Below are 144179 nucleotides of genomic sequence, written 5' to 3'. Positions count from 1 at the left end.
AGTAACTACATGAAATAAATGCAAACTTTTTTATTTTATTTTATTTATTTATTTATTTATTTTGTAAAAGCTCCCACAAATTAACAGAACATGTTATTTTATAAAAAAAAATTTTACAAGGCAGATCACTGAAGAGACGCCATCTGTTTGTTTATATAAAAAATGGGTCGACTTTCAGTAGAAAAAAAAAAATTGTGAGTTCAGCTTCTTCTATTATAAGGGTTCACCCATCAGTTTGACTGGAAAGATTAGTTACAGCTCTCAAATGACACCAAACTTTTGAATGTAGTTTTTGAAATATGAAAGTTATGAAGAATATGATGAAGTGCATTTTGGAACCACTGGTGGTTCCAAAATGCGGTGGTTCCAATACGAAGGCTCCATAGTTACACTGGCTCCATAGTTACACTGTATTTCCAAAAGTATTCACTCACCCATCCAAATCATTTAATTCCGGTGTTCCAGTCACTTCCATGGCCACAGGTGTATAAAGCCGAGCCCCTAGGCCTGCAGACTGCTTCTACAGACATTAATGAAAGAATGGGTCACTCTCAGGAGCTCAGTGAATTCCAGCGTGGTGCCGTGATCGGACGCCACCTGTGCAGCAAGTCCAGTCGTGAAATTTCCTCACCACTAAATATTCTACAGTCCACTGTCAGTGGGATTATAACACAGTGGAAGAGATTGGGAACGACAGCAACTCAGCCATGAAGTGGTCGGCCACGTAAAATGACAGAGCGGTCAGCGGTCACCGACTTTCTGCAGAGTCAATCACTACAGACCTCCAAACTTCATGTGACCTTCAGATCAGCTCAAGAACAGCGTAGAGAGCTTCATGGAATGGGTTTCCATGGCCGAGCAGCTGCATCCAAGCCTTACATCACCAAGCCCAGTGCAAAGTGTGGAATGCAGTGGAGTAAAGAGCCGCCACTGGACTCTAGAGCAGTGGAGACGTGTTCTCTGGAGTGACCAATCACGCTTCTCCGTCTGGAAATCCAATGGATGAGTCTGGGTTTGGTGTTGCCAGGAGACGGTACTTGTCTGACTGCATTGTGCCGAGTGTAAAGTTTGGTGGAGGGGGGATCATGGTGTGGGGTTGTTTTTCAGGAGTTGGGCTCGGCCCCTTAGTTCCAGTGAAAGGAACTCTTAAAGCTTCAGCACCAAGAGATTTTGGACAATTTCACGCTCCCAACTTTGTGGGAACAGTTTGGGGACGGCCCCTTCCTGTTCCAACATGACTGAGCACCAGTGCACAAAGCAGGTCCATAAAGACACGGATGAGCCAGTTTGGTGTGGAAGAACTTGACTGGCCTGCACAGAGTCCTGACCTCAACACCATAGAACACCTTTGGGATGAATTAGAGCGGAGACTGTGAGCCAGGCCTTCTCGTCCAACATCAGCGTCTGACCTCACAAATGCGCTTCTGGAACGGTCAACAATTCCCATAAACACTCCTAACCCTTGTGGAAAGCCCAGAAGAGCTGAAGCTGTTTATAGCTGCAAAGGGTGGGCCAACATCATATTAAACCCTATGGATTAAGAATGGGATCTCACTCAATTTCATATGCGTGTGAAGCCAGGCGAGCGACTACTTTTGGCAGTATAGTGTATGTTTTGCTACAAGCAGTTGTGCAATAGTTCTGACAAGATTTTTGAAGAAATCAGTTTTGATTCATTCAGTGTTTTCTCTGATATCTGGTCCAGCGTTTTCTGTTGGCCAGATGCTGATTCTGGGAATCTGTTGCGGGGTCTACAGGCTATTTCTTGTCTTTCTTTCACTGTAGAACGTCAAACACCCGTTGTGCACATTTCAGGTTTTCTTGACTCAAAAATAAGTTAAATGCATTTGAGATGTTAGCTTGAGTTCCTGTGACTGGTGGTTTGCTGTAGTCAAGTCTTGTATGCCATTTCTGTCAGTTTGTAGCGTGTGTTTGTCGCAATGGTGTGAACGTACTTGAACATAGGCAAACACGAAATAACTACTCCAGAGCTGTGCATCTCCTCTGATCTGGGCCCCGTGGGCTTCTCTTCCTTTTGTGTTGAATTAAGATGAAGATTATGCATTGTGCTGTCTAACCGTGACATTCTCTGACAAATTAGTGGCAAAACTGCAGGACAGCTCTCGCTCCAGGGGCTCGACTGTGAATGCACACCCAATCGATAGTCCCTATCGCTTACTGACGGCGCAAATGCCAGCCTCTCCTTTGAGGAAAGGTATGGGGTGGGGTGGCGTGTGGGATGAGGGTATTGAGGGAGGAAAATGAGTAAATGTCATCTGTTACACTTCCTAGATCTGTTTATTATTCAGTGTCATTTGGGTAGTGCTGTTTTTCCTGGGTTGGGTGTTTTTTCAGGCTCCGTTGTGTTGTGGAGATTTGACATTCTAGGAGTGAAATCTTTGAGAACACCTTTGAGGATAGAAGTTCTTCTACCACTACAAAGGAAACGTACAGATCATTAAAGAAAAATGCCTTTGTCTTCTCTGGATCGCAAAGGCTTTTCATCACTTGCAGAATTCATATGCGGCAGTTGAGGGCAGAGAGCTTCGGGATGTGCTGTTAGGATGTGTTGTCCTATTATTTTCCTGAAACATGCGCGCTTTCTTAAAGCGCTTAATGATTTTTCATGGCTGGTACCCCTTTTTTGAAGGCAGCCAGGGCTCCCAGAAGCCACTGTTGATATTTGCTGCTGCTGTGCAGACATGGGTTATATGATCACTGAGTGGAATGGTCTTTATAATAGGAACGTTAATGAGGATGCCCTTGCAGTGACTTGAGGAGCGGCTGTGTCAATGTGAGCCACTTAAAAGTCAAGGAAGGCACTAAAATATTCACCGTTCAGCTTTAAAGAAGAATAAAGATGACGCATGCGCGGACGCACAAGGACACACAGCGACGGCATTCAGCTTCTGTACACCTTACACTGAATAGCCTTGAAGCTGTTTCAGTCAGCACAAAGAGAACGGCAGCTGCTGAAGTTTAGTCACTAAAGTCAGCCAAAGGGAATGTGTCTATTGAAGAGACGAGCTGGATAGATTGGATTCCAAACCAGTGTCACGGTCAGTGTTGTGGTAAATGCCAGGTCTGCCCAGAAACCACTCAGTTACTCTCAAATGTTCAAAGACTCTGCAGTTGAAGTATCACCCAATTGATGGATTCCATGAAGGACATATAACATAGGCCTTTATGATGGTACAAAATAAGAAATGCAGAGGGAAACATTTGGAAAGACCCTGAATATCTGTGTTTAATAGTGTTGTGAGCTTCAAGGTTTTGCTATTTGGCACGATACCTTTTGTCGTGTTTTCATTTGTGCCTCCCAGTTTGTGCAGGGGGGAGGAAATAGAGGCGAATCAGGTCTTTTGGGACAGTGAAGCTCAAAGACTCGCAGTTTATTTGTGTTGGCAGTTTGAGTGCTGCTTTGGCAAAGCATTAGCTTGAGCCCGAGCTCTGGCAAATGACATCGTGAAGTTCAGCAACAACTTAAATATTGCTAATGTGTCCCTCTCTCTCCCTTTTATCACTGCTTCTCTCTCACTCATGTGGCAGACATTGACGAGTGTTCAGATGGCTTTGTGGAGTGTGACAGTAGAGCCACCTGTGTGAACCTCCCAGGCTGGTATCACTGTGAATGCCGCGATGGCTACCATGACAATGGGATGTTTTCAGCCAACGGGGAGTCGTGTGAAGGTAAGAGGAGCTGTGTGTGTGTGTGTGTGTGTGTGTGTGTGTGTGTGTGTGTGTGTGTGTATATATGAACTAGAAGAAAATCATTTCTTAGTGTTTGCCCCCTGAGCTGATCAAGGTGATCATGAACAGTGACAAAAACCTGTGATTAGTAGATCAGATCCACCTGAGAGTCGTCAGAACACAATTTACAATAGAAGAGAAAAGACTAAAAAAAACCTTTTTGTAGGCTTCAGAATTGTCGGTGTCACATTAGTGAATTCACTTCAATGTGAATAGTGACCTAGAAACAGTACAGAATCATGAATATTACTTGTTTCTTTCACTTGTCATAACTTTGCTTTGTTTTATGATTGAAAGAAAATCCCAGTTTCTCGATGCAGATTTAGACTTCTGAACTGTACTGTACATCCAGATGATCCAAAACTGGTCAGTAATTTGTTACTGGCGACTAAGAGCTGCACGTTTTCAGTGTGAATTTCTGAGCGTTCCTGCCAGCGCCAGATAATCAGAAAGTTAGAGAGACTACTCAGGGGTTTTTAATACAAAGACTTCATTCTCACAATAATCCCAAGACCTTACACTTCGTCTGAGGTTCATATGGGCAGAAAAGGACCAGAAAGCACATTTCAAGCCCACAAAGGTGTGTGTATATGTGTATATATATATATATATATATATATATATATATATATATATATATATATATGGGGCAGTCATGGGCTGGAGGTTAGGGATCCAGCCTCGTGACCTTAGACCCATTGTGGGACTAATAAGGGTCACTTAATTATATATATATATATATATATATATATATATATATATATATATATATATGTATGTATGTGTGTGTGTGTGTGTGTGTGTGTGTGTGTGTGTGTGTGTGTGTGTATGTATATATAATAGCACCCATAAACAAATAATGTAAATCTAATGTGAGTATAACTAATTATAAAACTATTTAATGTAATTATTTATTACATCATTAATACCAACAGTATTAACTCATTTCAGTGTATGTGTGTTTTTAAAGGTTAGTTTTTTCCTCTTGGGTAACTGTCTGTCATTCTTCAGAGAATCTCTCTCAACCAGCTCTCAACATTAGATATAAAGAGTGTCGGACACATGTTTATCTGTTGTTTCACAGATATTGACGAGTGTGAGACAGGGAGGCACAACTGTGCTAACGACACAGTGTGTTTTAACATGGACGGCGGTTATGACTGCCGGTGCCCTCATGGGAAGAACTGCACTGGAGACTGTGTTCACGAAGGGAAGGTGAAGCACAACAGGCAGATTTGGGTGCTAGATGACGATAGGTGCTCCGTCTGCTCTTGCCAGGTGAGTACCCACTTGTGGTGTGGTGAATACACCTTAACCATAATATTATTTCAGCTGTTGTAACTTATCAAAACATACTTACGGTCCAACTGAACAACAGCCAACTAGATACTAATCCAAATGTAGACAGACGTCATCTCCAAATGCTGCTCCTGGAAAAGCACCGTCCAGCACACCTGACTCAAAATTTCATTAACGTTGTAAAAGATATTGCTTAACAAAACTTTAATTATTGGGTTGAATTAATTAGTCAGAAAACATTCTGTCTTGGTAATGAAGTGCCTGTAGGAAAGAGGTGTTTGTCCCAAACCCAAGCCACAACTTGTGAAAGTAATAATTTCTTTTGTATATTTTATATATTTTTTTAAATATATTATTTTAAAAAATTATATATTTTTTAAGTTGGTTAAGGTTTAAGACTATAAGTTTAAATTTTGACTAAACATGTCTGCTGAAACACAGTTTTAATACACAGCTGGAAACGTATTTTAGCCACACCTCTGCATGCCTATCCCTCATGGCCACATGATGAACAGTTAGATCTCACTGTTTTGAAATTAATATGTTCAAAAGTCTGAAAATCTGGGTGTAATTTTAAGAATCGGCACTACTGAGAAACATTTTCTGCAGTTAAATAAACTTTTGTTGTGTTTTAATGAAAAATCTTAATTTATGTGTACACCTGTGTCACGATTGGCCTCTCCCAGTCTTCATCTGTTTACATGTTCATGTGCTTCTTTGTTTGGTTTCCCGGTTCTGCCCCCTTGTTTCTTGTCTCCGCCCTTGATCGTTCCCACCTGTTTTCCACCTGTGTCTTGTGAACCCTCTTTGTCCACGTTTGTATTTGAGCCCTGTGTTTTCCCTAGTCGAGTTCTGGTCTTTGTTTGATTTGTATGTACTGTTTGATATGTTTGAAGTGTATGTATTGTTTGATATATTCTCGTACGGCGTTTTTCTTGTGGTCTTTGTTCTTCCCTGTGGTGTTTTGGTTTTTTTGTCCTAATTCTGAGTTAATAATAATAATAATAATAATAATACAGTTCAATTTATATAGTGCCTTTCACAAACCCAAGGACGCTTTACATCATCATCAAAAAAATTTTTTTAAAAATTGACACTACAGAGAGGGAAAAAGGAAGGCTTTTATCAGGGATTTGAAGGAAGACAGAGAAGAGCAATTACGAAGAGTGGAAGGTAGAGAATTCCAGAGTTTGGGAGCAGCAGCACTGAAAGATCTGCCACCCATAGTAGAAAGTGTAGTTGAGGGAACTGTGAGGAGTCCAGCATTAGAAGATCGGAGAGTACGAGACGGACAATATAAAGAAACGAGATCAGAAAGGAATGTCGGAGCCAGACCATGTAAAGCTTTGAAGGTAAGAAGAAGGATTTTGTACTTGATTCTAGAACCAATAGGAAGCCAATGCGGCTGCCGAAGAACAGGAGTGATATGAGCCGAGCGCTCGGTGGAGGTCAGAACCCTGGCTGCTGAGTATTGGATGTAATGAAGACGGTTGATTAGTTTAACTGGAAGGCCATAGAGAAGTGAGTTACAGTAGTCGATGCGAGAGAAGATGAAGGCATTGATCAACATTTTAGCATCAGTGTCACTCAGCGCAGGGCGTAAGCCTGCAATGTTACGCAGATGATAATATGCAGTTTTGGTGACGAGCTTAACGTGAGACTCGAAAGTAAGAGATGAGTCAAGGAGACAGCAGCCGAGGTTCTTAACAAATTGGGCGGGCTTAATATCGACACCATCAATGTTACGAGTTGTTTCCAGTCTGTGTTTAGTTGAGTTATGTCTGTCCCTCCTGCTGTCTGTGTTGGCTCCATGACCCTGGACTCTGTTGACCCCAACTTTGGACTTGCCCTTAATAAATCTCGCTTGTCTTTGCACATGCGTCCGCCTCCTCATCACTCCACACCGTTACAACCTGCTCAAACCTGTGTGTGTTAATTATATTTACTAGTGTTTTTGAGTGAAGATCAACATTAATCCCTGCTGAAACATTTTTGATGGTGTTATGATTGCATTGTTTTTGTGTGTGGATGATGACAGTGGTGTAAATAAAGTGCAGTGAGGTAAAAAAAATGAATTGGACTTTGATCCGACTTCAAATAGTCAATACTGATACTTTAAAATATCAAAGTGAATGTGGACATCCCTGATAATGATCGCACTCGTTCATTCCCTCTCTTTAGACTGGTCTGGTGATGTGTAGGCGCATGGTGTGCGACTGCGAGAACCCGACGGTGGATGTTTCGTGTTGTCCAGAGTGTGACCCTCGCCTCACCTCTCAGTGTCTGCACCAGAATGGCCTTCTAACATACAACAATGGTGACACCTGGGTGGAGAATTGTCAGCAGTGCCAGTGCATGGTGAGTCCTTTATGCTACAGCAAAGCTACGTGATTCTAATTATAGACATAAGCAGTGTTTGTAATATTCACTCAACACTGCTTTTTAAAGAATACTGTCAGACACTTTTCTGAATGTGTTCAATAACATATTCCATTAGAGTACATAAAAAAGTAACTTATTCGGAATACATTAAGAATTGATATGGATATTCACATGGGAAGAACTGCTGTTGTAATTTTATATTTCATTCACACTGTTCCTCATTATTACTTCTTTTCTACATGTAATTTGTTTTATTATTATGTTTCATAAAAAAATCACCTATTTAAATGAAGTTACAACATTAATTTGGCTTCCACTTAGCAGAGCTCAGTAACACTGAGGCCAATAACTGATCACCACATTAATTTGTCAGTCTACTCAGGCTTTAACATAAATTTCAGTGTTTGTAAAGAAGCAATATTGAGCTCTTGTTTTACATGCTGTGTGCTACTTTAAAAATACATATATTTAAAAATTAAAGTCAAACTAAATGTTAGGAAGGCTCATGAGATGTAGGCTTTCATGTATTACACAGCCTAAAAAACTGCCAGAGTAAACCTTTCTGTATAATGCCACCCTGTAGATATACACTCACTGGCCACTTTATTAGGTGCTAGTAAAAGGCTGGACCCCCTTTTTCCTTCAGACCTGCCTTAATTCTTCGTGGCAGACTTTCAACAAGGTTTTGGAAACGTTCCTCAGAGATGTTGGTTGGTTATTTGAGTTCCTGCTGCCTTTCTATCATCTGGAACCAGTCTGCCCATTCTCCTCTGACCTCTCACATCAACAAGGCTTTTTCGTCCACACAACTGACCGCTCACTGGATATTTCCTCTTTTCTGGACCGTTCGCTGTAAACCCTAGAGATGGTTGTGCGTGAAAACCCCAGTAGATCAGCAGTTGACAAGTTAACAAGCAATTGAACAGGTGTGAAAGAATGTACCTAATAAAGTGGCCAGTGAGTGTAGTAATGTCAACTCGTATTGTTTTGCAGCTTCTGTCCTTTCCAGGAGTCTTTCCTTCAGTTTTTCATAGAACTGAAAACATTTCACACTTGTAGTCTGTCTTAGAAGTCAATTGCATTTTCTACTTCTCATGTTCCATGTAATCCCAAGCCCATTACGCAGTGTTGAGGTCTCGGCTCTGTGGTGGTCAGTCTGTTGTTCTGGGAACACCAATAGTAGTCTGTGTTTGGGGTTGTTATCTTGCTGTAGAATGAATTTATCCCAGTCAGATGTTTTCCAGAGGGAGTTGCATGATGTATTAAAATTTGAGCTTATCAGCATTCATGGTGCCTTCAGTCAAAAACGAATCACCAAATCACTAACAGTGGGGTATCTCAGAATACAAATAGGAGGCTCATCTGTAATAATTAAGACTAATTTAAAAATATGTGTGAACAAAGTCAAAGGAGAGCAAGACTAAGTCTCCGGTGATACATTAGCTTTGGTCTAAGTACTTTTTTCCTGCCCACAGTTAACCAGATATTCATTAATTAATTCTTGTAGAAACTTGAATATCAGAATTAACCATAATGCACATCCTTACTGTAGATAGTACCTAATAAAGTGGCCAGTGTATAATGAATTATGCATATCTGTGCATTAGATGATGTTCCGGTGTTGATTACAGGTGCACCAGGCGGAGGTTCATATAATAGTAATTAGTATAGCGTACCCTTTCTTACGAAATCCTGACCCAAGACCCAGAAATTCCTGGAGGCTAAGGTTTGTGTAGAGGCCGTAGACGCTCTTATTTTCTCAGATTTCCATGGCGAAGCTACTCGCATGCATATTTAGTGCTGCAGTCAAGATTTGGCAACAAATCCAACATGTTTTAGCGTTTCATTTCAAATCTGTGCAGAAAAGGTGAAAATTGATGTGATTTGAGGAGGTTCCTGTAAAAAGCTCTGGAAATGGTGGCATTTGTTATAAAACGTGTGAGGAAGGGCATGGCTGCTGGAGAGAGAGAGTGTTCCACAGATCACAGGCTCAGATCTCCTGCAGATTGGGACCTCTCCAGCTCAGCCACCACCTCCTCCAGGGATTCGGGGTTTTTTTTTTTTTTTTTTTTTTTGCCGTTATCCAGGAACCTTTTCCATTTTTGAGCGGAATTGAATCATAAAGTTCAGCTTATACAAGGCCACTAAATCTCAGCTGTTATATTTGGGAACAGATACAGGTTCTACTCGTGCTCCTGCATTCTTATCTCGCACCACACGTGCTGAGGTTTCAGACCTGTGGGGGCATTACTGACACCCGCTGTCCTCTCAGCAGGGCTCTGACTAGTATCAAAATTTCTTGGCCAATATGAGATCAATTATTTCAGAGCCAAAACATCCATGCAGTCTCATCCCATTTTGGTGAAATTTGTCATTTTGAATGGTGGCATGCAGACTTGAAGAGTTGTTCGTTTTTTGAATCAAATGTTTGGTGGTGGGGGCCCGGGGGTGGGCTGGTGGTGGTGTGGGCCCGCAGTGGGGGCCTGGGGGTGGGCTGGGGGCAGGGGGCGTGGTTGTGAAGAGAATCCTTGCTCTCCACAGCCCAGGAGCAGTTTCTAGACTTCATTCACCACACATTTCGTATGTTTTACTGTTAATAAATATTCCGTATTTAAGCTTAAAGTTCATTGAACTTCTAATGGTAAGTTAACACAACAGTTATCTGTTTTACATTCTGTTAACTTAGAATTTGAAGTTTAACAAACTGAATATTTTATAGCAACCTCTGCGTTTAACCCATCCGTGCAGTGAAACATCCACATACATGCACACTAGTGAACACACACTAGGGGGCAGTGAGCACACTTGCCCGGAGCAGTGGGCAGCCCTATCCACGGCGCCCGGGGAGCAGTTGGGGGTTAGGTGTCTTGCTCAAGGACACCTCAGTCATGGACTGTCAGCTGAGGCGATCGAACCGGCGACCTTCCGGTCACAGGGCTGCTTCCCTGACCTCCAGCCCACGAGATGTCCTTACACATGTTATGTTCACACTGACCAATAGACAGCAGTACAGTATTTGGACATGACTTGTGTTTTCATAATATTTCCAAAATAATACCACAGCAATTACTCCTGTATTTTAGGCTCACAGTGCACCAGAGCATCATATTAAAATCACTAAACTTCTCTCCCAGTAACGGTGCTGCGGGACCCCGCTACAGGGGGCAAAGTCCTCATCGGTTTCATTGAGTTTTCATGTCTGTAAAAGCTCAGAAAACCAAAAAAGTCAGAAACAATGGAAATCGTTACAATACGAAAGTCACAAGCTGTTATTTGTGAGGCCCTGTTGTCAGTTCACGCTTACAGCCTGCTTTAGAGGACAGCATTTTAATCTTGCACATAAACTGTGTGGCATTAGCTTTCATTTGTACCAAACCTGGAACCGCACTCATGAGCATAAGTCACACAGATTTGATTTTGCCATGTTCATTCCTGGAGACGCAGGACTCGCAGCTGCCTAATGCAGCCCGTCTCGTGCAATTTTTATTTGCCTGCAGGCACTTTTTCATCAGACAAGCTTTGATTTTGCTTTCTTCCTATCTCGTTCTCTTTCTCATGCTGCGTGATCATCCCTCTCTTCATTACTTTTTTCTCCATCTCCACAACTCTGTTTTTCATTATATTACTTTATCATTCCCTCGCAAGCAGAATAAACATGGAACACAGAACTTGAAAGACTAGTGGCGGCGGCAGGGCGAGTGACAGAGAGACAAAGAGGAAACGGGGGGAGAGGTGCAGGGAGATGTCCACGGCCTACAGTGTCATGAATAAGAGCTTGTAATGAGCGCGGAATAAAAGAATAAATAGACCGTCTCAGAACCAGCAGGAACTAGAAAGAGAAAGAGAGAGAGAGAGAAAGAGAGAGAGAAAGTGAGAGAGAGAGAGAGTGATAGAGAAAAAGAGAGAAAGACGGAGAGAAAGAGAGAGAGAGAGAGAGAGAGAGAGAAAGAGAGAGAGAAAGTGAGAGAGAGAGAGAAAGAGTGAGAGAAAGTGAGAGAGAGAGAGAGTGATAGAGAAAAAGAGAGAAAGACGGAGAGAAAGAGAGAGAGAGAGAGAGAGAGAGAAAGAGAGAGAGAAAGTGAGAGAGAGAGAGAAAGTGAGAGAGAGAGAGAAAGAGTGATAGAGAGAGAGAGTGAGTGAGTGAGTGAGTGAGAGTGAGTGAGTGAGAGTGAGTGAGAGAGAGTGAGAGAGAGAGAGAGTGAGTGAGAGAGAGAGAGAAAGAGAGAGAGAGAGAAAGAGAGAGAGAGAGAAAGTGAGAGAGAGAGAGAAAGTGAGATAGAGAGAAAGAGGGAGAGAGAGTGAGTGAGTGAGAGAGAGGGAGAGAGAGGGAGAGAGAGGGAGAGTGAGAGAGTGAGTGAGAGAGAGAGAGAGTGAAAAAGAGAGAGAGAGAGAGAGAGAGAGTGAAAAAGAGTGAAAAAGAGTGAGAGAGAGTGAGAGAGAGGGAGAGAGAGTGAAAAAGAGAGAGAGAGAGAGAGAGAGAAAGAGAGAGAGAGAAAGTGAGAGAGAGAAAGAGTGATAGAGAAAAAGAGAGAAAGAGGGAGAGAGAGAGAGTGGGTGAGAGTGGGTGAGAGAGTGTGAGAGAGTGAGATCTCTTCCCTTGCATACATGTTAGATGTAGAGTGCGTGAGTAATTGAGGACTTGGTTTATTAAGTGAAATGGTGATGTTCTGTTTTACCAGGCTGGTAAAGTTTGACTCTTTTGCTTTTATTTGGGTTCATTTGCTGTTCAACAGGTAGTTTTGGCGGCACAATCTAATTGGTTGAGAAGCGTTGTAGCCATGCTGTTATCACAAACAGCTGGCTGCAGTGATGTGTTACCACATCACACAACATGAATACATTAGATAAACTCTTTACGATAATATTTGACCTACAGTCCATTTGGTCAGTGTCTGAGTATGACAACATCACATTTCGACCCTGTTGTTGCCTCTCAGCAAGCTTTCGGTTGGTAGTTGTGAGGGCGGATCAAGAGACAGGAGAGGGAGACTGGTCACTAGTTGAAATACTATATTGCCAAAACTATTCGCTCATCTGCCTTCACAGCATATGAACATGACGTCCCATTCTTAATCCATAGGCTTTAATATGCGCTTTGCAGCTATAACAGCTTCAGCTCTTCTGGGAAGGCTTTCCACAAGGGTTAGGAGTGTGTTTATGGGAATTTCTGACCGTTCTTCCAGAAACACATTTTTGAGGTCAGACAGTGATGTTGGACGAGAAGGCCTGGCTCACAGTCTCCGCTCTAATTCATCCCAAAGGTGTTCTATGCGGTTGAGGTCAGGACTCTGTGCAGGCCAGTCAAGTTCTTCCACACCAAACTGGCTCATCCACGTCTTTATGGACCTGCTTTGTGCACTGGTGTGCAGTCATGTTGGAACAGGAAGGGGCCGTCCCCAAACTGTTCCCACAAAGTTGGGAGCGTGAAATTGTCCAAAATCTCTTGGTGCTGAAGCTTTAAGAGCTCCTTTCACTGGAACTAAGGGGCCGAGCCCAACTCCTGAAAAACAACCCCACACCATGATCCCCCCTCCACCAAACTTTACACTCGGCACAATGCAGTCAGACACGTACCGTCTCCTGGCAACCGCCAAACCCAGACTCCTCTATCGGATTTCCAGATGGAGAAGCGTGATTGGTCACTCCAGAGAACACGTCTCCACTGCTCTAGAGTCCAGTGGTGGCTCTTTACTCCACTGCATTCCACGCTTTGCATTGCGCTTGGTGATGTAAGGCTTGGATGCAGCTGCTCAGCCATGGAAACCCATTCCATGAAGCTCTCTACGCTGTTCTTGAGCTGATCTGAAGGCCACATGAAGTTTGGAGGTCTGTAGTGATTGACTCTGCAGAAAGTCGGTGACCTCTGCGCACTATACCCCTCAGCATCCGCTGACCCCGCTCTGTCATTTTACATGGCCGATCACTTCGTGGCTGAGTTGCTGTCGTTCCCAATCGCTTCCACTTTGTTATAATCCCACTGACAGTGGACTGTGGAATGTTTAGTAGTGAGGAAATTTCACGACTGGACTTGCTGCACAGGTGGCGTCCGATCACGGCACCACGCTGGAATTCACTGAGCTCCTGAGAGCGACCCATTCTTTCACTAATGTCTGTAGAAGCAGTCTGCAGGCCGAGGGGCTCGGCTTCATACACCTGTGGCCATGGAAGTGACTGGAACACCTGAATTTAGTGATTTGGATGGGGGAGTGAAAACCTTTGGAAATACAGTATGAATGGTAAAGCTTGTAATGCTCAACATGTTTGTTGAGAAACCCCCACCCTTCAGGGAACATTAGGGGTGGCTCATCTGGAGGTTCAGCCTCCTTTTATTAAAGTTCCTCCTCGCGTCCTTTAACCTGCAGTGACTAAACGGTTTCCCTTGGCTATTTTGTGGCAACACATGCTTTCTAATGTGCTCCTTTGTGTGCTGATGTATTTTCCCTGATGCTGTTGTCTGCTAGAACCAGTGATCTAACGTCAAAGTAAGGATATTTCTCAATATCACCGGTAGATAGGCATGCCAGAGACGTCCTGCAGTGTGCGCTAACAACGTGTTACTCTAATGAGAGTTAAACCCTGAAGTAGAAAAGAGAAAGCCAGCCTGATGCTTCCCATTTCACCCCACAAAACCAGACATACAGAATGTACAGAATGGTCCATGTCTTCGTCCTTGACAGTCCCATTCCATGTTTGCAAAGGGGAATGCCGAGAGCAGAAATAATGAGATTTTGCTGGGAAGCATGTAATGAGATTTGTACGAGCTGTGTGTCCCGAGAGTACCATAACACATTAGCTGGAATTAGTACACCACCGGTCCCACGTGGGGAAAATGTGTACCTCAATGAAAGGGCTATAAATTAAAGAGACAGGCATCAGATTTGAAACCAACAGATTTTATCTGATACAGAGGCCTCATATTGAATCTGTCTGACCACCACAACACATAACTGGCTTACAGTCCCAGTGCTGTGTAATATTTGCCATTCGGCATTCTGTCCCAGAGGCTCAGAGACTCAATAAATTGACGTTTTGCCCTTTGCCCTGTTGCCGTATTGCTCACAGAACCTGAAGAACTTATGAAAAAAAGTATCTCATAATATAAACTTAATAATACATACCTATGTGTATGAATGTGTCCCATGTGTGTTATAAATATGAAGCTACTTCTGTTCATTATTTGTAAACATAAACCATTGAGGACAGAATAATGCTGCTGATCCTTATAGCTAGCCCCTTGTGGTAATGCTAGCTATCCAGTGCTTGGGGCAGCAATATACAAATATAGCCCATGGGGAAGTTAGCCAAATCATAAACATACACTCACCGGCCACATTATTAGGTACACCTTGCTAGTAAAAGGCTGGACGCGCTTTTTCCTTCAGAACTGTCTTAATTCGTGTCAGACTTTCAACAAGGTGTTGGAAACGTTCCTCAGAGATTCTGGTTGGTTATTTGAGTTCCTGCTGCCTTTCTATCATCTGGAACCAGTCTGCCCATTCTCCTCTGACCTCTCACATCAACAAGGCATGTTCGTCCACACAACTGGCCGCTCACTGGATATTTCCTCTTTTTCGGACCGTTCTCTGTGAACCCTAGAGATGGTTGTGTGTGAAAATCCCAGCAGATCAGCAGTTTCTGAAATACTCAGTCCAGCCCGTCTGGCTCCAACAACCACGCCACGTTCAAAGTCCCTTAAATCCCCTTTCTTCTCCGTTCTGATGCTCAGTCTGCACTTCAGCAAGTCGTCTTGACCACCTCTACACGCCTAAATGCAGTGAGCTGCGGCCGTGTGATTGGCTGATCAGCTATTTGTGTTAACAAGCAACTGTACCTAATAAAGTGGCTGGTGAGTGTATAGTCCAAAATGAGCTTTTCAGAGGTTTTAGCTGGACACACAATCTGCTCCAAGAAGCCAAAAATATGGTTATGCTCCAAAATAAGAAGCTGACCCGTCACTGACCAGTTACTGTTTCTGTGTAATGGGATGACTTTAACTATTAATTGCAGGGATAAGTAATCTCTCAGTTCTCATTACTTTTATGTTACAAATACATTTTAAATATCCAGTCTCACATCATTTTAAATTCCTCTCACCGTCTAATGAGTTAAGTCCAGTATGAAAAAGTGAAAACACTGCTGGGTGGAGAAAAATGGCTACTTAAGTGACCTTTTCTCTGAATCCAGTGTTCGATACCATCTGTTCAAAGTTCAATTAAATAGCAAATAATGCCCCCCAGATTCACCTCCGTATAACTTATGGTGTCCAGCAAAAAAATAAATAAATAAATAAACAGGGCAGAGTTGCTCGTGTCCTGGAGGACTTCATCTCCCGCGTTACCCTATTATATGTGTAACTACGTATATATAACAAAATGTTTGATTTTTTTATATATCGTGGGGTCCAAAGTCTGAGACCACATTAAAAACCTTGTTTTTTTTTTACCTGTAAATAAAGAACAAAGTTTTAGAATTTTGGCAATTTTAAAACAAATGCAATTAAAATAAGTAAAATTATTGACCCAGAAGTACAAAAAAATAATAATTAGTATAAAATTACAGTATTTACAGCTGTTCAAAAGCAAAAGTTTTTTAAAAGACTCATTCATATGTGCTCTAATTGCACCCACAGCCGTCTGAGGACCCTCTGTTTTGAGTAGACGAACAGGCCTAGTCCGTCTAGGTAGCTTCTGGTACCAAATGCTTGAGCACTGAGATCTATTATGAGAACTATTACGGTATTTTTCATGGCAGCACGGTAGTAATGTGCATCAATCACACCATGAACTGAACATCGCATTACAGCACTTACTGAACTTGTACCAATTGTTACGACTGCAAAAGTGGCCGTTACCAATGCTTTACAAATAACAGCGAATTACTGCAAAATCAAACATTTGACAATAAGCTGGACTCGTTTCTCCTCATCTGCTGCGTTTAAGGAATTCAGTACATCACTGCGGTGTAAAAGAGGCGAAGAAGAGGGTGCAGGCAGGATGGAGTGGGTGGAGACGGGTGTCAGGGGTGATGTGTGACAGAAGGATAGCAGCAAGAGTGAAAGGGAAGGTCTACAAGACAGCAGTGCGTCCTGCTATGATTTGGATCTGGTTTGGAGACTGTGGCTCTGTCTAAAAGACAGGAGGCTGAGCTGGAGGTGGCGGAGATGAAGATGCTGAGATTTTCGTTGGGAGTGACAAGGATGGACAAGATTAGAAATGAGCAGATCAGAGGGACAGTGAAGGTGGAGCAGTTTGGAGATAAAGCCAGAGAGGCCAGGTTGAGATGGTTTGGACATGTGTTGAGGAGGAATAGTGGATATATTGGGCAAAGAATGTTGGAGATGGAGCTGCCGGGCAGAAGGAGAAGAGGTAGACCTCATAGAAGGTTTATGGATGTAGTGAAGGTGGACATGGAGATGGTTGGTGTTAAAGTAGAGGAGGCAGTGGATAGGGCAAGATGGAGGCAGATGATCTGCTGTGGTGACCCCTAAAGGGAGCAGCCGAAAGAAGAAGAAGAAGAAGACTGCGGTGTAAATTTATGTAAACTGTTTTGCGCTTGAATACCATTTTTCAACGGTGTCTCTCTGTCTCTGTCAGCGTGGCGAGGTGGACTGCTGGCCGGTGCCATGCGCGGCTGTGCTGGACTGTGAGTTCCTGGTGGTTCCTGAGGGTGAGTGCTGCCCCCACTGCGTTTCTGACCCATGCCAGGCTGACACAGTGCGCAACGACATCACCAAAACCTGCGTGGATGAGTACGGCATCACACGCTTCAGCGGCTCCGCCTGGACCAAACACGGCACCGAGTGCTCGCTCTGCCAGTGCAAGGTAACACGCCAAAGTTCAGATGCCTCGGTAAATGACATGTTTTTTTAAGTGAAAATAAATCACAGAACCTCTACAGAGAACACACTACTGCACATTAAAATGCACAATTACTGTTTATTTAAAAAATATATATTAGAAAATACTTAAACATCACTTGTGCACTAAAATGCAGTGTGCTCTCTGTAGAGGATATGTAGCTTATTTTCACTTAGAAAATCAACGACACATGTTGACAGGGGTGATAAAGCGTTTGTGTAGCTATCGTCCGGTACTAGATTTAGCAGAAAAATCTTTTATATTCAGATTCGAATATGTTTACGCACGGGGGATCTTATTGTCCCAGATGAATACTTTGAGCTGTGATGGGGAAAGGCAAATACTTTCAGAGAAGAAGAACATTACAAGTGTAGGTCTAGAGCAGTGTTGGTGTAATATAATCACACACAACCTCATCTGATTGGGCCTTTTTTGTTATTAATTTATTTAATCTGTTTTATCTAATTCCAAGTTTTGAATGTAGTGGTCTTGGCAGTAATTCCCCAAGGTAAAATATCACTCCAGTAAAAGTAGAAGTTCCTCCCTTTAGACCTCCACTTGAGTAAAAGTACTAAAGTATTTGCCTTCAAATGTACTTAAGTATAAAGTAAAAGTACTAAAAGAGTAATTCTGGCTCTGATGTCCTGTTATCATTTTTATAACCAGACTGGCTTCATGAACTCATTTCAGGTGAAAGTCCTCCAGCGTCTCTCTTGGTAAACCAGTCTTTTAATAGAACGTCATTAATTAGTGACGCTGACGTCTATTAAAATGATCAGAAGCACAAAACACTGAAGGTAAACAGTTTCCATCAGGGAGAACCGAGTGGCTCTGAAATCACTTTTTACACACAAGCAAAGTTTCAGTTTCAGATTTATTTACAACTTAGTTCCAAGTTTAAGTTGAATAAAAACTGGCTTTAAACTCAGGATCACAGATGAGCTCCTTTACTATGTTGATCTGTAGGCGTCTGTTCATAAACATAAACCAGCCCAAACTCATTTACTATAAAATGAAATGGTGTTTGTAGAAATTCAGAAAAAAGCCGCGTCAGTCTCGACTGCATATGTGGACATATTTCTATATTGAGCTCTATTTACACAAAGTTAGGTTAGTTCATCATTTATGTTGAACAGACTCTCCCAAAGTTTTACGCTGCTGCGCTGACGTTGAACCGCGTGCTGCACTGGGTCGGTATGACCAACAGGTCAAAACCAGCTCTAAACAAAGTGACCGCTGGGCCCTGATTGGTGCTCTGGCTCTGCGCTTCTTTCGTTTTGACATGTGACGTTTTTATACACACAGAAACCAAAAGGAACGACAGATTTCTCAAAATGTAGGAGGAAAAGTCGGATATTAGACTCTGAAATGTAGTGGAGTGAAAGGAAAAAGTCGCCCAGTAATGGAAATAATTAAGTAAAGTAGAGATACACAAAAAACTACTTAGTTACTGTCCACCACATTTACTTAGTTACTGTCCACCACTGTTCAGCAACATTGTTTTCATGATCGTGAGCATGAAAACTACATGACTTCACATAGTTTTCAGTTTGTATCACCGTCATACAGTGAGAGAAACAGTGGCTGCATGTTCCAGCCAGTGAGTGTAAACCGACTGGCCAGTTCATTACGAGGATCAGAGTTTTTAAACACCTCAGTATCACTGCATGACTGAGAATAGTCCACCAACCAAAAATATCCAGACAACAGCGTCCTGTGACCACTGATGATGGACTAGAGGATGACCAACGCAATGTGCAGCATTAAATAACAGGGTGAAAAGCAAAGTATGCAGACAAGCAGATGGACTGCAGTGTGTAATTGTAAAACTACCAGTCCACCTCCACTGTGGTAAGTGGAGCTGATAAATGGACACGTTTATACAAGGAAGTGTATTTAATGGCAGGGCCAGTAGGTGTGTGTCATACATATCAGATATACAGTCAGTGGTTCAAGTCCTCTGCGAGGAGCGCAGTCTTCTGTTCTCAATCCAGGAAAATTTATAAAATATGGTTTTGACCTCCGTCTGGAACAGCAGCTATGCGGCCTCCAGCAGATGAAGCTTTGTGCACAGAGAAAAGCTGAATTGAAGCAGCGAAGGCCACAGTTATGACGTTGCTTTAAAATGGAGCAGAGGTCTCCAGAGTCAGAAGAAAAAAAGAATTCCTCCGCCTATTGAGACACAAGCTGAATGGTTAGCCAAGGACACCAGCATCAAAAAGGAATCAGCAGAGAGGCTGAGCTGTGCAGGCTTTCTCACAATCGCGCACACATGCACAGAAAAACAGATACAGAAATGTTGCGTAGGTCAAGAGAGTGTGTTGGCTAAGATAAGGGTCAGATTTCTATACTAACACTTTTCTTTTTCGTCTCTCTCCCCCTTTTCTTTCTCTTTCGCTCTTTCTGTCTCTCTACAGAATGGTCATGTCTGTTGCTCTGTGGATCCTCTGTGCCTCTAGTGCCATCCAAAAGGCGACTGTCTCTCTTACGGCCCTTTTTTCTCTCTCTCTCTCTCTCTCTCTCTCTCTCTCTCTCTCTCTCTCTCTCTCTCTCTCTCTCTCTCTCTCCCTCTCTCTCTCCCTCTCTCTCTCTCTCTCTTCTTGCACTTTCACTGTTCTCGGGTCTCTCTCTCTCTCTCTGCCTTTCTATCTCCTCTTATCTTGGTGTACAGTCTCATTTTCCATCAAAATATATATTTTTTAATTTACTTTAATTTTTTTTTTTTTTTTACTTACTGATGTATCATAACGGAACACATGACACAGCTGTTGCTCAGCAGTGGATTGCATATATCAGACTTCTCAGTCTACGTAGGCAGACCTAGGAACAGCTTTTGCTTGTGATACTCTAACAAATCTAATAACTCGGACTAAAAGAAAGTTTCTCAGCACTTTTACTCTGAGGTTCTTGATGCATGTGTGTCCCAGGCAGGAAGGCTTAATAGGAAATTCCACTGATTTTTCTGATTTTTAACATTTTTACATTGTCAAATGGTTGAGATTTAGAGTAGTTTGGTGTGAAATGGTTTATTATAGACATTAACAGTCAGATTTGTTTACTGTGGTGGTGAAAGGAACCAGGAGTCACAATCTCTAAGACAAATATAGCCGTTTTATTGACTGTCCAAAACTACCAGTGAAGCTACATGTGGCTTCTGAGGTTTTTTTTTTATTTGTATGTAATATTAATGGTGGTAAAATAGTGGTAAGTTTGAAAAGATAAGTTTTCTTCTTTGTATTCATAACCATTACATGTAGCAACTTTCTTTTAAAGGCATTAAATACTTCAGATGTCTGGTTCCTATCACCACCACTGGGAACTATTCTGACTCTGTATGTTTCTCTAGAACAGAGCATTTCACAGGAAACTTCTCTGAATGACTTTGGATTTAATTATGAAGAAATTTAGAGAAATCAGTGGAATTCTGGTGAGTCCCATGCGGTCAGTCCCACTGTAAATGAACCACATACATACCTCCATGGGCATGATTGTATCCAGTGTTGACTATTTTGCAGTATTGCAGATCGTTCTGTTCCAGAGAAAAGAAAGACCTTTGGTGTTTGGCTAGTTTACATGTTTGAGTTTTCACGTCTTTTCAGAAATCTGTTTATACTTTGATGTTTTATGCTGTACATTTTTTTTTTTTTGTTGAATTGATGTTTAATTTATTCAGTGGCTTGGTGTCGTGTGATGGTGAAATAAAGATTTCCATTAAAATTCGAATTCTGGTTGCTTTTGTTGTTGGCCAGAGATGCTATTCTGTGCTTTCAAAATAACAGCTTTTAATTCAGGTTGATTATTCAGATCTTTGAAGATGTACTGTGCTGGTACTTCTTTTATTTTTCAGCATTTTCTGCCAGTGTTAGTCACTGCCAGTTCTCACTCACTGGGGGCCTCAGTTACAGCTCTGTATCTTCCAACCTGGCAGAGTGACGGCTAACACGTGCTTCCTCCTTGACGTGTGTAGGCAGTCGTTGCATCTTCCAGAGCCTCCGCTCACGCATCAACGTAGGACAGCTGAACCCGCACTAACTGCTCAGTTCTGTATATGTAATCCAACAGATGCCCAACATGGTCTGCCCTTATTTGTGCCACTCTGACAGAGAGAGAGAGAGAACCAAGCCGTCCTACAGTGAAAAAAAATAAAATGCATTAGATTTACTTGGATTCAAATGTGTGCCCCATTTTCAAATTCAATTCAATTCAATTCAATTCAATTCAATTCAAGTTTATTACTACAGCGCTTTTTACAACAATCTTGTCACAAAGCAGCTTTACAGAAGTTTGAAAACACACAGTTACAACATATAATCCCCCAGTGAGGAAGTCAGAGGTGACAGTGGCAAGGAAAATCTCCCTCGGTCTGGAGGAAGAAACCTTGGGAGGAATCAAGACTCACAAGGGGAGAGCCGTCCTCCTCTGGTCAGACAGTGTTTACAGTTTAATAAGCTGAATACCAAATAAAAGCTAAGAGGATCTCTGTTTGAAGACTGGATGGTAAAGCTTTAGAAACTGCACTGGTAGAGGCAGCCTCTGACTGAGGCAGCCTCTGACTGAGGCAGCCTCTGACTGAGGCAGCCTCTGACTGAGTCTTTATGAACAGTGGGAGTGAGCTGAAACAGTCCCATCCTTTCTCAATGCTGGTACATCTGGAAGGCACAGTGATGTAATTGAGGGTGTTGCAGCACAAATGAGCAGGAGAGTGGGTTGGTGATGGTGAGGAGGAGGCCCTGATGGTCAGTCTTCAGCAGGGTGGGAGGGCAGTCATTATCTCAGGAAAAGTAAAGAGACAAAATGAGTTCTACTCAGGAGTTTGACTGTAAGTATGACTGATTTCCCCCAGAGTGTGGCTGGTGACTCCAGCAGATCTAGCTATAACAGCATAAACTAAAGGGAGAGAACCAGAAGGGAACATAGACATGAGAGAACCGTCAACAAACCTGTGTGATCGCGTGAAGTGGTGGGTCAACAGCACCAACATCTCAGTTTACCCTACTATACACATATATTACATCAACACGGTTGCTGCTCAAAGTAAGTAAATTGAAAGGCAAAATTGTGTCCATGTACGTTACTGTCCTGAAGTCAGAGAACCAACATTTATTTATTCAATTTCCAGTCGTGGTGGTCACCAAATACAAGTTATTTATTTTTCAACCTCAGGAAGAACAGCAGGAAACATGATGCCTTCAATCAAAAACAAATCACCAACTGTAGACACTGATGTACCAAACTTGCACTGATCCTCCGTCATGCTTGACTGAATGTTGATGGTTGGAAGAGTCTTCTCTAACTTCTAAAAGATCTCAATTTCAGACTCGTCAGTTCATAAACCTTTACTCCACGTCTCAGATGTTCAGTTTTGATGTTTGAGTGCATCTTCCTTTTGTCTGTTTCCTTTTCTCAGCAGCACCCTCTTCACAGCTACACATCCTTTGATGTCTCACTTGTGGGCTCCTGGCTCTGGGTGGCTGTGACATCACTGGGGCTCAAAACACTTCCATTGGCTCATCGTGACCATTTGTGCTTTCTCAGATGTCCTTTTCCCGTTAAAAATAAGCTTTTAGTTTTCAATCCACATATTTAAACAACATGCGCCAATTTACTGTTGCTCTCATATTAACACCCTCTCGTATCAAGTGGGGCGCCAGCTGCTGGTCCTTAATTTGTATTATCATTTCATAACAGATGGGCAAAAACGACTTGGACTAAAATCTTGGTAAACATGAACGTGAATTAAAATGTAAAGTTATTTCCTACCTTTTATTGTGTCCAGTGCTGTGCATGTATTAATGCAGAATGATGATTAGTAACATAAATAAAGTAATGAGACATAATAAACAAGAGAGAGGATCTATTGCTATAACCGCTATAATTGCTAACACATTGCTATGGTCAATCCACATTCCCAGCTCTGTTTTCTGCTGTCTTTCATGCCCTCAAGTTCTCTGCAGCGGTGTCTCTGAGCCAAACTCTCCACCAGCCTGCTGTCTGTCGCAATCTTAAAGCTCCTCTGTACACACATCCAGGTTCCCTCTGTGGTGCTACCATGCACCACTTCACAATAGCCCTGTTGTTGGTCACTTCATTTACTTAGTAAATCGCTTCTGAACAGTTTTATGAGTGCTAAATGATTGTCGCTGGCCTTGACTGTCCAGTAGATTGAGCCTATTTCTCACACCTGTGTGCTCTTTACCTTCTGTTTCTATCTAAGCACATTACTCCACAGTACTAGCCTAGAGTCAGAGCAAACCAGGTTTCAGATGACTGACCGTGGAGGCCTGACCTCACAAACAGACATACACAGTTTCTTTCTGTGTGCGTTCATTTTTAGGCCTTAAAATTCTTTTTAAATACAGTAGTTGTGTGTAGTCACTGTAGTAATACAACTTTGTATCTCAGAAATGGTGAATTTGTAGAAAAAGCAAAGAAAAAAGCGGATGTAATAAGAATCTGTAGGATTGTGCGGCATTTCTATTGGCCCATTCATGGTGAAATATTCACACAGCGTAACAACCAGCTGGTGTTTTCAGATTGTGTAAAAAAAAATAATAAAAAAAGGGAAAAAAATGAAGTTATTAGAAGTAACACAATTATTGACACCCCCACATTTAGTACGTTTTTGTACAACCTTCTTTTGCCAACATAACAGCAGGGAGTCTTCTATAATAATTGATGAGATTGGAGAAATCTGAAACATGAAATCTGAGACACAATCTCTGCAGATCCTCCAGGGTTCTAGCTCCTTTTATTTTAGCTTTTTGGCAAAGACAGCTTGGTTCACAGGGGTCTCTGAGGAGAACCAGCCACAACACATCACAGGTTCCTCACCATTTTTGGTGCTTTACTGTAAAAAGCCCACCTTAAAAGTGTTTTTCTCATTTGACCATAGAACCTGCTTCCAGTAAGAGGTCTAAACAGCGTCTAGCAAACTTAAGACTTTTACTTTTGTGGTTATTTAAAAGAAAAGACTTTCATCTGGTACACCCGCCAAATAGTTTGTTGGCATGGAGATGCTGTTTGATTGTATTTTGGAGACCCAAAAAAGCTGTTATCTTCCAAAAGTCTCCAACCATGAACCATGGAGAACTGTTTGCATCTGTTATCATCAACCTCCTTGTGCGTGAGGGTGAAATCCTCTTCCAGGCTGGTTCACTACAGCTCTGGTTGTTTTAAACTTCTTAGTTATTGCCCTAACAGTGTGATATGGGCATTTTCAGGTGAATAGTTTTTATAGCCATCTTAGAAATGAGCAGATCAGAGGGACAGTGAAGGTGGAGCAGTTTGGAGATGAAGCCAGAGAGGCCAGGTTGAGATGGTTTGGACATGTGTTGAGGAGGAATAGTGGATATATTGGGCAAAGAATGTTGGAGATGGAGCTGCCGGGTAGAAGGAGAAGAGGTAGACCTCAGAGAAGGTTTATGGATGTAGTGAAGGTGGACATGGAGATGGTTGGTGTAAAAGTAGAGGAGGCAGTGGATAGGGCAAGATGGAGGCAGATGATCCGCTGTGGCGACCCCTAAAGGGAGCAGCCGAAAGAAGAAGAAGAGTTTGTATAGCCATCACCTGATTTATGACGGTCAAGACACATCTCTCTTAATTTTTGTTTCCTCTGTTCTTTTCCATGTTTATGAATGATTAAGGCTGTTTGGCCTTTGTGTCACCTCATATTTATACCCCAGTGAAAAAGGAAGCCATACATGGCCACATAAGAGTTACGCAGAAATAGTAGTAGAAATAGAAATGTGCTTCCGTTACATTTTGCTCAGAAGAATTTCTGTGGTTGCCAAATGGTTTGCTCGTTTCTTGTGTGATGATTTTTGTAAACATTGATTTGCATTGCTTGGATTCATGTGATTTCCCCTTAGATGCCCTAATTTACTCTATTTGTAGTTGTATTTATAAAGCCGTGTTTCCACTGCCTGGTACCGGCTCGACTCAATTTGACTTTACTTGTCTTCTTTGGTTTTCCGGTCAAATTTGGTACCTGGAACTGGTTTCCATTTTTTCTTTTTTGTGTCACGTCCACTGTGGCTCCAAATGAGCTGACGAGCTACTGATTGGTTGGAAGGAATAATGCAAAATGAATATGCTTATATTAGCTGCTAGGTTGAATTATCTTGTCATCAGAACTCTGATGTAGTATTTCTTAAACTCTCCTGTTCGTTTCAGAGCTCTTTTGTCTTACTGCCTTTCCTGAGCACTATTGGTCTTCATCTTATGGCAGTTTTATCCGGCATCGCTATGACGACCATCTACATTGAGGGGGCTGCATCTGAAGTGGAAAACAAAGTAGCTGGTACCAGAAGAGAGTTGCATCAAGTCTAGCCATACTATGCAGTGGGAAAGCAGCTTAAATGATGACTCAAATAAGCTCTGAACTTCCATACGCTGTTTCAGTCAAAATGACCAATCACGCTTTACACTATGCAGTGAATAGACGGCCAGGCTTGTCTGAAACTTATTTAAAGTGAAATTCTTTATTGCATCAGCGTTTGCTGTAGCCGAGGGCTCATTATTTCTCTCCCTTTGTCCTTCCCGGGCTGAGTAAATATCCTTTAATCATTTTGCCCTTTTCAACACGGTATGGAGTCTTGCTGAAGTGGTGAATCAGGTTCCTGCCAAACCCTGGCACTTAGTCCTTCCCCCAGTGACGCTAGAGCTCTTGGCACCGTATCTGTCTGCTCGTCTAGGCCAGGCACATGAAACAGGCCTGGCGCCTGTCCAAGACTTCACCGGAAAGTGAATCCTGGGCGAAAGTGGCCTATTTCAAACGATGGTGAAAGAGGGGGGGGGGGTTGGGGAAGTGGAGTGGAGAGGGGAGGAGATAAAAGGAGAGGAGAAGAGATGAGAGCGGGAAGTGACAGAGGTCCATGTGGAGTGGGCAGCCTGCTGACTCCTAAACACCCATGGAACAGGGAGTGCCACTCTTCAGCACTAAGGAGAGCTCCTCTTACTGACTCCCCTACATCACTGCATTTTAGAGGAAGCGTAGTAAGAAAAGTCTAGACATTATGAGCATCTATGCTGTAGATAACAAACTATATATATATGTGTGTGTGTATATATATACTATATATACTATATATATATATAGTATAGTATAGTGTATGTATGTATGTATGTATATGGAACAATGATGGGGGAAAAAACTGAAGGTTTTTATGTGTTTGGGTGACAGATGAATCAATCTCACTCCAAAAAGATAAACTGTATTTATCACATTAGAAAGATTTCAGTCTGGTTGGGGAATACTCTGTTATTGTGGCCCAGCAGGAGTTGCTATGTGCATTATTTAGAACTTTAGCTTGTGCAATAGCAGTAAAAAAAACAAAAAAACACCTTTTCAGGCACCTAAGGACATGCAGAGCCAGTCCTGTGACCACATTTATTGTTTAGCCTAGAATGAACTCATCAAACAGCAGCAGTAAAGACAGCACATTTATAATAGCAAAGTAGCAAAAGAAACAACAGACCCTAGAATTAAAATAACACTGTGGCAGTGCAGGATGTTTGCTACAAACATCAAATTGTCAATACATCACCAGCTAAACATGTTTGTGCCATTGATGACACCTCAGGTGTTTTAGGGTAGTAATTATAGCAGTTCATGCTCTCATACTTAACCTGTAAATGCTTTACTTTTTTTTATTATTATTATCTTTATTTTGTTGTAAATAGTCTAGAGATTTAGCTTTAATTTTTATTATTTATAATGTTGATAATGTTTATACTGCTTCCCGTTTCTATTACTGAGTGTCTTACTCCTGTTACTCTGCTGCTGCTGTAATACTGTGAATTTCCCTGCTGTGGGACTAATAAAGGTTTATCTTATCTTATCTTATCTTATCTTATCTTATCTGATCTGATCTTATCTTATCTGATCTTACATTTAAGTATTTTGAGAAATAAGGTACTAGAAGCCTCATGTTTCATTCAGTTGGTTGTTCATCATAAATTCCACGCATTCATCTGCATTAATCACAGCTAAACGTGGAGTAACAGAGAAACCCGTGTACGCCTTTACTGTTCATAAGGCTACATGACACCTACATAACCTTGTCATGACGACTGACTAACTGACTGCTTATTCCAATAGGCATTATTTGTCATAAAAGTAGTTTAGCTAACTTTGATCAAAATCGGCAAATGTTACCTTTATACTGAAAGATACCTGCTGGAATAATTTATAAACATTTATGTGGGATTCTATCAGTTGTCATTCTTATGTAGGTGTCTTGTAGCCTTATGAAGTGTCGTAAAGTGTTACCGAACGTTGTTAACCGTCTTTGTAAAACGACTTAACCTCAGTTACATTTGGTAGCATTTATAAATCTGAAACTAGCTTGGGGGTAAACACCACCTAGCCCTGGCATCCTCCCTCCATGCCTCTTATGTTAACCACATTTTGTTTTTTAGAATAGAATAGAATAGAATTCAACTTTATTGTCATTGCGTATGTCGCAGGTACAAAGCAACGAAATGCAGTTTGCATCCATCCAGAAGTGCTTAGCATCAATATAAATATATATCTTACAATGTACAGTAAGTATAGTATATACAGGTTAAAAAAAATATGAGGGGGTATGAACATGAACATGAATTTATTAATTAATTATCATTAAAACACCATTAATAGCTATCAACAAATAATTAGTTTGTCAGAATATGAATATTTAAAATGGTATGTAAATTACAATTTATATGATGAATTGATACACTGATGTGTGTATATATATATATATATATATATATATATATATATATATATATATATATATATATATATATATATATATATATATATCGCTGCTGTCAGAAGAGAACCCAGTAAACTCTCCAGTAAACTCTCCAGTAAAAAAACAGTAAAATCTCCAAAATGGTAACTTTACAGAAGAAGGAAAAAACATACTTCACTTTCAATGGAAGTCAATGGGATCAGAATTTTTCCCATGTCATTTTGGGTCATTTCTTTTAGGCCATTCGTCATAAAATTTACCAACAATGTAAAGAGTAACAGACACTTTCAGATTATGTCAAAAACTGAAAAATGCCCAAAATGGAGATACAAGGTTTTCTTCCGACAGCAACTATATGTGTGTGTGTGTGTGTGTGTGTGTGTGTGTGTGTGTGTGTGTGTGTGTGTATATATATATCCATCCATCCATCCATCCATTAGCTTCCGCTTCTCCGGGGTTCGGGTCGCGGGGGCAGCATCCTAAGCAGTGAGGCCCAGACCTCCCTTTCCCCAGCCACTTCCACTAGCTCTCCAAGGGGGATTCCGAGGCGCTCCCAGGCCAGCTGGGCGATATAGTCACGCCAGCGTGTCCTGGGTCTTCCCCGGGGTCTCCTCCCAGGTGGACTTGCCTGTGACACCTCCCGAGGGAGGCGTCCAGGAGGCATCCTAATCAGATGCCCGAACCACCTCAGCTGACTCCTCTCGATGTGAAGAAGCAGCGGCTCTACTCCGAGTCCCTCCCAGATGACCGAACTTCTCACCCTATCTCTAAGGGAGAGCCCAGACACCCTGCGGAGGAAACTCATTTCGGGCGCTTGTATTCGCGATCTTATTCTTTCGGTCATTACCCAAAGCTCATGACCATAGGTGAGGGTGGGAACGTAGATCGACCGGTAAATCGAGAGCCTTGCCTTATGGCTCAGCTCTTTCTTTACCACAACAGACCGGTAAAGAGCCCGCATCACTGCTGACCCAGCACCAATCCGCCTGTCAATCTCCCGCTCCCTTGTACCATCACTCGTGAACAAGACCCCGAGATACTTGAACTCCTCCACTTGAGGCAAGAGCCTATCCCCGACCCAGAGAGGGCTCTCCACCCTTTTCCGCCTGAGAACCATGGTCTCGGATTTGGAGGTACTGATTCTCATCCCAGCCGCTTCACACTCGGCTGCAAACCGATCCAGCGAAAGCTGAAGTTCGCGGCCTGATGTCCCCAATAGGACCACATCATCTGCAAACAGCAGCGATGTGACCCTGAGGTCACCAAACCGGACACCCTCCATCCCCTGACTGCGCCTAGAAATTCTATCCATAAAAATTATGAATAGAATCGGTGACAAAGGGCAGCCCTGACGGAGTCCAACTCTCACTGGGAACGAGTCCGACTTACTGCCGGCTATGCGAACCAAACTCCAGCTTTGTTTGTACAGGGCCTGAATGGCTCGTAGCAAAGAGCCATGTACCCCGTACTCCCGAAGCACCTCCCACAGAATACTCCGGGGAACACAGTCGAATGCCTTCTCCAGATCCACAAAGCACATGTGGACTGGTTGGGCAAACTCCCATGAACCCTCCAGAATCCTGGAGAGGGTGAAAAGTTGGTCCAGTGTTCCACGACCAGGACGGAACCCGCACTGCTCCTCCTGGATCCGAAGTTCAACTATAAGCCGGACTCTCTTCTCCAGTACCCCTGCATAGACCTTGCCAGGGAGGCTGAGGAGTGTGATTCCCCTGTAGTTGGAACACACCCTCCGGTCCCCTTTTTTAAAAAGAGGCACCACCACCCCAGTCTGCCAATCCAGTGGCACCGCCCCCGATGTCCACGCAATGTTGAAAAGGCGTGTCAGCCAAGACAGCCCCACAACATCCAGAGCCTTGAGGAACTCAGGGCGGATCTCATCCACCCCTGGAGCCTTGCCACCAAGGAGCTTCTTAACTACCTTAGCGACTTCGGCCTCAGTAATGGACAAGCCTATTCCCATGTCCCCAGACTCTGCCTCCTCACTGGAGAACGTGTCGGTGGGATTGAGAAGGTCCTCAAAGTATTCCTTCCACTGCCCAATGACGTCTTCAGTCGAAGTCAGCAGCACACCATCTCCACTATATACAGTGCTAGTGGCACACTGCTTTCCCCTTCTGAGTCGCCTGACGGTTTGCCAGAATCTTTTCGGAGCCGACTTAAAGTCACTTTCCAAGGCCTCACCAAACTCCTCCCATACACGGGTTTTTGCCTTGGCGACGACTGAAGCCGCAGATCGCTTTGCCTGTCGATACCTGCCAGCTGCCTCTGGTGTCCCACAGGCCAACCATACCCGGTAGGACTCCTTCTTCAGCTTGACGGCATCTCTCACCTGGGGTGTCCACCACCGGGTTCGAGGATTACCGCCCCGACAGGCACCAACTACCTTACGGCCACAGCTACAGTCAGCCGCTTCAGCAATGGAGGAACGGAACATGGCCCATTCTGAGTCTATGTCCCCCACCTCCCCCGATATCTGGTCAAAGTTCTGACGGAGGTGTGAGTTGAAGATCAATCTGACAGGTTCTTCTGCCAGACGTTCCCAGCAAACCCTCACTATACGTTTGGGCTTGCCTGGTCTGACCGGCATCTTCCCCCACCACCTGAACCAACTCACCACCAGGTGGTGATCAGTTGACAGCTCAGCTCCTCTCTTTACCCGAGTGTCCAAAACACATGACCGCAAGTCCGATGACACGACTACAAAGTCAATCAATGAACTGCGGCCTAGGGTGTCCTGGTGCCATGTGCACTTATGGACATCCTTGTGTTCAAACATGGTGTTCGTGATGGACAAACTGTGGTTTGCACAGAAGTCCAAAAACTGAACACCACTCGGGTTCAGATCAGAGAGGCCATTCCTCCCAATCACACCCCTCCAGGTCTCACTGTCATTGCCCACGTGAGCGTTAAAGTCCCCCAGTAGGACAATAGAGTCTCCAGGAGGAGCACTTTCAAGCACCCTTTCCAAGGACTCTAAGAAGGCTGGGTACTCTGAACTGCTGTTCGGTGCATAAGCACAGACAGCAGTCAGGACCCGTTACCCAACCCGAAGGCGTAGGGAAGCTACCCTCTTGTCCACCGGAGAAAACCCCAACATACAGGCACCGAGTCGAGGGGCTATTAGAAAGCCCACACCTGCCCGTTGCCTCTCACCATGGGCAACTCCAGAAAAGAATAAAGTCCAGCCCCTCTCAAGGAGATTGGACCCAGAGCCCAAGCTGTGTGTTGAGGTGAGCCCGACTATATCTAGCCGGTATCTCTCAACCTCGCGCACCAACTCAGGCTCCTTCCCCGCCAGTGAGGTAACGTTCCAAGTTCCAAAAGCCAGTTTCAGCAACCGAGGATCAGAACGCCAAGGCCCACGCCTTCGGACACTGCCCGATCCACAAAGCACCGAACCCCTACTACTGCCCCTCCCATTGGTGGTGGGTCGATGGGAGGGGGGACTCATGTAACTCCTTCGGGCTGGGCCCGGCCGGGCACCATGAGTAAATGCCCGGCCACCAGACGCTCGCTGGCGAGCCCCTCCCCCAGGCCTGGCTCCAGGGTGGGGCCCCGGTAACCCTGATCCAGGCAGGGTACACAAATCCTGTTCTTGTCTTCTCATAGGGGTTATTATGGATCACACTTTGTCTGACATGTCACCTAGGACCAGTTTGCCATGGGAGACCCTACCAGGAGCTTTTGCTCCAGACAATATAGCTCCTAGGATCATTCAAGCACGCAAACCCCTCCACCACGATAAGGTGGTGATCCATGGAGAGGTATATATATATATATATATATACATATACATATATATTGGTTTTATAGTTTTCTCGCTGAAACCTAGCAGTGACTGTCTGTAAGTAGCAGTACGATCAGGGTATTCATTACTGGTAGATCATGCAGTTCACTTTCCTCTTGAGAAGAAGAAGAGAGCTGCAGAGAGAGCCATGCTTCAAAAAGCAGGCGGGTGAGAGCGACTGGGAGATGCCTGTAGCACCAAACATCACTGCAGTACTTCTCCAAACCACATGCATTCAGAAAATACATATAGAGCTCTTCTGTCAGCAGGTCCATTACATGTGTCTGTCTTCTACCTTCATTTTGGCTGGTGTAGGAGGGATAAGCTTGATGTGCTTAGTGTTCAGGGCTTCCAAAGCAATTGTTGTCATACATGTGAAAAGTACGGCCCAATCGATATATTGTTTTGCTGATAAAATCAGCCGATATTAAGCTTCCACAGTGAAATTGATGTCAAACAGTGTATTTTGTAATGAATGCGCTGTTCTAAAGAGGAGATTTCATGGCTTTGTGATTTTAGAACTTCTCGTCCACTTTACAGCAGTGCAAGCTGAACTGGTAAGTTCTGGTAAATAAGACCAAGATGGTCTTGGTCCAAATCCAAGCTTTAGGATGAAGATAACATGATATACGTCCAAAAAAAAAAAACTTGAACCGATGAAAAAACGACAAACCATCTAACAGAAACCAACCAAAGAACAAAGAATTCTGCAGAGCTGCACCCTCAGCTCTACAATGTTTACATTATTTTAGACTGCTGTTTGCTGCTGAAATGATAATCATATAAACCAGTAAAGGTGCTGTGTAACGTACTTTAAAGTAAAGTATTTTTCAATCCTTCATAGTTCAGTCAGTGAGTTGTAAAGAAGGTCATTCAGGGTTTGATGTGGTTCGTTTGTAGAGAAACTTACAGACTCAGATTTCTTTAACCAGGACTCACGATGTCTAACACAAATATAGGCATTCTATTTACTATCCCAAACCGGCACTGAATCTGCCCTCTTCAGAGCTTTTATATGCAATGTGGATAAGTGGTAAAGTAGCGGTGGAAGAATATGTTTTTGGGGGGATTATTTTCACCATGAATGGCTTAAAAAACATGTTTGATGCCAAAATTTTCCTCAAAAGTATCATATCAGAATGTGTATTTGTACCACCACCACTATGAGCAAGAATGGAGCATTTTACATCAAACCACTCCGAGTGGCTTTGTTTACACCTTATTTATTTACACTCACCGGCCACTTTATTAGGTACTAATTATGAATGAATGAACTTTATTGTCATTGCACATTGCACAACGAAACTGAAGTACAAAAATAAATAAATAAAAGAGAAAAAAAAAGATAAAATAACTTAAATACTATACAAATTTACACTCAGCAAAATGTAAACAAAAAAGATTATTGCATAAGACCCATCAAACTTGAATTTTTTTCCAGTTATAAATTGCACTGGCCCATTAAAATGAACTGTTGTCACGGTTGGCCCCTCCCAGTCCTGTCCATGTGCTGGTGTTTTGGTTTTGTAACTCCGCCCCTGATTGTATTCACCTGTCCCTCATTGTTCCGTGTATTTAAGCCCTGTGTTTGCCCCTTGCGTTTGCCAGTCTTTGTATCTTTGTATCTGGTCTTTGTTTGATGTGGATTCTGGTTCTTTGTCATGTCTGTCCCCCAATCTGTATGTATCGGCTCATTGACCCTGGACTGTTTTGACCACGACCCTGGATTTGCCCCTAATAAATCTCGCTTATCTCAGCGTGTGCGTCCGCCTCCTCGCTCCCCCTTACAACTGTTAATTGCACAGTATGACATTGCACCATAACCCAATCAGTCACATGCTTGTATTAATCAGATCAGTCACATGCTTGTGTTTAACAGAGCTATGGCTGGCCCGGTTGTAAAAACTGTCTTTTAGTCTGTTTGTCCTTGTTTTCGTTTGTCTGCAACGTTTGCCAGATGGCATCAGTTCAAACATTCAGCACCCTGGGTGTGTGATGTCTTTTTAAATTATGCTAATTACTTTTATAAAGCAATTATCTGCCAAAATCATTGTGTATTTGTAGTTTTTGACAAGTAAAATATAAAAAAATTCAAAACAAATCTTGCTTTCAGAACCGAAAAACGTATTAGACCTGAAAATGTGCGTTAGTGTTACAGCTCTGGAGCATATGGACAAAGCTGTCCTAAAGCTGGTGTTGTCGGTCACACGGGTTCAGTTATTAGATATAAATGACCGCAGTATTTGTTTCTGTCAGCAATACTAAAGTGTCCAAACTGTTTAAGTAATTCTTGTTTCGTGTGAATCTGTTTCATGCGTGAGTGGCAGTGGGCTTGACTAGCTGCAGTGGTACCTCGTTGAGTTTGATCTGCCTCAGTTCCTCCTCAGCAGCGGTCAGTGGGAGCGGAGCAGCCAGGGAGGTCAGGTACCTTTTATACCCGTTTAGAGAAATGTCATCCTGGGCAATAAAAAGGTCTGTTAGCAGGTCCCTAATAGTTGATCAAATATTAGCACTCAAATTTAGCAGTAATACTGGTATCGCTATATACATGCGATCAATATGCAATATATTGCACATACACTCACCGGCCACTTTATTAGGTACAATTCAGTTGCTTGTTAACACAAATAGCTAATCAGCCAATCACACGGCCGCAGCTCACTGCATTTAGGCATGTAGAGGTGGTCAAGACGACTTGCTGAAGTGCAGACCGAGCATCAGAACGGGGAAGAAAGGGGATTTAAGGGGCTTTGAACGTGGCGTGGTTGTTGGTGCCAGACGGGCTGGTCTGAGTATTTCAGAAACTGCTGATCTGCTGGGATTTTCACACACAACCATCTCTAGGGTTTACAGAGAACGGTCCGAAAAAGAGGAAACATCCAGTGAGCGGTCAGTTGTGTGGACGAAAATGCCTTGTTGATGTGAGAGGTCAGAGGAGAATGGGCAGACTGGTTCTAGATGATAGAAAGACAACAGGAACTCAAATAACCAACCAGAATCTCTGAGGAACGTTTCCAACACCTTGTTGAAAGTCTGCCATGAAGAATTAAGGCAGGTCTGAAGGAAAAAGGGGGACCAACCTTTTACTAGCAAGGTGTACCTAATAAAGTGGCTGGTGAGTGTGTGTTGTGAGTATTTTTGATAAATCAGTGTAATTCCCAGTTGTTAACAGTGACAAAATGTTACTGTCATTCAGGCCCTGTAGCAAAGTACCATCAGATTTATTTGTAAACTAAATCTGCTACAGATCAAGGGGGGATTTCATTCTCAGCAGGATTTCTCCATTAGCCTGATAACTTAGGCCAAAAAAGTAAGCCTGTCTAATGTTAGAAGAGCTAAGAAATGTTTCTATGGGATAATCCTCAGCTTTTGGCTTAAGTTATCCAGTCTACTGAGAAATCCTACTTTATGAAATCCCACCCAGGCACTTAACTGTTGTGTACTGATAGCCTTCGTCTCAGGCGGCCTTTAGGTAAGGGGTCGTTTTACAGAGTGTAACTGCGTGTAATAAGGTGAGAGGAGTGTCGAGCTTTCACTTGAATTTCACACAGGCAGTGCTTCACATCATGTAATTCTTTCTGAAAAAGAAAATGTTCATTTGCTGGTAATGAGGATGATGGTCTCACCAGCACGGCAGCTGCTTTACTGTACGAGAGAGGCGAAGGTTTGCTGTGATCTGAAAGAAGAAAAGGAATCATGTCCGCTTTGATCTCAACTGAATGAAGGAAGTCACTTTGTGAAATCTCTCTCTCTCTCTCTCTCTCTCTCTCTCTCTCTCTCTCTCTCTCTCTACCCATTAACACCCCTCCTCCCACCCCCTCTCTCTCTCTAGGCTTCCCCTGTTCTTGCCTTTTCGTCCAACTTCAAAGGTATTTGAGTCGCAGTGATAGTGAAGACTGCAGGACTGAGCTTTGGTCTTTCTTCAGGAAGACTGTTCCCCTGTTATAAACTTGTATCTCTCACCTCTCTCACCTCTCTTCCCCCCCATGTAAGATAGCGTACAAAAAAAGGGAAATCAATATCTTGTTTCACAGCACAGCCACAGACAAAGACAGATTTCCCCTTCATGCCATTTGCTTCATTCAGTTGTTCCACGGACTCCGTGCCTTAACCTGTTTAGATTGCAGGGTCGTGTTGATGCCAGACCACTGAATTCACTGCGTAAAGGGTCCAGTGGAGACACTAGGCTAGATGAAGGGAACTGTGCAGGAAGGATGTAGATGTTGTGACTAAATAGAGTCATTGTCTGCGGGTGTTTCCTATCAGGAGAATGTCCTTTATCCTTATTTCGAATGACCTTGTCAGAAACGACAGGACTAATAAGATTTGACTGAAGGATGTTTGGTATTTAAAGTAGTCTTTTGGTAAATGAGGGACAGCAGGCTTATTTTGAGTTTATTTTGTGAATTGCTTGAAAGACCCACATCTTGTTTTTTTTTTATATATAGCTTCAGTGTGATTGGGCAGAGCTAAACTGATAGAGGCTGTAAATGGGATCACATAGTCTATACAGGAACTAACATGCGAAAACAGCCTGTTTAGTGGACAGTTTTCAGCTTAGTTTATATACAAGTTAATTGTGGAGTGAATGGTATGTTTTGACATTTTTGACAGTGTTTACTAGGGATGTAGTACTCTAGACTCTTGAGACTGACTGACTCAGTCTCGGGGTAAAGTGAGCTCGAAAATGATCTCTGAGACCAGACAAATGCCTGAGGTAACTGGAAGATAAACTCTTCTGTCATTATTGAATGTCAAAACAACCTTCAGTCAGAAGAAAACAGTCCTTTCTCTACACGTTTAAATAAATCTGTTCACTAGAGATTTATTTACATTTACAGCGTTTAGCAGACGCTCTCATCCAGAGCGACTTACAAGAAGAGCTTTGTCTGTCTAGAGAAAGTATCTTTGCTAGTTACCAGTAGGTCAGAGAGAAAGAAGGTCCTGAGCTCAGATACTGCTAGAAAAAGTCAGTGTAGATACTGAGAGAAAAGGAGCTGAGTTGAACACAGAACTCTGTGCAATACAATACAGTAAACTACAACACAGTGCAGTACAATAAATTATAATATTCAAGTGCAGCACAATATATTGCAATCAATACTTAATTCAATGCCCATTTAAGTGCTGTGTAAAGAGACGGTCTTTAGTCTGCGTTTGAAGACAGTGAGAGACTCTGCTGTTCGGACAGCCAGTGGGAGTTCATTCCACCACCTGGGCTCCAGTACAGAGAACATTCTCCACGCTGGTCTTCCACGCGCCTTGAAGGATGGCGGGTCAAGCCGAGCCGTACTCGAAGCTCGAAGGGCTCGTGGTCCAGTTCGAGATTTCACCATTGACATCAAGTCAGTAGGGGCTGGTCCATTTCTGGCTTTGTAGGCCAGCATTAGGGTTTAAATCTGATGCAGCTACAGGAAGCCAGTGAAGGGAGTGCAGCAGTGGGGTGACGTGGCTGAACTTGGGCAGATTGAAGACGAGCCGTGCTGCCGCATTCTGGATGAGCTGCAGAGGCTTGATGGCCTGCATAGGAAGACCAGCCAAGAGCGAGTTGCAGTAGTCAAGCCTTGAGATGACAAGAGACTGCACTAGCTCTTGGGCAGTCTCTCGAGTGAGGAAGGGTCAGATCCTACGGATGTTGTACGAGAGAAACCTGCATGAACGAGTCAGGTTCACAATGTGAGAACGATAACTGGCCATCCAGACTCACACCAAGACTTCTTGCCTCTACAGACGGACCAATCCGAGAGTTTTCAATTGAGATGGTAAGATCATGATGAGGACCTGTGGTTACAGGGATGAATATCAGCTCAGTCTTGCTAGGACTGATAAAGAGAAAAGAGAAGAGGGCCCAGCACCGAGCCCTGTGCCTGTATGGAGAGGATGTGAACCCTCTCCATGTTACCTGATAAGAGCGGTCATCCAGATAGGACTTGAACCACTTCCACGTGATTCCGTGATTCCATAACCAGTGATTCCAAGGTTGGTGAGGATGTCCAGAAGGATCGTAAGGTTGACTGTGATCCTTTCCATGATCGCCTAACTGAGTATTATTTATTTGTTGATGTTCATTGGGTCCACAATTCAAACATCTTCTGAGGGCAGTTCAGAATATTATTATTACTATGTTTTGTTTAATAATAACAACAAATATATACTGTTTGGTTCGTATTCAGTTGACTGTAGGTGGTGATTCTGAGTAAGTTTAAGACAAGAATGGACAGAGAATAACCTGACTATCACCTGCTTCCAACACGTACAATGCAAAGTTATTTTTAGGAAAGTTCATGTATAATGAATGATAATGAATTGACAATGAACTGTAAATTAATTTCAGTTTGTTTTTCCTATTTTTAATTTTATATTCTGAAAGTGTTAATCAGGTGTTGGTCTTGTCTCAACCTTGGCTTTTCCTGGTCTTTGTCTTATCTCAGACTTGACTACTACAAAGTCTTGGTCTTGGTCTTAACCATTGAGTTACTCGGACTCAATGTGTGCAGGTCTTAATATTGACTCAGACTTGCTTCTAGTGGTCTTGTCCTTTTCTACTATCCTGTCAAACTGAATGATTGGAAGCAGACATACATATTGCCTTTGAGCAGAGAAGCTGTTCTTTAAATTGTGTTAATATTTTAAGATGAATAAACCAATAGAGATGCTTCAGAATCACTTGGTACAAGAAACACTAACATATTTTCACTCACTGGCCACTTTATTAGAAACACTAACATATTTTCACTCACTGGCCACTTTATTAGAAACACTAACAATATTTTTACTCACTGGCCACTTTATTAGAAACACTAACACGATACTTTCACTCACTGGCCACTTTATTAGAAACACTAACAATATTTTTACTCACTGGCCACTTTATTAGAAACACTAACATGATATTTTTACTCGCTGGCCACTTTATTAGAAACACTAGCATAATATTTTTACTCACTGGCCACTTTATTAGAAACACTAACATGATATTTTTACTCGCTGGCCACTTTATTAGAAACACTAACATGATATTTTCACTCATTGGCCACTTTATTAGAAACACTAGCATATTTTCACTCGCTGGCCACTTTATTAGAAACACTAACATGATATTTTTACTCGCTGGCCACTTTATTAGAAACACTAACATGATATTTTCAGTCACTGGCCACTTTATTAGAAACACTAACATGATATTTTCACTCATTGGCCACTTTATTAGAAACACTAACAATATTTTTACTCACTGGCCACTTTATTAGAAACACTAACATGATATTTTTACTCGCTGGCCACTTTATTAGAAACACTAACATGATATTTTCAGTCACTGGCCACTTTATTAGAAACACTAACATGATATTTTCACTCATTGGCCACTTTATTAGAAACACTAACAATATTTTTACTCACTGGCCACTTTATTAGAAACACTAACATGATATTTTTACTCGCTGGCCACTTTATTAGAAACACTAGCATAATATTTTTACTCACTGGCCACTTTATTAGAAACACTAACATGATATTTTTACTCGCTGGCCACTTTATTAGAAACACTAACATGATATTTTTACTCGCTGGCCACTTTATTAGAAACACTAACATGATATTTTCAGTCACTGGCCACTTTATTAGAAACACTAACATGATATTTTTACTCGCTGGCCACTTTATTAGAAACACTAACATGATATTTTCAGTCACTGGCCACTTTATTAGAAACACTAACATGATATTTTCACTCATTGGCCACTTTATTAGAAACACTAACAATATTTTTACTCGCTGGCCACTTTATTAGAAACACTAACATGATATTTTTACTCGCTGGCCACTTTATTAGAAACACTAACATGATATTTTCACTCATTGGCCACTTTATTAGAAACACTAACAATATTTTTACTCGCTGGCCACTTTATTAGAAACACTAACATGATATTTTTACTCGCTGGCCACTTTATTAGAAACACTAACATGATATTTTCAGTCACTGGCCACTTTATTAGAAACACTAACATGATACTGATGAGGCTCAAAGCTCATTTGTTCATCTCTCTCTCTCTCTCTCTCTCTCTCTCTCTCTCTCTCTCTCTCCGCCCTCCCCTTCTCTGTCTCCCTCTCTCTCTCTGTCTTTAATCTCATGGGAGGGAATCAGCGATGAATATAAGAGTCCTTCTATTCTCCTGTTTCTGTAGATTAAATCAGCTCAAGTCGTGCACTGAAGCAGACCACCACCACCCCCCCACCCCACCACACACACACACACACACACACACACGCTCTGAGTCTCTGAATGAGCTTGTGCGGTAGAAGCTTATCAATCATTACAACACAGTAATTGCAAAGGCCAAGCACTGAGAGAGCCTGTGGGAATGTAGAGCTGCACAAGATGGTTAGGATAAAGGCTTTGCTTTCACAGCACAGCAGAATAAACTAAACGTGAGGGGCTCACACTGATGATTGGATGATTATACCAGCCTCGCATTAACTTGCACTGGGCTTCAAAAAGGCACGGGCCATGGCTGACGCCACTGAAGGGCTGTGCTTTATTCAGCAAAATCATGCGATTTTGCACTTCACTGTTTCTGCCTGCAGGCTCTAGATGTCCATGGGCTTGATCTGATGAGTGATAGCAGCATTCATACATTCTCAACAGAAGGGTAGGACTTCAAAGGCTGGATGCGAGACACAAGAGGCAGAACACGCATGTCCTTTCTTGGAGGTCGTTCTCAGCTGTGGTTCATCGATATAGGTCAGCCTTGAAATATTGGCAAGACTGGCATTTCGAAAGGTTATAGGGTGCAAAAGATAAACTTCAGACTGTATGTGCACATTCACTCAGTACACATCCTTCATTTAATTTCCCAGTCAAAACAGACAAGTTATTCATTTTTCATAAACATATTTAACAGAAAATTGTGCAGAAGCCTCAACAACTGAATATTATTTTTTTACAGTAGTTAGTATGTACAACCTTTTTCCTGTATCCGTGCTTTTTCGTGTGGTTCATTTTTCAATTTTCCAAAGAAATCTTCAGAGATATTTTCCATACCTCTGAATTTCAGTCTTAAAAGTTGATTGCGTTTTTCTCCTTCCCACAATCCAAATAACCCCGAACACATTAATCCCAAACACAGTGATGTTGACGTCTGGACACTGAGGTGGTCAGTCCATTCTTCAGCAGCTTCTTTATTTGATTTGCCTTTTTGTCTTTTAGCTCCTTTTCTCAGTAAAGGCTTCTTGTCAGCTGCACATCCTCTCAGACTCATAGTGTTGAGTTGTCGTCTCACAGTGGAAGGATGGACAGAAACACCTGTAGATTTTTTTCACATCTGAAGCAAAAGTGGAGCTTGATTTTCTCTCAAAGATGAAAGCTTTAAGCGCTGTTTACCAGAGGGGGACAGGTTTGGTGGTCTGTTGTTAAGAGTCCCCTTTTTTCTTCATTTATTTTCCTTTTACTTTTTCCTTGCAAGTGGGTTACCGCATATCGTCTTCTCAGTAATCAGTCATTGTGTTTGCTTAATAACTTAACTGTATTTAATGGCCATCCATCCATTTTCTAAGCCGCTTCTCCGTCAGGGTCGCAGGGGATGCTGGAGCCTACCCCAGCGGTCATCGGGCGGAAGGCAGGATACACCCTGGACAGGTCGCCAGTCCATCGCAGGGCAGACAGACAGACACTCACACCCAGGGGCAATGTAGCACGTCCAATTGGCCTGACTGCATGTCTTTGGACTGTGGAAACCGGAGAACCCGGAGGAAACCCACGCAGACACGGGGAGAACATGCAAACTCCACACAGAGAGGACCCCAGTCACCCAGCCGGGGAATCGAACCCTGGCCCTCCTTGCTGTGAGCCAATAGCGCTACCCACCACGCCACCGTGCCCGTCTGTATTTAATGGCCATTTTTAAAACTGAAAAAATTAAATGAAGGGTGGTCTCTGACTTTTGCACAGCACCGTGTAAGAGATTATGTTCTTCAAAGGATATAAGTGTGTCCAATCTCAATGGTTATTACTGACATACTGTAGCACCTACTGAGCTCCAGTCTTTTACTATTGTAAGCCTATGATCAGCTTCTGAGGCTTCACGAATAGAACACTGAAGAGAGCATTAGCCTTCTATTTCTTTCTCTCTCGTTTTTGGCCATCGTGATGTTCATTCCTCGGCTGTGTGATACGGCTTTCAAAGAAGCAACACTTCAGCTGAGCAGTTTGCAGTGGAGCAGCATGGAAGCCTTCACTGGCGACAGCGTAAATATATAAATGAGCAGCGAGAAGCTCCATCGTCATGTCGTCAGGGGGGAAAATGAGGGCTTTGATTGGTTTGTCCAAATGAAAATGTTTGTCATTTTAGGGAGGACGTCGTGACAGGACATTAATGTTATGCAGGAAGCGCTCAGCTGAAGGTGAATAGGAGCACAGAGGAAGAGAGGAGGGAGAGGCAGGTATAATAGCTCAACTTGCCCTTCTTAAGCTGAAGGCTAATTGGTATTAGGTGTCAGTGAAGTGAATTTAGAGCTGGGGGGATGCAGTGTACTCAGAACAGAACTTTTAATTACAAAGAAAACTATACTTCGGAATATTCAGTGCATTCCTGGGGCCCTAAGAGCCCGGTTTGGGCAACCTTACCTGCCATGTCTCTGCAGTTGAAGTCTATAGTCAGACTATAAACGTAGCAGAGTCAAGGCCTAGTTATACATCTGCATCTGTGTATCTGCGAACACGAGCATTGTGCGCAGATCTTTGCATAAGAGTCTGCTGGTGTGCTTTCACCTAATAGGAGCGTGTGCACAAGGGGCCATGTCCAAACCGGAACAGGCAGGAAAAGAACCGAAAAGTTCTGTATTTTTCCTCTCTCTCTTTAATACTCCAGTTCATATAAATGAATGTAACGGATCTTCTTCCAGCCAATCCTTGAGCTGCTCCATTTGATTTTGTGCTACACTATATTGCCAAAGGATTCAGTCACCCCTTCAAATCATTGAATTCAGGTGTTCCAATCACTTCCATGGCCACAGGTGTGTTATAGAACTGGCCCTGTGACCTGAAGGTCACTGGTTCGATCCCCAGTGCCGACAGTCCATGACTGAGGTGTTCTTCAGCAAGACACCTAACCCCCAATTGCTCTCCGGGCAAGTGTGCTCACTGCCCCCTGGTGTGTGTGTGTGTGTGTATGTGGTGTTTCACTTCACGGATGGGTTAAATGCAGAGGTGGAATTTCCCCGTTTGTGGGATTAAAAAAGTATCACTTAACTCATCAAATCACCAAAATGTTTATTAAAAGGCCTTTCTGGATAAAAACATCTTAAAGCTAGTTACAAAAGAGGTCAGTGCTGGTGGAACCCTCAGCCAATCAGGAAAGGCGAGGGGCAAGATGATTGGAAGATGGTTAGCATTAGGCCTGAGATTGCAACTAGAATTACAGGGTATAAGAAGTTCTTTGAGATAATGTGTGTCTCTGTGAACAGACTGAAAAGTTAGGAGGAGAATTTTATAGTTAATTCTGTAATAATAATAATAATAATAATAACTTACTACACAAATGCAAATACAAATCCTTTATGATGTTAATGTGCGCAGAGGGCTCATATAAATGTGGTAGTCATGTGTCCACATACTTTTGGCCAAATAGTGTCCTGTTTCTTCTGCTTTTAAGCCCAGCATTTTCTGCTGATATCGACCTGATACTGACTCTGAGTTTGGAGGCAGCGGCAGCTCTACTCCAGAATTTTCTCCAAGTTCTGTCTGCACTCACTGTCACGTGAGCACATGCACTTGCATTGAGACAGATTTTTTTCCCACAGTGGAGCGCTGGAGCTTAAGGAAGAGAGTAGTTCAGTCCTGCATATATGGATTTATTCTCTCAGGAGAGAGTCAGAACCTGTCACTCCTTTTTTCTAGAAAAAAAAAAAAGATTAATCATTACTGTCATTTTTATCAGTAGATGCTGTTCATCTACAGGCATCAATCAGTGTCAAGGCAGTCAGACAACGAGACTGCATTGAAGCGTATTTCAGAGCAGCAGTCCTCCAGCAGCACCTGATTGAAGATGGTGGAGAATCTTTAACTAAGACTTTTTAGTAAGTAAGCACCAAATCCAGCAGTGCGCTTTAACTTCACTGGCCGGTGGTATGCACTCCCAGCATGCAGCTGAAAAATCTGGTGCTCAATGAGATATTCCTCAAGCTTTGAGTCTTCTACTCTTCAGGTGTCTTTGTTGTTTGCTGCTTCTGTTTCCTCTTACTTATTCTCTAGAGATGGCACTGATCTGATCGCAGGGATTGGTATCAGGCCAATATCAGCAGAAACTGCTGAATTGAATATCAAAGGATGAAAAGGATGAATCTGGCCCAATACTGTAACAAATCTGGCTGAGATAGGCCGCCTATACCCGGTGTGATGTGATGCTGTGTGTTTGAGTAGCATGATAACATGATAGCTTACTTTTAGATGCTCATTTTAAAGCTTAATGTTTAAAAAAGCAAAATTAGATCAGTGTCAGTTGAGAATGTACTGATTATATATACACACACATTTTCTAAGCCGCTTCTCCCTCAGGGTCACGGGGGGATGCTGGAGCCTATCCCAGCAGTCTTCGGGCAGAAGGCAGGATACACCCTGGACAGGTCACCAGTCCATCACAGGGCAGACAGACACAATCAGAGACACTTACACCCAGGGGCAATGTAGCATGTCCAGTTGGCTTGACTGGGAGGAAACCGGAGGAACCCCACCGAGACATGGGGAGAACATGCCAATTCCACACAGAGAGGACTGTGGCGACAGCGCTACCCACTGCACTGCCGATTTTATATATTTTTATATATATATATATATATATATGCTGCTTGGGCTAAATGAACACATGAAGCAGACTTGCCCATTTCCAGTACTTTCTGTCATTCAAAGTCACAATATAAAACACATTATTTGCTCATCATTGGGCCAAATTGGCAAATTTTATATTCATAAATGAAAAATCAGTAGCCTGACCTTTAGTCCAGTTTCCAGTCCTAGATTTTGTAACAACTCATAGTTAACTGAAGTGCATATGTAGTCGGCCTCCTAGGGTGAATCTCATATCGTTAATCATTCCTCCTCATTTCCTTTCCTCCTCTCTTCTCCTCTTAGCTCCTCCCGCTGGCGAAACGAGGAAAGCATGCGAAGAGGAGAGGCGAGGACAAAGGAATCCATGCCAAACGTGTGCCATGCCTCTTTTCTTCCCTGATACTGGATCTGCTCATAATAAACACTTACATCCTATTATATGACCACTTTTCACATCTGCTTTATTAAAATTCAAATATATCTACGATTGATTGTTATCTCATCTTACCACCACATAATTTGCTTAATGAAATGTAGCTCACAGAGCAGCACTGAAGAACTCAGTCCACATTCACTCACATGTTTGCTGAGTAAATTATCCAATTTAATAATTGGATCCAATTATCCAATTATCCACAGTAAGATATGCTAATTATTAAATGCTGTATCATTGAACTGTCATAGCCAGCGATGGACGAAGTTCACAAAACATGTACCTGAGTTAAAGTCGAGACCCCCAAGGTAAAATATTCCTCCAGTAAAAGTAGAAGTTCCTCCCTTTAGACCTCCACTTGAGTAAAAGTACTAAAGTATTTCCCTTCAAATGTACTTAAGTATAAAGTAAAAGTACTAAAAGAGTAATTCTGGCTCTGATGTCCTGTTATCATTTTTATAACCAGACTGGCTTCATGAACTCATTTCAGGTGAAAGTCCTCCAGCGTCTCTCTTGGTAAACCAGTCTTTTAATAGAACGTCATTAATTAGTGACGCTGACGTCTATTAAAATGATCATAAGCACAAAACACTGAAGGTAAACAGTTTCCATCAGGGAGAACCGAGTGGCTCTGAAATCACTTTTTACACACAAGCAAAGTTTCAGTTTCAGATTTATTTACAACTTAGTTCCAAGTTTAAGTTGAATAAAAACTGGCTTTAAACTCAGGATCACAGATGAGCTCCTTTACTATGTTGATCTGTAGGCGTCTGTTCATAAACATAAACCAGCCCAAACTCATTTACTATAAAATGAAATGGTGTTTGTAGAAATTCAGAAAAAAGCCGCGTCAGTCTCGACTGCATATGTGGACATATTTCTATATTGAGCTCTATTTACACAAAGTTAGGTTAGTTCATCATTTATGTTGAACAGACTCTCCCAAAGTTTTACGCTGCTGCGCTGACGTTGAACCGCGTGCTGCACTGGGTCGGTATGACCACCAGGTCAAAACCAGCTCTAAACAAAGTGACCGCTGGGCCCTGATTGGTGCTCTGGCTTTGCGCTTCTTTCGTTTTGACATGTGACGTTTTTATACACACAGAAACCAAAAGGAACGACAGATTTCTCAAAATGTAGGAGGAAAAAGTCGGATATTAGACTCTGAAATGTAGTGGAGTGAAAAATGGAAATACATCAGTAAAGTATAGATGCATAAAAAAAACTACTTAAGTACAGTAACAAATTACATTTACTTATTTACTGTCCATCACTGCAAATAACTAATTGGCAACTACCCTCATGGCAGATTTTCATCAATAAGTGTAATTTATTCTTTATCAATAATGGTTGGCTGTCTCAATTTCCATTACTAGGATGGCCAGAAGGCTGTGCTTCATGCCAAAATGGCATTGACCACCTCTGGCCACTCCTTGGCAACACCTCTTCAGAGGGGAGAGCAATCGAGGAGACATAAATTAGATGTGAGATCCACCCTTAGTGTCATATGTATGAAGTATTAATTATAATTAATAACTTCAAAATCCAGGCAGTGTGGTGGCGTGGTGGGTAGCGCTGTCGGCTCACAGCGAGGAGGGCCTGGGTTTGATTCCCTAGCAGGGTGACTGGGGTCCTCTCTGTGTGGAGTTGGCATGTTCTCCCCGTCTGTGTGGGGTTCCTCCGGTTTCCTCCCACAGTCCAAAGACGTGCAGTCAGGCCAATTGGACGTGCTACATAGCCCCTGGGTGTGACTGTCTGTGTCTGTCTGTCTGCCCTGCGATGGACTGGCGACCTGTCCAGGGTGTATCCTGCCTTCCGCCCGATGACCGCTGGGGTAGGCTCCAGCATCCCCATGCGACCCTGACGGAGAAGCGGCTTAGAAAATGGATGGAACTTCAAAATCCAGGACTGGAAAGTGGATTCAAGGCTCAGATTTGAAGGTCTGTTTCTGATCCTGCACCCTTGTTTCAATATTAGTACCGGTATTGGAAAAGAAAACGTGATATTTTTCTCTCTGTACTTTCTTTTTAACTTTGAACGTAAGGCTGATGCATCACTTAATCTCCCTGGCTGGCAACATGCACATGGAGGTGCCGTTTGAAGGAGAAGCGAGCCATCAGTCCTGTCTTTCAGTTGCACAATATTGAAATGTGCATTTTAATAAAGGTTTGGACCAAAGACAAAGTGCCGAGTATTTGTCTCCCCTGGAGACTAAGTAGACGGGGCAGGAGGGCTCTCACAAAGCAGCCTGTTTTGAATAATTTGTGCGCAAAGTCAGCTTGTAATGTCAGCAGGATGCGGAACTCTGACTTGCCCTTACACACACACCCCACGCTGCTCTCTGTCTCTCTCTCTCGCTCTCTGTCTCTCTCTCTCTCTCTCTCTCTCTCTCTCTCTCTCTCTGTCACTGTCTCTCGCTCTCGATCTCTGCGCACTCTGAATACTAATGCTGGTGTAACACTGAGCTGTCAGGCCTTTCTCTCTGCAGCAGCATGTCAGATAGCTGGAAGATTGCAGTGTAAGGCACCTTGACAGATGGCTGCCCTCTCTGTCTGCTGCTCCAGGAAGAAAAGGGGGCTTTAAATGGACCCTGTCAGAGTGCTTTCAGACCCAATACACCCCAAGCCCATCATTATCCCCAACTCTACACCCACATACTACTCTCCCCCATTCTCTCTCGCTCTTTACTCTCTCACACACACTGCGTTATCTCACTCTTTCTTCACTCTTTGTTTCTCTCTTCTCTCCTCTGTCTGTCTCTCGCTCCCACATTTGGCATCTGTCTTTGCCCTTTCTGCGAACTTACTCCTCTTACTTACTCTCTTTTTTTTAATTCCTCTCTCTCTCTCTCTCTCTGCCTCTGTTTGCTCCCACTCACTCTCTCTGTACTCTCTTCTCTCTTCCAATTTTTGCTCTTTTCTTTCTCTTTCTGTTCTCTTCATCTCTCTTGTTCTCTAACTTGATCGTGTCTCTCCTTTCTCTCTCTGAGTTGCTCCTCTCTCCCTCTTTCTCTCTCTCACACTATCTCTGAATTGCTCCCCTCTCTCTCTCTCTCTCTCTCTCTCTCTCTCTCTCTCTCTCTCTCTCTCCTGATGCTGCTGTTATCCTTGCCTTTGTGTTTGTAGAGTGGAGCTGAACAGCGTCAGTCTGAGATCATAGATCATGCTTTATTTACAGCGCTGCCTCTCTGCCTCGTCCTCCATTAGATCTCTCTTCAGGGGGATGATGATCCTGGACTTTGTGAAAAAGCCGAGCGAGCTGATCCTGGTGTACACACACACACTGCTATTTACTTACTTATTTATATTTAATTCATGACTGGCTGCCCAAACAATAGGCGCAGTTGGGAAGTGGGGGGAAAACAGTCGATGTTTTTGTTTTCATAAAAAATTAACGAAGCGTTTTACAGGTACAAGGTCAATAGCAGTGTATATTAGACCCGGGGCCATTTTCCTGCTGCTGGAAGCTCCAACACAACAGCTTTTTAAGGCAATACGGAAATACGTGGGCTTACCACTGCTCCAGCCTTATTAGCGTGATGTTTTGCAAAGCTCGCTGGTGAGTTGTTTAACTTGCAGAGTGCACTGTCATGAAGCCAGAAAGTGGATTTAGCTCTAATACTGTAGGCATAGTATTGACTTATTCATTTCAAAACGTATTCTTCACCAACTACCATGATTTTTTTTTCAGTAACTAGTATGAAACTAATATGTGTGTAGTTTTGAACGTGATGAACTGAAGTGTTTGGACTTTCAGTGTTGAAAGAGTTAAATGTTCAAGTGGTATCTCACATGGACACATCTTCTATAAGCGGTCTCATTCGCTTTCCTAGTCTAACACTACTTAGCACTGCTTTCCTAGTCTAACACTACTTTGTACTGCTTTCCTAGTCTAACACTACTTTGTACTGCTTTTCCTAGTCTAACGCTACTTTGTACTGCTTTTCCTAGTCTAACACTACTTTGTACTGCTTTCCTAGTCTAACACTACTTTGTACTGCTTTCCTAGTCTAACACTACTTTGTACTGCTTTTCCTAGTCTAACGCTACTTTGTACTGCTTTTCCTAGTCTAACACTACTTTGTACTGCTTTCCTAGTCTAACACTACTTTGTACTGCTTTCCTAGTCTAACACTACTTTGTACTCCTTTTCCTAGTCTAACACTGCTTTGTACTGTTTTTCTAGTCTAACACTACTTTGTACTGCTTTCCTAGTCTAACACTACTTTGTCCTGCTTTTCTAGTCTAACACTACTTTGTCCTGCTTTCCTAGTCTAACATTACTTTGTCCTGCTTTTCCTAGTCTAACACTACTTTGTACTGCTTTCCTAGTCTAACACTACTTTGTACTGCTTTCCTAGTCTAACACTACTTAGCACTGCTTTCCTAGTCTAACACTACTTTGTACTGCTTTCCTAGTCTAACACTACTTTGTACTGCTTTTCTAGTCTAACACTGCTTTGTACTGCTTTCCTAGTCTAACTCTACTTTGTACTGCTTTCCTAGTCTAACACTACTTTGTCCTGCTTTCCTAGTCTAACACTACTTTGTACTGCTTTCCTAGTCTAACACTACTTTGTCCTGCTTTCCTAGTCTAACACTGCTTTGTACTGCTTTCCTAGTCTAACTCTACTTTGTACTGCTTTCCTAGTCTAACACTACTTTGTACTGCTTTTCTAGTCTAACACTGCTTTGTACTGTTTTCCTAGTCTAACTCTACTTTGTACTGCTTTCCTAGTCTAACACTACTTTGTACTGCTTTTCTAGTCTAACACTGCTTTGTACTGCTTTTCTAGTCTAACACTACTTTGTACTGCTTTTCTAGTCTAACACTACTTTGTACTGCTTTCCTAGTCTAACACTACTTTGTACTGCTTTCCTAGTCTAACACTACTTTGTCCTGCTTTCCTAGTCTAACACTGCTTTGTACTGCTTTCATAGTGTAACACTGCTTTGTACTGCTTTCCTAGTCTAACACTACTTTGTACTGCTTTCCTAGTCTAACTCTACTTTGTACTGCTTTCCTAGTCTAACACTACTTTGTCCTGCTTTCCTAGTCTAACACTACTTTGTACTGCTTTCCTAGTCTAACACTACTTTGTACTGCTTTCCTAGTCTAACACTACTTTGTCCTGCTTTCCTAGTCTAACACTACTTTGTCCTGCTTTCCTAGTCTAACACTACTTTGTCCTGCTTTCCTAGTCTAACACTACTTTGTACTGCTTTCCTAGTCTAACACTACTTTGTACTGCTTTCCTAGTCTAACTCTACTTTGTACTGCTTTCCTAGTCTAACACTACTTTGTCCTGCTTTTCTAGTCTAACACTACTTTGTACTGTTTTCCTAGTCTAACGCTACTTTGTACTGCTTTCCTAGTCTAACACTACTTTGTACTGCTTTTCCTAGTCTAACTCTACTTTGTACTGCTTTCCTAGTCTAACGCTACTTTGTACTGCTTTCATAGTCTAACACTACTTTGTACTGTTTTCCTAGTCTAACGCTACTTTGTACTGCTTTCCTAGTCTAACGCTACTTTGTACTGCTTTCATAGTCTAACACTACTTTGTACTGTTTTCCTAGTCTAACACTACTTTGTACTGCTTTCATAGTCTAACACTACTTTGTACTGTTTTCCTAGTCTAACACTACTTTGTACTGCTTTTCTAGTCTAACGCTACTTTGTACTGCTTTCCTAGTCTAACACTGCTTTGTACTGCTTTCCTAGTCTAACACTACTTTGTACTGTTTCTTTCTATGGGTGAAAACATTCAGGCACAGGAAGATGAGAGGGATGTGGACAAAAATCTACTCAGTTTGACTTTTTTGGTTTAGCATGAGAGCATAACTGTCCCTTTACAGTGCCCTGCATAGGTTATGAAACCATGGCTTCTACATCCAAACAGTGCACCTAATATTATACAAGATGAGTAGCTATGACTGAACATAATTGCTTTTTATTTAGAAATTGAATGCACTGTTTATGTCTAGAGACCAATAATGACCTTAATAGTGTGCACTACATAGAGACTAGGAAGCCATAAGAATGCTGCCTTAGACAAAGCAAAACTGCTCAGGTTGATATTTTCACCTTAATCTATGTGTTTTCACTTGTTTTAAGCAGGTAGGATGGCTTGCCAACCAAGATCAATTAAATCCACATATAGCTATTGCTAAAGAATGTGGCTGTTTTGTCACGGCTCAACTACAATTTTAAACAGCCAAAAACACTAAAATGTATGTGGTGTAGACCAGGGAGTGCCCACAGTGCATATTTATACATGGCACTCCACATAAAACTGTAGGTAGGATATTTTGATGGCCTAAGTCATCATTTCAAGAAACGCTATCAGCATTAAAATGTATAGGTAGCTTCAACCTCCTTATCAGAAAACATTTCCAGCATTAAAAGAATAATTAGGATACTTAGAGAGCTTAAATGATCTTATCAGAGGTTAAATAGTAATATTAACCCCTTATATGGCCAGCGGCTGAAGTTTTAATACACTCTTCTATAACCTATAAATAGCTGAGCCAGTTTGTACGGAGGTTCCTGTAGTTACTGAATAATATTCATGTAATAAGTATGTAATAAGCCTAAGAGTTTACAGAGTTAAGCAGAGTCTGTACTGGATTTACATTAAAACAAAATAAAACATTGGAATGTTAAGCTAATATGCTATAGTAATGATATGCACATGCTCAGTAGGACCACTCGACGGGCAGAACAGTGCCTGTAAAAGTAATGTTCTCAATGCATGCATGACAGTGGTGCACATGTATGTTGAAAACCTGGCAGAGAATGCAGATCTGGTATTCACCCCCCCCCACCCCTCCCCCCGATGTACAAGGAGCATCTGATACCTATAGTGTTCTGGTTGGTGTAGTGTAGTGGGTCTATAGTGGTTGGTATAGTGTAGTGTAGTGGGTATCTAGTGGTTGGTATAGTGGTGTTGGTATAGTGTATAGACTGGGGTTCAACCCCCCACCAGGGCATCACACTACACTATACCCATAAGAGTCCTTGGGCAAGACTCCTAACACCACCTTTGCCTACCTGTGTAAAACGATCAAATTGTAAGTCGTTCTGAATAAGAGCGTCAGCAAAACGCCATAGATGTGTTCTGAGCTGGCCACAGCTATTGGGATTCGGTGAGTTGCATCCTCATTGGCTGATTTTATCATATATGTAAATAGAATCTGTTCTGATTGTGACTGCAGTGGTGCGGACGTCCTGGACGCAAGCCGATGTGGAGTCTTACTGAACACACAGGTATCTACAAAACCAAAGACAGTAGTACACAGAAACACCCCAACTGAGATGCCATGGGAAAAAAAAAACAGAAGAATGAAAAGACTCAGTGTTGCAACAAAACTTTGCAAAAGTGCAAATGAAAAGTTTCAGGCTAAATACAGATATAAATACATTTAGCCACTTTCCAGGTAAAAAATCCTCCACTGCCCCCGCAGCCTTTAGATTCAGCTCCCCAGTACCTTGGACAGCGAGCATTTGATCAAATCCAGGGTGAAAAAAAAAGTGAAACGCAGCTGCTACCATTCTGAATACAATCAGATTGCCTGCAAGTATTGAACGTAAACATGAGTGAGAGTTATCACCCTGTCATTTTAGCAATGCACAATCATTGTCATGTAACCTGCCATCTTCAATCCACCCTCCATAGCTGCGCTGGAAGCATTATGTAATCTAGATATCACTGCAGATTTCAGACTGACAGTGGGTTGTCTATTAAAGCTCAGTGCTTCTCTCAGTCTACCCATTGCTCTATAGAGTTATTCTGCACAGGGCTACATTTCAACCCACAGTTCAAGCCAAGGCACACGCCAATCCAGTCCCCATGGCATTCAGCGTAAATGAGCCGTATAACTGGCCTTGCATGCCGTATCACCCTGTTCACTGCATCTCAGTCAAGAAAAGACGGTGTTACAATTACAAACCTCTAACAAGCTAATCCACTTGCTCACTTTCATTTGAATTATTCCGAGCTTCAGCAAAGGCCACAAAGCTCCTGATGGTGAAGCTCATTTAGGTGCATTGCAGCCCTGAGGTCATGTTTACAGTTACCTGGATTATGAAGGTTTCCTTTGCCACTATGTGACATAGTAAGGCTAATATGAGAGATAAAACCTCAGGTGTTTTCGCTTCTTGAAAGGGGCCTGTAAAAGTATTCTTCTATCTCCTATTACTATTACTCCATACTTGTCACGGCAAATGCTTTTAGATCTTTAAACAAGAAGCAATATTACACAAAGGGAACCTCATGAAATAGGAAACACTTACTAAATGGTTGAAATGTTTTATGACTTTTGGTGGCAATAGCTGCATCCAACATTTCCCGTCAATGGACATCAGCCCTTCATATTGTTGAGAAGGAATTTGATTCATCTTTCAGGTGTATTTTCCAGCATGAACTGCTCGTCTGAGGCCCTCCCACAACGTCTGTATTGGGTTGCAGTATGTGCAGCAAAGTCTTTTATTTCATTAAAGCCAGAAAACATCACTTCCATGATATGGGCTGAGTCAGTAAGCTCAATCGTCAATATGGGCTCAATTATCTGCAGCTTCCTCCTTGAAGGCATCAATAAGCACACGAGAAGGAAAAATCAAGAAAGTTTGGCCAGAAAGTAGACATTTCCTAGTGAGAGGCAGTTGCTATGGTTGAGTGTGATGATGGCTGCTGTCAGAGTCACTTTCAGTCTGTGTGTGTGTGTGTGTGTGTGTGTGTGTGTGTGTGTGTGTGTGTGTGTGTGTGTGTGTGTGTGTGTGTGTGGGACTGAGAAATTCACCCCTACTCACTTCCATCCCGCCATCCTGGACACCAGACTGCATTAACCCGAGCCAGAACTGTTACATAACGTAAACGCTTATACAAACAGGCTGTGTTCTCTCCACAGCTCCCACACTGACCAGGTCAAAGCCATTCCATTACCTCACTATCTGTGCTAAAAGCATACTGCCCTCAGTCTTTAGTCCTTTCGCAATGAAACAGAGTACCATGAAAAAGCATTTGCCCCCTCCTGATTTTCACTATTTTTGCATATTTGTCACATTAAGTGGTTTCAGATCTTAATACACAGTGTAATGTAAGACTGGGAGAATGTGAGCAATCACAAAACATAGTTTTCAAATGTATTTTTTCATCTAAGTTTTCATTTATTGAAGGAATAAAGATTTGCAGCACTTATATAACCCCTCACTATGGGACTGCCACCTTTGGCAGCAACAGCTACAAACAAATGCTTCCTTTAACTGGAGATCAGCCTTTCACATCACTGTGGAGCAATTTTCATCCCAGTGTTTTTGGCAGAATTGCTTTATGGGAGGGCTTAAACTGCCCCTTGAAGGTCCTGCCACAGCATCTCAATGAGGTTCAAGTCAGGATTTTAGGCTGGCCACTGCAAAATGTTGAATTTCTTTCTTTTACACCATTCAGAGTAGAGGTCTGACTGTTTTTACAGTCTCATTTCACCCTCTCCCAAAAGATTTCCTGCCGCGCCCGCCCTCTCCCACAGAAAATCGGAATCATTTGTCCTGCTCCCATGGAAAATCGGAATCAGTTGTCCCCCGCAACCGAAACGCTTTGGCCCACTCCCACCCAGTTCCATCAAGGCAAACTGATATCCAATATCTGACACAGTCTGTTCACATATACTTTATCCTCTGCTGTCGTCAGGCTCACTGTGAAGTAACTGCACCAAATGTAATTTATTCCCAGTAAATACAAAGTACAAGTAAAACTACAGAACGGCTATTTTTGGTGTTTTGCTGGGCTCGGCAGTTGTGGCTGTTGTTGTTGACCGCAGGCTCTGCCGTGTCTGGAAACTTCAAGAAGTCGCGTGTTGTTCATGTGATCAGTTGCTTCACAAGGCTTTAGAACGACCGTTCAATTGAAGTGTTTTACACGTAGCATTTTCTATTGTATATACATATATGATTTAGCGATTGCGGGATTTCTCTTCATGCGTGCTTTTACCCACGTCTGTCTGCGTTGGGCTGGTTGTGTCCCATGACACAAGAGACTGGTAGGTCCCACAGGAATCCATGGTAGTGCAGACCTTTAATTCAGAGGTGGACTTATTCTTGTGCTTTGAATCATTATCTTACTGCATAACCCAGTTGCCTTTGAGCTTCAGATCACTGACCAGTGACCAGATCTCCTTCAGGATTTTCTGGTAGAGAGCAGAATTCACAATTCTGTCAATTATGGCAAGTTGCCCAGGCCTTGAAGCAGCAAAGGATCCTCTCATAATGACACTATCACCACCGTGTTTGACTGTTGGTGTGATGTTCCTTTTGCGTAATGCTGTGTTAGATTTAGGCGGCATGGTGGCACGGTGGGTAGCCTCACAGCGAGGTGGGCCTGGGTTCGATTCCCCGGCCGGGTAACCGGGGTCATCTCTGTGTGGAGTTTGCATGTTCTGACCGTGTCTGCATTTCCGCCCATGGACCAAAGACATGCAGTCAGGCCACTGTGTGTCTGTCTGCCCTGCGATGGACTGGCGACCTGTCCAGGGTGTATCCTGCCTTCCACCTGATGACGCTGGGATGGGCTCCAGCAACCCCCCACGACCCTGAGGGAGAAGCGGCTTAGAAAATGGATGGATGTGTGATTTACGTCAGACGTAGAGGATCCCTGTCTTCCAAAATGTGCCACCTCTGAATCCTTAGTCCACAGAGCATCATTTCAATACGCTTGGAGGTCATCAGTGTTTTTTGGCAAATGTGACATGAGCCTTTATGCTCCTCTTGGTCAGCAGCTGTTTTCACCTTGATCTGAAATGAGCAAGGGCTGCAGTTCTTTAGATTTTTGTTTGGGTTCTCTTGTGATCTTTCTGGATGAGTTGTCAGTGTGCTCTAGGAGGACTTTTGGTAGGCCAGCCACTTTTGGGGAGATTCACTGCTGTTCCATATGTTCTCCATTGTCACGGTTGGCTCCTCCCAGTCCTGTCCATGTGCTCGTGTTTTGGTTTTGTAACTCTGCCCCTGATTGTATTCACCTGTCCCTCATTGTTACGTGTATTTAAGCCCTGTGTTTGCCCTTTGCGTTTGCCAGTCTTTGTACCTTTGTATCGTGTCTTTGTACCTGGTCTTCGTTTGTGTTGATTCTTGAGATGTCTTACCCTAAGTCTGTACGTGTCGGCTCACTGACCCTGGAATGTTCTGACTACGACCCTGGATTTGCCCCTAATAAATCTCGCTTATCTCAGCGTGTGCGTCCGCCTCCTCGCTCCCCGTTACAGAAAGACTGGCCACCACAGGACGCAGCAGGTAAGCGAGACTCCGGCATGTGGTTGTTCCGTTGGGACGAAACTCCGGCTGTTTTAAAGCAGCCCGAGTTCGCTGTGTCCCAACGCCACCAAGCCGGAGACAGCAAATCCCCTGGCGCTGAGGGAACACGAGCGTCTCGTCGGTCCCGCAAGAAAGCGGAGGACCTTCCCGCCTTGTGTCTGGGCGACGAGAGCTCAGGTAAGCGCCTTGGGTCTGCCCGTCTTGAGCGCCACTGCAGGGAGGAGCGACCTGCAGTGCAAGACGGTGTCAGACGGCAGGAGCATTCAGATGACCCGTTTTTGGTACTCGGCTCGTTCGCAAGCGTCACTGCGAGCTGCCAATCGCTCGAGTGAGCATTGGGAACGGCCGAGTGGGTCCAGTATCTGTGTGTTCCTCCAGGTTGGAGCAGAGGTCCCCAGCCCGAAGGCTTGATCCCGTGGCCGCACCCCGCGGCACTTCTGATCCCGTGGCCGCACCCCGCGGCACTTCTGATCCCGTGGCCGCACCCCGCGGCACTTCTGATCCCGTGGCCGCACCCCGCGGCACGCCTGCGCCTCCGGACCCGCCGCCAGTCGCCGCGCCTCCGGACCCGCCGCCAGTCGCCGCGCCTCCGGACCCGCCTGCCTCCGTGGACGTCGTAGCAGGCCCGCCTGCCTCCGTGGACGTCGTAGCAGGCCCGCCTGCCTCCGTGGACGTCGTAGCAGGCCCGCCTGCCTCCGTGGACGTTACATCCCCTTTGTTCCCACCCATCCCGCCCTCGTCTGTGTCTGTTCCCCCTGGGAATCCCGTTTCTGTCCCTGTTCCCCGTGGTCCTTCTGTGCCTTCTGTGTCTGTTTCCGTTCCTTTGTTTCTGCCTTGTTCTGTACCTGGTTTTGTCCTTTTCCCTGCTGTTGTGTCTGTCTCAGTTCCCTTTCCCGTTGTGGTTCCCGTTCCTGTGTCTCCTTTTGTTTCTGTTCCTGTTTCTGTTTCCGTGCCCGTTTTCGTTCCTGTGTCTGTCCTGGTGCCTGTTCCCCTGTCTTTTGCGTGGTCTGTTGTTCGTTCTTGTTTTCCTCGTCCTGTGTCTCCGGTCGTCTCTCGTTTGGCGTCGTTTTGTGTTGTGCCTCCTCGTCCTCCCTCCGTTTTTTGTCCTCGTTCTGTTTCGTCTGTTCCTGTGCCTTGTGGTTCTGTTCCTGTGCCTTGTGGTTCTGTTCCTGTGCCTTGTGGTTCCGTCCCTGTGCCTTGTGGTTCCGTCCCTGTGCCTTTTGGTTCCGTCCCTGTGCCTTGTGGTTCCGTTCCTGCCTCTGTGCCCGTTCCTGCCTCTGCTCTGGCTTCGGTGTCTGTGCCTGTTTAGTTTAGTTTAGTTTTGTCTTTCTCTGGGTTTCGCTTTTTTGTTGGGTTGGTTTGTTTTTGTTCTGTGTGGCACGCCCAGTGTGCGTGCCTTTGGGGGGGGGTTCTGTCACGGTTGGCTCCTCCCAGTCCTGTCCATGTGCTCGTGTTTTGGTTTTGTAACTCTGCCCCTGATTGTTATCACCTGTCCCTCATTGTTCCGTGTATTTAAGCCCTGTGTTTGCCCTTTGCGTTTGCCAGTCTTTGTACCTTTGTATCGTGTCTTTGTACCTGGTCTTCGTTTGTGTTGATTCTTGAGATGTCTTACCCTAAGTCTGTACGTGTCGGCTCACTGACCCTGGAATGTTCTGACTACGACCCTGGATTTGCCCCTAATAAATCTCGCTTATCTCAGCGTGTGCGTCCGCCTCCTCGCTCCCCGTTACATCCATTTGGAGATAATGGCCCTCATTGTGTTTTCCTGGAGTCCCCTTAGACTGATATATCTCAGTAACTCTCTTTCTCATCTTTTTTGGAATTTCTTTTGTTTGTTGTGTGCTTGTTTAGACCTCTTAGCCTACTGATGTTTAGATTCAACAGGACTGGCATGAATCAAGCCTAGGTGTGTCAGTTTAATTGATCCCAGTTGTTTAGTTATCAACTAAATTTAGTTAATAATGTGTAACTAAAGGAACAGTTACTTTTTCACGGAGCCTGTTGATGCCGGATGCCTTCAGTAAATGCACTGATCGTTAAATGACTATTTTGTGTTTGAACTGGTTGTAATTGTCATATCAAAATTGATTTGAAATCTGAAACAATTGTGATAAATATGCAAAATATGGGATACATATGTTTTCACAGACCTGTACCTCTGTGTTGCTGAAATATGCATTACACTCACTGGCCGCTTTATTAGAAACACTTGCTGGCAACGTAGTGGCCAGCTTATGGGGTCCACCTTTCTTATTGGTCACATTATAGATATCCAATTACAGACTGTAGCCCATCTGTTGTCTTGCTTAATCTATCAGCCCCCATCTTGTTCCATTCATCATTGGTCCGTTTCTGGCCTCAGGAGAACTGTCGACCAGATATTATTTGGCTGGTGGATCGTTCTCGGCGCAGCAGTGACTTTCACATGGCAGTTTAACGGTTGTGTGGTGCTGGTGCAAGTGGATCAGACAGCTGGAGTTTTTACACACATCAGTATCATTGCTGGGTTGAGAGTGGTCCACCACCAAAAATATCCAGCCAAGAGCAGCTCTGTGGTCAGAAACTGGGTCAGAAGGATGGATTCAATACTTTTGCACTGGCTATATTTTACATTCTTTCACTATGTTCCATGTAACAAATAAACAGTGGCTGTGCATTAAAATGTGCAGACATCTGTTTTCAACAGTAGACTGTCAGCAAGGTAGACGTGGGTGTTTCTAATAATGTGACTGATAAGTTTATTGAAGTTTAGGCAACCAAGCTGAATTTAGAAGAAGTGTTTCAGCCCTGAAACTGAAGATGTTGAGCTTGACGGAGATTCCCACAAACAGACACACAAATATGTAGCACACAATGAAAAAATACATAATCATATAAATACAGAAATAAAACACATTTATATCATCAGGAGTTCACAAGTTCGATGCCTGGTGATGCTACAGGCATTTGAGAGAGCGCAACTGGCCTCGCTCTCGCTCCATAACTCAGCGCGATGGCGGCACGGTGGCGTGGTGGGTAGCGCTGTCGCCTCACAGCAAGGAGGGCCTGGGTTCGATTCCCCGGCCGGATGAACAGGGTCCTCTCTGTGTGGAGTTTGCATGTTCTCCCCGTGTCTGCATGTGTTTCCTCCGGGTTCTCCGGTTTCCTCCCACAGTCCAATTGTGTAGGCCAATTGTGTAAAATGATCAAATTGTAAGTCGCTCTGGATAAGAGCGTCAGCCAAATGCCGGTAATGTAAAAAAAATGTAATGTGTGACACATCAGACTTGGAAACCGAAGAAGGATCCATGTGCAGGTTTAATAGTTAAAGGGGCAAGTCAAAACTTGTGGTCAAAAGGCATAAAAAACAGGTCAAAAACAGTAAGTCCATCCAAAACACGGGGGCAAAAGGCAAAGGCAAAAATCCAAAAGTCCAGGCGGAGAATCAGAAGCACAATACAGGTCGTTATTCCAAAAACGCTCAGATTGCAGACGCAAGGGAGCTGGCAATACTTCGCACTGTTTGGCTGGAAGAGAGGAGTATTTAAGCTGTGGCTGATTACAGAAATTAGGCACAGGTGGTTTGTTGGGAACAAGGCTACTCCGGGGAGTGAGACCTCTGATGGCCATACAACGAATCGCTGACAACTGGGGGGATTCCTCCGAGCACCTTCAATGACGTTGCACTAGCAGCAGTTCAAAAAGATGCGGACGGCTGGATTCACAGGTCTTGGAGGAGAGCTGGGCTAGTCCTCAAGCTGGTGGTCTCGTGTGATTTGGGAGAAGTCCTAACTAGTGCATGGAATTGGAAGCAACTAAATTGGGGATAAAATTGGGTGGAAAATAATAAATAAATAAATAAAATATATTTAAACACAAAAAATAATAATAACGGTAATTGTAATATTAGAAATAAAAACTCTCTGGATAAAACATTAGAGACACAGTAGAAGTGCAGTCTTTCATGCAGTCTTTACGAATGGTCACCTTCACTGCCTCTCACTCAGCCAATACATGATTCATCAGATTTCATTTAAAAATTCAACACAAGTATTCACCTCTTTCTTCCCCCCTACTGAGGAGGAGCGATGCGGGTTACCTGCTCTATGTCAAGAGATGAAGGAAGTATCCCAGGAGTGAGAGAGTGTGTGTGTGCATGTGTGTGTGTGTGTGTGTGTGTGAGAGAGCGAGAGAGAGAGAGAGAGAGAGAGAGAGAGAGAGAGCGCATGACCTTATCTTTATTTATGCTTGCATTGTAGATTCACACAAATGCAGTGAAGGTTGAAAACCTGGATCAGCTTTTTCTGCTCTGTGAAGCGCTTGTGAGAGAGTTTCAAAGCATTTCAAAGCAAGAAGTTCAGTAATACAAAATAGATGCAAATGCAGCTTCCCTGTTACTCAGTGTGCACGCCATTTCAACTTCCATCACATCTGACAACTGTGACAGGTGACTAAGTGACTGAACCGACACACAAAGTCTTCTGGGCCTTTTTCTCCATGTCATGTTATTTGTGCCAGGGAGCAGCAGCTGACTGCAGCCCACACACACAAATTACACCTTCCACTGTGCCAGTGCAATGTGTTCCTATACAGATCAAGCACTGCTCTCCCTTTCTCCCTCCTCTTTCACCCTCTTCTTCCTCTCCCTCTCTTGCCATTAGTCATGCTCTCTGCTCTCTCTCTGTCCTTTTTACCTGCTGACACGCACACGAACTGAGGAAGAGCGAATGGCCTGTGAAGAGGAGGTGGAAGGAGAGCTGGAGGAAAGGAGGGAATAAATCACAGATACCTCATTAAAACCTGCGAAGGGCTTGATAATTAGCGGATAAGCTGAGAGAGGTCTGTTTGAGCAGAGATGTGGCTGCAGGATTAAGAACAGCTGCCTTAAAGGAGAATCGCTTTGACTTTAATTGGTCACTAATTCGGAAAATATGGGTCAGTTATGTTCAGTTCGTAGAGTTCGGATTCGCACTCTACATGCACACATTCACTGCCCTCTATCACTTTGGATGTCCAAAGAGGTCCGGCCTACTTTATACAGTCATTTGCAAAAGTTTGAACACCCCATTCACCGCTGCTTAAATGTGGAACTGTTCCATAAATTTTACTGCACAATTTGTATTTCTGTGTTGTTCTGTGTTTTGTGGTAACTTACTTATAAAAGTCACTTTGTTTATTTAATCTCCAGTCAAAAAAAAAGAATAAAGTTATTTATTGTTCAGGAGATATTTCTGAGGATGATATTTCTGATCCAATGTAAGGTGATGCATAAAAGTCAAAGAAAAAAAGTGAAAGAGTTCATAAAATTATTAAAAGCTGCTGAGAAAATGTGACTCTTGACAACCGTACAAGCCCACCACACCTGTCTCCAGCAGATAAACGGTCCTTAAAGCTTTCCTCCTTCAGAGAGAGGAGATCATCAAGCTCCACTCTTACTTCAGATCTGAAAACATCCACAGGTGTTTCTGTCCGTCCTTCCACTGTGAGAACAACGACTCAACACTATGAGTCTGAAAGGACGTGTAGCTGTCAAGAAGCTGTTGCTGAGAAAAGCAGATAAAGAATTTTTGCAAATCAAGAAAGAAGCTGCTGGTGTTCTCAGAGCAAATGGACTGAGCACCCCAGAATCCAGAACTCAGCGTCAATAAATGTGTTTTAGATTAATTGGACCCAACAATTAAATGCAACCAAATTCTCAGACTGAATTTTGGAAGTGTAGATCTGAAGGCAAGTCTCCTGAGTAGAAGCTGTAATAGAAGCAGAGTGGACACGTTTAGTTTTATATTTTGGTACTGAGGCTTTTTCCTGACACTGAATATGAATAATTTGTATTTAATGGCTGTTTTGAATTTAAGGGTTGTCTCTGAGTTTTGCACAGTACTGAGAACATTTGTAGACTGGAGCCCATGCTCCAGTGCTCTTTCTCACAATGTTCTCTAGTCAAGTGAAGTTTATTAGTACAGCGCTTTTTACAACAATGTTGTCACAAAGCAGCTTTACAGAAGTTTGAAAACACACAGTTACAACATATAATCCCCCAGTGAGGAAGGCAGAGGCGACAGTGGCAAGGAAAATCTCCCTCGGTCTGGAGGAAGAAACCTTGGGAGGAACCAAGACTCACAAGGGGAGAGCCGTCCTCCTCTGGTCAGACAGTGTTTACAGTTTAATGAGCTGAATACCAAATAAAAGCTAAGAGGATCTCTGTTAGAAGACTGGATGGTAAAGCTTTAGAAACTGCACTGGTAGAGGCGGCCTCTGACTGAGGCGGTCTCTGACTGAGGCGGACTCTGACTGAGGCGGTCTCTGACTGAGGCGGTCTCTGACTGAGGCGGACTCTGACTGAGGCGGTCTCTGACTGAGGCGGACTCTGACTGAGGCGGACTCTGACTGAGGCCATCTCTGACTGAGGCCATCTCTGACTGAGTCTTTATGAACAGTGGGAGTGAGCTGAAACAGTCCCATCCTTTCTCAGTGCTGGTACATCTGGATGGCACAGTGATGTAATTGAGGGTGTTGCAGCACAAATGAACAGGAGAGTGGGTTGGTGATGGTGAGGAGGAGACCCTGATGGTCAGTCTTCAGTGGGGTGGGAGGGCAGTCATTATCTCAGGAAGAGTAAAGAGACTAAATTAATTCTACTCAGGAGTGTGACTGTAATACCCTATCCTTTCTTTATCATTGGCCAGTTTCTTATGGCAAGACTGCGGTTGTCCCGATATTATTCGGGTGGTGGACCATTCTCAGCACAGCAGTGACACTGGAATAGTGGTGTGTGGTGCTGGTACGAGTTACTGGGGTTTTTAGACACATCGATGTCAATGATAAGTTGAGGGTGGGCCACCACACAAAAGCATCCAGCCGAGAGGGGCTCTGTGGTCAGAAACTGACCACTGATGAAGGAGTAGAGGATGACTAACGCTAACTGTGGATCAACAGATGAACAACAGGGTCTAACTATACACTTACAATGTGGCGCTACAAGGGAGGGTTCTGTAATAAAGTGGCCGGTGATGAAGTGTATAAGATGTTGAAGTTGAATGGGTTTCTATGAGGAATAGAGGCTTTACTGATTAGGGCACAAGCACATATCACTGTTGTCGGAAGAAAACCTTGTATCTCCATTTTTGATGCTTTTCAGTTTTTGACATAATTTGAAAATACCTGTTACCCTTTACATTGTGTGGAAATTTCATAGAGAAAGGACCAAAAGAAAGCATCCAAAATGACTTGGAAAAAATCCTGGTTCCATTGACTTACATTAAAAGTAAAGTAAGTTTTTTTCCATCCATTTTCTAAGCCGCTTCTCCGTCAGGGTCACGGGGGGTGCTGGAGCCTATCCCAGCAGTCTTTGGGCGGAAGGCAGGATACACCCTGGACAGGTCACCAGTCTCTCAGTATCTCAGGGCAGACAAACAGACACACACTCATACCTAGGGGCAATTTAGCATGTCCAGTTGGCCTGACTGCATGTCTTTGGACTGTGGGAGGAAACCGGAGAACCCGGAGGAAACCCACGCAGACACGGGGAGAACATGCAAACTCCACACAGAGAGGACCCTGGTCACCGGGCGGGGAATCGAACCCAGGCCCTCCTCACTGTGAGGCGACAGCGCTGCCCACCTTGCCGCCAAGTTTTTTTCCTTCTCCTTTATAGATACCAGGTTTTCTTCCGACAACAGCGATATGCGAAGTACACAAGTGTTAATGGCCTAAAGTGGATTTCCCCTCCAACCTGAACTGCCTCACTAGCCCACTGAAGACCATCTGCTGCAACAGCAGAAAATAAGTGGGAAACTCCTACTTTATTTTCCAAATGCTGTCACTTCCCACGGTGTCCTACAGTTTTTAAAGCTCCCCACTAGGAGGTTTAAAAATGACGAAAGGGGCAATAAACATTTCGAAATGCACAATAATTAGATAAGCCCAGTGTGAAGTTCATGGGAGTCGAAAGGGAAAACGTGTCAGCCGTGACCCGCTCCCTCAGCCAGGACCAGCGCTGCAAACTCTTGCTCTTTTATTCATGCAGCTGAAACTTTAATGAGCCCACTGTGGTTGATGGGAGAGCTCGGTCTACGCCCTCACCTGCTCTTCCTCGATAAAAGGACAGAGGCACATAAAGAAGGTCAGAGACATCCTCTCTGAGTGTTTCTTTGTTTTTTTTTCCCTCCACAGTCCTTCAAGCCTTTGTCTTTGATCTATAATCTCTCTAATTCTCCTGCCTGTTAGATCTCTCTGAACTGCTCGGTACATATTGAAGTTGGAAGGATCCAGTTCATTTGCTTTTGTAGTAAGATGTTTTCACATCTGACAGGTTTTGAGTGCAGGTAGGAGTCAAAGCTGTCTGGACATGATCATATAGTCCTGGGATGCTTTCTGGATCATTTGCTTCATTTGCAATCTACATCTGCGCTTCATCCGTGTCAGTGCTATAACAAGCCGCATAACTACAATCTTATTGGCCCCAGTGCAAAAATAAGTTAATGATGTAACGTGGAGCGAGGGGGCGGACGTATGCGCTGAGATAAGCAACTTTTATTAAGGGCAAAGTGTACAAAGTACGAATACGAAGGGCAAATAAAAAGGGCTTATAAAACACAGGGATAACGAGGGACAGGGGAAAACAATCGGGGCGGAGTCCCTGGGGCTTATAAAACACAGGGATAATGAGGGACAGGTGGAAAACAATCAGGGGCGGAGTCCCTGGGGCTTATAAAACACAGGGATAATGAGGGACAGGCTGAAAATTCGGGGGCGGAGTCACGAAACAAGGGGCCAGACTAGGAAACCAAAACCAAAAAGAAAAAGCACATGGAGTAGTGGGAAGAGCCAACCATGACAAATGAGGCCTCCCCATATATTTACAGTTAATAGAAACTGACAGTTAAGTTGCTTTTTTACTCGCTGTTGTTATGACACAAATAAGCCGATGCTCACAAGGCATTGAACCAGTGTACATGTATCAGTAACATAGATGTTTACATTAGACTACAAATTTAAGATATTAAAGTTGTAAGTAAAGAATATATGATGTTGCAGTTAGTGAAGTTAAACCGGTTACAATGAATGAGACGCATTATGAAAAAGACTGAGACAAAAAGACAACAGGACTGTCTGTGTATTAGTAATGGAAGATGGAACTGGTGAGGTATGTTAAGGAACTGGACAGTAGGCAGTGGCGTAGATTTCATTTCAATTTTGGGGAGACACATTGCTAATTATAATTAGCACTTAGGATATGCCATCCATCCATCCATCCATCCATCATCTTCCGCTTCTCCGGGGTTCGGGTCACGGGGGCAGCATCCTAAGCAATGAGGCCCAGACCTCCCTTTCCCCAGCCAATTCCACTAGCTCTCCAAGGGGGATTCCGAGGCGCTCCCAGGCCAGCTGGGCGATATAGTCACGCCAGCGTGTCCTGGGTCTTCCCCGGGGTCTCCTCCCGGGTGGACTTGCCTGTGACACCTCCCAAGGGAGGCATCCAGGAGGCATCCTAACCAGATGCCCGAACCACCTCAGCTGGCTCCTCTCGACGTGAAGAAGCAGCGGCTCTACTCCGAGTCCCTCCCAGATGACCGAACTTCTCACCCTATCTCTAAGGGAGAGTCCAGACACCCTGCGGAGGAAACTCATTTCGGCCGGTTGTATTCGTGATCTCGTTCTTTCGGTCATTACCCAAAGCTCATGACCATAGGTGAGGGTGGGAACGTAGATCGACCAGTAAATCGAGAGCCTTGCCTTATGGCTCAGCTCTTTCTTTACCACAACAGACGGGTAAAGAGCCCGCATCACTGCTGACCCAGCACCAATCCGCCTGTCAATCTCCCGGTCCCTTGTACCATCACTCGTGAACAAGACCCCGAGAAACAAAAGACCCACGAGAACAAAACTCCTCCACTTGAGGCAAGAGCTCATCCCCGACCCAGAGAGGGCTCTCCGTCTTCACTTAGGATATGTTACATTAGAAATGCACAGTTTATCAGTTGAATACGCTGAAGTTGGTCGACCTGGGACAACACATTACCCGACCGATTCTCTGTGTGTTAAAAAACCTCCTTACTCTAGAATGAGATTCAGCTGGACATTGGTACCAAACAGGCACTGGATTGCAAAACTGGACACGTTACTCTTGAAAAGTTCTTGAAGCGTTCTTTAGTAAAAACAATGGTTCTAAATAGAACCATGAACACTCAAACACCATTAGCAGAACCTTAAAGGGTTCTTTGCATGATGAAATGGTTGTTCAGACTGATGGAGAATGTGTTGTATGTGGTAAGGTATATTGAACTATGTGTGTGTGGGTGTGTGTGTGAATGTGTGTGTGTGTGTGTGTGTGTGTGTGTGTGTGTATATATATACACACAAACACAGAATATTCTTCATCACTCTGAAGAAGCATTTGATCATACAAAAGAGGTGTTCATGTTAAACATATGTAGGTGTCACTCAGACTCAGAAGTACATCTTATAGTAGACGTATTTTTCTTGGTTTAACGAAGTAAATAAATGTACTAGGCCTACTAAACTAACAAAATAGGCTACAGTGGCCAAGTGTTTTTAATCCAGGGACCTACAGCTTGGCACTACATAACAAGCTGGCAGTGTCTCATATCATCACAGGTAACTGTATACCTCACTTTTAAACATGTTCAAAAGTCCTGAACATTAGAAAAGTGGAGCAGACTCAGTCTGCCGTAGCGAAGGACCATAAAAGCTGTGGGCTACATGTCCCATGAGTCGATTTACAGAAAGATCCTCTGTATAATTTATAGTTGTTAAGACAAAATGATGTAAATTTAGTTATTTTTAGTTAAAACAATCATAGCACACTGTTAAAAAGTTGTACGGAGAGTGAATTCCTTGGGGAGTGTACGGTTGTGTCAATGTCCATATGAGGGGCCTGATAAAGATTTTACGGGACCCGGTTGCCTCTGGTGGCACGGTGCATTTGTTTCCTCTGCCCTCTCCCAGTAGTTAAGCCACAGGCTAGGTACTCAGTTAGCCAATACATGCATGGTTTCCTTCAGTTTTGTACTGCAGCTATGAGGCTAACAGGTTTCTGAACATTTTGGGGGTCTAAGTGACATCCTAGTTGAGAGGTCCCACACCACACCCACCCCAATCATATTCTTTTAGAACAGGAATTAATACTTTTAACATAAATACAAAAATAGGCCCCTCTGGTTGCTTGGGGGGCCATAAGTAACTACTTACTGCTAACAAGAGACTAATATATCTAACAAGTCATAGAAGCTTATGGTCAGTTAACGCTGTGCAAGTTGGCATTGTGTTAATGAATGTAGACGTCTAGACTGCTGCTGCTACTGTTTACAGCTCTGTGACTCTCTTTTGTTGTAAACTGTTAGGCAAACCATTAGTATTAACTAATGATACACTTTTAATATGAGTAGAGTACTAACTGATTGGGCCTGATGGGCACTCTGCACAACTACAGTGAACATCTGGTCACATCAAACACCTGGAGAGGGCTCCCTCATAGAGGCCATCTGACTCACATACTGTATGTCCAAATATTCTTATGTGGTGCTACCAAAAAGTCTAAACTCTTGACTTCATACTTGTAATTCAAGGTCAGGAGTTTATGCTGTGTGGCAAAAAAAAAGTGGATTTTTTAATTTTATTTTATTTGTATATACAGTGCTAATTTTTCAGTTTACATAAACATTAAATATCCCTTCATTTTCTTTCCAGTAATTGTCAATTCTGATACGTGACCTCAGCAACGCACCAGTGATCATATGTGCGTATAATTCACTTAGAGTCAAATAATCTCTTCCAATGAACCCCTGCAGGGCTGGATTATCATATTAATGTAATAAGAGCAATTCGGAGAGGCCATTCACTGCCGTTTTGGTGTACCACCAAAATCAGCCTATGATTAAATCAGCTCCTGCGTTTGGACGGGTCATTGATCAACCCCTGCGGGCTGAGAAACGGGCACTTGTCTAAAGGACAAATCACACACACCCAGAATAAGGTCACGTCTGCCCGTGAGAGGCGTTGATGTTCAGAGAGCAGGACTGATTTAGTGACGGCGATGGCGTTTATTCATTTCCAGAATTGCAAATACTGCAGTACATGGGATAATACCCAATGGTCTGCAATAAGTCTGAAATGGCAGTTGACCAGGCCTCTCTACTCCAATTCCCATCCAGATGTTTGGAGAGTGGATTATAGATAGACTCTGGCTAAACCGCTCTATAGCCCCTGCTTAGTATGGACTGCCAAGCCTCTCCACAGAGCTCTTATTCAGGAATATAAAACTGTCACGGGTGGCAGTCACTTTCATTTATTAACCATCCTCCACTCCCCTTCGTCTCGCGTTGAGGACAGGCTCAATATCTCTATCAGGAAGTCTCCCCATATGCCTGTAGGCCAGCGTGTAGAACCTCCATTAACTCGGTGTAGGGTTACGTTCCCAACCCTCTAATCGTTTCTCAGCGGCTTCCCTCGGCCTTCTCCTTGCGGGATGGAGTGGGTCCGTTCCGATGAGGCCGTGCATCACTCAGTAAGGCAGAACCCCTGGGGTCTTCATTAGGGCTACATTTCCTGACAGTGTGTGAAAAGCCTGGGCTGGAATACACAATGTGCCCCCTGCACAGAGCAGGAATAGACTGGCCTGATTATACCGAGCCTGAGAAATTACATGGAATGGACTGTAGAGTCCTAGTTAGAGGCAGAATTGTGTAGATGTTCTCTGTGAAAACAGAATTGGAAATGGATTAAATGAACCACAGGTGCCTCTTAAACAGCCCACATTTGATAGTCTTTCAAATGAAAGGGCTAAATTACTTTAACGGAGCTTGTTTCCAGGACTCACATTAAGCCAAGCGCTAACATAAATCCACACTCCAGAATAAGGTCTTATACACTCTAAAAAAAAATAAATGGTCTAAAATGGTCCTCGGCTTTATTATACAGTTCTTGGGAAAGCCTGTAGTGTCTTTCTGCAGGCCCCCTAGTGGCCATTCTGCTCCCAGAATGAAAATCAGTTCGTGTATTTATTTTTTCTTTCCTTGGAACTAATCATACCAACTAGGACACTGTTGACTGTTGGGAGGGGTGAGAATGTGGCGTTTAAACACAATCCTTTATAAAAGTCCTTTATAGATGTTTACTTGCTTGTTCACCTATGAACACAAAATCGATCAAATTCCAGTTTTGTAAATCAAACACATTTCTATCATACAAATATAACCCAGAACTGTTATTGAAACCTCCAAGAAAAGCACATTTTAAGGCTATTGTGGTAAAAGTGTTCGTTGCTACTGAACCTTAACATTATGTGACGGTTATTTAAACTTTAAAAAAGGTTCTTTAAATTCACACTTCATATAAAAATACAGGTTGTATCACTAATCATATCATTTTTTGGTTGGTTGGTGTGGTGGATAACACCTCTGCCTTCTACGCTGTAGACTGGGGTTCAATCCCCCACCTGGGCAAACACCCTACACTATACCAATAAGAGTCCTTGGGCAAGACTCCTAACACCACCTTCGCCTCCCTGTGTAAAAATGATCAAATTGTAAGTCGCTCTGGATAAGAGTGTCAGCCAAATGCCATAAATGTAAAAGCCAGGCTCCAAAAAAAGCCTTTATTTTTCCGAATGTAGGTTTTGAAAACCATTGTAATGCATCTTCACCATGCATGTTGAAAAAAAGGACGGGGGATGAATGAGGAGGAGAGGAATTGAATGATGTGGGTCAGAGGGTGTCATGCTCCATAACCGGCTGCAATCCTGCTAAATGCTCAATAGGCATTTGTAATAGCTCTTACAGCTATCTTATCAGCTATACATACATCATCTCCCAACACCACTGAACATACATCCCTCAGCACCTCTGTCTCTCTCTCTCTCTCTCTCTCACTCTCTCACTCACACACCCAGCGAGCTGAAGCAGTAGGTGATGAATGGGCTGTGTGTAAATGGGCTGATGTTAATTAAATCTGCGTGAGGGATTAGAGCATGATTTATCCTGAATGCTGAAGTATGAATAGGAGCCGTACAGTGCAGCAGGCTCCGTCACCATCAGGGTAGAAAAAGTTGAGCAATATTTAATATTTCACTCTATAAATAGTAGAAATAGATATATAGTAGTCTACTGAGGCTTCTGAGGTGAGGAAATGCGGACTTGAACTAAAAACAGCCCGAGAAGATGAGGTAGAAAAAGAAAGTGATTGAAAAAAGAAAGAAAGCTTGAATAAATTAGAACTGTGCTGTTGTGTACCTGAATTTCCTTCAGCAGCTCAGTTTCCACTATTGTAGCCTTTTCTTTCCTTCATTTAAGGACTGATAGTGCTTAAGTCTGCTGCCATCTGCTGCTTCTCCAAATGTTCTGGGTCTTAATCACACACTGAGCAATTGTAATATAGACGTAGCAGCTAAAATCAAGGACCTCAAAGGCCTCGCTTCCCCCATAAGACCTTGGTTCATGTTCTCTGATTCAGTACTACAGTAGAAGTGTAGAGTTACATTAATGCTCAGAGGTCTAGAGTTAGATTAACCCTCAGAGGTCTAGAGTTAGATTAACCCTCAGAGGTCTAGAGTTAGATTAACCCTCAGAGGTCTAGAGTTAGACTAACCCTCAGAGGTCTAGAGTTAGATTAGCCCTCAGAGGTCTAGAGTTAGACTAACCCTCAGAGGTCTAGAGTTAGACTAACCCTCAGAGGACTAGAGTTAGATTAACCCTCAGAGGTCTAGAGTTAGATTAACCCTCAGAGGTCTAGAGTTAGATTAGCCCTCAGAGGTCTAGAGTTAGATTAATCCTCAGAGGTCTAGAGTTAGATTAACCCTCAGAGGTCTAGAGTTAGATTAATCCTCAGAGGTCTAGAGTTAGATTAACCCTCAGAGGTCTAGAGTTAGATTAACCCTCAGAGGTCTAGAGTTAGATTAACCCTCAGAGGTCTAGAGTTAGATTAACCCTCAGAGGTCTAAAGTTAGATTAACCCTCAGAGGTCTAGAGTTAGATTAACCCTCAGAGGTCTAGAGTTAGATTAACCCTCAGAAGTCTAGAGTTAGATTAACCCTCAGAGGACTAGAGTTAGATTAACCGTCAGAGGTCTAGAGTTAGATTAACCCTCAGAGGTCTAGAGTTAGATTAACCCTCAGAGGACTAGAGTTAGATTAACCCTCAGAGGTCTAGAGTTAGATTAACCCTCAGAGGTCTAGAGTTAGATTAGCCCTCAGAGGTCTAGAGTTAGATTAGCCCTCAGAGGTCTAGAGTTAGATTAGCCCTCAGAGGACTAGAGTTAGATTAACCCTCAGAGGTCTAGAGTTAGATTAACCCTCAGAGGTCTAGAGTTAGATTAATCCTCAGAGGTCTAGAGTTAGATTAACCCTCAGAGGTCTAGAGTTAGATTAATTCTCAGAGGTCTAGAGTTAGATTAACCCTCAGAGGTCTAGAGTTAGATTAACCCTCAGAGGTCTAGAGTTAGATTAACCCTCAGAGGTCTAGAGTTAGATTAACCCTCAGAGGTCTAGAGTTAGATTAACCCTCAGAGGTCTAGAGTTAGACTAACCCTCAGAGGTGTAGAGTTAGATTAACCCTCAGAGGTCTAGAGTTAGATTAACCCTCAGAGGTCTAGAGTTAGACTAACCCTCAGAGGTCTAGAGTTAGATTAGCCCTCAGAGGTCTAGAGTTAGACTAACCCTCAGAGGTCTAGAGTTAGATTAACCCTCAGAGGTCTAGAGTTAGACTAACCCTCAGAGGTCTAGAGTTAGATTAGCCCTCAGAGGTCTAGAGTTAGATTAGCCCTCAGAGGTCTAGAGTTAGATTAATCCTCAGAGGTCTAGAGTTAGATTAACCCTCAAAAGTCGAGTTAGATTAATCCTCAGAAGTCTAGAGTTAGACTAACCCTCAGAGGTCTAGAGTTAGCCAGTCCATCGCAGGGCAGGCAGACAGACTAAGTCAGTCACTCACTCACACCCTGGGGTAATTTTTCATGTCCAACTAACATGTAAAACTCAATAAATGCAAATGTTCTGGAAACTGAGGATTTTGTTTCTGAATGTAAAGAAAAGCTGAATTTGAGAGGAGAAAGAATGAGCCGGGAACCGCCTTACCCACTGAGATCTCAGAGGACATGCATTATTAGTGCATCAGGAAAAGGCACATTCACATATTCAGGCTCCAAGTTCGATAGGAGAAACGCTTTTCCGGTGATAAAGAGCATGATTTGGTTGTGTTGCTGCAAACTGACAGCGTGCTGGAATATTTTTGTCATTATAGTTTAAGAGAAAGCGTATTATGGATTACTGACTGGGCCAGTTTAGCCACTGCCCAGGGGCCTCTGCTTGCCAGGCCACAGAATACAGAACACATTCATTGGGAATGAATTATTTAATTTACATTACTTTTTACAGCGCTGTTCAGAGCCCAAACAAACACACATGAGCTGTTTATTAAGGTTTTTTTTTTCAGGTCTAGCCTTTTTTTCCTTTAGTGAGTGTGGAGGTGGGCAGGCCTCCAAAACGGCTTGGGCCCAGGGGCCTTGTGAGACCATCCCTGATGTTATAGATGTAATTGATCTAACAGTGAAGACTAGACACAACCGGAATCATTATTTCTGTCTGTAGCATCTTGCCATGAGCATAATTGTGTATTGTAATTAATTATATAGTTACATAGTGAACCGGCAGGTTTGAGTCTGCACTTCTGACACTTTTGGTTTGTCAAGCAGTAACAGAAACTGAAATATGAAGGACGTTTTTCTTCGTGCAAAAAATAACTTTTAATCTAATTCAAGGCATAATCAAATATCTCCTCTTCTGCTGACAACCACAAATGTGGTCTTACATAGTTTAGCATATTAACTGACTACAGTATGAATACAGAATTAACATTACCTGTACATTGGAAGTAATTCATGCTTTCAGCTGAGAAGTTATAGCGCCTTTGCGAGGCAGTTCCCTCAGCCTCTCTCTATCATTCAGATACCTGTGGGAAAGGGAGGGGGACGGAGGGTGGGGGGGTGCAGTCCCACCCCCTCTCATGATGAATGCATCCGGCTCTTTGGAGACCGGTGTGACAGATGAGCTGATTATGCACCCTTCCCCCCAAACAAACAAAAAAATGAAGGGAAAGAAAGGAGAAAAGAAAAATCATCTCTTCCTCCCAGAGTGGAACTAAACGTGTCTACTATCATCCATCGCTGGCAAACGTAATAGATGAGTATAATAACATGGACTGTGCTGTGTTGTGTCTGCGCTCCGATGTCCTTCATCTCTGGATTCATGCATAAATCAGTGCTGTAGAGAGTGAAGCCACATCAGTCTATCCGGAATATCACTTCATGGATCAGTGGATCACAGGTGTGGGCACAACGTTGGCTTGCTTTCACTCCCACGGCAAGACCACAGTTAAAGGGATAGTTCAGCGAAGAATCGAATTTATATGTAGGCGATCAGGCAAGGCAGTTTAGGTGCCTGAAGTTTGCTTCGTTAGATTTGCATTGCAGCTATGAGGCTACTGGAGCTATTGGGTGTTGGAGGCATGCCCAAATCATCCCCCTGAGTGGTAAAATAACCTCCAAGTAGACTTGCTTGTGTTGTTTTAGTTTTGCTGGGCCAGGCGCCCGAGGACAACTTGTCAAACTTTTGGTGCCACATTGAGGCCAAATCCACTGTCAACAAGTCTATGCCCCCTCTGAAACCCACCCCAAATTACTCTAGTAACAACTAATGGACGTGTTCAATAGGTGGTGTGTATTTCTTCTGTATGCGGTGTTCTCTGCACATTATATGCCGATATGCTTACCTGTTGTTTTCAGGGAGACTTTTTTTTTTGCCATGCTACCTTACGTCATATCTATGGGTTAACAACAGGCTTTTGGTCTGTGGGACAATATTTACGAGCACCCCGTTGACTCCTTCTGTGAGCTCTGCTGTCATAAGACGTTTAAATGGTTTAGAAATGTCCCTCAGTTTAATCCAAAACTTTGATTACATTTTTCTTGTTCTTGCTACAAGACCATTTCTGGCCGGACGGGACTAAAGTCCTGTCAGACGCTGTGCGACGTCCCATTATCTGTGAAAAAAATCAGGGTTCAAAATCACTGCTAGACTTGTTTTTTTGCTGTGCGATATAATTTTTTTATGGCCGATAGACTTAACAACCACTTAGCTTATCAGTTTTATTTCAAGCATGTGTGATGACGTAGGGACCCCTGATGGTTTTGGGGTATAAACTTCCATCTGTCACGCAGCCAGAGAACTCCCATCCAGACTCCGATTCCCAGGATTCTGTGCACGATCATGTGACTTCAGATTCTGACTCACAGACCTGCCAGTGTTCACGTTCCCCGGAGTTCTAATATGATTCACCTGTGTTGGTCAGGTGAGTAGGGTTAGGTCTAGTATTTAAGCCACGGCTTGACATAGCCATAGCGCTGACAACTAGTGAGCACACACACACACACACTAGGGGACAGTGAGCACACTTGCCCGGAGCGGTGGGCAGCCCAATCCGCAGCACCCGGGGAGCAGTTGGGGGTTAGGTGTCTTGCTCAAGGACACCTCAGTCATGTGCTGTCGGCTCTGGGGATCGAACCAATTCCCTAACCTCCAGCCCACGACTGCCCGATGTCACCAGTGTTATTGAATCTGTGTATCGACTCCTTTTCGACCACGCATTTGCCTGTGCCCTATCTATATGATAAAATCTACTGTTTAGGATCTGTGATCTGTGTCCAGTTGCCACGTCACACCATCAAAACTAAACAGTCAAACCTCAGACCAAACATTTCTTAAATGATCGCCTACATTTGACATAAATGGAAAACGAATGACTCCACTGAGCTGCTCCTTTAAGGGAGTAGAGAGAGAATTGTGAGTGTTTGTGATTCAAAGAAAGAAAAGATGCTCATTAGTGCTGAATATAGCTGAGATATAAAACACAGACATTTAGTATTAATTATTATTAAATTAATTTGTATGAAAGTATACATGTCATGCATTGTAACCGAACTGAAATCACAAAGTGCTATGTAAAGGGCCTCAAAGCTGCCGCTTGCCCTTGATAGTGAAAGAATATAGATTAATAATCTGTTACTGCGGCTTCCCTGATGGATCGTGTGTTTGATTAAGCCCATCAAAAAGTGAGCGATGTTTTCTATTCTGTCTCTCGCTGGAAGAATGAACCACCCCCACTGCATACTATCATGGCATATTATGCTAAGCACAGCACATCATTTTCCTCTGACAAAGCAGTAGAGCAGGACACTGATTCAGGCATTAGATCCCATTAGAACGAATACAAAACATTGTTGCCCACAGTTCTCAAACACCACTCAGTCATTGAGCAGTTTTGCAGACTGCAGTTTGGTTGCTCATGCGCTTCGGCGCCAGATGTTTTGCCTCTAAACTGGACATTCAAGTGATCCTTCTAATTGTTTGCAAATTCCACCAGAAGCCATTTAATGTGGCGCCCCATGTAGATGCTATGAAACATGCCGCTGTTTTTGTGGAGGTCAAGGAATTTTTACTGGCTTATTTTCTCCCACCTGTTTCTTTAAAGAGACAGGTCATCCACCACAGTGATTGGCAAGACGTCCTCCTAGTTATTTAGCTAGAGAGGCCTAGCACGGGAGGCAGGACAGTACTAGCTTGTAATAGCAGGTGGAGCTCGTCAGAATAAAGGTGGGGGAAAATACGAAAGCCTCCAGACGGCTGGTGCTAAAGCAAGTCCAGAAAAGCAGTGACAGATGGACGCGGGCACACTCACTGCTTTTCCACAGCCATAAAACCAAGAGGCAGCCATGCATTTTATGCCTCACTGCCTTTGCCCTTTTTTTAGGTATTTAATAAGCTTGACATCTGTTTGGCGGGGCCTGTGCACCTTGGTTCAAGATATGTATATGATTCTCTGAATGTGATCAGCTGGCTTTATTATTATTATTATTAGAGTGTTGTTTATGTGACCTACACATGACCTTTAAAATGTGATCTCCTCTGTTCTGTTTTGATGCATGGTGTGGAGTTAGAATGGAATTTATGACTGTTACTACCATCTGACACACGATAATACACATATTTGAGGCTGAGAACACACACACACACACACACACACACACACACACACACACACACACACACACACACACCACCCCCCTCCTCTGAGGGAGACAGCTTGACTTATGGCCCCCTGTGCATCGCCTGATATGGCTTCTCAGTCTTGGACAAACACCTGATGGCAGCATTTGATTGGTCCATTTATTTTCTCATTAGAGGGAGGCCAACTGTCAGGGGGGTGGCTGAAAGTGTGTGTAGAACAGCGCCTTTGGGGTGTTTTTTTTTTTGGTCTTTATAGCTCAGTGTGTTGTGTCTGGGTGCAGTTTTAAAGGTGCAGTAAACCTCCCTTCATCCACCCAGCCCATGAAATTGCACTGCAGTGCTGCACAGTCAGTAGTTCTGTCAGTGTTAAAATGATCTTTTCTTTCTAACTGTAAATAGGCCCTGTTCTAACATGGACTGACCCCGGCCAAGAGCGGAGGCGAAGTGCTCATTAAATAGTTTGGGATATAGCATCATCTAGTGGTTACCTGCTGTAAACACCTACATGATGAATGCTGAAGGCATATCCAGTGATTTTCCACAGTTCCTGCATAATTAAACCATGTAGATGTAAACAAAGTCATTCAGACTTGATGTGATGTGAAAATGCTCATTTCTAAACAAACTGACCTAAAATTGTTCACAACGTGGCGATAGAAGCGAGGCATGCAGAGCTTCTAAAAGCTGCATCACAGAAAGTTCTATGCATTAAGAGGTTGTGAAAACGCTGCCTGATTCCACTCATGGTGGAGAGATACATGCAGGGCATTGAAAGGTGAAACAGTCCCCAAAGAAAACTTAAGAACAGAATGCAATGAGATTGATTGTAATGATGTTGAAAGTGAGAAATTCTATTGTTTTGTGAAAAATATATCATTGTTTTGAGTTTATTGCCAGGAATAACATTTAAAAAGCAATGAGACAGCAGTAGCAAAAGGATGGTAAAGTTTTGCGTAATGCTTAAAAAAAATACCTGGTGGTTCAGTGGCAACAGGTTAGTGACATAATTGGGTATTAAAAGAGCATCTTAGAGAGGCTGAAGTAAAGGTGGGGAGGGGTTGAAAGACTGTACACACACACACACACACACACGCACACACACACACACACACACATTTTCTAAGCTGCTTCACCCTCAAGGTCGCGGGCGGTGCTGGAGTCTATCCCAGCGGTCATGGGACGGATGTGGGCAAATAGTGCAACAATATAAGAACGTCTCTCAACATAAAATAGTAAAGAACTTCGGGATTCGGGATTTCATCATCTGGGATACATTAAGAGAATCAGAGAATCCAGAGAAATCTCTGTATGAAAGGGACGAGGCTGAAAACCAGCATGGGCTGCTTGTGACCTTGTGACCTCTCAGGTGGCACTACATTAAAACTACACATGGTTCTGTAATGGAAATCATTGCATGGGCTTAGGAAAACTTCTGAAATCCACTGTCTGTGAACACAGTTTGTCGCTGCATCCACAAATTCCAGTTAAAACTCTAAAACGCGAAGAAGAAACCATATATAAACAGTATCTAGAAACACTGCCACCTTCTCTGGGCCCGAGCTCGTTTCATTGGAAAAGTGTCCTGTGGCCCGACAACTCAAAATGTGAAATACCTTTTGAAACTCGTGGACGCCGCATATTTTGGTCTAAAGACCACTCAGCTTGTTATCAGTGCACAGTTCAAAAGCCAGTATTCATGACGGAATAGGGGTACATCAGTGAGTGCTGAGCAATAAACAGGCTTTTGAGGAAGATACGCTGTCATTCAGATGACATGTTCATCAGGGAAGGCCTTGTTTATTTCAGCAAGACAAAGTCAAACCACATTCTGCACGTATTACATCATGATTCTGCAGTGAGAGTCTGGGTGCTGAACTGGCCTGCCTGCAGTTCAGACCTGTCAACACAACAAAAATATGACAAAAGAGACCCTGAACTGTGAGCAGCTGAAATCCTTTATCAAACAAGAATGGAGAGACACTTCGCATTTAAAACTACAGCATTCGGTCTCCTCAGTTCCCAAACACTTACAGACTGTTGTGAGGTGATGAAACACAGCGGTAAACGCCCCATCTCAAGTTTTTTGAAATGTGTTGTTGTCCTCAGATTCAAAAAATAAAAAAATTCTCAGTTTCAACGTGTGATATGTTGTATTTGTGCTATCTTCAGGTTTAAATGACTGCATTTTGTTTTTATTTACATTTTGCATAGCGTCCCAACTTTTTTGGAAACTTTTTTTTGGGTAGTACATACAAAATGGAGGAGACACATGTAGGTAGGTCATTTAGGACAGTAAATAAAATGACTATTCTATCACCATAACTGTAAAATCCACATAAAAACAAATGATCTCCAACAATAACACTACAGGTTTGGAGTTACAAGTGTATTCTGACTACTTTACAACGAAAAGACCAAATACAGTGAGGTCAAAATTATTCCGTCATTTTTACGTTTGTCATTTTCTTTATATCTTTTTGCGCTTTAGTGTTAATTCTTGTCCATGTACTCCTGAGCCATGGTCCCAAAAATCTTGAAGATGCAAGCGTGCTATGGAATATTCCTGTAGCTCTGACTGCAGCTGACTCAAGCTCTTAATCCGAAGTGAGCTAAGCTTGGCTTATTGTACAGGTTTTAAAACACACAGTCTTCAGTGTCCAATACACACAAGCATTCGATTGGATTAAAAAAACTGAATCGAACAACATTAAATCTTTTATACTGACTACAACGCAGTGTTCACTGGTAGACTCGCAGGGGAGCGTGTCCACCTCTGTTCTTCAGACTCTGTGCCATAGGGTGTGTTTCCTAGAAACCTCTAATCCACAGCAGTTAGTCCTCTCCTACCATGTCATTTCTCCACTATAGTCTTGTGCCACACCTCTCTCCTAACTCTGTGGTTTCTACAAACGCACACACACAAAGCAGTTGAATCAACACCGCAGTCTGGCAGAGTATTTATATAGCCAGACTGAAGGGTGGAGTTCACAGCCCCACCCTGCACTTGAGAAATTCCTGTAGCTGCAAGGTCCGATCAGGCCCCGCATGCAACATTCCCAGCATTCTCAAAGGTGGCCGTAGGTCAAGATTAAGCCACACGCTCTGTCAGATTCTTCACTGAACCTTACCAAGCTTACTTAACCTGTTCTCCTATCAAGGGAACTAGTGTCTCGAGTATTAAGTACACCAGACATATAATCATTAGATGCTGATAGATTTCTGCTTACTTGAAGGTGCACTAAATGTTCCTTTGCTGTTCTTTAGGAACTCAGGACGTGATGGTGTTTTGGTTTTAAGTAGCTTCTAACAGCACCTGCTTGAGAAAGGTTTTAGACTCCTCCACCCATCTCAGCTCTCCACCACATAAACTCCCCGTCCATTCCATCAGACACAGGTCCACCTGGCTTCGGGCGCAGACTGGAATCTGGCGGTTGCCATGTCGTTTATACTGTGTTATCATGAGATTTAAAAAGCCTCACATTACAAAACCATTGTTGTTATTGTTATTATTATTATTATTATTACTATTATTATGATTATTATTATTATGATTATTGTTGTTGTTGTTAGTTTTGTTTGTGCTTTTTTGATTGATGGTGCGATTGTGTCTATGGTCTTGTGCACTTCTGTGCTTCTGTGTGTTTAACACTTTTGAAATATTACAATAAAACCAGAAAGAAAGAAAACGAGGCCGCTGTCATGTGACCGAAGGAGGGCCTGCGCGGTGACGTCGCGCCAGGTGGGCGGGGCGTGTGCTGCTCGCTGCGTTTCCGTGTTTGTGCTGCTCCGGTCGAAGAGAAGCCGAGCGGGTCCGCGATGTCTCACCAAACCGGCATCCAAGGTAAAGCTATGACCGTCTCTCACTGACCATTTCACCGCCTGTAGGCAGGTACACGGTCTCCGGCGCGGTTCACGGTACTGAGGTCTGATTTACTGCCTGTCTGATAAGCAGATCTGCTGCGAGGAGCGCGTTGCTAAGCACAGACGGCGCAGCCTCGTTACCGGTGTCTCTGAAGCCTGTGTTAAAAGCTGAGAGAGAGAGAGAGGGAGAGAGAGGGAGAGAGAGAGAGAGAGAGAGAGAGAGACACAGAGGGAGAGGAGATAAAGAGAGAGAGAGAGGAGATAGAGAAAGAAAGAGGGAGAGAGAGAGAGACACAGGGAGAGAGGAGAGAAAAAGAGAGAGTCACAGGGAGAGAGGAGAGAAAAAGATAGAGAGTCACAGGGAGAGAGGAGAGAAAGAGAGAGAGACACAGGGAGAGAGGAGAGAAAAAGAGAGACACAGGGAGAGAGGAGAGAAAGAGAGAGGAGAGAAAGAAAGAGAGAGTGAGAGACAGGGAGAGAGGAGAGAAAGAAAGAGAGAGAGAGGAGAGAAAGTAAGAGAGAGAGACACAGGGAGAGAGGAGAGAAAGAAAGAGAGTGAGAGACAGGGAGAGAGGAGAGAAAGAAAGAGAGAGAGAGGAGAGAAAGTAAGAGAGAGAGACACAGGGAGAGAGGAGAGAAAGAGAGAGAGAGAGACACAGGGAGAGAGGAGAGAAAGAGAGAGAGAGACACAGGGAGAGAGGAGAGAAAGAAAGAGAGAGAGAGACACAGGGAGAGAGGAGAGAAAAAGAGAGAGTCACAGGGAGAGAGGAGAGAAAAAGATAGAGAGTCACAGGGAGAGAGGAGAGAAAGAGAGAGAGACACAGGGAGAGAGGAGAGAAAAAGAGAGACACAGGGAGAGAGGAGAGAAAGAGAGAGGAGAGAAAGAAAGAGAGAGTGAGAGACAGGGAGAGAGGAGAGAAAGAAAGAGAGAGAGAGGAGAGAAAGTAAGAGAGAGAGACACAGGGAGAGAGGAGAGAAAGAAAGAGAGTGAGAGACAGGGAGAGAGGAGAGAAAGAAAGAGAGAGAGAGGAGAGAAAGTAAGAGAGAGAGACACAGGGAGAGAGGAGAGAAAGAGAGAGAGAGAGACACAGGGAGAGAGGAGAGAAAGAGAGAGAGAGACACAGGGAGAGAGGAGAGAAAGAAAGAGAGAGAGAGACACAGGGAGAGAGGAGAGAAAGAAAGAGAGAGAGAGAGAGGGGGAGAGAGACAGGAATCTGTGTCAAGTGCGATTTGGCTTTTATTGCGCTCGTACGGCCATGCAAATGAACCGAGACTTATCGTGAGCTCTGTCCATCTACCCGCACAGATCTAGTACATTAAGAAGGTGGCAGGTTTCAAAGGTCTTTCTAATGAGCTCCATAAAGGACGTCTGGACTGGTTAGTCATTCAGATTCAGATGAGCTTCAGTGTGCAGGCGGTGGTAGTTTCATAGCCAGGCTGATCAGAAGTGAGCAGCGACGAGTTATACTCACGTTTAGCTACTGTACTGCAGGTCTGATGGCTTTGCTCTTTTCTAAAGGATTATTCAAAGCTCTGTAAGTTTCCTCAGTTCCAATTTAGTCCTTCGCACCTGTCCACTTTTCCTGACCACTTTTCAGCGTTTTGTTTGTTTCTGATCTGTTGGTTCAGCAGCGCATCTCTCACATCGGAGCTTCTCCTAACAGACAAACAACAATAATAATATCATTTTAATAAAAAAGTCTCCGGACTGATAGATGCTGGATGTACTGAGATGTTCCCCTGTGGATCTACAGGAAACTTCTTTACTCCTACTGCAGGTGTTTTTTGGTAGCTAGACTAAATTTACTCCTACGATAGGGTTTAACTGAAGTAACAACACCTTCACTTAAAGACTGTTTAGGATACTTCTATAGCACGGTTTTCTTCGTGAGTATCGCTCCTCCTGTTCTCTAGGCAGTGTAGCTTGGACTTTAAGGCTGAGAATTTGAGGCATTCAGCCTGTAACGAGGCTCGGTTATATCTCATAGGACTTTGGTGATGATTTTGAGTGGCTGTTCGTTGTTAGAACGCTGACCGTGTCCAAAGCCCCGACAAAACAAAGCCTCCTCAGAGACGCCGCTCACATTCATCGCCCGAATCTGCCTCAGTTGTTCTTCTGTCAGCTCTGCTCTGCTTCTGACCACCACTAAACAGCCCCTTTGTTGACTCTCTCCGCAGCCACGGCTGAAGTGAAGGACATATTTGCAAAGGCACGAAACGGAGAGTATCGTCTGATTAAAGTGGTGATAGAAAATGGTAAGTTGGAGGTGAATAACGCACCTTGTCCGTGCCTGTTGTTGTCTATATAAGGTGCAGTGCTGGAGGTGGAGGTGGATCTAGTTTAGCGTTCAGGTTTGTTTAGGACTGTGAGCAGCCTTATAAGGTGAGAGGGCCGTTGCTGTTCAGCTTGCCGTCTCTGGTTTGTTCTTCAGAACAGCTTGTGCTGGGAGGAACTAAACCAGCAGCCAAGAAGTGGGACCAGGAATGGGACAGCTATGTTCTCCCTCTGCTGGAGGATGATATGCCATCCTACCTCCTCTACAGGCTGGACACCACCAATAATCAGGGCTACGAGTGGATCTTCCTGGCGTGGTCACCAGACCACTCACCTGTGAGTAACATTCACACTAATGATCGTTTTCCAGTCATGGCTTGTTGGAAAGCCTGCAGACTGTTTTCAACCTTCCTCTACTTTATCTATGTAAATAAGCGATGAGATGAGATGAGCGAGGCTGCTCGTAGTGTGTGTGTGTGTGTGTGTGTGTGTGTGTGTGTGTGTGTGTGTGTGTGTGTGTGTGTGTGTGTGTGTGTGTGTTCAGTTAGTATGTGTTTCTCTTAAAGCCATGGCATGGTGTTCAGAGTTTGGTTAAGGTTTGCACTAAAGGCCATGTCTCGAACAGAAGGGCCAAGTCAGGTCCGTTTCACAGTGAAATGCACTACAGTCCCCAGCATGCACTGCAATGTAGTTTGCGCTCTGATCCTCTCCCCCCAACAACAATCTATGGGTCAGCACAAAAAAAAGATGCCTGGTGTATAGTTCAAGCAAATAAACAGTTAAAAAATACACATTTTTAAATATTTTTTGGTTGGTTAGTGTAGTGGGTAACACCTCTGCCTTCTATGCTGTAGACTGGGGTTCAATCCCCACCTGGGCAAACACCCTACACTATACCAATAAGAGTCCTTGGGCAAGACTCCTAACACCACCTTGGCCTACCTGTGTAACAAATGAGCAAATAGTAAGTCGCTCTGGATAAGAGCGGCAGCCAAATGCCATGAATGTAAATATAAATAAATATTCAGTGCCTATTTTCGGTTGCAGTTTTGGCATATTTTGAACAGCAGTGGCCCATTAAAGTCATAGCAAAGTGTTAAATAAAAATGAAATAAAAACTGACCACGAATTTGCTGGATTTATTTTTTTGAATGTGGCCTTTTGAGTGGTGGGGTTTGGCACCGCCGCCCCAGAGCTACAAGGTTAGAGTAGCTCAAGCAATGGCAGCTTATACCCTGCACACTTAGAAATGATGGTTCTTGAAGGGTTTCTTAGTAAAAGCGTTGGCTTCAGATTGATGGAGTGTGTGTTGTATGTCGCTGCTGTCAGAAGAAAACCTTGTATTATATTTTTATTCTATTTTTCTACAGTTAGTTTTTATTTTTACGATTAGTGTTTAGTGTTTTTTTTTAAAAGTGTCTATTTAATTCACACGTTTCCTGTTTACCGTCTATTTAATGTTATCGCTACACCATGGGGTCTGAGAGTAACGCAGTTTCCATACGCTGCATGTCCTGTACATACTGTACTATTCACAATAAAGCTGACTTGACTCGACTTGGATCTGCGTTTTTGTCGTTTTCCAGTTTTTTCATTGTATGTCAATTTCATGAAGAATGAACCGAAAACAGGGCCCAACATGACTTGGGGGGGGGGGGGGTCTGGTTCCATTGACACACATTAAAAGTAAAGTAGGTTTTTTCCTTCTCCTGTAAAGTTACATGCGAGGTTTTCTTCAGACAGCAGCGATATGTTTCTGTGCATAGCTTTTTTGAAAATGGTTCTGTATAGAACCAAAAAGTTCCGTATAGAACCATATACGACACATTCTCCATCAATCTGAAGAGCAATTTCACCATAAAGAACCATCTAAGCATGAAATGCTTCTATGTGAAACTCGTGGTTCTCAATGGAACTGTTGCCTTTAGTAAAGAACCCTTCAGGAACCATCTTTTTAAATGTATACCAGTTAGCGCTGAGCACACTGCATACCTCAGAAAGACCGTCTCGTATGGTTTCTGACGCTGTAAGTCGTCTGTTTTCTGTGAAATGCACGAAGATACAGACAAAACACACGTTTTTTGTTTAGCTATGCAAGGCTAAAGCTCTGATCTGCTTCTTTTTGCTTAAGAGGTAAATTTTGTAAATTGCATTTTGACTAAACTTTTAAATTTTAAGTTCAATAACATATGAAATTAACTGAAAGCAGTGAAGCTCTTTCTTCATATTCTGCATAGTGTGATGTTCCACTTGGTTTTAAAGATTGTTATACATGCTTGTCTTTAAATTTCATTATTTAATAGTAATACTACTACTACTACTACTATTATTATTATTATTATTATTATTATTATTATTATTATTATTATTATTATACTTTGGGGGCAGTCGTGGGCTGGAGGTTAGGGAACTGGCCCTGTGACCCGGAAGGTTGCTGGTTCGATCCAACAGGGCCAACAGTCCATGACTGAGGTGTCCTTGAGCAAGACACCTAACCCCCAACTGCTCCCTGGGTGCCGTGGATAGGGCTGCCCACCGCTCCGGGCAAGTGTGCTCCCTGCCCCCTAGTGTGTGTGTGTTCACTAGTGTGTATGTGGTGGTTCACTTCACAGATGGGTTAAATGCGGAGGTGGGATTTCCCCGGTTGTGGGATTAATAAAGTATCACTTAAATTTAACTTAACTTACTGACATTGCAGTAGTTAATCTCAAAGTGTGTTACTGTACACCGTCAGCATCAGTACTACAGTAGTGGTGTATTTCTCTCTGAGGTACAGTTGTAACTCTATCCTGAATGGCTCAGTTTTGTTTAAAGGTAAGATAAGGTGTCAGTACACCCAGGCCCAAAAAAGCCCTACTTCTCAGCTTGTTTTTCTCCAAGAATGACATATTCAAATGGAGTTAGACGTGTGCATGTAGACTTTGATAGAGCCACATGGAATGTACATGTATAGAAACACTGTAGGAAACTGTTTATTCATATTCAGAACGTGGCGCAGTGGGTAGTGCTGTCGCCTCACAGCGAGGAGGGCCTGGGTTCGATTCCCCAGCCGGGTGACCGGGGTCCTCTCTGTGTGGAGTTTGCATGTTCTCCCCGTGTCTGCGTGGGTTTCCTTCAGGTTCTCCGGTTTCCTCCCACAGTCCAAAGACATGCAGTCAGGCCAGTTGGACGTGCTAAATTGCCCCTGGGTGTGAGTGACTGTCTGTGTCTGTCTGTCTGCCCTGCGATGGACTGGCGACCTGTCCAGGGTGTATCTTGCCTTCCACCCAATGACCGCTGGGATAGGCTCCAGCACCCCCCCGCGACCCTGACGGAGAAGCGGCTTAGAAAATGGATGGATGGATGGATGGATGGATGTATTCATAAATGAGGGCTGTTTTAATACATGGGATTTTAAAAGCCTGGAGCAGACACAAGTAATTAAGACTGTGTAATTACATGGGCGTATAGCTACACATGTTGGTTCTTTGTTAATAGTCTGCTCTTTGGAAGAGGCATTAAAAGCCTCACAGTGGTGTGCCACCCCCTCCACACCAATACTTTGTGTTATAGTTTGTGAAGAGAAGACAGGTCAGACGCAGAAAACACACTGTCGTGTTTTGGGGTGGTCTGGTGTGGATAATTTGCAATTCTAATTATTTCCTGGGATGTTCAGGAACACTGTTGTGTCACACAGCCAGCCAAATGGCTGCAAACCCAAACACAGACAGCATTTGTTTCTGATTATTCTTATGGAAAGGAATTAACACATGCGTGGCGTTTTCAGGTTCGGCAGAAGATGCTGTACGCTGCTACGAGGGCCACGCTGAAGAAAGAATTTGGTGGTGGGCACATAAAAGAGGAGATTTTTGGCACTGCTAAGGTACGTTTAAGTCAGTGTGATTGCCTATTAGGTAATAGAGCTACACAGTATGTCACTTATGAACTGTTATTGCAATACTGCCCTTTGCAAAGCTGCTACAAAATGCAAATGATACCACCAACCAATCACAGTAACTGCATTTGCATGCACACCAGTGGTTGGATATCAGTCTGACTAAGACTGCTTGTTTATCTAAGGTACAGTCATATAAAAACAGCACGGTTCAACTGTGGTAGTCCATCTGAGGTCTCGGTCAACCTAAACTAAGCCCAATTCAAACTTTTAGTCCAGGCTGTTTTGCTGAGCTGTTCAAGATCAGTTTAGACATACGAACATAGATCATTTCACTCATGGCTCCATGCGGTTTTTGCAGTGTTTTGATGCTTTTTGAGTAGTGCCATAGCTTTATAACACAAAAGTAAAAGATGGGCTTTTGTGGAGAGGAAGACGCATAAATGTCCTGTCGGAAATAAACATTGTTAGGTAGTAAATTGTAAGACATGGAAAGACTGCGGTTGTGTGCATGTATACTGAACTATCAGTGGACTAGTCTTTCATACAGCCCATGTAAACGTCTTGATTTTTAGTATTGTGGCTGTTGTGTGCATTTTAACCAATAGCATTTCCAGTGTAATAATTCCACTGTTTAACCATGACGCGTTATTGATCGCTTTATATACACTCACCGGCCACTTTATTAGGTACACCTTGCTAGTAAAAGGCTGGACCCCCTTTTTCCTTCAGAACTGTCTTAATTCTTCATGCCACACTTTCAACAAGGTGTTGGAAACGTTCCTCAGAGATTCTGGTTGGTTATTTGAGTTCCTGCTGCCTTTCTATCATCTGGAACCAGTCTGCCCATTCTCCTCTGACCTCTCACATCAACAAGGCATTTCCGTCCACACAACTGACCGCTCACTGGATGTTTCCTCTTTTTCGGACCGTTCTCTGTAAACCTTAGAGATGGTTGTGTGTGAAAATCCCAGCAGATCAGCAGTTTCTGAAATACTCAGACCAGCCCGTCTGGCACCAACAACCACGCCACGTTCAAAGCCCCTTAAATCCCCTTTCTTCCCCGTTCTGATGCTCGGTCTGCACTTCAGCAAGTCGTCTTGACCACCTCTACAGGCCTGAATGCAGCGAGCTGCGGCCGTGTGATTGGCTGATTAGGTATTTGCGTTAACAAGCAACTGGATTGTACCTAATAAAGTGGCCGGTGAGTGTATGTGCAATATATTGCATATTGATCGCATGTATATAGCAATACCAGTATTACTGCTAAATTTGAGTGCTAATATTTGATCAACTATTAGGGACCTGCTAACAGACCTTTTTATTGCCCAGGATGACATTTCTCTAAACGGGTATAAAAGGTACCTGACCTCCCTGGCTGCTCCGCTCCCACTGACCGCTGCTGAGGAGGAACTGAGGCAGATCAAACTCAACGAGGTACCACTGCAGCTAGTCAAGCCCACTGCCACTCACGCATGAAACAGATTCACACGAAACAAGAATTACTTGAACAGTTTGGACACTTTAGTATTGCTGACAGAAACAAATACTGCGGTCATTTATATCTAATAACTGAACCCGTGTGACCGACAACACCATTTAGGACAGCTTTGTCCATATGCTCCAGAGCTGTAACACTAACCAGGGGCGGGGCTTCAGGGAGGCTGGGAGGACGGCACGCCCCCGGCCTGGGCCTAGAGGGGGCCCGGATGGGAGAGAGGAAAAGATTTCAAGTAGCCTGATTGTATCCAGATGAGCACGGTATACGTCCAAAGGCACAGCCCACCTTACATCACCCATCATTCAAGTCTTACATGGGGCTTTTAAAGGGTGCCACAGTCTGGACTGAGTCATGGTTTCTAAAAACTTCACCAGACCGACTGACTCTAGTGATGTAGTGGGTGTAAAATACTGAATAAGATGTTGTTCTGCAGGACCGGCTTCATTTTCACTCTGACATTTAACTTTATGACACGCAAAGTTTCAAGTGGATCGCCGATATTTGGATCACCGATAAGCAAAGCTTGTAAGCCCCGCTGTTGCGGCATGTGTACGTTGTAAAATGATGTTATGATGAGCTTTATTAAATAATAAAGGGTATAAAGGGCCCGGTCATTTGCCCCGCCCCCGGCCCGGCTCTGATTTGTTCCGCTAGTGACACTAACACACATTTTCAGGTCTAATACATTTTTCGATTCTGAAAGCAAGATTTGTTTTGAATTTTTAAAATATTTTACTTGCCAAAAACTACAAATACACAATGATTTTGGCAGATAATTGCTTTATAAAAGTAACGATCATCGATCAGATGTTTGGGTTTGGTTGATATTTCAGACTCGTATTTGATGCCATGTTTGCTGTGCTCCAGAAGACGTGACACTGGGCTGCTGCAGTAAATCAGCAATATATCTGCATCTCATCCGTTTGTAGCCCTGCGAGAATAAATGCTAGATCACAATTATTTTCTGCAGCTGTTGGCTTTCACAGTCCGCAGCAGACGGATTGTGAGGGGAATTTAAAGGTTCATCCAGTGGTTTCGGATGCATTCGTGTAAACATAAGAAAGCAGACAACACATTTATTCAGACGCATCATTACTCTTGCGAAAACAAGACAACACTTGCAAGTATGACTTGGTGCTACAACACATGCTGAGGGTAGCGGTGAGTGTTGTTAATTTGAGCTTGAGCTGTGTCATCAGTCATCAGTCACCAGAGCTACTGGGTATCGGCAGCTAGGAAGAAAGAGAGCTCATCAGCCAACCTGGTCACTTTAGGCTTGTACTTAATAGTTGCATACAGTGAATTAAAGAAAGTCGTTAACTATTGGATTGTCTATTATTCATGTAGATCAGCTTTTATGAGGCTGAGGGGTACATCAGTGATGCAGTTTTAAATGTTGGTACTCCACTGGCATCCCTCAGTTATTTATACTGTATTGGAATCGTTTCACCCTTAACATGCGCTCCATAAGTTGGTGACTGAGGCTTCAAAATGCTGGCTGCTGTTGGTCATGTGACCTTGCTGGATTGGTGTAGGGCATTGATTTTTCACTGCTGAACAGATTAGAAACTGGCCTAGATCTAGATCACAGTTTTACTCTCTGCTGTGGATCTCCCATCTGCCTCCCATCCGTCTCTGGTCCCTAGATATTATGGCTGTGGCAGCCAATGGTTTTGTCTGATTCATATATGCAGTGAAACTGTCTTCAATGACTGTGTGTGTTTATTGAATGGGATTGAAACATCCCAAAACTCCTGTTCTAGGATGTAATTCTTCCTTATTCAGTCTTTTTGAGCCTCAGCTTACGCCAGTATATTTCTGGATGGCATTTAATTCGAGCTGACCATAAAACCATGTAGTTATAAACGCTCTCTCATCTAGACCCCTTCATGCAACCAAATGTAGGACATACTGTTTATGATGTATAGGCCGTATGCTTACTCTAAAACCATAAAGCATGGCCTGGCTCTCTTTAGCCGTTTCAGAATGACAGCCTCCAAAAAAACAGCCAACTTCAACGCAGCAGCCCCCTCAGTAGATCAGCAGCTGCAGGAAGAAGATAATACCACACTAAGCTACATTTGTGGGCAGAGAGAAAAGAGGCTTTGAGATATTTACTATTCATTTTGTGAGAGACTGCATCTATTAAGTGGATGGACGCGAAAGCAGGTCCATCTCGTGGCGTCTCTGTGACTGGATAAGCCATATGCTGTATGTTTAGGTGAACAGGAGCCACGTCTGATGGGAAAATGGAGGAGAGGGATGCCTCTTGCTTTTGAAAGTGTAGGGAGTAAATACAACCTACCATTATGAACAAAACCGATCCTTTAACCTTTCATAGTCCCAGCTCTCACCGGCAATAACAAACTGTGAAATTTAACAATTATTTTCACTTATTTACATTTTACATTTACAGCGTTTAGCAGACGCTCTTATCCAGAGCGACTTACAAGAAGAGCTTTGTCTGTCTAGAGAAAGTATCTTTGTTAGTTACCAGTAGGTTAGAGAGAAAGACGGTCCTGAGCTCAGATACTGATAGAAACAAAGAGTCACTGTAGATACAGAGAGAAAAGGAAGAGAGTTAAACACAGAACTCTGTGCCATTCAATGCAATACAATACAGTAAACTACAACACCGTGCAATACAATAAAATGCGGCACGGTGGCGTGGTGGGTAGCGCTATCGCCTCACAGCAAGGAGGGCCTGGGTTCGATTCCCTGGCCGGGCAACCGGGGTCCTCTCTGTGTGGAGTCAGCATGTTCTCCCCGTGTCTGCGTGGGTTTCCTCCGGGTTCTCCGGTTTCCTCCCACAGTCCTAAAGACATGCAGTCAGGCCAATTGTGTAAAATGATCAAATTGTAAGTCGCTCTGGATAAGAGCGTCAGCTAAATGCTGTTAATGTAATGTAAAATGTAATGTAAAATATAGTATATAAGTGCAGCTGATAATTCAGTGCTCATTTAAATGCTGTATAAACTTATACTTTATTATTCTGTCAAAAGTGCAGGTTCTAAACTTTCACTGAATGCCACGTTTATGTTTGTATGTATGTAGAAGAGCAGATATATTAGTATGATTTGAATTTGATGAAAAGTTGCTGTAGTCGTTTTCAACTGGGGAAAAAATCCTTTGAATTTTTGCCACATTTTTGTCATTTCTTGACATTGCAACATCCGTAAACAAGCCTGAATTGCAGACTGAAAACTGTTGATACCGAACATGAAAATAGATGTATAATCATGTAGTGCCTGTGTAATTAATTACACTTTGCACTTTGAGGATTTCTGGTGAAAATGTATAATTCCGTGCACCATGTGGAAGAATATCTGTACCATTGTCCAGGCTTGAGACCCCTGAATGGATGAATCGGATGATTGTGAGCACGTTCAAAGAATATTCAAAGAGAACTCAGTCAAAACTCGGTGAGGATGTAAGTGAAGTATCCACGATTGTCATAATATCTTCATCAGTATAATGTTGATTTTTGGACCTTCTTTTTGAGCCTGTGTGTGACGTTAATACGTAAAGATGTATGACGTGCTTTGAAAAACTCCTGTGAACTCCTGACTTTTATATTATTATTACTGAATTTACAGGGTGACTCACAGAAGCGCATACACACCATAGTTTGGCCTGGTTTTTTTTCTGTTGTGTCTGGTGTGTCACAATCATGAAATTTTAGCTGAGGATTAATAATCATATAAATAATTGCAATTAATGATTGATTTTTGTTCAGTGTATGCAACTATTGAAGTATGTTGCAGCATAATGTAACTGTGAAATCTAATTCTGTGATTATTAGTAATCTAATTATCAGAGAATTGTAATTATATGTGAATATTGTCGCAGAATGAAACAACTTTCAACTCCCCAGGATTACACTGTGTAGATGGATTAGGAGTTGTGAATGGATGAGCAGATCCAGGTCACAGCGCAAACCAAGCTGGATTCGTTTTTCGACCCGCTGTGTCATTGCTAAGCATTCTAGCCGACAGCCGTATGTACTAGTGTCCTCGTCTGGCCTCTTGGAAAATGTGTTTTCCATGGCAACAGCCAGCACATTGAGGCCTGAAGCACCTTCAAGTCGAAAACATAGTTAAAACTATTATCTACATGTAGTCAAACTGATCACTAATAGGATCTAGACTGAGACTGCAAGGTTTATCTTTGTGACTGCATAAGCTCTATCGGTTCCAGATGGTGCTGAGCGGTGTGGTGAAGAAATAAGCAACGCGTATGTGTGTCTTTCCAGGTGCAGACGGACATCCATGTGGACACAAAGCAGCAGACTCTGCAGGGTGTATCTTTTCCCATGCAGAGAGAGGCTATTCAGGCCCTGGAGCAGTTCAGAGAGAAGAGAATAAACTATGTTCAGCTTGTAAGTGATGCCTGATTACCAACCAAATGCAGTACTATCACTTAGAGGTGGGCAATATGATGATATGTTGTCATTACCACGATACACAATCTGTCTTTTCTGCTTTTGCTATTACTAATAGTGTCAGTGCTGAAAGGACACTGAGCAGCTGCATGTTTCATTAAGGCGAGAGCATCGTTAGGCATGTTTAATTGGATGTTCGGTTCAGTATGTGGAAGTATGTCTGTGTGATGTGTGTTGTGAAAATGTCTTTAAGTGCCGTGACATTGTTTTTTCTGTACCTGCTGTTACACATCGTCATCGATCACTGTTTTTGAAAACTGTTAGTTTTGTAGTTCTGTAAAAAATTCTCCCCAAACACAGGATATATGTTTTTAATTAGATGGTGTTTAGTTGGGTGGGTACCGCTGTCACCTCACAGCGAGGAGGGCCTGGGATCGATTCCCCGGCCAGGTGACCGGGGTCCTCTCTGCGTGGAGTTTGCATGTTCTCCCCGTGTCTGCGTGGGTTTCCTCCGGGTTCTCCGGTTTCCTCCCACAGCCCAAAGACGTGCAGTCAGGCCAATTGGACGTGCTAAATTGCCCCTGGGTGTGAGTGTCAGTCTGTGTCTGTCTGTCTGCCCTGTGATGGACTGGCGACCTGTCCAGGGTGTATCCTGCCTTCCACCCAATGACCGCTGGGATAGGCTCCAGCATAACCCCCCCCCACCCGACCCTGAGGGAGAAGCGGCTCAGAAAATGTGTGTGTGTGTGTGTGTGTGTGTGTTTTCAGACGTGATGTATGCCACACAGCTAAACTGCAGTGTCTGCTTGTGATAGAAATATTTCAGCAGGGAGTCGGTTAATTATGCGCACTGATAGAATGCTGAATGTGTTTGCACTCGCTCCAGGAAATAGATTTTCCGAGGGAGTCCATCAAGTTGTCCAGCACAGCTCCGACAGAGTTGAAGGACCTGCCAAAAAGAATCCCTAAAGATGCTGCACGCTACCACTTCTTCCTCTACAAACATACACATGAAGGAGACTACCTGGAGTACACAGGTGAATTATTTACTCATCATAAGCCGAGAGAAAAAGGTGACTCCAGATTCTGAAAGCTGTCCTTCTGCTGACAGTAACTCTACAGCTATACATCTGTAGCTTTAAAAAGCCAACCACATCATTTTACTGTGACAGATTGTGCTTTTGCATTCCTGATGATTTTATTAAGCAGATCAGTCATATACTGTGTATCTTTACAGTGTTTATCTATTCGATGCCTGGCTATAAATGCAGCATTCGGGAGAGGATGTTGTACTCGAGCTGCAAAAACCCCCTCATAGACACGGTGGAGAAAAATCTGCACATTGAAATTGCCAAAAAGGTAATATATTATACTTCAAAAGACTAATTAGAAATATGTTTTTAGAAATGTTTTTTAGAAATAAAGCTCTGGTATCACTTAGAGATTGAATGAAGAATGAAGAGACACTGCAACGTATAGCATCAGTTCACATGAAGTGTATCGTTTTCATTTCTTTTTACACTCTATTATTATTATTATTATTATTATTATTATTATTATTATCATCATTGTTATTGTTATTAAGTGTGTCAAGTTGGTTTCAGCTCCTGGAGACCACATGGATAGTGTTTCTACAGAATTGTCTTCATCTGTCTTATGGCTGGATGTCCCTTTTGTCCTTGGTTTGTTTATTTGGGCTTCAAGAGATTTAAGGCTTGATTTGGCCGAGACTCCCTTTGTGTCGTTTTCTTAGCCATCCAAGAAAGTTGAGAAGAATCAATGTTTTGCATGTGTCTCATTTTTCGTTGTCCATCTTTCACATCCATGAAGAACTGCAGATAAGACCCTAACCTGGACAGTTCTGATGTTTGTACCGTTATGATTTCTGCTGTTTGCCAATCTGTTGTTTTTCTTTACTGCTGCAGACCTTGTTGTAAACAACTGATCCAAGTGAACAAAGTCCATGATTCTGCATCTTCACTACCAATTGTAAAGTCTGCAGTCTTTCCCGATGTCGAAACCATTGTTTGCTTTATAGACAATCCTAAAATGTGTAAAACAGTGTAAAAAGGATTTTACACTCTACTCTTAAAGATTTAGTGGAAAAAAGCTTCACAAATTCAGTGTTTTCCAGCAAAAGAACACAAGGCAAAAATAGACTAGGCTAGCAACATCGACTGAGGAGACTTCAGACTGCCTCACTTGATGTAAATTGGAAACCACAAATCACCTACTTAGCTTTCTGTGGATGTGTTCTAGGTTTAACTTAATGCAGTAATAGCGAATGAGTGGTGCATGTTGGTACTTAGAGAAACTGAGAAGTGCTGAAAGTCACTGTCGAATTTTTAGATGCTGCGAGATGCTGCACTGTGTGTCTGGTTTGAGGTGGCCTTTACTGATTACTAATTAGAGCCCTCTACTGTTATCTCTATTGTTATCTCTATTGTTATCTCTATTGTTATCTCTCATACTTCTTCTTATTCTTCTTCCACACTTTCCTGTGATTAATACAGCCCGAACCGCTTAACGTACAGACTCCATTCAAACTGCGTTTCGAAGGTCTCGACGCTGTGACTTGTGCTCTGTATGTTTGGAGTCGATCGGATTGATAGTTTTTAATAAAATTAAGTATAAAAATGAAAAACCTCCCATAAGAATGAACGGCAGAAAGTTCAGAACTTCAGATTCTAACTGACATTGATGACGTCACAGCAGGCCACTCAGTCTCACAGACACAGCTGATCACGCAGGGAATCTGCTTTAAAATCCTTAAACTTTCACCTAGAAACTCCGTTTCAGTTTTAAAAGGTAGAGAAACTTGTCCTTTCTGAAACCTCAGAATATCTCATCATTTTATCAATTAGCTTTAGAGTTATGAGCGTTTGTTTGGCACTAGGCACAGAAAACCGCCCCATTCACTCCCATGTAAATTTCTCAAAATCAGAATCTGCTTATTTCAGGATTTTCTCTGTGTTTAACTCGTCATAACTCAGACAATTTCTTCTCAATACACACAACACTACGCCAAAATAATCCTCAAGGGGTCTCATCTCACACCATCTATCTGTTAAGCGATAGAGTAAACATTTCCCGAGTTATGACTGTTTGTTCAGAGGGTGCAAATCAGACTCAAACAAGGCTTCTCCACTAAGAGCTGCATAATAACAGAGTGACAGTTCATTTGAATGACCCCCCCCAACACATACATCTCTCCCTCTCACACACACACACACACACACCTAAGGAGGTGTTGTTCACCTACACAGAAACACACACACTCGCAGCTCTTTTCAAGCTAGCTACTAATTATTGTTTCCTTTTTTCATCAGCTGGAGATTGATAATGGTGACGAACTCACCAGTGATTACCTGTATGAAGAGGTGCACCCCAAGCAGCACGCGCACAAACAAGCTTTTGCCAAGCCCAAGGGTCCAACGGGGAAGAGGGGAGGGCGTAGAATCACACGTCCTCCAGGAGACGGCGATGACGATTAACTCCCTTCTCTGCTCATTTAGAGTAGCGGTGGTACAGTGAGCCCTTGTTATAACTTACCTCCCAGTTTACCTTGAAACCTGTAGCCCACATCCCATAGCTTTATCTATGCACAAGGAAAAACACTAATCTATGACCGTCTGAAGAGCATTCAGGTGCATTCAGGAATGCTATCTGTGATAATAATGGTGAGGAACTTAACACTATTACACTGTTAAGCTGGAAAATGGACTAGCTTCTTAGACGCATATTAAACCCAACTTTGGATTGAAGTCCAACACTATTCATAGGCTGACTTTAAGTAGCCCCTATGCAATTGCTTGACTCAGGAAGGCTGAATGGTCAGCTGTTTTTGTTCCATTTGTCTGCATCTTATTGATTTACTCGCTTGCTGTTCTAGTCAAATATCAGCCGTTTGACTGTTTGCCTAAACAACAATCTCATATGACTCCAAGTGTGAGCTAATCAATAGTGTCCTGACATCTGAAACATCTGAGCTGTGCAGCCCTCTTGCTTTGGAGTCGGATCATTTTAATGAAGGAATTGCCGAGTGCAACAAGTGATGAAGAAATTTTTTTATCTGCATTTATTCGTAGGTCTTAACTCCTTTTGTGATTTGTAATGTAGAAGACTTTGATAATAGAGAGGAATTTTTTCTGAGAAACCTGAATAAGTGATGCTCTCAGCATCAGAATCTTTTTCACATTCTTTACGTGAAACCTAAACTCGTAGAAACACTATTTTTCTAAGCCTGAAAGGCTGATATGTCCAGATCATGTTGGCTAACACCTCACATCAAACGTGCTCTGTCTTAGTGGTCAGCGTGTTTGTCTCGTTTCACGTGTAAAACAATTCATTGCTTTTATTCCCCGACGTTCACTTCCACTTAACATGCATTGAGTTTACTCAGCACCTCTGAAGGAACCACTGAAGGAACAGTCCAGTAGTCCATCCTTAGAGACAGTGATCTTCCAATTTTTTTTTTTTTTTTTTTAAATGAACATCGCAAATGCAAACATTCAGTTTTCCAGACGTTTTGACTGGTCTAAACCCACTGGTATGTTCAGCAGTCCAATAGCATCCTCATATCATTGTCATTTGAATTATGAATAAGTGTCTTCACAAAAAAATGTATTAGCTGTTAGTATTCTGACCCTGTTAGGCATCACTAATCTGTGTTCCTCATATTTTGGCGTCACGTTGAAACAGAAGCCCACCTGCTGGAGAATATTCCACTAAACTGCGTGCTTTCAGAACATTTACACAGGCTTGTTCTTGATCAGCCTTGGTCACCGGTTTGGCACCACGTCTGACTTTAGAAACACACACTTCACAAAAGCAGTCTTTTTAAAATGAAAATAAAAGTTGCACTACTTCTTCACAACGTCTCGGAAGGGAGTGAACTACACAGCAGAATTCAGAGGAGAGCTCCATCTACTGAACAGGCAAACCACTGTTAACGTTGCTCTTGTAAAAGAGTGTTATGAGGTCTCAGAGTGAATTGTTGACATCGTTGTTCAGTGTAAGTCTCTGTGTTTTTTAACAAATCAAAATGTATGAGATAGGGAAATTAAAATATTTAAATCACGTATCTGTTTGTCTTCATTTGTTTGAAGCGCATGGAGTGTGAGAGAAAATTTGACTACCAAATTTGAGGGATGGTATACACACTGAGTTCTTTAATTCACAGTGTGTTTTGAAGTGAAAAGGGGTGAAAAGTGAGGCTTCACTAAGATTAACCTACATACAATCTTCGGTTCTGAAAAAGCTAGGACAGTATGTTAAATGCTACTGAAACAGAAAGCAGGGATTAGTGAATCCATCCATCTAAGCCGCTTCTCCGTCAGGGTCGCGGGGGGGGTGCTGGAGCCTATCCAGCAGTCTTCGGGCAGAAGGCAGGATACACCCTGGACAGGTCGCCAGTCCATCGCAGGGCAGACAGACAGACACAGACAGCCACTAGGGGCAATTCAGCACGTCCAATTGGCCTGACTGCATGTTTTTGGACTGTGGGAGGAAACCGGAGAACCTGGAGGAAACCCACACAGACACGGGGAGAACATGCAGACTCCACACAGAGAGGACCTGGTCACCCGGCCGGGGAATCGAACCCAGTCCCTCCTCGCTGTGAGGCGACAGCGCTACCCACCACACCACCGTGCTGCCCGGGTTAGTGAATCGTGTTTGTATTAAATAGAAAATAGTACAAAAACACAGTATGAGATGTTTTATTTTATGTGCTTAAATTTTTCGTAAATAAATGCTCATTCCAGATTTGATGCCTTCCGAAAGGAAGTTGGGACAAGAGCATGTTTACTGCTGTGTTATCACTTTTCCTTTTAACAACATTTAATAATCGTTCAGGGACTGAACTGAAGACACCTGTCAGCACAGCTTTGTCATTGTTCTACTGTACAACTCCTCATCTTCGTTTTTAAAGGGAGACAGGTCTGGCCTGCCGGCAGGGCCCATTTTCAGAATGAGTGTGAGGTAATGAGGTAAGTGTATGAATGTGTCTAAGTGCAAAACTTGTCTTTGTAGAGTTTTTACTTAAATGTAGATCAGTGTGGTTTTAGAAAAACACGGCTTGCAGGTTTATTCGCATTTCACATACTGTCCCAACTTTTTGAAGTTTGTATGTTCACATATATTTGGTGTGTTTTCAGTGGCATTGTCTAAACAGGGTTTAATTATTTCAAATGTGGCTCACCCTAATCTGGATTTCTTCTGTTTTATAAACCCCTGTATTTTCCAGAGTTTTGCAAAAAAAAAGTTTAGTGTTAACAATTTTTACATGTTGCATCAAAAAATAAAATAAAGAAAACCGTCTATCTCCATTTTTGGCATTTTTCAGTTCTTGACATAGTTTGAAAGTGTCTGTTACTCTTTACATTGTTTGTAAATTTATGATGAATGGCCTAAAGGAAATGAACCAAAATGACATGGGAAAAATTCTGGTTCCATTGACTTCCATTGAAAGTAAAGCATGTTTTTTCCTTCTCCTGTAAAGTTACTATTTTGGAGATACGAGGTTTTCTTCCGACAGCAGCGATATCCTGTTTGAAAGACCTGTACAGGTCATCAGGAAAACCAGCATATATTGTGTTTTAAATACTGGTGTGTTGGTCAGCAGTAATGCAAGTTAGTTGGCTGACCAGTGAAAACAGCGTATGTTTTATTTTGGTTGTTGGTGTGCTGGCCAACCAGCATGACCATGTTGAGGGTCCAGCTAAACCAGCACAGATCAGCTGGTTTTGAGCACGATTCCATGATATGGACCCTTTTGAAAAGAAATTCTAACAATTTTTCTAAATTTCTGATTAATTCAGTCCTTGAGATGTAAACAGTCATTCAGTGGTTTGGGGTTAAACGGTTCATTGTAGGGAAACTTACAGACTCCGATTTCTTTACAGTGATGGGAACCGGGGGTCACGATGTCTACAACACAAATATAGCCATTTTATCCACAATCCAAAACCACCAGTTAACTTGCACATCTTTTGAGTTTTTATACGCAGTGTTAAAAATGGTAAAACTGGTGAATCTGAAAATAATCCTTTTTTTGGGGGGGGGGCTGTTTTATATAACACCCTACTTGTACTTTTCTGCTGTGAATGGATTAAAATACATGGATTAAAGTATATTTTAAGCCAAAAACTACAATAAACCCACATCTCAGGCATCAGTTAGTGTAGTTATAACCATTCATATCATAACTTTCTGTGAGGGAGCTTTTAGAGGTGGGTGCCTGGGTTCTATCACCCCCACTGTGAACAGTTTTGACTCGGTAAGTTCATCTAGAGCAGCGCATTTCGCATCAAACCTCTATAAATTACTTTCTTTACATTTTGGGGCAGTCGTGGACTGGAGGTTAGGGAACCAGCCCTGTGACCGGAAGGTCGCCGGTTCGATCCCCTTGGCTGACAGTCTGTGATGGAAGCACCTAACCCCCAGTTGCTTATTAGGGCAGTCATGGGCTGGAGGTTAGGGAACTGGCCCTGTGACCAGGTTCAATCCCCAGAGCTGACAGTCCATGACTGAGGTGTCCTTTAGCAAGACACCTAACCCCCAGCTGTTCCCCTGGTGCTGGAAAGGCCTGCCCACCACTCCGGGCAAGTGTGCTCACTGCCCCCTAGTGTGTGTAGTGTTTCCCTGCATGGATGGGTTAAATGCAGAGGTGAAATTTCCCCGTTTGTGGGATAAAAAAAGTGTCACTTAATTTTAACCCTTCAATTCAGAAAATTCGGCGGAGTTCCCCTTTGAACTATTAAACTAGGTGAGCTCACATTTGAACGCGTTTTTATGCCACGTGTCTTCGTTTTCGAGGCGTATCTTCGTTTAGATTTGACACCGCACCCAAAACATCTTTTAAACCCCAGAACTGGAGCTTTTCCCGAGCTGTTTCATTGCCTCGGGCTTTAAGTCGCTTTTCGAGTCTCTGCGCCTTTAAGCGAGGTGAGCTCCTCCTCTCGACCTGCGCGGGCGGGCCGGAGCTTCCGCGGCTGTTTACTGCGTGTGGGTCAGGGAGAGGACACGCCGCGTCTGCTGGACTCCACGTTTTTCCTTCTGGGGTATAAAACAACTCCCAGAACAGCGTTTCGCTCATATTTATGCGGCAGGAGGAATTCGAGCGCTATGCCGGTTTAATAACCGGCTCAGTAAAGTGGACATTGTGAAAATGCGTCTTTGTCCCTCCGCTCGAAAGGACACGAGCGTTTGATCAACATCCCTGTCCTCAGGTCAGCTGGAGGTGAGATGGAGAGGGACACTCAGCCCTGCTTCATGTCTGACCACGAAGGCTTCTGTGGCAGCATCAAGAACTCCACCCGGGACTTCGTGGTCACTGAATTAGACGTCCAGGGGCGACCTGTGACCAGCACAGGTAGACCAGAGGTGGCTGAAGTCAGACAGGGCTCCAGAAAAGCCGGCACTGCTGGCGTGACCACTGTGGTTCAGAATGGGGATGGAGTTTTGAGCCAGGAGGGGTTTGACCTGAGTGCCATACTGGGCTCTTCAGTGCATGAGGCACTGGGAGGGTTTGCCAGCAGAACTGTGGCATGTGTTGAGGAGCAGAAGGAGGACACTGAAATGGCCCTTGGCACCTTCCCTGAGAAGCAGCAGCGAGCCAGTGTGCACAGAGCAGTGAGGCATAACTACCCCTTTCTAATGACGGTCACCCGCCAGACGGGGATCCTGGTCAAGGTGGACCCAGACTTCAGAGAGCTATCGCAGCTGGTCTCTGAGGGGGAGGCGGAGGACTTCTTCAGGTTCATAGATGCTAAAGTTCCTGGCTCTGTCTTCACCTTCTTGCCCGACGACAGCAAGGAACACCGGACGTCCGTCCACCACTTCATCAGCAGGAGGTTTGGGAAGCTGGTGGAGACGAAGAGCTTTGCAGAGCAGGACCAGACTGCCATTGCAGTGAGGCTGAGAGAGAAAGGAAACCAGGGCAAGAAGAGCGGGAAGAGGTCGGCCTCAGACCGTGAAGAACAGGCGGAGATCTACTCAGGTGAGATGGGGGGGTGAGTAGTACGTTCGTAAAAAAACGGTGGTTCTTCAAGGATTCTTTAGTTTGGTTTAGAACCGTTGGTGAAATGGTACTTCAGATCGATGGCAAATGTGCTGTATTTGGTTCTGTAGCAGCAAAAGGGGTTCTTGCATTGCTGCGATGTCAAGCTTCACTCTTAGATAAGATGTGCTTCAAGAGTTCTTTAGCAAAGAAAATGGTTCTATATGGAACTATGAATACCTCACATGACTAAAGGGTTCTTTGCATCATGGAAAAGGTTATTAGGCTTGATGGAAAATGTGCATCAATGTGCTATAGATGGTTCTTTTGAAAAGGGTTCTATACAGCACCCAAAGGGGTTTTACTATTGATACAAGCTTGGCAATAGAAGAACCCTTTTGGGTGCTATATAGAACCATTTTTAAACGGTTCTGTATAGAACCATCTATAGCACATTCTCCATCAGTCTGCAGAAATCTTTAATGATGCGGAGAACCCTTTAATCATGCAAAGGGTTCGTTTAGTGTTTGAGGTTCTTACGTGGAGCTATTTTCTCTACTGAAGAACCACTGAAGTACAAATTACGAGTGTTCTAACAGCAGAAGAACCCATTTTGGTGCTATTTAGAACAATTTTCAAAAAGGTTCTGAATTCTCCCATCAAACTCAGGAACCATTTCACCAGGCAAAGAACTATTTAAGCTTGAAATAGTTTTATATAGAGCCTTTGCGATGGAACCCTGGGAAGATCTGTCTTTTTTAAGAGTGTAGTCTTATCACCTGGTTTAAAAACAATCAAGAAGGGTTTTGGAACCCTTCAGAAGGTTATGACTATTATAGGATCTGGAGTGGAGAACCAACGTAAAGCATCAAGTTTAGAACACAGCCCGATGTGTGTCAGTGTCATACAGTTGTCAGTGAAAGATCTCCATTGCAAAGTCTGAGAAGTTTGTGAGAAATCTGATAAGCTGTAAAAATCAGTGAGAATTGATTATTCATTATAGATTATTCAAGCTTTTTTTCTTTTTCTGTGGTCTTCAGCATATCACAGCTGGCAGAACAAAACCTTATATCTCCAGAATGGTAAAAAAACATTTATTTTTAATGTAAGTCAAAGGAACCAGAAGTCATTTTGGGGCTGTTTCTGTTGGTCATGAAACTTGTAATGTGAAGGACCATGAATATTTTTAAATTACCTCAAAAACTTAAACAACAAAAACGGAGATACGATACGTGGTTTTGTTCTGATTGCAGCGATATACAAATCACATTCAAAGGTTTGAACATTACCGGTCCAAATTGCATGTTATTATTAAATTTAACTAATAAAAATTTGACCCTTTTCCAGCTAATATGTTTAGTGCCCAATTTCTACTTATTTTACTGAGTTTAACACAGAAAAACAGCAAATATAAAGTCCTCCAAAACTTTTGCACAGGCCAAATGTTTATTTATTTATTTATTTATTTATTTTTAAACCCCAAAATACATTAAATTCACAGAATTATCAGTATTAGCACATTAAAATGTGTGCATTCTCTGTAGAGGATAAACATTTGCGTGTAATTGTACCAATGTCTAATCTTTCTTTTTCCAAAAGGTTTCACACTGAAAAAAGAAAACCTTGAGACTCTGGAGGCCATTAGCTACATGGCAGCAGTGCTTGGAGTTCTTCCATCTGATTTCTCCTATGCTGGTATCAAAGACAAAAGGGCCATCACCTACCAGTCCATGGTAGTGAAGAAGATCTCAGCAGAGAGGTAATGGACAGAACATGCCCATATATGACCACGTCAAGACTCATATCGTTCTCCAAACATCATGGTTTCATTTATCCATAAAGCCACTGCACTCTGCAACCCCCCTGATGTAACAGTTAAAGGGTTGAACATCACATGCATCTAGTATACACTCACCAGCCACTTTATTAGGTACACTAGTAAAAGGCTGGACCTCCTTTTGCCTTCAGAACTGTCTTAATTCTTCTTGTCCACACTTTCAACAAGGTGTTGGAAACGTTCCTCAGAGATGTTGGTTGTTTATTTGAGTTCTTGCTGCCTTTCTATCATCTGGAACCAGTCTGCCCATTCTCCTCTGACCTCTCACATCAACAAGGCATTTTCGTCCACACAACTGACCGCTCACTGGATATTTCCTCTTTTTCGGACCGTTCTCTGTAAACCCTAGAGATGGTTGTGTGTGAAAATCCCAGCAGATCAGCAGTTTCTGAAATACTCAGACCAGCCCGTCTGGCACCAACAACCACGCCACGTTCAAAGCCCCTTAAATCCCCTTTCTTCCCCGTTCTGATGCTCGGTCTGCACTTCAGCAAGTCGTCTTGACCACCTCTACACGCCTAAATGCACTGAGTTGCGGCCGTGTGATTGGCTGATTAGCTATTTGTGTTAACAAGCGGCTGAACTGTACCTAATAAAGTGGCCGGTGAGTGTATATTCCTATGTGCAGTTCATGTTTCACTACTTGCCTTTATCAAAACATTCGCAGCCTCTTTCTGCAGGCCTTCTAGTAGCCATTCCACTGGTGGGATGGAAAATTGACTAATCATTTTTAATTCATATGTATGTAACTAAAATGTTTGTTTTCCCAATAACTGTATCAGGTTAACTGGGGACAGACAGCATAACTGCCAAAAGAAACAGCATTAAAACACAATAATAAACGTTTATAAACGTTGCTTTGCTTGGCAGCCTATTAAGAGGAAAAGTTTGCTTCCAGTTTTGGACATTTCCATTGAAATATATAAAAACAGCAGAGGAACCTTCAAAGCAGGATGTTGCAGTTGAAAAGAATGCAGTTTTACTATTTTAATTACAGCCTACATTATAAGCAACACCGTCGAGTTTTAAGTGGGAAAATGTAAACTAATAACATGAGCTTGAGAACAAATTAGACCAATCAGAAGCAACCATGTGCTGTGACATCACAACCATATCTAACCCAACCGTCTGGTAAAGTGTGTCCAGTGTTTAAGCCTCAAGCCAGAAAAGTAGGTATTGTGGTTTTCTTGTCCAAAATAAGATGCCTGGAGCTTAATTTAGAAAGAAAATTGGATTGAAAATTGATATTTAAACTGATATCATCGCAATATTGGTGAAGAAAGTCACAATTAGTTTTCCAAAAATTGCTCTTGCATCATATATTTCTTATAAAGTCTCACCCCTCATTACACAGTTTTTATATAAGCCCTGTTGTTTTAAAATATGAAAAAAAGAAAAAAGCCTGATGAACCTTTTTTGTGTACATTGTGGTGTTCTTACGGCGTTTTGGGATTTGTCCGGTGGTAGGTTGCTGGAGAAGGCCTCAGAGTTTGAGAGGAGAGGAATGCAGCTGTCTAATATCCATCCAGCGTCCGAACCGCTTCGACTCGGGAGGCTACAGGGCAACCACTTTGACCTCGTCATCCGGGACCTGAAGCCTCATGGGAAATGTAGTTCATCAGACCTGGAAGCGCTTGTGAAAGCGGCTGTGGAGAATGTGAAGGTGAATCTAATTCGTTCATTTTGACTTGACGTCATCACTGCTTGTCAGTGTGTACTCTGTCTGAAGTGACTCTGCTGACGTCCGGTAAAACTCCTCACAGGCGCGGGGCTTTGTGAATTTTTACGGACCTCAGAGGTTTGGAAATAGCCAGACTGTTCAAGCTGACCAGGTTGGCCTTGCACTTCTGAAGGAAGACATGGTAAGAGGATGTTTCCGTTTACTTTATTGACGTTCAGAATTCATTCAGAGCTCTGCAGCTGGAGTTCTCACCCCCGTTCTCTCTCAGCTACGCCGGCCGCCGCTCCCGTCCCGTATAAAGTTTAAAATCTTACTTCTCACTTTCAAAGCTTTGCATAACCTGCTCCCCCCAACCTCAGAGAACTGCTGACCTCTTACACTCCCTCTCGCTCTCTCAGGTCTTCTAGCAATAACTTACTTGCTGTCCCAGCACCAGACTTTCCACTTTGAGAGGGAGGTCCTTTAGTGCCACATCCCCCAAACTCTGGAATTCTCCTCCTCGATCCCTCAGGGAGGCTCTTCTCTTTCCTCTTTTAAATCTGACTTAAAGACTTTTCTGTTTAATGCACATTTTTCTTCCTCCTCCTCTGTATAGTTGTGTTTTTTTTGCTATGTGAAGCGACCTTGGGTTTGTGAAAGGCGCTATATAAATGTAATTTATTATTATTATTATTATTATTATTATTATCTTTTTTGTTGATGCACTCGAGGTTCTGAGGTCCTCTTTGTCCAGACTAGTGCTTCTGAGGAGTGATATAGTGAATATATGGGGAAAATGGAGAATGGTAGCTTGTTAACAGTCAGATCTGACTGTTTTCATTTATAGAAATCTGTACCGATTCCCCTGATTTTCAGACTTTGAATTTGTTAAATCTGATATATTTTACTAGGCAAATGTAGCCCATCCCCACACACAGCAGACAGTGCTCAGTTTGCCTGTGCTGTGTTCATTCCACTGATGTTTCTACTTCATAAATTCATTAAGATACAGAGACATTAGACGATGTGAAAGTTGAGAAACTACCTAGAGAAACTTGACCCACCTAGAATTGTACACAGTGGTGGTGATAGGAACCAGATGTCTGGTTCAGAGGAGCTTAATGTTTACTGAAAGTTTCGGATATTGAATAAAATGGCTATATTTGTGTTGCAGGCAGTGTGACCCCTGGTTCCCATCACCACCACTGTAAAGCAATCGGCGTTTCACGTCTAACCACTTTGAATGACTTTGTTTATCTCTCAAAGATTAAATTCTGGTGAAAAATGTAAAAATCGGTGGAATTCCCCTTTAAGTAGGGCTGGGTTTAGACATTTTAAACTTTTATGATACCAATTCCTTTTAATACTGCGTAGTATTGAACATTTCAGTACCTGTGTGATCACTTTTATTAGCATCAATAAGCCAATAATCACGTTTGATCCTTGGTCTAGACTGCTGATTGGCTGTCTAATTGACCTTCCGTGTCTCGGGTCAGAGCTTCTTGGTTAGTCTGTATTCCATTGCACTTAATATGCTTCTTCAGCTTAATGCAGCGCTGCTCAGATCTATTGCTGCCTGGCTCGGTACTGACTTGTGTCATGATGACACAGGGCCTTATAATCGAGTCAGAGTGAGGCAGCTGCAGTTTTCAGGTCCAAGTGCTGCAGTTCTTTTCCAGCTGGCTGCATGAGCAGAGAAACAGCTGGATGACGACAGAGCTTTTATTCTCATTGGCTAGACATGTAGTCCATGTACACACTGAATTGCGTTAAACGCAGCACTTAAAATAAAAATGGTTTAAAGGAACAGTACACCCGCAGACGCCTTATGACCTGGCGGCTCACGTGGCATGCAGCTGGTAAAACTGTCTGGCGTGTTGACTGGCCCCCTTTACTTCTCCCCCCAGGTGAAACTGGCTACTCTCACCAACCGCCAAATTTAGAATAATGCACATTTATTTATGATTTGAAGGGGAATTCCACCCATTTTCAAAATATCTCCATAATTTAATCATTTAGATGTAAACTTACAGTGCTTTGATGTAAAATGTGTGATTTTAGAGAAACTTACTGAGTCAGAATTGTTCACAATGATGGTAAGAAGCAGACGTCTGACGAGTTTAATGCCTCTTAAGGCTGCCTCACAGAAAGGTACTGTATAAAGTGGCTGGTAAAAAGACATACATGCAGGGTATTGTAAGGCAAAGTAGTCCCCAAGATTTATCACTATTTTATCAGTAGATAATCACATAGATTTGTGGTGGTTTTGGATAATAGTAAATAAAATTGTGTGTTTGTGTTGTTTTATCACCACTACTATAAAGAAAGTTTCCCTAAAAAGCAAAGTGCTTTGATGCAGAAGACTTTATTTCAGTGATTGAATTATGAAGGAATTTAGAAAAATCGGTGGAATTCCCCTTTAAGAGGTGAAGAAGAGGGTGCAGGCAGGATGGAGTGGGTGGAGACGGGTGTCAGGGCTGATGTGTGACAGAAGGATAGCAGCAAGAGTGAAAGGGAAGGTTTACAAGACAGCAGTGTGTCCTGCTATGATGTCTGGTTTGGAGACTGTGGCTCTGTCTAAAAGACAGGAGGCTGAGCTGGAGGTGGCGGAGATGAAGATGCTGAGATTTTCGTTGGGAGTGACGAGGATGGACAGGATTAGAAATGAGCAGATCAGAGGGACGGTGAAGGTGGAGCAGTTTGGAGATAAAGCCAGAGAGGCCAGGTTGAGATGGTTTGGACATGTGTTGAGGAGGAATAGTGGAGATATTGGGCAAAGAATGTTGGAGATGGAGCTGCCGGGTAGAAGGAGAAGAGGTAGACCTCAGAGAAGGTTTATGGATGTAGTGAAGGTGGACATGGAGATGGTTGGTGTGAAAGTAGAGGAGGCAATGGATAGGGCAAGATGGAGGCAGATGATCCACTGTGGCGACCCCTAAAGGGAGCAGCCGAAAGAAGAAGTGGAATTCCCCTTTAAACCACTCTTTCAGTTTGTATTTGTGATTCAAAGACAGGAAAACGGGCCTTGGAATAGATGGCGTTATGAGCTATACTGGTGGTTTTGAGCCAGGAGGCACTTTCTCTGACAATCACTAGTGATACTGCGTGCTCAGGACAGCGAGGACGCTGGTATAGATAAAAGTATCATACAGGAATCTGGATCAAAGTTAGGGTAACGGTATTGGTTAGGCCTGGGTAATGGGGCCTAACCTGGACATCGGTAATGATTGAAAAGTAAGCCGATGACTGTGGGCGTAACTGATACCAATAAAGACTATGTTAGGAAGGAGAACTTGCAGAGGACCAAACAGCTTACTAAATAACAGTGAGCCATGTGTACACACATTGTTTTATTGTCTTTTACAGTGAAACGGTGTGTTATTATGTGGTGGATTATTAATCTGATAGATTGTGACATGCATTTTTCCACTGTTTCAGGAAAGTTACAGCTGGGGAAAATTCTAAGCATTCTGTGCACTGATTAAGTGTCGTGACGGTTCAGATGTGCTGTAAGTTATGGCAATAAATTTCTTCATGATTTCCCACAGGCGTCTGTAGCTGAACTGCACAATGACTCTGAGGTAACAAAGGAAAACATGTCGCTTTCATAATTTGTGATGTGGCTTTGCAATGCGTTTATTCAGAGCCTGTGTTGCAGTCTGGGTTTCTCCAGCAGGGGGCATCATTAGATTAAGTGACCCTTATTAGTCCCACAACAGGGAAATTCCACCTCCTCATTTAACCCACCCGTGAAGTGAAACACCACATACACTCTAGTGAGCACACACACACACTAGGGGGCAGTGAGCACACTTGCCCGGAGCGGTGGGCAGCCCAATCCGCAGTTGGGGGTTAGGTGTCTTGCTCAAGGACACCTCAGTCATATGCTGTCGGCTCTGGGGATCGAACCGGCGACCTTCCGGTCACGAGGCTGGTTCCCTAACCTCCAGCCCACGACTGCCCCGTATGCAAGTGATCATGACCTCGTACCATCAGAAGCGTGAGATGGCAAAAAAAGAGAGGCAAAGTAGTTTCTAGAAAAAAAAAATCATTTTTAACTTTAGTATCACATTATTATGTATGTGCTTTTCATTAAAATGCTCATGCTAAAACATAAACAAGGTCTAGGCCACAACCAAGGGTCAGACGATGTTATCAATTACCTTGATTTTTAACATCAAAATATTGCACTCATTGTTTTTGGTATCGACAAAAGTTACACAATACCCAGCCTTAAACTTAAACGTCACACATCAGCAGTGGCAAAACCACTACAGCCATATGGCGTGTCTCTCTCAGGTTACTGCTGTCCGGTTGTTTCTGAGCCCAGAGGAAGGCGAAGACCTCCAGAACAAAGCGAAGCGGCACTTTCTCCGCACAGGCAAGTGGCCCACCATCACAACACACCTGTGTTCCCAAATATGAGATTTATGTCCATTGTTACGAGTTATTCAACTGGATGCAACTCTGACACCAGTCAGATCACACATGTCTAAGTCAAAAGAAGCTTCACGTCCTCTGCAGAGAACACACTTCTGCATATGTTAATACAAAACTACTGTCTATTTGCTGAATTTAACATACAGAGGGGGAGCAAGTATTAGATTTTATAAAATAGTGATTTTGCTTGATCATTTTCCCCCTTCGTGTGTTAAGCTCAGCAGATAAAAAGAAAATTAAACGTTTTCCATTTAAACTTTGTTCAAAGTGGTATTTATTCAGGGGTGCTCACACATTTGCACATAACTGTATACTGTTCCTCAGGCAATGCCAAAGAGAGCCTGCTGCTGATGCCTGCATATAAAGCTAGAGAGAGGCTGATGCTGCGGGCACTGCACCGTTACGGCAGCGGTCAAGAGGGCTGCGGGCGAGCCTGGCTCAGCCTGCCCCACGGCATGAGGGTCTTCTACCTGCATGCTTACTGCAGCCGCCTGTGGAACGAGGCAGCCTCCTACAGGCTGAACACGCTGCCACACTGGCCTGTGCAGGGAGATCTGGTGTGCACCAGGCCCCAGAGAGATGCCTCAGCAACAGAAGAATCTGACGCAGCTCAGGTGAGTCCAGTCAAGATTTTTAGCCGAAGTGAAAACTGTTGTAGCGCCGACTGAAGTGCTGTTTAAAGAGCAAGTAAGGACTGACTAGATAGGCGTGTCAGTAATATGGCATTTCCAGAGGTAAGTAAATAAAGGGTTCCTGGAGCAGTGCCGTTTTTTGAAAAGAGATTTGTGAGTGTGAAGAACCTTGTACAAGTTTAAAGAACCTTCAGATAATATAAGTTCTTTAACAACTTATCCCTTCCTAGAACCTTTACATTATGTGGAGATTCTTTAAGCTTAAAGCACTAAAAAGGTCCGTTACTCATCCACATCACATTTACAATGGCTCTTTGAAAAATCATTGATTTGAACAATTTTAGGGAGCCAAAAGTGGTTCTTCTGTGGCATCCTACAAAGAGCCTGTAAAATGATGCTAGGACTGCAGGTAATGATGATCTCCATCAGTTAACCAGTTCACTATGGCTTTGATCATGGGTGGGGGTTGGTGCAGCCAGTAGTCAGTAGAGGGTTTTTCCTCCTTTTGCACAATGCTCTTTCAAACACCTACACTACTTTCTGAAGTGAGTTTATCAGTGCCTTCTGCATTGCCCTCTAAAATGCCATTTTACTCAGTGTGAAGAAACACACACACACACACACACATTTTCTAAGACGCTCCTCACTCAGGGTCGTGGCGGTGCTGGAGCCTATCCCAGCGGTCATCGGGCGGAAGGCAGGATACACCCTGGACAGGTCGCCAGTCCATCGCAGGGCAGACAGACAGACACAGACAGTCACTCACACAATCACACCTAAGGGCAATGTAGCATGTCCAGTTGGCCTGACCGCATGTCTTTGGACTGTGGGAGGAAACCGGAGAACCCAGAGGAAACCCAAGCAGAGGACCCCGGTCACCTGGCCGGGGAATCGAACCCAGGCCCTCTGTGGAGAAACAACAACCAAAAAAAAATAACAATGCATGAACAAATCTTACATGGTGGTCCAAGTACCGTTATGGAGGTAGTTTGATGTGAAGAACTTCACATTGCTGTTAAAAGTATTTCTCCTCTAATGATTGAAGCAAAGATAAATTCATTCATTTGTGTGGTCGTTAACATCAGGTAGTCAAACCTGATATCAGCGAGTGAACAGAGGCAGCCTGGTTATCAGTCATGTCAGGCATACAGGGCCATAAAGCATGTTTACTACTCATCAAACAGCTCATCGCTACTCATCAAACAGTAGTAAACATACGTGTACAGTTTGCATGTAATAAAAAAAAATCTGTCCACATGAAAACCAAAGAAATTTTAAAATCTCCACCCTGGACGACATTTTCTCATCATCGCAGGGGATGTCTATCAGACTGATCTTGGAGCAGTGTTCTCCAAGTTCCATCAGCATGTCTCCTGTTTGACACAAGGGCGAAAACTTGCTGGACCGTGTCTACATGAACGTCAAAGAGGCTTACAGCACCATCCCCAACCTCCCTTCAGTAAGAGTGGCCGTGTTCCTCCATTGATGCAGCCCATATACCAGCAGCTGCTGAAACGGGTTAGAGCAACGGTGTTTGGCCAGAAGGGCAGTGTCAGTGTTACGGGTCTGCTTTCAGTGTTCTGACTGGGACATGTTCGAAACAACAGCCAGCAGAGGCTCTGGTTCATGTAAATGAGTATCTGTCACTGGATTCACCAAGAAGAGTGTGGATGATGTCACTCAAACAGACCAAATTTGAACACTTCCAAACTAAAAACCATGGCCGAACAACAAACTCCACTGTCTGCTAAAAGCGTGCGATGGAGCCTTCAAATCTGGCAACAGTGAGGAGCTTTAAACTGCCAGATGCAGCCTAAAGGCTGGCATCTGGGATGCAAAGCACAAGTACAGCACAAGTACAGCACACAAATTGCAGCCTACTTCAACACCAACTCAGATCCCTGACGCTTGTGGCAAGGGATCCAAGCAATCGCTGACTATAAGAGCAAAGTCAGTAATTCAGCAACCACAGATGCCTCTCCTGCTGAACTGAACACTTTCTATGCCCACTTTGAGACCACTGCTCAGGCTCAGCTAACCATCGCTGCCCTGCCCCCCTCCACAGAGGAATCGGCGCTCGTACTAACTCAGCTAACCACCACTGCCCTGCCTCCCTCCACAGAGGAGGTGAGGCGAGCGCTCGGCAAGCAGTGGGTTCAGATAGCCTTTCAGGTCGTGTCCTGAAAGCGTGTGACTACCAGCTGGCTGCCAACCTCACGGACATCTTCAGCCTTTTTCTGGATCAGTGTAGCATCCCTGTCTGCTTTAAAGCTGCAACTGTCATTCCAGTCCCTAAGAAGCCCATCATCTCATGCATGAGTGACTACTGCCCCATCTCTCTCACACCCATAGTGATGAAGTGCTTCATATAAAGCTTCTTCCCAGCAGTTTGGACCCCTATCAGTTTACCTACTGCTTGAACAGGTCTGCTAATGATGTGGTCTCTCTTGCAATGCAGCCTCTGTCAACCCTCTGGACAGAACACACACTTGCTGTTTGCTGATTTCAGCTCTGCCTTCAATACAGTCATCCGCTCCACACTGGTCTCCAAACTAAACACTCTTGGAATAGGTCGCGCATTGTGCAGATGGATTCTGGACATCCTCACCTGCAGACCACAGTCTGTTAGGATGGGTGACCACACCTCTCCCTCCCTCATACTCAGCACAGGATGCCGACAAGGCTGTGTCCTTTCACCCGTGTTCTGGACACTGTACAAGTACGACTGCATCACGAAACACGGTTCCAACACGATCATCCAGTTTGCTGACAACCCCGAAATAATCAGCAATATCACCAACGTGTGTGTATGGATGAGCCGGTCTGTATGCGTTACCACATTAGCAGCAAGTACGTGTAATTTAACCATGTTTAGACAAAAATGCAGCTCATCTCCTCAGCTAGTATTTATTTTGCTGAAACGCAGACGAAGTCATGCTGTTTTTAACTCTTGACTACAGTTTTACTGCGGGTTACTCACCATGTTGAGCTTTTATGTTTTTTACACTGGAGGTGTTTCTCTAGAACCTCACGCATGACATTCACAGTGCTGTCTAATGTGAGTTCAGTTTTACACAGTTTAGAAAAAAGCATCTTTTTAGATAATAATAATAATAATAATAATAATAATAAATAATAATAATACATTTTATTTGTAACACACTTTATGAAGATGCAAGGAAGGAATAGAGGTCGTAAAGGTGGATGACTTCAAATATCTTGGGTCAACCATCCAGAGCAATGGACAGTGTAGAAAAGAGGTGAAGAAGAGGGTGCAGGCAGGATGGAGTGGGTGGAGACGGGTGTCAGGACTGATGTGTGACAGAAGGATAGCAGCAAGAGTGAAAGGGAAGGTCTACAAGACAGCAGTGCGTCCTGCTATGATGTTTGGTTTGGAGACTGTGGCTCTGTCTAAAAGACAGGAGGCTGAGCTGGAGGTGGCAGAGATGAAGATGCTGAGATTTTCGTTGGGAGTGACCAGGATGGACAAGATTAGAAATGAGCAGATCAGAGGGACAGTGAAGGTGGAGCAGTTTGGAGATAAAGCCAGAGAGGCCAGGTTGAGATGGTTTGGACATGTGTTGAGGAGGAATAGTGGATATATTGGGCAAAGAATGTTGGAGATGGAGCTGCCGGGCAGAAGGAGAAGAGGTAGACCTCAGAGAAGGTTTATGGATGTAGTGAAGGTGGACATGGAGATGGTTGGTGTGAAAGTAGAGGAGGCAGTGGATAGGGCGAGATGGAGGCAGATGATCCGCTGTGGTGACCCCTAAAGGGAGCAGCCGAAAGAAGAAGATTTGTAACGCACTTACATTTTAAGCAAATCTCAAAGTGCTATACAGTAGAAGCATTTCTATAAAATCAAAGAACTACTATAAAAACATCTTTACACTCCATAGAAAGATCAAGGGTTGTAAGTTCTGCTGAAGAGAGAGGGGAGGGGGGGGGGGGGCGATTTGTGTTTGTAGAACGAAGGGATCGTGATGAAATCAGTGGGGTGAGGAATTCTTTCAGATAGGTGGGGGCGTTGCCCTAAATGCACTGGTGGGTGAGGAGGTGACCTTGTATTCGATCCTGGCAGAGATGGGAAGCCAGTGAAGAGAACAGAGGACGGGTGTGATGTGTCCATATTTACGCGCTCTCGTCAGGATCCTAGCAGCACTGGTCTGAATGTATTGTAGCCTCTGGAGACTCTTGCCAGGAATCCCAGTGAGAAGTGCTTTGCAGGAGTCGAGTCTGGAGGAGATGAAAGCATGAACCAGTTTTTCAGCATCAGATACAGTCAGTGGGGCGAGGTTTGGCGATGTTTCTGAGGTGGTGAAAGGAGATCTTGCAGAGGTGTTTCATACGGGCCTCAAACTTGAGTTGAGCATCAAACCTCACACCAAGATTGGAGACTGATGAGGAGAGTGCAGTGTTGTGGCTGGAGAATGTAATACCGGTTATAGAGGTTGACTGAGTCTGATGTGGGGTGCCAATCATGATGATTGGCAATGATGTTAATGTGACGTTCCATGCATAACCCTGTACTGTCGTCTCTGCCATCCGTGTTTACACTCTTTCAATGGCATTGTGACAACTAATTGATAAGATTTATGCCAACATTATTGATAACATTAGTTGTTTCTGCCCTAAATCATATTCGTGTAAAGGCACATTGTTTTATAATGAATCAAGTCTAATTAAAAGCAGCTACCAAAAAATCACTTGAGTAGGAGTAGTGAAGTTTGTTAAACTATATTATTGTCTTTTTCAGGTTATTTTGATGTAAAATAAAAAAGGTGTGAGTAACATTATAACAGTACAGATCAAAGTAAAAGGTAGATTACTCTCCTCACAGGTAAATATGAGCATTATTAAAGAAAAGTAAATGGTGCTTGTTACTACAGCCTTTGGACGGTTCATAATGCTGTACTTTCAGTCTGAGATACCAGAAGATGTCTTGTTTATTATGTCATTTGTCTTCCTTCAGGTCCATGTTGTCACCCATGCAGAAGAAAAAGACAATGCCTTTTCATTGAAACAGGTCCAGTTACTCTCTTCTCCTCTATTCCTCTTTCATTTTGATGAATATCTTTGTAAAATGATGTGAAGTAGGGCAACTATTTATTTATTTATTTAAATGAGGTAGTTAAGATGTAAATTCATTTAGAGTGGTTTGATGTGAAATGATCCATTATAGAGAAACTCACCGAGTCAGAATTGTTCACAGTGGTGGTGATGGGAACCAGACATCTGAAGAGTTTAATGACTCTGAAAGCTCCTTCACAGAAACTTATTACATGAAGTGGTTGTAAATAAACGGTCTGGTGCTTGATGCTAAATTTCCTTCGGGATCAATAAAGTGTCTGTCTTTCTGTCTGTCTCTTGATCTGTCTGTCTGTCTGTCTGTCTCTTGATCTGTCTGTCTTTCTGTCTGTCTGTCTCTTGATCTATCTATCTGTCTGTCTCTTGATCTGTCTGTCTGTCTGTCTCTTGATCTATCTATCTGTCTGTCTCTTGATCTGTCTGTCTGTCTGTCTCTTGATCTGTCTGTCTGTCTGTCTGTCTGTCTCTTGATCTGTCTGTCTTTCTGTTTGACTGTCTCTTGATCTGTCTGTCTTTCTGTTTGTCTGTCTCTTGATCTGTCTGTCTGTCTGTCTCTTGATCTGTCTGTCTGTCTCTTGATCGATCGATCTATCTATCTATCTATCTATCTATCTATCTATCTATCTATCTATCTATCTATCTATCTATCTATCTGTCTCTTGATCTGTCTGTCTGTCTGTCTGTCTCTTGATCTGTCTGTCTGTCTGTCTGTCTCTTGATCTGTCTGTCTGTCTGTCTCTTGATCTGTCTGTCTGTCTTTCTGTCTGTCTGTCTCTTGATCTATCTGTCTGTGTGTCTGTCTGTCTATCTATCTATCTATCTATCTGTCTCTTGATCTGTCTGTCTCTTGATCTATCTATCTATCTATCTTTCTATCTATTTATCTATCTGTCTGTCTGCCTGTCTGTCTGTCTCTTGATCTGTCTGTCTTTCTGTTTGTCTGTCTCTTGATCTGTCTGTCTGTCTCTTGATCTGTCTGTCTCTTGATCTGTCTGTCTGTCTCTTGATCTGTCTTTCTGTCTGTCTGTCTCTTGATCTGTCTGTCTGTCTCTTGATCTGTCTATCTATCGATCTAGCTGTCTGTCTGTCTGTCTGTCTGTCTGTCTATCTTTCTATCTATTTATCTGTCTGTCTGCCTGTCTGTCTATCTATCTATCTATTTATCTGTCTGTCTGTCTGTCTATCTATCTATCTATCTATCTATCTATCTATCTATCTATCTATCTATCTATCTATCTATCTATCTATCTATCTATCTATCTATCTATCTATCTGTCTGTCTGTCTGTCTGTCTGTCTGTCTGTCTGTCTCTGTCTGTCTGTCTCTTGATTGATCTATTTATCTATTATCAAATTTAAATTGATTTAGTGGTGGTGTGTATATATAATGGCTATATCTGTGTTGTAGATATTGTGACTCCACCACTGTAAAGAAGTCAGTAAGTTTCTCAACAGTTAACCATTTAACATCAAACCACTCTGAACAATTTGAAAAAGTTTCCCCTTTAAAAACATAATTTGCTGCTATCGTTAATTATGCGCCATGTATTCCGTGCCCTGTCTGTGCTTTTCTTGTCTGATTGCTTGTCTCTTTGTATTGTTGTCGATCATCCTTTAGGTGGTCCTCCCCATGCCAGGCAACAGCGTGAAGTATCCAGAGAACGTTCTTGGCAAGTGGTATCAGGACCGGCTGGCGCAGGACAGTCTTAGTTCATGCCGATTCAGAATCACCTCGCTCAAGCTCAACGTTCCTGGATGCTACCGCCCCCTATTGGCACATCCTCATGACGTCACCTATAGCCTCTGTGTTAAAGAGGAGCCGCAGGTCACGGGGCCATCACCCCCTCACTCCACAGCCAGCTTGACACTGTCTTTTGATTTGGATTCGTCCTGCTACGCCACAGTCTGCCTCAGGGAAATCATGAAGTGTGAGCCTTAGGAACTTATAAAACTGTTTTACTTTGTGTTTGTAATCTCAGACTGCAGGCTGACTTCAGACGTCGGGTTTGGGAAACAGGCCACCGTCAAACACACTTGGAAGGACTGAATTCCTTCAGTTTGGTGCAACTTTATTTAATGGCCACTAGATGGGGTGAACGCATAACATGCCATTAGCAGAAATAGACCTGCTTTGAGTGAACAAGAGGACAGATTTCCAGCTTTTATGGTGTTTTCTGAGAGACATTTATGCCAATATAATACACAGTAAAAATTCCTTTGTTTTACTGTACAATATATTTTCATTTTACTTGTCAGAAGCACTTCTACATATGAAACTCTGTGGTCCAACATTATTGTACTGTTACTGACTTAAGTTAACATGGTCATGGCTTACATAGTCACTATAGGAGAGATATCAGATAGTAGTATACTGGATTTTTAGAAAGTGTTGAAATTGCTTTTTTTTATTTTCCCCAAGAGGTACCACAGCTGTATTCTCTCAAAACGCACCTCTTTAAAATTGCACAGCAGTGTTTCAGTAGATGGATGCTTAATTATAAAATGTGAGGCCTGTAGAGCACAAGAATCCAGCGTTCATCACTGCTTATTAACACGGCCTCTGAACAATTTGGCACCTAACCACTCCTGGCACCCAGTGTATAGGATACCGCATGGATGGAGAGACGGCATTGTAGTATCAGAATACCACACGTCGCTTAACTGTTTACCAAGTGCCTAAAATAGCACGGCTTAAAGTGACAGTTCGGTGAATCTAATTTACAGGCTTCCTTTTACCCCAATTGTAATCCATCAGTGAAGACTTGTGTGGTATCTGAAGTTTGCTTCTTATTTAATCTAATCACCACCCCACCAATTAGCACCATGTAAATCTCCTGCTTTAATTATACACTTGACTCAAACCATTAGGTTGAAAGGAATACCACCATTTTTTCAAAGTGTCAATAAGTGATTCTGTTTAATTCAGTGTGTGGCTGAGAGATTAATCACTTGTATATTAGAATTGCAGTTTGTAAGGGAGCAATTTGCCAATCGCAAGACCTGCGGTTAAAGTTATAGCGTATATTCAGAGACATTGTCTTCAGTAGGAGAAATTTAACATGACCGAGGTGGTGAACTGCCTGTAGTCCAGTGAGACCAACTGGAAGCAACCTGACGCTCATGCTGTATTACATGACCGCCACAACTAATCGTCAGTCTGCCACACTATTCCCAGTTTTCAAGCCTCGAGTCAGAGAAAAGTCATGATTTATTGGTTGAGATCACTACTAGAAGAACCAGCACAGACAGCAAAACCAGCATGTTGTCGGAAGAAAACCTCCTATCTGCAAAATTGGAACTTTACAGGAGAAGGAAAAAATTTACTGTAGTTTTAATGCAAGTCAATGGAACCAGACGTCTTTCCAAGTCATTCTGGGAAGTTTCTTTTGCTCCGTTCATCATGAAATTTACACACAATGTAAAGGGCAGCAGGTCCTTTGAAATTATGTCAAAAACTGAAAAATGACCAAAATGGAGATACGAGGTTTTCTTCCGACAGCAGGTATATTGCGTTTTGAATGCTGGAGTTCTGGTCACCAGCAAAGGACGTTATGCTGATCACCATCAAACCCATATGTTGAGTTTTCTTTACAGTGACGATGATGGGAATAAGTCTTGTGCCATACAGTTAATTCCTTTTTCTTTACTATCCGGCACAACCAGTGATCGTACATGTGTCTTATGAGTTTTTATATGTAATGGCTATAGTGGCACAATAGTGGGAAATATTGGTAAATCGGGGAAAAAAAAATTAAGCTTTATTTGTGGACCATTTTACCTTACAACACCCTGCGTGTACCCCTTCACCAGGAATGTATTATACGTATTACATGTAGTTTGCCAGGTTTAGCTTGTATAGCTGAGAGTAAATTACTGAAATATCAGATTTTTTGCTGTGTAGTTCCACACTGTGGTGAACTTGGTAGTAGTAAAATGCATGCTTGTTTTTTTGGGTGAGCTACAGAGCCTTTTCCTCTCATCATCTATAATGTGCTCTGTCCCATGGAGGCTCAGCCCCAGGCTATAACCGTGCTGACAGCGCTTAACCTCACATAGCTTCATGAGGCTCTGTTGCCAGAGAGGAGCTGCTCCCTGTGTCCAGTTCAGCCGTGCTTGCGTCATCAGGTTGACGGGGCCCTGAGCTCGCTAACCTGCAGCCCTGTGGAGGCGCAGCAAACCACAGCGACGAGCTCTGTGAGTGACAGAATGAATGAATGAACATGTGCCTGCAAGGATGTTTTCACTCTGGGTGCTAAGCAAAGCAAGACCAAGCTGATCTTTACAAGCTCCCCGCCAGTGCGAGAGAGCAATGCAGTGCATCTGTTTCACCACAGGGTGGCACTACACACTGAACGCTTATAGTTGTGTAGTTGTTCTTTTTATTCATTTATTTTATTTTTTAGGTTTACCACTATTTCACCATTATTACCATTACATGTAAGATATTAGAAGGCCTGTAGGATCACTGGTGGTTTTGGGTTGTAAATAAAGTGGCTATATTTGTGTTGAAGACATTCCCTGATTCCTGTCTCACCACCACTGTATAGAAATCTCAGGCTGTGTGTAATAAACCATTTCACATCAGACCACTCTGACAGCATCTGTTTTTACATCTCAGCCACTAAATTATGTAGAAACTTGGACAAATTTGTGGAATTCCTCCAACGTTCAGCCACACAGTAAGTCACCCTCTATCCTAAAGCGCATCAGTAAGTCTGAATGAAGGCCTGGATGCAGTTTGAGCAAGTTGAGAGAAGTTTTGGGAATATATTTACAAAGAGTTGGGTGACGACTGACTTCTAGCAACGTTAGGCTTATGCATTTAATGCTAAGCAGAGCATTAAATGCAAGATATGGACACTAAACATGTCTTGCCTGATTAACTACATCTGGTATTGCCTGTCAATGAAAGCATCCTAGATGTAGACAGAATTTGGAAAAATGTGTGGAATTCTCCTTTAAACCCCCCCCCCCTCCCATTCTTCCACATTATTGATATAAAACCAATTGATTTAATCTCTTTAGCCGCAGGACCGAACGTGAAGTCGTGCTGAGTTTACCGAGTTACTTCAGTGAAGGGCTGAGAGTGGAGGAAGTTGGTGAAAATATAGGCCCTCGTTCATCTAATATAAACACCCTTCTGACCTCCCAGCTCTAAATATTCCCCTTCTCTCTCCCTTCTATCTCCTTCTCTCATCTCTCCTATAAACATGCTCGCTCTGTCTCTTTTTCTTTCACTCCCCTCGACGTCCAGCTCTCCTCCTCTGTTTGAAATGCATGTTAACTAGGAATGAGTGAAACCCATGAGTCATCTCAGCGTGCTGTTTTTAATATGGAAGGGCTAGTTTGAAGGCCGGACACAGGACTAAGGGGCATTCTAAACTGTTTTGTTTACTGTCACGGTAGATCTGCAAGTTTCTTCCTGATTTATTTTCTTGATTTAGTTTTCATCTGTTTATCCGCATTCACTGCAGTAAACATGGAAAACGTTAAGATGCTGTCCATGTGAAGTGAGTCTGCTTCTTCTGCATTAGTTTATTCAGGCCTTAACGCTGCAGTCCGTAGGCGTCGGGAACATCTAGATAAACACATACAGTATTAAAGACGTTTACAACAGCAGCTCGTGAAGCAGAAGACCGGAGGTGGACGTCCTGGCAGCGGTACTCGGGTCCGGCATGTTAATCTGACCTGAGACTCCGTTCACAGTGATGTAGGTAAAAAAAAAATCCAATTTTATTTCTGTTGTCAACATAAACACAAACAAATGTTTTGACACAATTTGATCAGCCAAGACGTGGTTGGGATAGTGTAGTGGGTAACTCCTCTGCCTTCTACACTGTAGACTGGGGTTCAATCCCCACCTGGGCAAACACCCTACACTATACCAATAAGAGTCCTTGGGCAAGACTCCTAACACCACCTTGGCCTGCCTGTGTAAAATAATCAAATTGATCTCTGGATAAGAGCGTCAGCCAAATGCCGTAAATGTAAATCCGAGGCTCCGAGGCTAACGTCGCTTGAGGTCAATAATCACCCAAAACTCTTCTGTGGTCAGATGCCCTCACCATTCAGCTACACGGTGAAGTTTTGTTCGTTTTCATAGTTCACAGTAAGTCATCCTCTATATTACCGCACATCAACAATGAAGACCTGGATGCGGTTTTTACTGGACTGAGAGAAGTTTTGAAGATGCATTTACAGAAAAGATTTGGGTGACTATTGACTCCTAGTGTTTGTCAGCAACTATAGCCTCATGACTTCAGTGCTAAACTAAAGCAAAATTTGGACACCGATTTGGACACTTGGCTGACTGACCTTATCTGGGGTAAATGAAAATGGTACACATTTGATTTTTTTGCTAAACCTTTCTTTTAACTCCAGTTTACTGGGTGGTAAGTAACTGCAGCATTATTTATGGTTGGATAGTGTAGTGGGTAACACCTCTGCCGTCTACGCTGTAGACTGGGGTTCAATCCCCGGCTTGGACAAGCACCCTACACCATACCAATAAGAGTCCTTGGGCAAGACTCCTAACACTGCCTTCGCCTACCTGTGTAAAATGATCAGATTGTAAGTCGCTCTGGATAAGAGTGTCAGCCAAATGCCATGAATGTAAATGTAATGTAATGTTAAGGTGGATAGAAGATTCGAACAAGCAGCTACCGTCTCCAGAGATTGGCGTGTGGAATGGTGTGAATCTGGTGCTGGCAGACACAGTTCATATATTTCTGCTTTTAATGATGTGCTTTTATATCTGAATCATGAAGATGGTTAGTGTGAGCTGCAAAAGAACAAGGTGGCACCAAGAAGACAAAAATGAAAAAGCTACTTAAAGAGGATGAGGACATATCCGAGCAGGTGGGCAGTGAAAAATGCTGACTGTGACTTACTTAGGTAGCACTAGCTTGAAGCATATTGACTGTCATGATTATGCCACATTAAGGATAAAAGCTTTCGTCATTTTTTTTTATTTTATTACTAGTTAATCACTTTGGTGAGAGGAACAGGGTTTGGGGTGGGCTGGTCTGCATCATATAACTGCTGGTCTGAAAACAAGTCGCACTCCAGCCCTGGCTAGGCCCATTCTGAGCATGGCAGACAGTGTGTGCCTGCAGGGAGAATCCCTGTTGAACTGTGGAAACTTTTGTAGAGCAAACTAAAGAAATTCATCCAGTCAGTAAGTGTTATTGAGTTAGAATGGTCAGAATTAAGCAAAGCAATTTGAGTGATGTAATGTTTGAGCTGAGCAAGGCCGACCTGAATGAACAGGTAAAGATGTTTCTGAGTTTCTCTCCCTGCTCCCAGCACACCTGATCCGACTAATGAACAAGTCTTTCCTGAGGTTAACTGGGAGTGTTAGAACAGAGGAAATGCTACAGCTTGCAGGACGCGACTGCTTTAGATTCCAGTGTTGGACAGTAACTGAGTAAATGTAATTAGTTTCTGTTCTTAAGTATTTTTCTATATCTGTACTTTACTTAAGTTTTTCCATTACTGGGCAACTTTTTCCTTTCACTCCACTACATTTCAGAGTCTAATATCCGACTTTTTCCTCCTACATTTTGAGAAATCTGTCATTCCTTTTGGTTTCTGTGTGTATAAAAACGTAACATGTCAAAACGAAAGAAGCGCAAAGCCAGAGGACCAATCAGGGCCCAGCGGTCACTTTGTTTAGAGCTGGTTTTGACCTGTTGGTCATACCGACCCAGTGCAGCACGCGGTTCAACGTCAGCGCAGCAGCGTAAAACTTTGGGAGAGTCTGTTCAACATAAATGATGAACTAACCTAACTTTGTGTAAATAGAGCTCAATATAGAAATATGTCCACATATGCAGTCGAGACTGACGCGGCTTTTTTCTGAATTCCTACAAACACCATTTCATTTTATAGTAAATGAGTTTGGGCTGGTTTATGTTTATGAACAGACGCCTACAGATCAACATAGTAAAGGAGCTCATCTGTGATCCTGAGTTTAAAGCCAGTTTTTATTCAACTGAAACTTGGAACTAAGTTGTAAATAAATCTGAAACTGAAACTTTGCTTGTGTGTAAAAAGTGATTTCAGAGCCACTCGGTTCTCCCTGATGGAAACTGTTTACCTTCAGTGTTTTGTGCTTCTGATCATTTTAATAGACGTCAGCGTCACTAATTAATGACGTTCTATTAAAAGACTGGTTTACCAAGAGAGACGCTGGAGGACTTTCACCTGAAATGAGTTCATGAAGCCAGTCTGGTTATAAAAATGATAACAGGACATCAGAGCCAGAATTACTCTTTTAGTACTTTTACTTTATACTTAAGTACATTTGAAGGGAAATACTTTAGTACTTTTACTCAAGTGGAGGTCTAAAGGGAGGAACTTCTACTTTTACTGGAGGAATATTTTACCTTGGGTGTCTCTGCTTTAACTCTGGTACATGGTTTGTGTACTTTGTCCACCTCTGTTAGGTTCTAACATTATTATTACTAGTGAATGTCACTAAAACTTTAAGCATTCACATATTTTTATGGTGAAATGCAGCCAGGCCTTTTCAAGTGGGATGTTGACCAGGCTGGTTAAAGATTAAAACAGCTGCTGGGTGCTCTGCTTTCTGTGCTGCATGGTTATCGGCGTTGTCATGGTTAAGGAAAGCTGTTGGTTTTGCTCCGTTCAGTTCTGAGCCTAACCTAAAAATAAAAAAGCCATGTAGTGACTTAGTGCCTGTCCAGCGTCCAGTGATCAGAGCTTTGCAGCATTTTTAGAAGTGTATTCCTGAGGGACAGTTAAGCAGTGTTCAGATTTGTGTAATTTCACTAATTGGCTGCTGTTGTCTGGCCCCGTGTCTGACCTGAGATCAGGTGGAAGATCATAAAGGGTGGAGTGATTGCACCCCAGCTGTGTGAGTGCTCACCGAAAGAGAGGCCTCAACACAATCAGAGCTAATCACTGTCCCTCAGAACCTGGTGTGGAATCACCGAGCCTTCATCCATCATTCAGCTGACAAGCATGGCATACGCTCCACTCTCAGCGCTCCTCCTTTCCTCTTTTTCTTTCCTGTCCTCTCATCTCTTCACCCCTCTGCTTATGTCCTTTGCTTTCTTCTCTACTTGTCATTCCTGTTCTCTTTTCTTTTCCTCGTCTCCTTTTCTAGCCTCTCCTCCTCACCACCTCTTACCTCTCTTTGTTCTCCCTTTGTCTCATCTTGTCTCTTCTACTTTCCTCTTGTCTCCTTTCTCCTTTTCTCTCCTTTCCTTTTTTCTTCTGTTCTCTCATTTCATCTCATTTATTCTCATCTTCTCACCTCTCTTCTTCTGTCCTCTTCTGTGCTTTTCTCCCTCCTGTATCCTCTCCACCTCTTCCCTCTTCTGTCCTCGTCTTGTATCCTCTTTTTCATTCTTCTCTTTTCTTCTGTTCTCTTCTCTCGTCTGCTCTTCCCTCCTCTTCTTGGATTTTCTCCACCTCATTATTCTCTTCCGTCATTTGCTGTTCTTCTCTTCTCTTTTCTTCTCTTCTCTCCTGAATTGTCTCTTTCATTTTCTCCTCCAAGCACTGATTAGCAACCATTTCACTATCCTAAGATATTGTTTTCATCAAGCCAGTGTTCCTGTGAATGTACTTTGAATTTGAAGCTTCAGATACGGAAAACATGGGATTTGTAAAAGTGAGACTCGGTACTCTGATAAAGCAGTTGTCATGTAAAACACAAATAAAAGCTGTCAATCTGAGTTGAAATTGAAGTTGCTGAATTGCTGCATCATTCAGAGGTAAGATGTAAATTATATATGCTCACTTGTGCTGCCAGCTATTTAGACATTAACGGCTGTGTGTTGTTCTTTTCAGAGGTCAGTAAATCTGCACTGCTATACAAGCTGCACCCTGACCACTTTAACTTATATCAGAGTTTCATTTCTGACCAAAATAATCTTGCTATAGTTTTGTTTTTACTGCAATAACATACTGGAACATGAAGGATGACGACTGTACTGCTGCCGGCAATCGCCTGTAACGTCATATTGAGCCAAAGTGGCTCAAATAAGATAAAATAAGACTTTTATTATCCCACTGGGGGAAATTTGAATTGTTACAGCAGATAAAGAGCAGTAAGTAGACAAAGATGTGCAACATACAAAATATAAGATATACTATAGAAATAAATCAATAAACAAGGCGTCTGTTAGCAGAAAAATGTAAAAAATAAAAATAGAATTAAGAAACTACAAATGTACAGTTTGCACATGCAGCTGTGTGGAATATTGCACATTTCTGAGCAGGTAATGACTGGATATCACACAGAAACTGTAGATATTGCCCAGAACTTGTGCATGTATTGCACTTGTAGGTTACCATTCTGTCAGCAGCAGATGTTGCATATTAATGAGAGGCAGGATAAGATCCAGGTCTATGTGGTGTGTTTGTGATGGAGTGCACTATGATGGAGTGAGGTGTGAGCCCATAGTGTGTTTATGATGGAGAGTGTCTGAGTCTCTGCTTGGGGAGGTTCTGGTCGTAGAGCCGAACAGCCGTGGGCAGAAAGGAGCTGCGGCATCTCTCTTTCCCGCATCGCAGGTGGAGGAGCCGGTCACTGAAGGAGCTGCCCAGTGCTGCAGCTGCCTCCTGTAGTGGGTGAGAGGGGTTGTCCATTATGGATGCAAGCTTGGTCAACATCCTCCTCTCCACCACCTCCCCCACTGGGTCCAGCGCACAGCCTAGGACAGAACCAGCCTTCCTGATAAGCTTGTCCAGTTTCTTCCTGTCTAAGAACATGATTCTAGCAGTGCTTCCCGCCTTTTCAAGATGAGCAAGGGATCTGTGGAGTAGATAAGTTGTGCATCCTCCACTCCAGTGCCTGGCTGGTAGACAAATTGCAGAGGATCCATAGCTGGTCTCCATCAGCAGACAAAGATGCGCAAGAAGAAGTCTTTCCAGAGCCTTCATCAGATGTGAGGTCAGTGCCACTGGTCTGTAGCCATTCAGATCACTGGGGTTTTTGGGATAGGTACTACACACAATGTCTTCCAGAGTACTGGCACTCTCTCCTGTTTCAGGCTTAGGTTGAAAATGTCCTTTACTATCCCACACAGTTGGTCTGCACAGTGCCTCAGGATCCCAGGACTGATGTTGTCTGGACCTGCTGCCTTCCCCACCTTCACCTTCCTCAGTTTCCTCCTCACTTGTTCTCTGGTTAGGGACAGAGGAGCACAGGGCTGAGTGCTGGGAGCTCAAAGCAGGGATGCAAGCTGGGCTGAGGGAGGGTCAGCTACCAGATCTAATGTGTTAAAGAAGGAATTGAGGTCATTTGCCCACTGCAGGTTTCCTACAGGCTGGCTGTTGGACTCCTTAAAATCTGAGATGGTTTTATGTTTGTCAATATGCTATTGTCTTTATGCAGCCAGAGAAGGCCAACAGTAACCGGTAATGAATGAATGATGAGTAATGTAACCTCAGCAAACATACCTACAGAAATATTTCAAGGGGTTTGTTTCTACAACCTCTTAAAACCTGAGTGTAGATAAGCCCAGTTTATACAGCTCGGTCGGTCAGAACTAAAACACTCTTTCAAAAAGAACGGATACAATAAAATACAGACAGGAAAATGCATTCATAGGTGAGATGCATGACACTGGTTAGTACACTGCCACTGTGATGCTGCACAGCCCTCATGTAATCTGCTGTGATACAATAAAAAATACTTGACCACTGAAAAAGGTGGCCACGTAGAGCTGCTCCTCTCCTCTCCCTTTTTTTTTTTTCTTTCTCCTGCTATCTCATCTTCTTCTCTCCTCTCATCTAATCTTCTCTTCTCTCCTCTATCCTTCATCTAATCTTCCCTTCTTTGCGCAACGTTCTCCAACACACATCGCTTGCGTAACAAATCTCCACTTTTATGCCGTCATGCTGTTTTTAGGTCACATTAACCCAGTGCGTCACATGAGGCTCTGTCAAGCTTTGGCTATTTCACAGCAGACCGAAGCCACTGTGGCTGATGCTCACTTCCCTCCCGACCCGATGCCCCAGGCGCAGGACGTACGCCTTGAGTTCAAGCAGAAAACACTAGTTGTGTAACATGGTTCATTCCGCCCTGCGCTCATATGCCGTAGTGCTCTGGAACAGCAGCTGTGTCAGTCCGGCCGGGTGAGTGGGCAGAGAGGTTCAGGCTGATGGACGCACAGAGAGATCAGAGCTGAAGTCCTGTCTGTGGGGAGAGCAACTGCCCTCGTATATGAATCCTGCTGCCTTTTCACTCACGCTCCACTACACTTCCGGTGAGAAGGAGGAAAATACACAAAGTCTGATCAAATCGAATCATTTGCCCAACTGCTTACGTCTGCTCAGTTTAACTAGACTGCAGACTTTAAATCTGTCCACAGTTGTACACTATCAGAAAAGAAGGTACGTCACTGACACTGGGGCCAGTACCCCTCTTGTCACTGGGGTGGTACCTTCAGGGGTACATCCATCCCAGTACCTCTAGTCAGGGAACATAACTGTACCATAATCTATTTGAATCATATTTTTCTAAGATGTACTGACCACACACCCCGTCTCGCCTCCAGGACTTTAATTTTATTGATCTGATTTAAAACATTTGGTTATGAAAAGGTCCAAATATCTACTTTTGCACTGGGAAAAACTCATGTAAGGTACACCACTGGACCTTAAAACCACTGTTGCACCTTTGAGGGTACACTTGCATTGTTTGTACCTTGTTGAATGAATCATGTACCTGCATGGTACCTTTATTTCTGACAGTGTATTTACCCAAAAATCTCAGGCGTGCAAAAATTAGGGGATCATATGTAACTAAAAGTAACTTTCAGTAGGCATTGAAAGGTGGGGCCCACATCCGTACCAGGGGCTCAGTCTTTTGTATCACAGCAGTCCACTCCCAGATTTGCACCTTAAATCCTATAATTATTTAGCACTGTTTGCAGACTGAGGCCTGCAAACTCACATTTCAATCACCAGATCATTTATTATTAGCTGGTGTAGCCTAACAGGATTGCCAGGTCTCGTTCTCCTTTCACGTTAAGCTGTCTTACATTAGACGTAGTTTGAAATGATGCGGTGGTGCTGTGTGTCTTGGAGAAAGCACAGGCTAGTCTTCACCTTCCTAGCTCATGTGACAGGAGGAGACCTAACCAGCTCATTTCTAATATGTAGATTTAGGCTATTAAACTCATATGTAGCATTGCTGCTGATAGCATTGTCTGATGAGTGATTTAGCCTATCAAAATATTTCAACCCTTCATATTATCTTATCCAAGGTAGGAGAATTCACTCATGTTTCCTTTCACGTTGTGATGATGCCTAATGGACTACTCCAAAAAATAACTGACCAGTAAAAAATCTAATCGTGCAGCCTCTAATTAATAAATGAATTAATAATGTATGTTTGCGCATCCAGAGCAATGGACAGTGTAGAAAAGAGGTGAAGAAGAGGGTGCAGGCAGGATGGAGTGGGTGGAGACGGATGTCAGGGTTGATGTGTGACAGAAGGACAGCAGCAAGAGTGAAAGGGAAGGTCTACAAGACAGCAGTGCGTCCTGCTATGATGTGCGGTTTGGAGACTGTGGCTCTGTCTAAAAGACAGGAGGCTGAGCTGGAGGTGGCGGAGATGAAGATGCTGAGATTTTCGTTGGGAGTGATGAGGATGGACAAGATTAGAAATGAGCAGATCAGAGGGACAGTGAAGGTGGAGCAGTTTGGAGATAAAGCCAGAGAGGCCAGGATGAGATGGTTTGGACATGTGTTGAGGAGGAATAGTGGATATATCGGGCAAAGAATGTTGGAGATGGAGCTGCCGGGTAGAAGGAGAAGAGGTAGACCTCAGAGAAGGTTTATGGATGTAGTGTAGGTGGACATGGAGATGGTTGGTGTGAAGGTAGAGGAGGCAGTGGATAGGGCAAGATGGAGGCAGATGATCCGCTGTGGTGACCCCTAAAGGGAGCAGCCGAAAGAAGAAGAAGAAGAAGTTTGCGCATCGTGTCAGTTGTACTATGTAAGCAAGTCTGTACTTCTTATTTTGGTCAGAGTTCTTCATGAGATCTTGGCACTCAGTGTTACTGACTTTAGTAGAGCACACACTGCCTGACTATTTTTCAGGGAAGGAGTTCATTATGCTGGACCTTTAGGGTTTAGATTTGTGTGCGGGGCTCTCATCCCAGACAGAGAGAGCAGGAATCTCGTCTGCAGTGATTTTTCTCTGGCTGCGTAGTTAACCCTTTCAGACCTGAATTAAGGCCTTTCTGCTTTTGTATGTCTTCGTGTTTCGCATCAGATTGCCGTCTGACACTAACGTCCACTGTGATTTACTGTCTCAATATCTCGCAGAACCTCATCTAATGAGATATGTCACTCAGTAAGTACTCCAGTGTACTGTAGTGGTGGATAGAGGTCCTTAACCAGCCTACAAGAGCCAAAAGCAGACCTGGAACAATGAGGGGGTGTCTGCAGTCTATGGAGGGGCTTGAGATAGGGAGATGTGGATGAGTGGGTGAAGACAAAAAAGGTGGGAATTGTACAGTAGCTCACATTCGAGAGCCACGCATTCAGGCGTGAATCAACATTTACAGCATAACAAAGTTTAGTTTCTCAGCTAATTTACATAGCAGTTTAAAGGCGGTCCAGTTTTACAAAGTGGCTGTAGCTGTAAAAACACATGCTGTAAATAAAGTAGAAAGCATATATTTTGGAGGTATATTTTAAGGGCAAGCAACGGCCAGATGTGTCCGTCTTCAAATGTGATCGTCATTGTCAGGGTTTATTGGCAAAACATGAAAATTTCTGAGAAACTATCTAGTTATCACTAAATTATAATCAAAACATTACCATAAAACCTCTAAAGCCAAAGGAAATAGTCTGAAAATGCGAGCTAACCTATCTACTTATAACTACCTAAGTACTTATAGTACCATTATACATGGTAATATAGATAAAATAGCTTAATGCTCAAATGGAAAAATCTGTTTATATTGTATAGAAGAATAACTTGTAAAAAGCTGGTTAGTTTTACTGTGATCAGTAAAAAAAAAGGTCTGATAGGGTTAAAATGTACTAGTGTTAAGCTGCATACTGAGAGAGAGACAGGCTAAAGTACAAGCAGAAGCCTGAGCAGTGAGTCAGCTGAGATTCTGCTTGAGCCGTGATGTGAGGATGGCCATAAAACGGCTGAGAGGCCTGACTCCCAGTCGTTAACAGCGGACGTGTCCATGGATGAAACAGATGAGATGACGCCATGCTGCCGTACCTTATGTTGCAGTATGTTGAACATTTTCTCTGAAGACGTCTGATCGTTAGGGGTCAGAGGATTGTCCTCAGATGACTTGCTCATCGATCAAAAGCGCTAACCGTAGCTTTACCTTGACGACTCAGCATGAGAATGAAAGAGGACTCCCACAGAGGGAGTTTTGGGCCACACAGGCTGAGAACGCTCCTGTGGTAGATGCATGGACTGATATGTTTCACCATCCTAACCACACACTGTGTTGTGTAACAGTGTTCTCGCTCACCTCTGAAGAATCTGCTCATCTGGGGTCATTGTTGTCGATGCTGTTATCTTTAAATGCTCTGCAGCTCCTGTGAGGCCCTATTAACCACACTGTCCTTTTGTACCAAAGCTGACAAAGTACACAAACAAGGCCTACTGAAGTGAGAGAGAGAGAGAGAGAGAGAGACGCATAGAGAGCATGAATGAGCGAGAACCAAAAGCACCAATACCCATGTGGGATAATTTTAACCAGCTTTTCACTCATCCCACGTCACTGTCCCGCTCCAGAAAATGAGTGTGGAGTGAAAGGCCAGGGCGGGGCACTACACCTAACCAAGCCTAGTCACGCACAGTGGGGTGGGGGGGTGAAAATAATGATAATAAGAGGCCGCGAGCGAAGGGACCGTTTGATGTGTGCAGCCTGAGAACATTAAAGAGGTGCAGGATGCTCATTATCAACAGCACTGGAACATTTCTATACCTGTGATTTCCATCAGGTATAATCAGGCAAGCGTGAATGTGATTTAACTCTCGCTCCGCTTAATTGAAGAGGAGCCATAAAGCCAGAATAATAACAGCACTTTATGGCCAGATGGGGGGGGAGAGGGAGAGTCGGCCTTGTCTAGACTTTTACTGCGGGACAGTTCAGATTGTTTCTGAGCATTAAAGTTTTGGTGGAGGGTGAACCACCCAAACATGAAACCACATGACCAGGAGAAGGGCACAGATGATCTGATAAACCACAAGAGAAGATAGCCGTCCTTTCAATTCTATTTTTCACTAGACGCTGAGTATCAGTGGAGTCTTTTTGCTCTTACGTAAGGAAAAAGGCATCGTGGTGTTATTTACTGTCTCTGGGAGCTGAGATAGACGAGCGTCGCCACGGGTTGTTTTGGAAACAGCGATCTTGTGAAGCATGTGAGCCACCTACTTCTTTCCCCTTCATGGGGTCAATAGATTTTCATACCGTTACGATGTAGTGGCAGGGCACTCTTTTTCTGCTGGGCCTTAGACGTGACGCTGCTCCATACATTCCGGTGGATCACACCATCAAAGAACTTGCACTCATTTCGGGGACATAGTGAGAGAATCTCATCTTATTTGCAGAACTTAGAAATGACAACATAAACTGAAGGCACAGAAGGAGCACAAATCCAAAAGAAACATGCCTTTTTCTTTGACTTAGCAGCTTCTACAGCCCTAAAGAGGCTGTGTTAGTTCTTTTAGCGTTCAGTGGTAATTAAGTTTCGGTTAAAGGCTCGAACAAAGAAGCTCTTAGCAGAGATTATGATCTGCTGGAACACAGAAGGACCCCCAGCTCTTGCTCTCGTGCTCCTTTATTTACTGGGCGCTGACAGACATGGACACAGTATCGCTGCACTAGCACTCTCCCCTTGCAGAAAGTGGAGAGAAAAGAAAAGTGGGATTATAAAGCTAGTGTGATAAATCCATAAGTGATGGGACAGGAGGGGAAGATGCTGGTCAACTCTAAGCCACGTTAAGACCCTGATATGAGCTTTAAAGAGGCACTTTGGGCAAAATTACAGTTTTGATCTTTGCTACATCTGTTGTAAACATGATTACTCACACCTTACACTGGTGTCCTCGTAGGTGTGACTGATATATCTTAAAGGTGGGAGGACCTTTTGAAAGCTGGCTAATGAATAAGGAAGCCAGGTAACTATTGTTTCTGTTAGGAAGCTGAATGTTTGTATATATCAGCCTCTTCATCAGTGATACATGAGTGGATTTCTTTATTGGCATGGATGGATTCCTAATGGTGGTTGTTTGCTGTATTTTTGCAGCGCTGGGTTTTGTAGGGAGAGAACACTTTTTTGCTCAAAAAGGATGCAAAATTCTGTCTAACTGGTGAGGCTGATGAATGCAGTGCTGAGCTACTGAATATTATATAACGTGACAAACATTAAATGCTTGCTTTAGCCCAGAATAACCTTTCTAACACAGGTAAACGTACTGCTTCACATTCACGTGAACGTTGTTGCCGACTAAGTTCGTCCCTTCATGGTTACAGTTCATCCGCACACTGGATAAAAACAGACACGTCCAGCTTGGTCAAGATTCATGTCACAAGACACGTAATAAACTCAGGAAAAAAAAGCTCTAAGATATGCAAAGCAGGGTGTCTCCAGGACCAGGGATGGGAAACACGTTACTAAACAACCTGAAAATGTTGTGTATATTGCATTAACATAAATAACCAATCTGCAAAAGGCATCATTTGCATGTATCTGACCTGCATAAATGACTGTACTACAGTTGTGGCCAAAAGTTTTGGGAATGGCTCAAATTTTGGTTTTCATAAAGTTTGCTGCCTCAGTTTTTTTAGAACCTTTTGTCAGATGTTTATATGGTATAATGAAGTAAATTATACACATTCTGTAAGTGTGTTAACCTTTTATTGACAAATACATCCAGTTTAAGCAAAGACTGAATATCTACAGTGTTGACCCTTCTTCTTTAAGACGTCTGCAATTCGCCTCGGCGTGCTTGAGATCAGCTTCTGGGCAAAATCTTGAATAATGGCAACCCATTCTTGCCTAATCAGTGCTTGGAGTTGATCATAGTTTCTGGGTTTTTTGTTTGTCCACCCTCTTTTTGAGGATTGACCATAGGTTCTCAATGGGATTGAGATCTGGGGAGTTTCCTGGCCCTGGACCCAAAATTTCAATGTTTTGTTCACCAAGCCACGTTTGCCTTGTGACATGGTGCTCCATCATGCTGGAAAAAGCATTGTTCATCTCCAAATTGCTCCTGGGTCGTTGGGAGAAGCTGCTCTTAGAGGATGTTTTGATACCGTTCTTATTCAGCTACGAGAACGGGTCACCACCAGTGCAGGGCTTGCTCAGGAATGGCAGAGGGCAGGTGTGAGTGCATCTGAACGCACAGCGAGACGAATTTTTTCGGAGGATGGCTTGGTGTCAAGAAGAGCAGCAAAGAAGCCACTTCTCTCCAAGAAAAACATCAGGGACAGACTGACAATCTGCAGGAAGTATAGGGATTGGACTGCAGAGGATTGGGATAAAGTTATTTTCTCTGATGAAGACCCCTTCAGACTGTGTGGGACATCTGGAAAAATGATTGTCCGGAGAAGAAAAGGTGAGCGCTACCATGAGTCCTGTGTCATGAGTCCTGTGAAGCATCCTGAGACCATTCATGTGTGGGGTTGCATCTCATCCAGGGGAGTCGGTTCGCTCACTGCAACCAGTAAATAACATATGGAATGCTTCATTATACCATATAAACATCTGATAAAAGGTTCTAAAAAAAACTGAGGCATCAAACTTTTGTGCCATTCTCAAAACTTTCGTCCATGGCTGTATATCCAATATGACCCTCAGACACCCCACCAGTCAAATTCAGAGCACCGCTATCATAACCACTTTCTGCAAAAGTTCAATACACTTCGTCCTCATCTACATTGGTCAGCACAAACTCCACAAAGCAGGTTGAGGCAAAGAGCCGATAAAATCTAATGACACACGTTCCCACACTGTCACTCACAGGCCAGCATAGGTCCTACACACACATGCCTCCGGTTACACGCCGGACATCAGTCCGGAATCTTGTGACTAGAGAACACGGTGCACGTGAAGATGAGATCTGTGTGAGAACCAGGTGGAACCCGTCCCCAAGGAGAACAGCTGAGAGAGGGGCATGCTCTGCATTAGGGATATGGCCACAGTGAAACTCTAGCAGCTTCAGTGGCAGGATGTGAAGTGAACACGGGACGTTACTCTCATTTCAGTTTAATGCCTAATGCAGTATTTAGTTGGTTGTCATAATTTGTCAAAAGGTTGTCACAATCTGAACAGATTTAGATCTCATAATCAGATCTTTTCTATTTCATTGATGCTTTGCCAGTTCTGCAGTTAACTGTGGTCAATACCATACTGAGTTTCACTAGAGAGAGAGAGAGAGAGAGAGAAACTGACCCACTCTGTGGTTTCATTGTAAAAAGATGCTGCTCCAGGTTTACAGAGCCTAGTCCAGTGTCAGAGTTATATCATATGGAACAACTGTTCCAACTCTATAACTTGAAGAGAAGCAGACAGTGTAAATCTTCAGCCAGTTTTTCCCTGATGCAGTGATTTGGCACTGGATGAAAAGACTGATCTGATTGGTGTCCCTGAAAAGATGCTATGAATTTAATACTCTGAAAAGATCAGTACAGCAATCAACATGATCATAATTAAGTTATAGTCCTACCACAAGGCAAAATTGTGTCTCCTTAGCACATCCAGGCTTTTACACGTACATTTGGACAACAATGGAAAATGTAACCGACACTACTATGTTGTAAATATGCTTTCTTTTATCCTACAGTGACTCTGCAGTGGGTCTCTAGCCAAGCCCGGATCACTCTGTTGGTTTTACTGCTGAGAAAAGTTGCTGTGTTGTTGTCGACAGTGATCTGCGAACCATCTACTGCTGGGCGTCGAAGGTAAGAAATGAATGGTCCATGAATATTTTCCATGCCCGCCGTGGCAGTATGCTTTTGTTCAGGATGCTTGATGGTTTGAGTTTTTAAGTTTGCTGGTGTTGTGTTCTTTGTTTTTCTTTCTTTTTTTTTTATTACGCACTTCACAGCTGTCTGATGTTAATTGATGATTATTTAATTTACTGGGAAACTGATACCGTTGTGCTTATCAAGAGTTATCATAAGCGTCTAGTGTTTCTGTTAATCTGAGCTCTTGCTAATGTAATCTTGCTGTTGTGTTGCTTTGGCCTATATAGGATGATGATTGCACTGCTACCAACAATCGTCGATAACCTCATATCACACCAGAGGGTATTTGGAAAATGTATTGCTTGGCGACTTAATATTGTGAACCAGAGCAGATCAGCGCAATTCCTTCAGGACAACAGCAAATAAATGAGGAATAATTGAACTTTATGTCGGGCTACCACACTTAACGGAAATATTTCATTCAACCACTTGTGAAGAACCTGATTTTAGTTGGTGTGCCACATACTGCAGCTTAGTTCGAACATACGATTACATTAAAATTAGTTGACCACCAGAAAAAAGGGTAGCCATGAAGGGGCCAATCAAGTATATGCCCAGGGGCCTGTAACATGATAACCCAGGCAGGTTCGGTCGACATCACAGGCATTCTCAGTGGTTGTATGATGTATTTGAGCCGTGCATGCTGGGTGTTGTAGTGAGAGAACGTTGATGAACGAAATTATGAACTCTGTTAAACTGATGCGGCTCGTTTCTTCTCAAAAATATCAGTGAATGTGATAGATTACCTAATGCATCTCAAGCTGAATCCAGCTTGAACGTTGGCCAGAATATGCTCACGTAATCAGAGATCATCTTTAACATGTGACCAAAGCAAGGCTTTTCCTAGAGTCACCAAGGCGTTGTATTTGTTGATGTTGTAAAAGAAGCCTGAAATAGAAAACCCAGATATCCTCGAAAGATAAACATGAAACTCAGATACAGTGCATGCATTGTGCTCTCTTAACACAACATTTCACTTCAGATTGAGAACTGAAAAGGAAAAATCACCCAGAAGAAGAGCTGCCATTGGATGCGCATCGGTTTAGCCTCTTATTTGGACAAAGTGGCTTTTTGTAGCAGAGGCATCTGTTGTTTATCAAGCTTATGGTTTCTGGCAACATCTCGTTCCATGTGAGAGGAACGGCTTTAATTGTGCTGCTGATGTCTGTGATGTAATCACGCACGCTGCTCCAGCCAAGGACCATAAACACGGGAAGAAACACGCTTGTTTACTGGAAGAGAAGAAGTGTTATGACAAAGTAGAAATAAAAATGCTAAGTCCTTGGTACAAGTTTGTTAAGCTCTGATGAGGGGGTTTGTGAAAAACCCACCATGAAGTGTTTGTTCCCATTTAAAAACCCGTCCCAGCACTGTATGCGGTCGTGCTCTTCGCTTGTTTATTTTTGTTTTCGTGATTGATAAAACTGGCCCGTACATGTTAGCAGTAACTGTAAATAGTCATAGGCGATGTCGTTTTGGGAATCCCGGTTGGCGCGCGGTGTGAGGAGGCAACGACGTGGTGGATGGCCGGTTTGAAGTGCTGTGAACTGCGGTGGCTGAAATGAGATGTGTTGGTAGTGATTTGTTTGCAGAATAAAAATGAATGTTTACATTCCCCATCATCCACCAAGCCTTGCGAATAAAACCACCACAGGGGTTCACTCTCCAGAATGTTTGCCTGTAGTAGCCAGCTAGTGTTTCATTCCAACCAACAAATGCGCCCAGTTCCATCTTCATTCCTATTACAATAAGCATTTTTGACTTTGTGGTTTGTTTTATGCCTTCATGCTCTTCCATTATCAGCGCATGTTGAACTTCTTATGCAATCCAACCTGCAATGCATGTTGAACAGATCGGCATTGGGTGATTCTACTTATAGATCAGCGTGAAGTTGAATTTAGCGTCATATACTGAATGTCTAAAGATAACGAAACGTGCTTTCAGCACTTTCCTGTAGAAATGGCACATCAGCCCTCAATGTTGTCCGTCCATGGAGCACAGTTGAGCTCAAAAGGATGACCTTTTGGGAAGGCCTCAGGTCAGCTTGTGAGAGTATTAATGTCGCACCCAGTCACCCTCAAGCTCTCTTAAAGCACTTTAAAGCCTGTGAACAAAGAGGTGGTCTGTGCTTTGGCCTTTATGGTTTGAGGAAATGAGTCTGAATTAGCATGTGATAGAGATTTAATGCACCATACGTTCCCTTGCGGCAGTGTGAATCGACAGGCTGGCCGATTGCATGGAAAATCCTGTTATTAATATGACAGTACTTACTGATGGTTTCAAGGACCTCGTTGGCTGTGATTTTGTTAGGTATTAGGTTGAGTCTAGGTTACGGCATGTGAGAACGCAAAAACCCTTTTGGAGCCAGTCTGCTCAGGAGACTCATCTGCATGCCCATAACTTTCTCACAGTTTTAAGTTAGAGCTCATCTATAACAGGTTTGGCCTGAATCTTCAAAGGGGAGTTTTTTATTTATTGGCTTTTTAGCTCTGTATATTGTCTACACAGAGGTCTTAAATTATGTAGTGATAGATGCTTGCAGTGAATTAACTTGTCAACGCTGTATCCCCAAGCATTTACATAGCTATGCTCACAGCGGTCCTGCACAAGGGAAGATCTCACGGTCCAGTTCTCTTCCAGCAGGTGATGGCTTCTGTGCTAGGGGCCCTAAGTTGGCAGTGTGGTGGTCCTATAAGACCTAAAGTCAGATGGAAATGCAGTTGGAAGTCCTCTATACTCTTAAAAATGGTTCCTCAAGGGTTCTTTAGTACAGGGAGTGGTTCTGTTTAGAACCATAAGTTCTATGTAGAATGATCTCATGCTTAAATGGTTCCTTGCATGGTGAAATGGCTCTTCAGATTGATGGAGAACGTGTTGACAGTGGTTCTGTATAGCTTCCAAAAGGGTTCTGCTATTGCTACAATGGCAAGGTTGTAACAATAGAAGAACCTTTTTTGGTGCTCTATAGAACCATTTTCAAAAATCATATGAACAGCGCATTCTCCATCAGTCTGAAGAACCATGCAAGAACCATTTAAGCATGAAATGGCTCTAAATAGACCTCATGGTTCTGAATAGAACCATTCCCTTTACTGAAGAATCCTTGAAGAACCAGCTTTTTTAAGAGGGGGGATCTACAGGATTGGAGGCTTTTCCAGCCCAGTAATGAGTTTGATCAAATGTTTCATGGACCGGTGGACTTTAAGTTCCTGTAAAGTCTTTGGATCAACAGTATGTCTAGCGTGCCTTCATTCAGTTGCATGCAAAGGTTTGGGCCAAATGATCTAATTTAAGGTTAGATAACATTTTTCTGCAAATGTCATTGCACTCATATTTTATATTTGTTTTATACACTCTTTTGGTTGTAAGTCACAGAAATTAACTTAATAGGCCTTAATTGACTCGTTAGGACTGGTTGGGCAGATCATGAGTTTTCCTAATGAAAAATGCAAATTGTAACAAATTCTCTGATTCTTTAAACCTTGTTCCAACACTTACCAACCTTGGGCCCCTCTAAGCAGCTGGCTGTGGATCTGAACAAATCTATGCCTGCAGAGCACAGGTAGATGGAAGAATGGATGGTGGGGGTGGGTGGGGGTGGGGGGCTGTTGGATCGTCAATTCACAAATGTCAAAAATCGATTTTGTAAATTTTAATTGATAACGTAACACTGCTGGAACGAAAAAGGCAGCACATTGCAAAGTTCACTTCCAGTAAACCAAGGTGCACTGAACTTTTTGTCAGTGTCAATTGATCCTTTGTAAATTAAGCTGTCTATGCCAGCTATACGTTGATTCTCAAGTAGCACAGGTTCAAAGCCTGTGTGTGTGTGTGTGTGTGTGTGTGTGTGTGTGTGTGTGTGTGTGTGTGTGTGTGTGTGTGTGTGTGTGATTTTTCTAACCTCCAGGACTTCAGAGGTTAATATTACTGTAAACAGTATCTCTAAGTAAGGTGACGTTTAAATGGATCAGTACAGTTTAAATCTTGTGAATCTTCTGAAATTCCTTTAGATGGGCTTAATCCTGACTTTTGTCAATGACATGCAGAAATCTACATGTTGTCTCCAGCAGTTTGGCGCTTAATGGACACAATCTGGTTATGATCAAAAAGCAAGCTAGTGTCCGGTCCAAACCATTTCCACTGAATTTCTCCATGTAAATTGCAAGCAGTGAACAATACCTAGGCGAAGTATGTTAATGACAGCTGTATGCAGCCCAGATCCCTTTAAGGGCATTCAAAGCCTAATTTTGCTCTGTAGTGAGTATTAGAAGTCACATAAATTAAAAGTAATTCATTATCTGTGGGCTTTGGAGAGAGAAGTGATCCAGGTGTTACCACCTGTTAAAAGCAAATACAATTCAAACAAATAACGCACTGCTGATTAATCCCATTTATATGTATTTATACTTTATATATATATATATATATATATATATATATATATATATATATATATATATATATATATATATATATACACACATATATATTGGGTGTAGAAGCCGTACTTCAGTGCATATGTAAGGCACTGTATAGGGACTAAGGAACCTGTGGAGAGCCTTCTTGTTGCATTCCCTTGTTTATGTACATTTTCCATGTTGTGTATGTCTTTATGAATACTTACCAATTTCACAACACAGTTTTTTAGCTTTGTATTACATCCACAATCATTATTGTTCCAGGCTTGACTTACTAAAGGTAGAGGTGGGCAATAAGGCAAAAAAGCAGACCCATTAGAAAATACAAAGCAGACCCATAAAAAAAATCTAAAACTAGGAACACAACAACTGGCAGTCAACATTTTATATACTGTGCTGCACTAAAACGAGGTAGACAGGGGTAATTACGCTCTCTAATCAAGCAGGCAGTGAGAAGTGCTTTTAAGAACTTAAGATATCCACATTATGCTCAGAAAAGCATCAAAATATCACAATAATGATAAATATTCTCATATCGCCATGCCCTAACTTCAGGCATTTTGCATCGGGCAGGGCAGTGCAGGGCAGGTGTCCAATCTTATTCTGTCTTTCTGCACTCTCAGCCTTCCAGTCATCATGCCATGAACCAGTCTGTTAAACCTCTGGTTTGCAGACATTTGCCTATCATGGACTTAAGTTAAGTGATACTTTATTAATCCCACAAACGGGGAAATTCCACCTCCGCATTTAACCCATCCGTGAAGTGAAACACCACATACACACTAGTGAGCACACACACTAGGGGGCAGTGAGCACACTTGCCCGGAGCGGTGGGCAGCCCAATCCACGGCACCCGGGGAGCAATTGGGGGTTAGGTGTCTTGCTCAAGGACACCTCAGTCATGGACTGTCCCTGGGGATCGAACTGGCAACCTCCAGCCAACGACTGCCCCCTTGACTTGACTGCAAATCCTGCTCTACAGACCTTGATTTAAAGAGAATTTAGGATAACCTGTTTATATACCACTGTTGATGTTACATAGCAGAGAAATACAGAGACCTCTAGACTTCTAAGGGTTAAAACCGAGGCAGGTAGTCATATCATTTTGCTAAGTTCAGATTACTGACATTCAGCTTGAGTGCTCAAAAGCATAGCAGGCGAAATCATGCTTGAAGCTGTTGTAGATGGAACAGTGGTCACGGTTCAATGTCTAGCCAGCAGCTCCTCTTTCTTTCGTGTTTTGCTGTCTTGAGCCCATCTAAGTGGGGACTAATTGAAACCATGGAGCTCTGACTGCGTGACGCAGCAGAGGAGATAACTGGCCCCCTTCCCTCTAGCACTGTTTTATTTTCATACAGCCCATGCAGAGGAGCAAAGGGAGGTAGAAAAGGCCTTCTCTTTGATGAAGAACTCGCAGAGGTCACTTACCACCTTCAGAATCGAGACATATGATGTCATGCCAGCGCTCTACAGTGAAGTCTTTGGGCCTGGGTGTAGTCTCAGAGTCAAGACACATCATTCTATCATGAGGAATCTCATGATGACTTATTTGAAACATTACAGATCAACCTGATGAGCAGTGGAAAGTGCAAGCAGCAAACTGAATGATTCTGGTGTAAATTCCATGCTGACTCAACAACGCCAAATAACTGCAGTGGAGCAACGCTGGCTTAGTGTTTCCAGCACTTTTTTATGTTTTCTTTTATGCCAAATAATTATAGTGATGTCATTTGGTTTCTTGGACGTTTACAAAGTGGGGTAGAAAATGAGCTGATGGAGCACATCTGGGCTCTATAACAAAATCGTATGACACTACACAAGACCATCAGCTTGCTTGAATTATTCCATTGTTGCCTATGCAACAATATCAGCCTCAGTACCATCTTTATCTAGTGGAAAAATCGGCTCCACTTACTTTTTGTAGTTCTACAGTTACAGACTGTAGTCCTCTGTTTCTCTGCATACTGACGTAGCCCCCTTTATCTCTGTTCTTCAATCGTCAGGACCCCTACAGGACCACCACAGAGCAGGTCATATTTGGGTGGTGGGACATTCTCAGCACTGCAGTGACACTGATGTGGTGGTGGTGTGTTGCGCTGGTCTGAGTGGATCAGACACAGCAGGGCTGCTGGACTTTTTAAACACTGCAGTGTCACCAACTCAAAATATCCAGCCAACAGTGTGCTTTGGGCAGCATCCTGTGACCACTGATAAAGGACTAGAGGAGGACCAACACAAACTGTGCAGCAACAGACGAGCTGTCGTCTTTGGCTTTATATCTACAAGGTGCACCAACAAGGTAGGAGTGTCTAATATCGTGGACAGTGAGTGGACAGTGTTTTAAAAGTACCACACCACTGCTGTAGTCCACTCATAGCAGCACAATACTGGAGCAGTGTCACTACAGTGCTGAGAATGATTCACCACCTAAATAATACCTGGTCTTTGGTGGTCCTGTGGGGGTCCTGGCCATTAAAGACTAGAGTACAATGGGGCTAACACAGTACGCAAAGAAACAGGCAGTCGTGGGCTGGAGGTCAGGGAACTGGCCCTGTGACCGGAAGGTCGCTGGTTCAATCCCCAGGGCCGAAAGTCCATGACTGAGGTGTCCTTGAGCAAGACGCCTAACCCTCAATTGCTCCCCGGGTGCTGTGGATAGGGCTGCCCAAGTGTGCTCACTGCCCCCTAGTGTGTGTGTGTGTATTCACTAGTGTGTATGTGGTGTTTCACTTCACGGATGGGTTAAATGCGGAGGTGGGATTTCGGTTGTGGGATTAATAAAGTATCACTTAACTTAACAGATGAACTACAACTTGAGCCTGACCGATGTAGGATTTTTAAGACTGATACCAGTTGCGACGTTTGAGGATAAAAAATTCCGATATATCGGCCAGCGTTTTATTTTTCTTCAGAAATACATAAATTTGTTATGGGTACTTGTTTAATAATGCAGTTTTAAAATACACTTGCAACTTGGAGATTTCACATAGTAGTGTTACAAACACAAACATTCTCCAAGAATCCCCTGGGGGGGTCACGTGGCGGGGCTACTTCCCTCGCACCCGGAATCGGGCTCGATTGTGAAGTCACATGATTCCTGACCGGTCCTCTTTCTCCTATCAGCATTCATGTTTACCCGAGTACTAATATGTTTCTATGTCATATGACTATGACAGTTCGGTTTATAAGCCTGGGCTTTAGCCAGTGTTAGTTTTGAGGTATTGCTTTCCCTGTGAAACTACTGAGCACTTATTCCTACATTTACAGCATTTGGCTGACGCTCTTATCCAGAGCGACTTACAGTTTGATCATTTTACACAGGTAGGCCAAGGTGGTGTTAGGAGTCTTGCCCAAGGACTCTTATTGGTATAGTGTAGGGGGCTTATCCAGGTGGGGATTGAACCCCAGTCTACAGCGTAGAAGGCAGAGGTGTTACTCACTACACTAACCAACCACTATTCCTGTTGATCTCCAACTTTTTCCTGATTTCTTGGATTCATGTTTTTGACCTATCGCTTGTTTTGTGGACTTCGCTTGGCTTGGCCCTTGTCTGTTATGTTACTTTACTATGCTTATTGGAACTTGACCCACTCCTGTTCTCTGACTACGTCATACTTCCCTGACTCTACCAGTAAAACAAGTAAAACCTCCCCTGTGTTTTCAATCCACGAGCGTCTCATTTCTGGTGACGCGTTACATTGCTCCATTTATTGCTGAGTGTGCGGCCTCTGTGTTCTGTGAGAAATTTGTACTTGAAAAGAAAACATTGTAAAAATTAAGTCAGAATTAAAAATGTCATTAAATAAAATGTGTTCATTCATTTTTGACCACCTTTGACATGAGCAGCAAGCGTAGTTTTAATCACTAAAGTACCCACGTGCACATTTTCATGGACCACTGCTCTAGCCACAGATTCAGCTCTTTTGAATTCTGCCATTCTGGACACGACCGTTCAATCTCTTTGAAAGCTTTCTGCCTTCGTCTTTGCTCGCCATCTCTGACTCTGAGGTTTTGAAATCGCGTTATTGAGCTGCTTCGTTTGCCATTTACAAGAAAACAGCCCTGGGTTCTTCACGTTAATGCATGCCTGCCGTCCAGCATAAAAGTCTGATAATGATCAGTGAAAATTAGGCTAATGAAGTGTAGCACCTGTCTTGGGGGAATGGAATGGTTTGACCTGGCTCCATTGCAAGTCTGTACAGTGCTATCTTTTTAATGCATCCATTTGCATAATGTGCAATCATTTCCTTTGGCATGTGTGCTGCATCTGCCCTCTCCGCTCGAATCTCGTTAAAGGTTATCAGCTTTAAAGGCTTTATTGAAATTAGATGACTTGCAGTTTACTATGTCTATTTTTAACAAAACAAATCACAAGCAGATTCTTGTGATTACTTGAAAACATGCAGTTGCATTGACTCATATGGTTCTACACCTTTTATTGCCAGTCTATTTCCATTTATTTTGCCCAGTAAGCTCAACACATTCATTTAAGATTCATTATTGCAACCTGTATTTATTGTATTTATCGTTAAGCAGTGGAACCTGATGCCGTTTTGGGGTGATTTTCTGCTAATCGTCTAGATGCTCATGTCTAGATGCTGAGATTTCCGTTGGGAGTGACCAGGCTGGACAAGATTAGAAATGAGCAGATCAGAGGGACAGTGAAGGTGGAGCAGTTTGGAGATGAAGCCAGAGAGGCCAGGTTGAGATGGTTTGGACATGTGTTGAGGAGGAATAGTGGAGATATTGGGCAAAGAATGCTGGAGATGG

The 144179-nt window shown here is 43.1% G+C and overlaps 3 protein-coding genes across 3 annotated transcripts in view; all 3 read left to right on the top strand.

The window, feature by feature from the left end:
• The window catches only part of nell2b (neural EGFL like 2b), a 97969-nt gene extending 76958 nt beyond the window's left edge, over nt 1-21011 (top strand). Inside the window, exons 16-20 of the mRNA XM_017717815.2 lie at nt 3550-3690; nt 4835-5028; nt 7231-7407; nt 17025-17252; nt 19706-21011. Coding sequence (XP_017573304.1) covers nt 3550-3690; nt 4835-5028; nt 7231-7407; nt 17025-17252; nt 19706-19747 — 782 coding nt within the window. The 3' untranslated portion in view covers nt 19748-21011. The remainder of the gene's footprint in view (nt 1-3549; nt 3691-4834; nt 5029-7230; nt 7408-17024; nt 17253-19705) is intronic.
• A 59152-nt stretch (nt 21012-80163) lies between these two features.
• twf1b (twinfilin actin-binding protein 1b) lies at nt 80164-97423 on the top strand. The gene is made up of 9 exons (XM_017717814.2): nt 80164-80289; nt 82488-82565; nt 82742-82920; nt 86351-86446; nt 87791-87895; nt 92212-92337; nt 93227-93377; nt 93578-93699; nt 95670-97423. The coding sequence occupies exons 1-9, from the start codon at nt 80265-80267 to the stop codon at nt 95832-95834; spliced, it is 1047 nt and encodes a 348-aa protein (XP_017573303.1). The 5' UTR covers nt 80164-80264; the 3' UTR covers nt 95835-97423.
• Nucleotides 97424-100326: 2903 nt separating this feature from the next.
• pus7l (pseudouridine synthase 7 like) lies at nt 100327-117524 on the top strand. Its single transcript, XM_017717813.2, has 8 exons — nt 100327-101341; nt 102941-103100; nt 104646-104841; nt 104942-105040; nt 109138-109219; nt 109603-109892; nt 114883-114936; nt 116616-117524. Exons 1-8 carry the CDS (start codon nt 100588-100590, stop codon nt 116934-116936), a joined length of 1956 nt encoding a protein of 651 aa, XP_017573302.1. The 5' UTR covers nt 100327-100587; the 3' UTR covers nt 116937-117524.
• The last annotated feature ends 26655 nt before the right edge of the window (nt 117525-144179 follow it).

Source organism: Pygocentrus nattereri, chromosome 11 (genome assembly GCF_015220715.1).
Source record: "Pygocentrus nattereri isolate fPygNat1 chromosome 11, fPygNat1.pri, whole genome shotgun sequence".
NCBI lineage: Eukaryota > Metazoa > Chordata > Actinopteri > Characiformes > Serrasalmidae > Pygocentrus > Pygocentrus nattereri.
Note: the sequence above shows the minus strand (reverse complement) of the source record. Positions and strands in the feature narration are given on the sequence as shown.

Bases quoted from the DNA above. Each gene is read 5' to 3' on its own strand.
- twf1b (XM_017717814.2), top strand. From the start codon at position 80,265: ATGTCTCACCAAACCGGCATCCAAG. The intron at 80,290-82,487 runs GTAAAGCTATGA...CTCTCTCCGCAG, and splicing joins TCACCAAACCGGCATCCAAG to CCACGGCTGAAGTGAAGGAC. The intron at 93,378-93,577 runs GTGAATTATTTA...GTATCTTTACAG, and splicing joins AGACTACCTGGAGTACACAG to TGTTTATCTATTCGATGCCT.
- pus7l (XM_017717813.2), top strand. From the start codon at position 100,588: ATGGAGAGGGACACTCAGCCCTGCTTCATGTCTGACCACGAAGGCTTC. The intron at 101,342-102,940 runs GTGAGATGGGGG...TTTTTCCAAAAG, and splicing joins ACAGGCGGAGATCTACTCAG to GTTTCACACTGAAAAAAGAA. The intron at 114,937-116,615 runs GTCCAGTTACTC...ATCATCCTTTAG, and splicing joins ATGCCTTTTCATTGAAACAG to GTGGTCCTCCCCATGCCAGG.